This window comes from Thunnus albacares, chromosome 20, assembly GCF_914725855.1.
Source record: "Thunnus albacares chromosome 20, fThuAlb1.1, whole genome shotgun sequence".
Classification (NCBI taxonomy): Eukaryota; Metazoa; Chordata; class Actinopteri; order Scombriformes; family Scombridae; genus Thunnus; species Thunnus albacares.
Genome location: NC_058125.1, coordinates 8640600 through 8770609, shown reverse-complemented (window position 1 = coordinate 8770609; position 130010 = coordinate 8640600). Strand labels below are relative to the sequence as shown.

The 130010-nt window shown below is 40.9% G+C and overlaps 2 protein-coding genes and 1 long non-coding RNA gene across 8 annotated transcripts in view; 2 read left to right on the top strand and 1 right to left on the bottom strand.

Moving 5' to 3' along the window:
* Nucleotides 1–15635: 15635 nt before the first annotated feature.
* cpped1 (calcineurin-like phosphoesterase domain containing 1) lies at nt 15636–52427 on the bottom strand. 2 transcript variants are annotated; one of them, XM_044338089.1, is made up of 6 exons: nt 52187–52427; nt 48184–48402; nt 36794–36966; nt 35667–35798; nt 35330–35462; nt 15636–18738 (listed from the first exon to the last, which is right to left on the bottom strand). In XM_044338089.1, exons 1-6 carry the CDS (start codon nt 52248–52250, stop codon nt 18512–18514), a joined length of 948 nt encoding a protein of 315 aa, XP_044194024.1. In that variant the 5' UTR covers nt 52251–52427; the 3' UTR covers nt 15636–18511. The 2 variants fall into 2 exon arrangements, with proteins under 2 accessions (XP_044194024.1, XP_044194025.1); XM_044338090.1 differs by lacking the exon at nt 52187–52427 and adding an exon at nt 51082–51386.
* Nucleotides 52428–54221: 1794 nt separating this feature from the next.
* shisa9a (shisa family member 9a) lies at nt 54222–107738 on the top strand. The gene is made up of 4 exons (XM_044336789.1): nt 54222–55280; nt 56057–56163; nt 94311–94487; nt 103526–107738. The coding sequence occupies exons 1-4, from the start codon at nt 54766–54768 to the stop codon at nt 104416–104418; spliced, it is 1692 nt and encodes a 563-aa protein (XP_044192724.1). The 5' UTR covers nt 54222–54765; the 3' UTR covers nt 104419–107738.
* Nucleotides 107739–125662: 17924 nt separating this feature from the next.
* The window catches only part of LOC122970679, a 7165-nt gene continuing 2817 nt past the window's right edge, over nt 125663–130010 (top strand). The window contains exons 1-6 of one of the 5 annotated variants that reach the window (XR_006399291.1): nt 125663–125959; nt 126848–126894; nt 127108–127187; nt 127310–127867; nt 127999–128037; nt 128515–129744. This is a non-coding gene — a long non-coding RNA (uncharacterized LOC122970679). The other 4 variants (XR_006399289.1, XR_006399292.1, XR_006399288.1 and 1 more) reach the window with 4 other exon arrangements.

Below are 130010 nucleotides of genomic sequence, written 5' to 3'. Positions count from 1 at the left end.
TGAGCCCACCAACTCAGGGTCAAATTCTGAAAACTATGACTCACTGAAAGCCCTTTAGTGCTAAGAGCAGTCACAAATTTAGAGAACTGTACGAGCAGAACTGAGTTTCAGTGGAAATAAAAGTACTCCAGCAGCACAGAAGATGGCTGCTGCAGGCACTACATGTATAGCATTTCAGGCTGTCATGACCCTTGTTGCTCCGACACCTTAGCGGAATGTGACGAAAGATTATGGTGCTTGGAAATGGCAAAGCGGCGCCGCTGCATGTTCACAAATTGAGATGATTACAGAACACCCTCAGTGCACTGAAATATAGATGAGGGAGAGGAGTGTTTTGGCACTCAGAGATGGGTCAAGCAGCACCAGTCAAGCAGCTGCTGTAATACTCAACCGTAATGACACACACAGAAGTAATTTCTTTGTTTACGTGTTGGTGGGAGCTGATTACCAAAAGCAAAGAGACCTACGTCTTTCCAGGGCAGCAATTTGCATACATTATCAGTGACAAAACAAGGGAATAAACATTATAGCACAGAGGGAAAAAAAACACTCCCTCATGGTCAAACACAGCATGCAAAAGAAGCACAAGGAATGAATTCTATTGAAGCGAATGTATGGCTTTTATAAGAGCCATGAACATGACTTGCTGCCTGTCACATCCACTTAAGCAAATCACTGTGACAGCGGATGCCAATAAACAGGAGGGGAATGTGGCGTTTGTGAGGAAAGATGAGAAAGGGAAGATACATGAGGGAGAGGAGGAGAAAAACAATAACAGGAAGTGAAAGAGTGAGACACAGAGAGGCAGATAAACACATTTTTCCTGCCTGTAATGTTTGGTGAACTAACTCAATGGCTGGCTTTGTGAAATGGGCATATTAGATGAACAATTCAAGATGGGCTGGCAGACCGGGGATTTGCAGGATGGTGTCAGCAGGTGACAGGGGAGACACTTGACAGGTTGGAGTGGATGTCGGTGATGCATTGGAGGGAATGGCAGCTCAGTGTTTATGTGTGACAATGGAAGAAACACATGAGGTTCGTTTGGTGAGAATATGAGATAAAGGTGCAGAGCAAAGAAGGGATTGTGTGTGAGATTCAGAACCAGACAGAGAAATACCCACACTGCAGAGGGACTCACATGCAGAGTTTTCAGGGTCCATTAGCATATCTTGCTCAGCGCCTCTCATGAGCGATCATGGGAGAACTGCAACTGTTTTCATGGTGGTTTTTCTTCCCCAACACGGACAGCAGCACCAAGGCTTTCTCTTTCATGTAACAGACACACATTTCCTCTGTCTATAAACCAATAAGTCCTAAATCCGTACAGATCCGAGGCCCGTTATCAACCGGCAGACCTCAAATCCACAATGCTGCACTTCCTGGACCAGAGATAGGGAGGCGAGGAAGAACAAGAGAGAACCAAAGGAGAGAAGCAGAGATCAAGGCAGCTCAAAGGCTGATTTGATCTATACCAGCGATGTCCTGGAGAGGCGAACCTCCAAACTCTGTGGTGGGGAGAGAAGGAGGGGGTGAGGCGAGGAGGTAGAGCAGGTGTTGAATTTAAAACGCAATGTTTTCACATAAACAGCATCTTGACATTGAGAGAACATTGCCTTGAAGCAGGGTACTGAAGCATTCGTCCCACCCACCTACACCTCAGTTGGACGAATTTCCACTTTACTCACCCTGATAGAAATGGCAACTATAAGCTGAGGGCTGAAACATGCTTTGCATAGGGGTTTGTGGGTAATCCGTATCTGTAGATCAAACAAATTCTGACAGCACCTGTCAAATACCTGTATAACTGAGATTAAAGAAATACGCCAACAAATTATTCTGCTCATTTCTCTCTTCATACTTCGATTGGTAAAGAATCCAGGCTGGAGTTAGGGTCCTCTTAGCATAGATAGATTACATATATTTCCAAATGACTCTGCCAAGGGCCCAGTGTTGCGATGCACATATTTTACAGCTATAGCAACTGACTGTTGGATTTTGTGGGTGGACTTCTGTTTGTGAATGAGGTTCCCCGCTGAGAAGAGGGAGAGACAGAGGTGAACAGGTGGAAGTGATTGCCCACAAGAAAAGAGTTGCCCTACAGAGGACTGACATTATAAGGTTTACCCTGCTGTCTGTTTTAACTAGAGCCAAACTGTTAAAAATCTAAAAACAGGTGTTAGTGCAGTTGGTCTAGAATGGTAAGCTCATTCCCCTTTTTCCAATTCAACAGCCAATCCAAATCAGGTACACTTATGGCCAGCGCCAAGTGCTCTAGACAATTTGTCTCACATTGCTCACAGTGCTTGACTGTTGCAGAGCAATTTTTTTGTGTGTTGTGATTAGACAGTAGCAGAAGCTTGCTACCTCACTGTCTAGCTTGGCAACTAAAATTAAATCACATTTAACATTTCAGTTACTCACATCTGACAGAAAACCACCCCATGAAATTTGGCAGTGCAAGTTGTTTTGTGCCAGAGAAGATTTGTACAAAACAAGCAACAAATAGAACATTTTCCATTTTGGATTTTGAATAGAACACACCCTTTGACAAATACGCACCAGGCTTAGGTGAAAGTCTACATCCTCCTATTAACTACTAGTAAATCAAAATCATCATATAAATGACAAATCTCAATAGACCTTTTTCATGGTGGACATTTGGACTCATCAAATACACATGTAACTAATAACCACAATGACTGCATTCCTTTCAAGTTTTAGGATTAGGTGTTTCCTTCCACTTAGGTGCAGTTTCAGGCTTGGTGACTAACCAGCACACCTATAGAAGATGGAGCCATCTATAATGATATCAGTTACACCTGTGCTTTTCCTGCCTGTCAAAAGCATGCTTATTAGTGCATGGAGTCTGGTGATATCACACAATTCCCAGAATAGTCGAACAGAGGTCTAATCAGTCAGAGTAAGTGAAAAGACCTGTGTAGGTGTGCATGGCCCAATTAAATGTATCTATATATAAATGAATCAACAGTGTGTTGAATTCCACAGCTTTCCCTTTAATGACTTTATTATTACTTTACACAACACCTTCCCACATGGAGACTCCACTTACCTGCGTGTTAAGCCCTCCAACTTGGATGTGTCCACATAATTGACCACATAGCTTGTATGCGTTTGTGTGCTAGAAATGGCTACCTATAATTTTTATGGGGAGTTAACCCTAACCCTAACCCTAACCCTAACCCTAACCCTAACCCTAACCCTAACCCTAACCCTAACCCTAATCCTTTTATGGGGAGTTAGTGAGTGACATTGGGAACTATATGGACTAGCAAAAAGAGCTGAAAGCTTATTTTATACTTAATTTCATCTTTTATTCATGACCATGTCATCACCTTGGCAGTTCAGCAGGTAGTGTTTTATGTGATTATCAAGACTCAAGTGTAGTTCTTTGTTGTCAGAGTCCCAAAGGAGCTAGGAGACCAGATCATAGTTCACATAGAAACATCAAAAGGATCTTTTGCTCTCATTTTGACGCATCTCAACTCATGAGTATGAAAGAAAAGGGCAGTTGGGAGAGTGATGCAAGGTCCTGATGTAGCCAGTGTATTTACCAAGGGTCAGTGAAGGCTAGCATGTAGTGACTGATGGGGTCAGCCAACACTTATGTGCAGCATATACACAAGTTCACACACACACACACAACACACACACACACACACACATACACACACACACACACACACACACACACACACACATTAAGAAATACACACTTCTTCTAAAAGCCAGATAGCTGTCAAGCTTCTGATGCAGTAAGTCAAAGGCAAAGGAGGATTTCAAACATTAGCATTCCTCCATAATTCCTCCTAATCCAAACACTAACATAACAGTAGGAAGTTCAATCTAATTGAGGAGGGGATGAAAGCCAAGGATATCCTGTGTGGGAAAAGATATCTGGATTAATTAGTATTGTTATGGTGGTGTATGTGTGCGTTTGGTTGTACAGCTATTTGTACGTGTGTGCCAAAATGTGTCTATAACAGTATATGTGCTTGGACGTGTGTTTGTGTAGTTGACAGAGTGTGAGAGGGTAATTGTTACTGCATTATATCCTATACGTGGAGCCGCCACCTCATCAACGAATGTTGAGTGTCGTAAGAAGCATGTTTGATTGGATTTTCCTGTTTTAATCACTCTGCCTCTATTTTTGTGCGGCCTTGCTAATTACAAGGACGGATTAAATTTGAATGTCAACATGTTAAAGGCATGCAATCATGGCCATAAACACATAGAGGGGAATCTGGAGGCATCATTTTAAATGAACCAACTGCATGTGAGTGCTTCTGTGTACTTCTATCTTTGTGAGGACTTGGTGGATCTCTTTGTGGGATTATGTTGATGTGTCAACACGCATATGAACTTGTGCTTCTGCATTTTGTGTGGAAACTTTATAGTAAAAGTAAAAACACTTGAGACAGAAATAAAAACATATGCCACATAAAGACAGGGGATAATGGGTAATTTGATATTTCTAATTTAGGAAACTGATTCAGGAAATTGCTTCTGTGTGGAGTTTTCTAACTCATGAGAACATACAAACACACAAAAGGCCATGGCCCATACATATTTAAACCCTGGACCTCCTGCAACTGCCCACACAATAAAAATTACAGCACTGGTTGTCTGTTCCGTGTTTTAGACTTTCCTGACAAGCATTTTGGAGAGTAATTACTGTCCTCTGTAGGCGGCAAATGTGGAAGTAGCATGATAAGTAAAAAAAAAAAGCATGTGATCAGGTCAACTTCCTGTTTTGTAGCAACAGTCAACACTGTTGACACATTGTTTGTTTCAACAATGACAGCCATATTTTCCAAAACCTTAATCATAACCACATTACCTTAACCAAGCAGTTTTAACATCCTAAACATGACCAGAAGATCGAAAAAGTACACGCACTCTGCTATCTTGTTCCCGGTTCTTCTTTAACTCGTCGTGGACATGCCAATGTTTCAACCACCACGTTTCCTCAGGTTAAGATTTGGGTGTGAGCTCGCTTGTATACATAGATGAGATTTGATGAAATATTATACATCATTTGTGAATTCTTTTGTGCAGTTTATTGTCCCCAAAAATGTGAGGATGTGTGTATGCCTACTGCTGATTGCCTAAACTTAACCAGACCATAACTGTAGAGGTTGCATATCAGAAAATGTTAAAATGAACTTTTGGAAGAAGCTTTTGGCTTGTTGACCCCGTTGCATGGCCATGAAGCGGGCATAAGGGTAATTTAAACTGAACCAGAAAGTATGTAATATTGAGCCACAGCACTATGATTGAGTTGGTTAAGTTGGTTTATAAAAAATCAAGCATGTATTAAAGTTGTATTGAATATGGTGCACGGTGATTGATGGACTAGCTAATGTGAGGCATTTCAGACACTTTTAGTCTATATAGAACTAGGCTGAGAAAATAGTAATTGAAAATCTTTCACAAAATAACTACTAGAACTATCATATATTACTGGTTCAAGTGCAATAGTGCAGCCAACAACGTGGATTTGTACAGTAGTCTTGCAAATCAAAGGTAAGCGTAACATGAACATGCTCTCTATTCTGTAACGTATCATTTAACTGTGAGTATATGCATGCAATTATGAGCACATAAGAATGTACTGTATGTCCCCAGTGTCCTCCTCATGCTTCCCACATATTCCTGTAAAGTGATGTTCCACTCCATTAGAGGGGGATGAGTGCGATTGACTGAGGAACATATGCACAATAAGCCTGGGCTTTCCTCTATATCTTTTCATCCTTCTCTGAGAAAGTGAGGAATATTAATATTTAGAATGATTGTTGCCTAGCCCTGGAGGCGCTTTCAGAGAAGCGCAGCACGTCGGCAACCGTCAATTTAGTGTGTTGTTAGCCTGCATCTTGGGTGCTAATGTTCCCCCACAGTTTATTGCTCGGTGAAATGGCTCCATTAGTGTCGAAACCCACAGTAATGGCATGCAGATGGGCCGTCATGCGCTAAGAGTTGTGAGAGGAAATGCTGACTGACAGGAAGGAAGTCAAAATGTCTACCTGTTTTCATAATGTGTGTGTGTGTTTGTGTACGTATGAAGAAAATGTACCATCTTTGCCAGCATCTGTATGCGTGTGTGCATGTGTGTGTCTGACAGTGTGTTTTAAAGTTTGTGAGTGTGTATTATAGTTTATGTGAGTGTGTTAATATGTGTGTACGTACAGGAGGGAGAGAATAAGTTTGTGTGTGTTTATGTGTTTGTGCAGTCTTGTCCCTGGGGATGGCAGGCGGTTTAGAGACGTGTTTATTTCTATTCAGCTGTTACACTGTGCTGCTCCTTGGGGGTCTTATAGAAGCGATGAAGCAGTGAGGGGGGTGGGTTGTGATGACAGTGGGAAATGGCCGCTACTCCACGCTACAAATTGCTCTGCTGGCTAGAAGAAATTTTAAGTTGGTTAGCAGTGGCCCGCAGGAACTCTGAACTTTCAAACTCAGTGTGCATATTACAACTACCATGATGGGAAATACATCCAGCCCCTCTGCGACAGCATGTGGATGAAAAAAAAAGACATAAACACGGTTTCTGGTTAATGATGCAACCCTTCTTCTGGGACTAAGGGACAAATATCATCTTAGCTTAACATTTTGTAGCTTCATATAGAGAAAATAACTGAACAAACTGAAAAGAAAATATTGCAATATACAGTACCAGTCAAAAGTTTGGACACACCTTCCCATTCACTTGAGTGAGAAAGTGTGTCCAAACTTATGACTGGTACCGTATGTCCCATGGATGTTGTTTTTTTTAGAGCTGTTTTTTAATTTCACTGACACATCAAAATATGAAATAACTCCATCATGACAATTGGTTCACACACCAGTAAACAGAAAGAACATACTATGGGATTATAGATAATTATTGGGTCGCAGCAGTAGTTAAGCTGTTGTCAGATGGCCCAACATATTTCACAGCAATCCATCCAATAGTTGTCAAAACATCTCACTCAAAACCACAAATGTCAGCCTGCTGCTGGAGGAAAAATCAGGGGATCACCAAAGTCGTAAGGATACATAGTCTGGGAGCCATGAATGTCTGTGCTAATCTGCTTAGTGGAAGTTGACATATTTGAATGGATAACTTGGTTGGACCTGCTGGTGGTGCTAGAAGAAAAGTCAGGGGGATCACAGAAGGATTTACCCTCTTGGCATCATGAATATCTGTTGAAAACCAGCCAATGGTTGTTGAGACATTTCAGTCTGGACCAAAGTGGTGAAGTGACCAACAAACCGACATTGCCATCCTTACAGCTACGCCGCTAGCATGCCTAAAAACACAAGAAGAAAAAATACCACTTGCTACTGAAGTGTTTCCAGGTTAGGATTGCTTAATTAAAATCCTGTATTTTGCCATTATGTATTAATTTACTTGTAAGTAAGGTGTTAAAAAAGCCATGTGAAATGTCAGCAAACATCTTGCAAGTGAAATGTATTTTGAGCCAATAGGCAGCAGCTTGATTGTACCATTTTGTAATGCAAATAGTGGTTTGATCACATATTCTGATCCTAATGGAGATCACAATGGACTGCTACAGTTTTTAGCTGATGAGTTCAGTCGTCAGGCTTGTAAAATTGGAACAGTAGTACCTTAAGCTATAAATCAGGGAAAACCACCTTCTGAAAGTTTCCTTTGTTTATGTTAGTAAAAATACAGTTTGTGTGAAAGTACTGACATCTTTAACATGCCTCCCATAGCTTTTCAGTAGGTGGTCTTCCTGGCAACTGAGCTAAGTTGAACATATAACTGTGGCGCTGTGATCACAAGAATGGCAAGAGAGCAAGTCAAGTTTGCACGAATTACGAAAACTGTTGTATATTGGTGCAACATTAGCTTTATAGAGCCAAAATATTTCTGGTTTATGATGTCCTCCAAAGTTTGATTTAACGTGTTGATTTCTGGTGTTCAATAAAAAAAGATATTTGACTATAACTCTCATAATGCAGCAATGTAAGAACATTTTTCTCTCAGCCACTTCCTCATAAACATTTTGCTTGCACAAGCACGTAGTGAAATGTACAAATACACACACACAGTGCTGTGTAACTCAGTGGGCGCAGGTGCTCCTTGTTGTCCTGATGGACCACCCCTGTCTCTCTCTACCTCTCAGCCACTACATTCACATCCTGTGTGCTGGTAAATAACAGCAATCGGCCATTTTTAGTCAGCAGGTGGCTAGTTGTTGGAGAGGGTGTGTTCTATGTCCAAACACACTGTTGAAACAATCTTCCATCTTCACTTTTGAGAGAGTGGGAGTCCAGTTGGTGGTGGTGTGAAGCACAGTATTGTGGGTAAATGTCACTGAGAGCCTTCTGTGCCATATCTGACTAAGTGAACAAAAAAAATAGCACATCCACCACTTTTTCTGCTCTAACAAAAGACAGAAAGCAAGATGATTGAAGGCCAGGAGAGGGATGCTGCAGCAGAATATGAATGGGGAGTATCCATGTCATTTTTTGTACTCATATATGTAACCATTGTGAAACTATTACATTCATTTTCTAAATGTTTTTGAACCAAACAAACTTGCCTCTGGAAAGATACTGTACAGTATTTATCTATGTTTCGTGAGCACATAGTGACACTAAGGATAACTGCTGACTGTTTCAGACATACAGCTATCTTCCTATTTTTGCATCTATGCCATTAGCCTCACATACATCACAGCTAAACTGCTCTTAGTATCTGAACCCTGTCAGATTGAAATGAAAGGATTGTGAAGATTGGCTGTATTTAGTGGAATAACAAGTAACACTTGGCCTCCTCCTAAATCTCTCTTACTTTTTAAGTCAGATTTGACAAACACTCTTAACTGCACACTTGTCATAAATTACTCATTTTAACTTGATGCTTGCCACATGTACATGATGAGATGCATATTTATAAAATGCAATCCTTTGCATAAACAATGCCACCAAATGGCTTTATATAGTAATGCTACTGTTCCACTCCATTTGTGGGCAACTCTCAGAATGTCACCCAAAAATAAAAAGAAGAACTTAACACTGTGGAGCTTAAATGCAGTAGAAATGTGTAGCAGAAACAAGCTGTAAACACCATATTGAAATATTACCTCCTTTGAGTTGACATGGCGAATGTCTTATCAAACAGTTGCATATTTACACATCCAAAAGACACAACCCAACATTAGCATTAATTTGTGTTTCTGGCCACTTGTTGAATGTAAGCCCAATACTCAGATTTTAGCTCTATTTTGGTCTCCACCAATTCTTGACGGAAATATCTGGCTCTTAAGTAGCCAAATCTGTGACCTCGGCACTCCGTACGTATGTTACTCTGTGATTCGTGATGTTTCCTAGGTTGTTGTATTGTATTTATTGGGACAATGTACAGTTTTAAACATAAATGTTAACATTTGATGCACTGCACCAGAGTTAGCTTCAAGCTAATTTTAGTCTGCAGTCCCTTACAATTAAAACATGTAACAGCACAATAACAAACAGTACAAAGCAAAAAACACACAGGACACATTAAACAAAATACAAAGCTACACACAATAGGTCATGTTATGTCTTTACCTGTTATCCTGCAGAAGGTTGTATCTTCAAAGGCATCTTTGTACAGAGTGCTGAAGTCAATAATGAGCTGGTCTGCCATGTTACTCAGCTGGCAGCTAACTTTGTCTGCCATTTGATGCTGGGCAGTAGTGTAGTGTGTTTATCTGAGCTTTTTTTGATGAAAACAGCTGTCTGCTGGACCTGGAAACAAGGTTGATGAGAGCGATGAGACTGAAATAGACTGTAAAGTTATGGAAGATAAAACCAAAACTGCAGAGTCAGGTAATAAGTCTCTGTGGGTTCATCACTAAGAGTGATCTCTTTCACATACTAGCCCTGTGATCCACTGTTAATATACAAATGCTGCTTATAGTCACTTTAAAGTCCTTCAAACCAATGAGCAGAAAAAAATGTAACAAATTTAGCAGTATCAGTAGCATGTATTAGTCAATGCTGTATCATCACAGAGCATGACAGAAATAAAAAAAAGGAAAAGTTCAATGTAAAGTCAGATGGCAAAAAAAATGTCTTGCTTAAGCAAAACTGTCCATGACTTAGATGGGTGGTGGCTGAGTGGATGTGAAAGTCTGGGAAGAATGACACTTCCCATTACAGGAAATGTTACTCTGTAGGTTGCAACAGAGGATGAGGACCCTGAGAAAGCTATTGAAGAGTGAGAATTTTCTACTCAACTGTATTGAAGGTTATGACAAAATACTTGTCCCAACACAATCTAATTATTAAGTCAAACATGTGTGTTACCCTGTTGGAGAGAGGCAGACTGCTATGACTTGTATCATGTATAAACCAACAATTAAGCTCATCTTTGCTAGATCACAAATCAATTGAATAGCTGTTATTTCAGCTGCTCTCCTAAAGGTCCCCTTGGATGTCGTGAAGGCTTAAACCCAGATCCTCCCAGTTTGAAGGATGCTCTCTTAACTGCTTCAAGTGTGACATTTTAGCTAACATCTAAAGTTTTCTCTGGAATTCAAATGAGAAGCTTTTGGTTCAAGCAGGAAGACAATTATCATTTTAATTTTCTCATCACACCCGTTCTCCACCTCCCAATTACTACTGAGTGAACTCACTAAGTTATGTGCATGTACTTTTCTGTCAACCATGATTAACCAAGCCAAAGGGTATTTAAACTCTCTTACTATGTTGTGTCTCTTTCATTACTTCTTCACCACTCCACCTTGTCAAGTCCCTCGAGGCTCCCCTATGCTTTTGCTGCTATGATTGTTGGGTATGATAGTCCTGTGATTAAAATGTGCCAAAATGTGTGTGAATTCTATGACATCTTTGGTGGTAGGTGCATTTTTTAGCTGCATTTGACAGAGATCACTCGCCTGAATCACTCCTATTTTATATAAAAAGGTAATAGATGGTGGAAAACATACTTATTTATGTCAAAATATGAAGGGTTATTTACGGCCTTAATGCAACAGTTGGAATACATCTGTGACCAGTCAGACTGCACGACTGAGACCAAACCGTTGCATTAAATAAACTGAATCATGCACATTTTTGACCCCACTGAATGCTAGAATCATCAAAACATGCTCCAGCTTGGCGAGCCAGCGAGGAGTGCTGATCCCCGCCAGCTCTCCCAGTCTGTCTCACTGGCTGCAGGCCCAGAGGGCAGAGCACAGGGATGGATGGGCCTGTCGCCGGGTCTCTGCTGCCCAGATGGCTCGCTCTGTCAGTGGGCTCACTGCCAGGAGGGGTGGCACCCTGACGTCAGGCCATGATTGGATACGCCAACCTTCATTTACCTCCCCCCCAACACCTGTGGACTGCGTGGAGAAATGAAGGGGTGGTGGTACTGGAGCCCAGCCGAGTGTGTGTATGTGTGTTCATGTACTTGTATCCTTTTGAGAGGCAATCTCAGTTTTACATGTGCAGCAGGAGGATATTCATTGCATACTGAGGGTCATTTTGGCTATTTTCAACCTTTTTTAATTAGGAACTTTTTGTTTGTGTTAAAGTTACATTTAGAACTGGGTTTAGGCTAGTACAAGGGTTAAGTTTAACTAATATTAATTTAGAATAAGGACTTGGGTTTTTGTAAAAATCAGAGTAACTCTACAACAAAACATACAGCAGTTTTTACATACTGGACACTCACTTCCAGAACAAAACTCCTCCCATCAATAAGGCTGTTCACTTGTTCACTCTTCATGTTTGAAGATTTGTGAACTTTGACTTGGCAGAATAACTGGTTTAAAGAAACATACAAGTTTTTGTGTATTTATGTTCAAAACTTTATTTAAAAGGAATAGTTTGACATTTTAGAATATATTATTTGCTTTCTTGCTGACAGTTTGATGAGAAGATTGATGACACTCTCATATGGGAACAAATAAAAAACAAAAAGCTAGAACCAGCAGCTGGTTAGCTTAGCTTAGAACAAAAACTGGAAACAACTAGCCTGGCTTTGTCCAAAGATAACAAAATCCACCTACCTGCAGCACTTAAGTTTTTACTATAACTATTTCTTTGCAGGGCACAATAACTTCCTTGAGGCACTGTGATGACACAACTCTAGGAAGTGAGTGCTGGTGCTAAGCTATGCTAACTGGCTGCCAGCAGTAGTCATCTTAACCATACAAATATATGCAAGTGATATTGATATGGTGAACCATTTATAAAAGCATGCTATGGTTCTGATTTTTTATTGTGTTTATTTCCAGCCTTCTGGGCATCAACAGCTAGTTTTATTTTTTCAAAGATGCATCGTACATGCTGATCAATATCAAGTCTGCATCACCACTCTACAAAAATGTGACTTGAACAACAATGAAAGCAGATGAGTTGACTGAAGGGTTATCTTACTTGAGATTTAGCTAGTTGATTATCACCCTGTACTATATGTAAATGAATGGAAACCAGTTGTTTGCCAGAGGGTGTACAATTTTTAAATATGTTAGACACTTAAAGTGGTCAATAGTAATGTAATCTACAAAGGTCATTATAAATGGCCAAAAACATATAATAGCCAGGGCTATATAAAAATACTTTGCAGCACATGATTTGATCCTATGACTGGATACACTGAATTAATTGGTTCAATTCAGGATTATTGGTTAATACATATTTCCCTGTTTGTGACAAGAAGTCACTCACTGGGAACAGAGCAGCCGTGACCAGACATTCAATTCAAGCAAACTCCTCTACTTAAGCTGATAATCATATCACAGAATTATCAGGAATTATGCCCCAACCACACAAATCCATTTAGAAAGCAATTCTCTGTTTGGTTGTAATTTTTGATAAAGCTCTTAGTGGTGTCATTGTTTACCACACAAATCTCCCATTTACCACAAGTCCGTCTAGACTCTAGCACAAAGTCATTTGAGTGAACCAAATAAAAGTGGATTTAAGTCCTCAGGCATTATACTGCAGAAAATTTGTGTTGTGAAATTACTTTCTCTATTCCAACAATAGGAATGGCAGCCCTAACTCATGGACCATGTAATTTAACTGCCTCAGCTGTCAATGCTCTGAGTTTGAAATCTTGGATGAATTGTTAAATTGTACAGTTCTACACAGCGCTCTTTGCTTTTTGGATTGGGTGCGGCACCTCCAATATGTGCCGTAAGCTTCCTCAGATACCCGCTCGCTCACACTGCTAACAGAATGGAGCCAAAAATATGACGACCAAAGTGTTCTTGCCACCGTGTAATGATTACTTCTTAGACTCCATTAGGAACCAAAACACTCAGGCGAAAATAAAATAAGCTCCTTTCTGTGTCTCTGGTGATTTTGCCTGGCTCACTTCTGAAATGTTAACAACCCCCTCATGCTTCATAGGCTTCTCATGTGCGTTCAAAAGCAGGTGTCCTTTGACCCGTCCCCCACATCCACCTGAAGTGCGCACTTGTGTGAGGAAAAACATCAGTGTTGCGGATTTTACTCTCTTGGCAGCTGATGAAAGTGTTGTGGAGAGTCTCATGCGTCTTTTATGCGTTTTTAGTGTGTTTCAGCTTATGTATGTGTGTCTATACGTATATGTGTATCTGTATTTGTATGTGTTTGAGCACCAGCGGACTCTGGGACAGGGCTTTGGGATCAATAAACAGGAACTAGCTTTCATCTGTCACGGTAGAATAAATCTCCTGCCGGATGGGAGCAGAGAGCAAAGGGCACATTGCTGACCTCAAGTCTGTCCAGAGAGCTGCCATCTTGTGAGGACATTTTTATTTTTTGCAATATCAACCATTTGCTGGCAATTTAACAAAATGAGCCTTCATGTTCTTTCACAGAAATGACAGGGACAGCAATTTTTACAAATCATCGCAATTTTGCAGCAGTAGAGGGCTAAATTTCATTTTCAGAGCAGAATAGCACCAGGTGTATATGTGCGCCGGTGTCTGTGGTTTGTGAATGAATTACTGTCCTGTAAGCAGTCAATCCCGCATTCAGTCTCTGCTGTTGTGTCCAATAAAAGCCATTTGTTCAACTGAAGAGTCCTTGAGCAAGCAATCCCCACCTGCTCACTCCCTGCAGGCTGCTCTGGCTAAGAGTCAGCTAATCTCTAATTTAACACAGATAGAGTGGAAAAAATATGAATACAATATGTGGTGTGTGTGTTTGTGTGTGTGTGTGTGTGTGTGTGAGAATTGGATTTAGTTGAAGATGAATGTGTCGATATCTCTTATCAGCCTAAAGTTACAGCCATACTGATCTGGTGTATTTTGCGTCATTTGTTATTGCTGTTTGTTCTACAAGGCTGACAATGCATCTGTTTCTCCCAGATTTGTGTCAGTTTGAAGAAATTGAACTTCAAGATGATGGATACATGTCAGATTTATCATCCTGTATCACCATTTAGCCAACAGAATTGAGGAGGCGTTCCATGTTTTTGAAGAGGCTACACACCAAATGTCACATTCAAACTGAGACAAAAAGGAGACAGAAAGCTACACTCTTGTTGAAATTAGTCTGTTCAGTGAGAGATCAAACTACATTACAACAAGAATAATGCCAGGTTCAGACTACACAATATCAGCCCGATAATAGCCTGACTGGACAGGCGTAGGCCATTGGGACTGAAAATAGGTATTGGGTGCAAAAACTGATTGCTTTATCCCGTGTAGTGTATCATAGTGAGATGTTGCGATGAGATGATGAAATGAGATAAACTTTAATGTCCCGAAGGCAATTTGTCTTGGGCAAAAGTGCTACGCAGAGCTGCAGTCAAGCAATACATGACAATACAATACATGGACAAAAACATAAAAAAAATGATGCTGTATCTGGGACTTCTCACAATGTCCCGAAAAAAGTTATTACTTTTAACCTTCTTTTGGGTTTTGCAACAACTTCCACGTGTTCCATGATGTTGACCAATAGGTGCACTTCCACAGATAACTGTAAACATGCCTCTTGGCCAAGTCATGGCAAGAATTCATGACTCTATAATTGTCTAATTTGACATAGTGACAATTTATCAGACGAAAATATTGTGTAGTGTGAACCTGGCATTAGAGTCTACAGCCTTGCAAGTAGCTCTGTAGCAAGTTAAATGCTAACGTCAGCAGCTAACAATGACAGTGCTAGCATGCTGTTTAGCAAGTAATAATTACCATGTTCACCATCTTAGTTTAGCATGTTAGCATGCTAACATTTGCTAATAAGCACTAAACACAAAGTACGGCTGATGGATGTGTCATTAGTGTTGTATATACTTGATCATAAACCAAAGTACAGGACAATGTGAACTTTTGACCTCGTAATGGTGCTAGATGAAAACTTAATGGATCACCAAAGTTATTACATTGAATCCTGACAGAAACATGAATGTCTGTACCAAATTTAGGGCATTAAAGACCAAAAGGTCAACTTGCTGGTGGCGCTAGAGGCAAAGTCAGGGGACCACCAAAGTCATTAGGATTCATCCTCTTGGGACCATGAATGTCTGCACAACATTTCATTGCAATCCACCCAATAGTTGTTGAGATATTTTTGTCTGAACTAAAGGTGAACCGACCAATTGACCGCTAGCATGGCTAAAAACATGACACTGATTGAGATGACTTCTGTTATCCCTAAAGCATGACAGAGCAACGGGCTGGAGAGCAGTGATGTAGTTTAATGTTACTTTCTGTGAAGTGATTTCTGAGTGCATAAGGTCAAAACGTTTTTAAGAAAATAAGAGTTGTATCTCACTGCTATATAGAAAAAAATGCATGAAAAGTTGTTTGTGCAAGTCCAGCATTTTAAGTACTAAGAATAGCTAACACAGCATACTAAACACTATAACACTCTGCAGTCATTAGATAAAATCAACATTTATTATAAAAATACAACCAATCATATCACAGTCATGGTGTTCAGTACGGTCATTCATTAGAATTCAACACAGGAACAAGTCAAAGAATGTGATGTTCCCCCAATTCATACAGCAAATGTGCTCTAAAACAAATTCACACATACACAAAAAAAGATAAAGAACAATGTGATTGAGCTTGGCTACCATGAGGATATAAAAATAGATAAGGACATAAGGTTCCTTCTCAGACAGGAAATGAAGGAGATGGACTGAGTCATCTTTCACACATCACACTCATTATCCATTCCTCTCAGACGCCCCCTCCTCCCTCCATCACATGCTGACTTTTTGGAAAAGAGACAGAATCCGTCAGTGTGAAATGAGGTCAGCGAATGCGTCGCTGATGGAAATTCACCTACAGTACCCACCAGACCACGGACGGACACACACACATACACAGAGAGGGAGTGCGTACGCTTTCTCTCGAACACTCGCAGTCGCCCTCCGAGACACACACATACACACACACATACACACACACACACACACACACAGATGTGTTGCTAAAGGGTTGCCATGACAACTCTTACATTCCCAGTCGGTCAGGGTGAGTGTGAGAGTCTGTGTGTGTGTGTGGAGAGTGTAATCGAGTAGAGTCATTTAGGGCTCATGGATAAAGTAATTTTGTTGCAGAAATGTCCATTTGAAAGACAATTTCGGGACTGTGAGATTCCAAATAAGCCTGTGGCTAGCAGGCTGTAACACAGTGAGGTTCCTTCAGCTATTATATGACTAACCAGTCAGAAAATACTATGTCCCCCTATTAATCACTAACAGATCACATCTCTATCATTATGTGTTATGAGCCTCACACCAGTCCTTTAGTTTGGCGTTTAACAACACAATCACATTTCATTTATTTAATGTTACTCAGAACTTCTTTATGTGCAGGGTGCGCTGCGAGGATCCCTGACATGTGCAGATAAGTGTGATTTAAAAGTGCTGCAACATAGATTTTCATTGCAAATCAGGTCCAATGATGAAATATTTTCATCACAAAACATCACAGTGAGGGAAAACTGCAGGAAGTTTGATCTACGCTTTCATAAACAAGTTCACTAGAATGAACCAAATGGATATTACAACACTTACCCCACAGTAATTTAATGGTAATGGAGTAATGCAGAGTAATGAATTTCCTCTGATTTTTAAGTGAGTGAACCTCTGTTAGAGAGAAACACATTCAAATGTAGCTATCAGTCAAACACAAATAAGCTCTGCTGTACTGCCCAACAAAGGAAAAAGACGCTATAGTTATAATCCTTGAGATTTTCATGGTATCAAACCCCATGTTTAATATTATTTATTGTGATTTCTTTCTGAAATAGCCATTCAATGTATTTACATTCAATAATTATCTTTCTATATACTAGTTTTCATAGCGGCAGAGTCCGCCACTCCTGCACTGGCTTTAAATTGCCTTCACACGCACAGGAGATTCACATGAAATAATGCAGCATGTAATCCAGCGTTACTGTTTGTAATTTTATCTCAAAGATATCAGCGTCACTCCCACAGTCATATCAGAGCTCGTCTGGGATTTTTTTTCAGTGAGCTGAAATCTATATTCTTATAACTTTAAGTTTCAGTCAAAAACAAGATTGCCAGTTTTGTTATTATTAATATAGATTAAAAATGACCTCTCAAGTCAACTAATGCTGGTTTTATAATGGGGCCATAAACAGACAGGATCCCAAGCTCATCTGAGGTCAGCGGTCAGCTGACCCGGTCAAACAACATACCACATTAACCATAAAAACACACATACACACCCACACAGTGATGTGATTAGCTTGCATAGGATGGCCAACAAGGCATTAAATTGCAGCAACAGCAAACAGTAGAAATACCTACGACAACAAGAAATACTGACACCAAGAGCGAGAAAGTGGGGTATTACTAATTCAAAACAAGCCCTGTAGCTGCATTATTTTCTGGTAAAGGGCTTCTTTCTCTTCCTCTTCTGTGATAGATTTCATCTGGCACTGTTACTACAGTTATCTGCTGAAACAAGAGAAAGCTACATTATCACCAAACACAATGTACCCTGAAATCTAAACGAGGTTTTAAAGTTTTTGGGTGGAATCTTCAAAAAAAAAAAAAAAAAAAAAAAAGAAGATCAAATAATACATTTAAAGTTACACTGACAACATCTGACTACACAATAGCATTTTGTCTCGAACTTTAACACAGCACAGACAGACAGAGTGGGTGTCAGAGAGGATGTAATGCTACTTCAGATATGGGAGGACTGTGCGGGAAAGGTAGTGCCTCTCTACAAAAGAACCACTAGTTTTGTACACATTCACTGATCTCTGTGTGCCCCTTTCATGGCTGGACCAGAGAAAATAACATCCTTACTGACTTGAACAACGAGAGATGCTCCCAGGAAAACATTCAGTGGAGAGAGACACTTAACGAGTGTCAAATTAGATCTTTAAATTAGTTTTTTCACTGGTAGACCCGCAAGTTGATAAACAAATCCATCTCCAAAAAACCTTGTTGCCTCTGAGATGAGGGGCTCAAAACTGTAAAATCAAAACGAAACAATTCTCAAAAAAAAAAAAAAAAAAAAAAAAAAGCTCATCTCATCTCTAGTTTTCCCTCCATCCGTCGTCAGGCCTGCAGGAGTTTCCTGAGCTCCTCGTCCATGCCTCCCACCCTCAGCTGCTCCAGGCTGTGGTAGCGATGGACGACATCATCCGCAGTCACCACCACCACCCTGACGCCGTGAGTGTCCTCGCCCAGCTGGCAGCCGATGGCCGAGCTCACAACCATGTCTAGGCCACCGTGGCAACCTCCGGCGTTCCGGTGATAATGGCCGGAGAAGACGGCCTTCACCCCTGTGGCACATGTGAGAGAGGAGGAAACAGGCAAAAAAAAAAAAAAAAAAGGTATGAGGACGCTTAAGTTGGTGCAGCAATGAAGAAACTACATAAAGCTTTAGTAACAAAAGCTTGAATTTGTTTTTTTTTGTGGCCTGGTTTAGTTTGTCTCTGCTTACATCACAGATCTAAATTGGGATATCACTATAAATAAGCAACATGCTCTATAAAGTGCCATGTAATTTACACCACATCTGGCCTGTCTGTGCTTTATCTACCCTATTGTGTTTTAAAGCAAAACTAGCTGCTCAGTTTCTTGGTTTCTGACATGTGCTAAGCTCACTTAGCATTAGCATAATATGATTATTAGTCACATCATATATGTATATGCAAGAGCAGTGCTGCAGAAGAATTTCATATCTACCAGACTAAACACAAATTCTTACGGGTAGAAAAGGAAAGGTAGGGAGTTAAAAGAAAAGAGGAAGTAAGACAGTAGAAAGGAGAGAAAGAAAAGGATGAAAAGAGGAGAACTGAGAGACATGGTGGGGAGGGAAGGAAGGGAGAAAGACAGAGAGGCAAAAAAAAAAAAGAAAGAGAAGGGTGGGGAGGAAAATGAAAGTGCCAAGAAACTAAAAAAGGAAAGAGACGGAGAGGAAGGAAGGAAGGAGGGGAGGGAGAAAGAAAGATAGAGATGAAAAGAGAAGACCTGAGAAACTAGAAAGGAGAGAGATGGAGAGGAGAGAAGGAAGGGAGGAAAGTAGGACGGAAAGAAAGGAAGAGAGACGGAAAGGAAAAGAGAAGGGTAAGGAGGAAAAAGAGAGCACCGAGAGAGAAAGAAAGAAAGGAGGAAAGAGCGTGCCTTCCACTTGTAGAATATTTTGAAAACTAAGGGAGCTTTCATTAGGGAGCCACGATTTTCAATTTATTTTCAATTACAAACAACATCATTAATAGAGTTGTGAGGTTCTGGCTCAGCCCTGCGGCAGTGATGCTGTCTCTACTGTGGGATGACTGTACGTTTCAAATGGAACGCTGAACAAGCCTCACATTGAATGAGGGGTGCAAAATGAGCTTTTTTTGCTGTGAGAAGGTGGTATTTGAGTGTCTGAATTTAATACCCTATTTTTGGGAAAACCAATTTGACTCTCTGGCAAGCTTGTGTCATTTTGGGCAATTTTCACTTGAACAAGAGGTAAATATAATGTAGAATGTGTGCTGAAGGAAAATATTTGAACGAGAGTTATGTCAGGATAGACTGCTTAAAGATAAAATAGAAAGATAAAGGTATACCTATAGTATCTGTGTGCTTGCATGTTCAAATGTGCATGCATATGTATAGGTAAAGGGATTTTAAAATGAGTTTACTGCAGGCTTTTGGCAGAGAAAATGAGCTGCTCTATTTTCTAACAGCAAGTGTTTCCATGGAGGGAAGTCTGGCTGCTCGCTGCCTCGTCTCCAGAGAGACACCCAGCCCAAAAAGAAAAAAAAAAAGGATGAAAACTGGCAACAAAAGAGGATAAATTGCAGTCTGTGCATGAGAAAGACGTCGGTCTGTCCCAGAAATCTGCACAACAAAGACAAGTAAGATCCCTCCGAAAAACTCTTATGTATCCACTGCTGATACTACTTCGATGTCAGCGCCATGAAATTGCCCTGAATCAAGTCCCCCCACTCTGCATAATCAAACAGCACCAGAATACAAATGTGACCTAAATTTATATTAATATTTCCAGCTATGCGAGGCCAGCGGTTGCACATGTTGGACCATTAAATAATTAATCCGCCGTAGATGGAAATTGATGATTTAGGCCTGTATACCAGAGCTAAATTCATTTACAATCAGAACCTGGGGCAGCACTGTGTGAAGCCCACCCTCATGTGACTTGTGGGTGGGCCTGCAGCTATATCCTTATGGACCATAGATTTTATGAATCTGTTTGTGTTTGTGTGCCAGGAATAATAGCCTTTCAAATAACCTTGCCAATAGCTCTAGTTGAGTGTATGAACTGGCCAGGCTCAACACTGTCTGGTCACAAATATGTGTACATGTGTGTTTATGTACATGTGCGTCCTTGCTGATGTTTCTAGATGAGGGCTGAAAGGCCACAAATGCCCTTTACACCTCCAGGCCAAAGCATGTACTCATTATATTGTATGTGTGTGTGTGTGTGTGTGGTGCAATCCTTCCATGATAACAGACACCTAAGTGATTCTTATCTATCTTACGAGGAATTACGCAGCTCCATCTACAATATTTCAGACCCTGCGAATGAAAACAAAGCGAGGCAGCAACAGAAGTGTGAACCACGGAAAATGTTTGATGGGATCACCTGATGACTCAGCTAGAGACGCTGATTGTTGAAATGTTGGATTTGTTACAATAACCACATGAGGGCTATGACTTTTTTCTCACCTCAGGAAGATGAGGTAGTGGGAGGAAAAAGCTAAAACAGCAATAGTAAAGAAGTGATAGACAGAAATTAAGCCTGGAATAATAATGACGAATGAGCCAGTAGGGAAAAAAATCTTTTTGAAGCTGATATGGTGTTCTGAACCTCCTCTGAAGCTCCCAAAGATGCCATGATTAATCATGCCGCCAAATAAAGTGTGTGGGAGTGTGTAAGAGTGCATATGTATACATGTGTCAGTGCGTCTGAGTTCTGCCGCCACGTCTCTGATGATCCACATCCCACACACACACACACACGCTGCTTGACACCACCACGCAGCAGCAGTGAGCTTCCCCCATATGTATATGACATATTTGTGATGCATCCATGTAGCCGATTGTGCTGCATGTTCGTTGGCTGCAGTAGAACATCCATAGTAGGAGGCACTGTTACACACAGCATTAAAGGAGATAGTTTGACTTGTTTTTTATCTTGTAGTTTGACATTTTGGGAAATATGCTTATTAACTTTCTTCTTGAGAGTTAAATGAGAAGATCAATCCACTGTAATATCTGTCCATTAAATATGGATTTACAGCAAGCAGCCAGTTAGCTTGGCTTAGCATAAAGACTGGAAACAGGGGGGAAAAAGCTCCCCTTGCTCTATCTAAAGGTAACAAAATCCACCTACTAGCACATACAAAGTGTAAAAATGTGTGGGAATTTTTCTTGGTCATGTGCTGGTAGGCAGATTTTCTTTCTTTCTTTCTTTTTTTTACTGTGAACAGAACCAGGCTAGCTGTTTCCCCCTGTTTCAAGTCTTTATGCTATGCTAAGCTAACCAGCTGCTGACTGTAGCTTTATATGTAGTGTGCAGACATCAGTAGTATCAATCTTCTCATCTAACTGTCAGAAAAAGAGTGAATAATCGTATTGCCCCAAATATTGAGCTATTCCTTTAATAAAACATCAGCAAAAAGTTAATATATCACACCTTTACAGAAAAGTAAATCAATCAGAACAGAGTGGGTGCAAAGGGGGAAGAGGGGCAGAGGCTGAAATGAGGGGCTGCATAAAGGGCCATTATAAGATAAATAAGGAGTTATTTGAACTTTGAATCATGCAAAGCTACTCTAGTGGAGTACAAGAATAAAAATATTGAGCTGGAAATGAGCATAATAGGTCCCCTTTAATTTGGATGCACTCAAAGATCTGTACTTCACTACCATTTAAAATGTGTGTCTAAGCCAATCATAATTATCCTTTTTGCAACACAGGTTATCTAATAACTAGAACAACAGATTCTATTCTGTTCTATGAGAGATTCACCTCCTACTTTTCTCCACCGGGGCGCAGCTGTCCTGGGAGAGATGCGCTTGGCTAACCTGTCTAATGTCTATCAGGCAGAATGGGATCTCTGTACGCTTGTCACAACACACTACAGGCTTTCTTTCAAGGTCTTAAGTATAGCTGAGAATTGAAGTGGACTGAACCAATCGACAATTTGTATGTCATGGAAATAAATCGGCTCTTATGGAGAAAAAACGATTTCATAGAAACAATTTAGCAAAGGACCAGTGATAACGACATGACCTGAATTCATTTGAGCACATCCTTTTCAGAGCAGCATCATTACGCAGGCTTTAGATGTTCGACCTCTCCACCTGGTCCCTTGTCTGCTAAAAACACACTGTGACAGAAAGCAGAGGGTCGGTCTGAGAAAGAAAAGCATTTTCAATCTCAAAAATGATTGTCTGTATGAAAAAAAGATAAACAACTGAAAAAAAAAGAAAATAGAATAAAAAAAAGAAAAAAAGTTGAGAAAGCTGTCCCCTTTGCAATGCCGACAGAAGATGAAGCTGACCTCTGAAATTGTCTTCCAGAAAATGAAGGGGGAAGGTGATCTTCCAAAGAGGGGGGAGTATAAGCTGAGATTGCCTGCATGGAACTGAAAAATACACAAAATAAAGCTAAAAAAAAAAAAAACAATTTAAAAAACCCCACTATTGTTTCAAAGGCAATAAAGAAGAGCAGCAGTCTTTTCTGTAGCATATACTATTGATTGGCAGTGACCCGTTCTAGACCAATACAGTGATGAGAGTTAAATCCACACTGGCAACCTTCTTCCTGACTAAGGTTGACTGCAGGTCAGACACTACTCAGGTTTTGTGATTGTCTGGTAAGGGATTTAGGCCTGTATGTACTCCTAGAAAGTTGTCTGGAATTGCCATGGTCTGGCTCTGCTGTGATTTGAACACTGAGATGAAAAGGGACATAGAGGATTTAGAACTGCAGCTGTTAGTCGATCGACGAAAAATTAATCGGCAACTATTTTTTTGTCATTTTTTGACAAAACGCCAAACATTAGTTGGTTTCAACTTCTCAAATGTGGTAATTTCATGCGTTTCTTTGTAAAAGTAAACTGAATATCTTTGAGTTTTGCACTGTGGTTCAAACAAAAGAACATATATGAAGATGTCACCTTGGAAATTATAAAAGTACATTTTTCACTATTTTCTGACATTTTAAAGACAAAATGACTAATCGTTGTCTACAGCCATAACAGAATTGGTTACCCTGTAGATAGCCACAAAAACTGGTTGGTCTGTGTGATTTGCATATGACACAAGACATCTACAGCCATGCTAGCTGCTCTGTGAGGGTGTACTTTGGCACAGTGGTGTAAACTGCTCACAATGACAATGCTAAAATGCAGATGTTTAGCAAGTACAACGTTTACCATGTTTACCATCTTAGTTTAGTGCGTTAGCACGAAGCACAAAGTACAGCTGGGGCTGATGGCAATGTCATTAGTTTTACAGTGATTTGATCATTAACCAAAGTATTGTACTCTGTATATGTTGAGATATTTCACAGTATAGGTGGATACTTTGACTTTGAAGTCAGGGGATTATCTTTAGGGATTCATCTTTGTGGAAATATACATTTTTGTACAAAATTACATGGCAACCCATCCAACAGTTGTTGACATATTTCAGGCGGGAGTAAGACTGCTGGACTCACCGACCAAAAGACTGAAACTGCCATCTGTAGAGCCATGCCACTAGCATTGCTATTGAAGCTTAGAGTTTGAAACTCCTACTTCAAAATGGCAAAATGGAAACTCCGCTCAAGCATGATGCAGCTCGGAAATGCTGCTTTATTCATTCTTGGTAGCTGGCCAGCAAGTAGTTCCACTGAAGACATTAGGGTTTTATTCAGGCTGAACTGCCAAGCTCATTCTTCTTTAACCACTAGGCGAATAAAGAACAAGGAATCTGCAGATACTTTCTCTCATGAATCATTATAGCAGCTGATTTCATGATGTGCCCACCTTCAACCTGAAAGGGCAAGTCATGAGTTTGAATAGCTGCTGTAGGTCTCTGCTGGAATGAAAACCAGAAAGCTCGTGGACTTAAATGCACTACTGTCGGCTACTGCTGCCTCCAGGATAATGATAGCTGGCACCCTTCTGGGAAAATGGCCTTGATTTGACAATGACGAAACATGATACAAAACTTATATCATTTCGCTTTACTCCAATCAAAGTAGCACATATCACTTTCTGTACATTGTTATCCAAAGTGCCTCGCAGTACAATCAGCGTGGGTGGCCTTCCGGGACTTAAACCCTCAACTGTGGTAATGTTAGTGCCATGGCTGCAGTCATTGAGCCACATCAAGGATAAAATACCTCTCCTTAAACTGACAATATCATACTAAACCCATTCAGCCATACATATATGGAACATATAACCTCGCTAAGTGTAAGTTTCTTGCTTTACCCACTGAGCTATAAGCAGACGGGAGGACGGCAGTATCACATTCAGCAGAGGATTGTTTAGTCCAATTTCCCCCCCATTTTTGTCTCCACACCATGCTTTGCTGCATTCTTCCCTTTCCCAAACGCTTTACTTGCTGAGTGGGTACATGCACTCTCTGTGCTGATAATTCCACATCTTGTCTCGGTCTCTGCGGAAATCCCATTCACCTGTCAGCCTTGAAACAGTGCTGGTTCTTTTGTGCTTTTCTTTGTGATAAAGACTCCCATCTGGAGACTGGCCTTTGCTTTGACAGGCAGCGGGAAGGAGGGAAGAAGGGAGGGAGGGAGGGGGGGAGGGAGGGAGGGAGGGAGGGGGGTGTGTGTGTTAGAGTGCTCAGAAAATAACCAGAGAAATGAAAACATATTGAATGCAAACAGAGGAAAATTACCCAGAGTCAAATTGAATTCTAGTCAGGGTGGCAGAAAATGTACAGAAAGGAGAGGGGAACACCTTCCAATATGCGCCTGTATTTTGTTTATTGTGATTTTTATATGCTGCAGTCATCTGAGCCATGTTGTCCTTAATTGCTGGATGTGTTTGAATATTCTGAAACACGTTTTACTATTTATATGCTAATATTGGCTGCCGACATACACTGCCAAATAAAGGAATAAAGGAAGTAACGAAGCATCTGTCCACATCTAATCATGTTTGATGTCTGGGTACCTTCCTTCAATCTACCCTCCCCTTCTTTCCCTTCCCACTCTCCATCATCTCCCTTTCATCTCTTGGTCACCGATTTGCAGGCTACAAGATTGGATTTGCTAATTGGGAGCTAAATTCCTATCTTTCCAATAAACTACTCCCTCTCAGTGATTTCCTCTAGGAGAAGCCATTTTCCCTCAGACCTTTCCTCCTTTTCTTCATTCCCTCTCTTTGACTCAAACTCTTAATGCAGTTCTGAACATAGCTGTCATCCGCACATCTGTGAGAATGGGCTGCGTAGGAGTGAACATACAACGTGTGCGCCTGTATTGAAGGGCGGTTGTCATTAAAGTGCAGGTCTGGGAAATAATTCATCATGAAATGGTGACTGTTGATAATTTGCATGACAGAGGGATACAAAATGATGTAGTGTGGTGAGGCATCTCGCAACCCCGGCTCCCCATAAATCACTCTCACCCATCAGTTATCGAGCAGCATCTCCTTCCTGTGTCCTCCAGTTACACACACACACACACACACACACACACACACACACACACCTCCACAAAAAGGGGCTGGGAAATGAAAGAAGTCAGCATGTCATCTATTGCTCTTTTGGCCATTTGGTACTCAACATGGTACCTAATCATCCTGAATTCACCAAGCTATCACTATGTTTCCCTGAGCACAACGGGCCTTGAAACAAATTAGGGGGAAGAGGCTTATATATTCCTTATGACACTGTAAGGAAATGGGATAGTTTAAGTTATATCACAATTACACATATGGCTTGATTCTATTTAAACATTTATAATAATAACCAGACTTTTGGTACAGATACCAAAACGATACTTTTTTTCTGAAACCTTACTTTGAGAAATATAAACATTTCATTTTTTCATTTAACATTTAAAAGAACTTGAACTGACTAAAACTGTTTAAAATGGACAAAAGTTTGATGATCTATGTGATAGAAGAACAAGTTAAGATTAGGTATCTGACAGTAGGGCTGTTACTTTTTATTTGAAATTCAAACTTTTGAGTGTGGGAATAAAATTAAATATTTGAACTGTAATGACCTTCAACAAGCTGTCTTACTCTAGGACAAAAAATGTGAGGACTCACCTGCTAACTTGCCACCCAAGTGAGGCAGTGGAGGTACCACAAACAAAAAGAGCAGTGTCAACTGTACACCCTCGTCTGACTGCCTACCTTTCACCACGCTCAACCACAGGACTCTTGCCAGAAGCTCGTAAAAATGCCATCAGTGATAAGATAGCAAGATTTATGTACAAGAATATGAGGCCTATTGGTATTATTTCAGGAGAGGGGTTTCAGGATCTGATGATGGAACTGGAGCCACGATATAAAATTCCAAGTTGCATAGCATCACGTTATGTGGATTGCGTTCGAATGAAATTGATTTCTGGAAAAAGTGACAACCCTACTGACTAGACATTCATTCTATTTTTCAATAATTGACATTTTTGATACTTGGCACTATGGACTCACTTCAGTTAGTACCAAAAAAGCATTGAGCTTTGCTTCCCGGTCAAATTTAAACATTTTTTTTTAAATTTTGGCAACGCACAAGCAAGAGCAATCACTTTCACTTGCTGTGGAAGATTTCTGGTACACACATTTCTGGTACATTACTTTGTAACATAAACTGGGTAGCTCTATCATTTACCTGGCAATCCCCACAACAAATGATAAGATGACTGCCATAGCGATAACCTTCCAGAGTTGTAAAATCCTGTCTTATAGAATTATAAACCACTGTGCAGTGTGTCAATGTCTGATAAGCCTCCAAATTCACGGACCTATAACTCAAATCAGCCTTCCTGGATCACATTTTGTCATCTTTGCTGTACCTGAAACAACACTCCCCCACCAACGCAGCCTGTTTCCAGTCTGAATGCTCAGTACTGGTTACAGTAGAAAAAGAGATGGTGAAACAAAGAGAAAGACACAATAAGAGAAGGAGATACAGAAAGAAACGCAAAAGCATTATTCAGCCTCATCATTAAAACAATGTGGTTAAAGGCTTAGCCTTGGCCTCTTATCAAATCCCCCAGTGGGTGATAAATGTGCCTTCGCTTTTGAACAGGGTAGGACCCTTGCTGATAAAGACAACCAGCGGCAAGAGTGAGAGACAGAGAAGGAAAGACTAAGTCTAAGAGAGTGTATGCAGAGCAGCACATGGCTTATCTTCGCCTCTAATTAGCTACTGTATGTACAACTCTACAGCCGCTAGCAATGTTGGGAATTCCAATGAATTTCTCAGCTGCACTCTTGTTTTTGCTTTGTTTTTTTTGCTATATGCAAGTAAGGTCTGGATGTTAACAAAAGCAGCGTGGAAGTGTGTATCTGTCTGTCTATCTGTGTGTGCGTTCATTCGTCCTTGTTTGTCTGTGTGCTGAAGGTATCCTGAATGTAGGATATAAACCTCTGAGGAGGAGGAGGAGGAGGAGGAGGAGAAGGGGGTTGCGGGGGGTTTGCAAAGAAATCTAATTACAGTACTCCATCTATGAGGAGAGGAGAGGCTGAGAGCACTGCTGGGATTTCTGCTACTCTACTCGTCTCTCGGAAAGGAGTCACCGGTCCCCAGCCATGGGAATTCAATCTTCTCTTAAGAGATTCTGGATGTGCGTAAAAACCTGTTCAACATCACCGAAGCCACCTCTAAATTCAACATCGTCAACGAGCAAGCAAACTACAAATCTCGCACGTCTTTCTTTCTCTGCTTGCACTAACAAAATGCTGGCTGAGTTGCACTCATTGCACTGAAAAACTGGCATAGGTAGGGGCAATAAAGCCCGAGAGAGAATTATTTACTATGATTATGGGTATGACAGTGATGAGGCAGCACAGAAGTACCCATAGTAAGAGTAGACAACTTCCTCCAGGGTGTTTAGGGCTTTGTGTTATTGTTACCAACAAACTGACTGTACTGTACTGACAAACTCTTATACCAAGTAGTGAATATCAAAAGATTTTCTTTTAAAAAGTTAGTAAATCACCAGTAAATCACTTAATCGTTGGTAGATTTAAAATATGTCAGACAGTTGGTTCAAACTCAAAAGATATTAAACACAGAGAGTGAGGCAAGATTTAATATCAACCAAATCACTGTCAAATCAGAAACCAGAGTAATTGCTTATGCAATTAAAAAAAAGGGAATTGCATGATACTTTACTAGCCCAAGAGAAGGTCATCACACAGAGACACTGTATCATTAATATGAGAGGGAATGCAGTCAACAGTTCCCAGGGTGGAACTGCTCACTCTGATGAGCCAGAGGAAGACTAATTGGTGTCGCACCTTTCCCGTGTGCGGCTGTGCTGCTGAGATAACATATAGATACTTACAGTAGAATAGATCATGCATAGAAAAATGCATCACTGCATGGCAATTTATATGCAAAATGCATACGCAAGTGCATGCAAAACATACAAAATACACACACAATTACTCATCTACAGCATCTACTGACACACCTATCCAATGAGAAGAAGAAGTAGGGACGGGAATGGAAAAATACAACAGTGGGGAAAAAATCAATTAAATGTATTTCTTTGTCTGCAGGGGACTATATTCTCTATTTTCATCATATGTCACTGGAGTGGTGGGGGGTGGCAGAAAACCCAGCAGCAGCAATAACAACCTCACAAATGCTGAGCCAAATCCCCAGCTGCTGTAAGTCAACTGACTCCCCTACGAGACACCTCTGGAGTGGTCAGAGGACTCAGTTATACATAGCAGTGTCTTAAACTGTGTATGTGCTTATGAGGATTGATTTGATGCCAGTTTGTGTAACATGCAGCTATACCATTTCAAAGCTGCTTCCTATACTGTAGAATTCAAATTACTACACAAAGAAATGAGGAAAGCTGGCCAATTTTACCTTTTTGTTCATGCCAGACCGCTGTTTCGCTTTTTTCGAATAACTTTAAGGCAGCCAACTAGGAAGAATATCCTTGAGTTTTTTTGAACAATGTCCATGCATTATTGGTATAGAGAAGCAATTTTAGTGTATCGTACAGAGCTTTCAAGGGTTCCATTAAGGGATTACAAAGCTCAATACTTTTTACAATATAAGACTTGTAATCCTTGAATGGTTGGTATGGATATATTTGTCTTCCAGGCAAAAATATATGAGAGTTGGCTACACAAACATAGAGACTTGTCCTTGTCAACTGCTTACTTAAATGAAAATCTCAGCAAAAAAAAAATGACATTCATGCTTCTTCCAACGCTTAACTGTTCCTCGGTGTACTCGAAGCTTTCTGCGAGCAAGACCGGAGAAAGACGTGTGTGTGTGTGTGAGGTTAATGATGCTGCCCTTTACTGTAATGACAGTAATGATCACCAGAGTACAAGAGCACATCTGGAAGCGTCAGATCACAGGGTGCAGTGGTGAGGACAGACCAACAGGGGAGGGAGGTGACGCGTGAATAACGCGACGAAAGAGGGGGAAAATTACTATAGCCAATGTATGTCCAGAAGAGACATCATTTACCATGGATGAGAGGAAACACAGCCCCTCGTCGGAAGACAAACAACACACTTTCCCTGGCTCTCTTCATCCTTCAATATGCAGTAAATAACATATCCTTGTTTTCTACAATTCCTCTATTGTTTTCTTCTCTAAAAAGCCTACAGTTCCTCCGTTGGGATATTTTTACCAGGCGCTTGCTTGCCCTGCAGGGAAATGCTACTTCACCACAGTTCATACAGTTCCTTAATTTTGTAGCTAACATATAAAGAAAAAATGAGCAAGTAAAGCAAGTATGTGTTTCATGAAATGTGTTTCAAGTTTCTGGTACTGGTAAAAATGTATCTGCTTTTTTAGGTGATGTGGGTGCATTATGTAAAAAAAAGCTAGAACCCTTTTGTTTTTCTATGATGTAATTGATTATGTATTATGTAGGTGAGTGTGGACGTTTTAACGTATTCAAATATGAGTAAGTGGAGTTTTAGCCAATTCTTTGCCAATTTTACGTGTCAAAATAATTCACATAATTCTGAAGCTCTCAAATCCTTAAAACCCACAAATATAAAACAACAATACTATGGGTCCTACTTTAACTGTGTGAGCACAATGACAAGCGCATCGGTTTTGGGATTTGGGTTTCAGTGCAAAGTGCAAAAAAAGGCAGGGTGAAGGTGAATATAGATCGGCGGGTGTTGTGATTATCAAATACCGTCTAAGCCAGTCACATCACTGCTGTGAAACAGCTGTGGCAATCACAGTTAAGCATGATGACAGCTCAACAAACAGAAAGCTTTTCCTCAAGAAATGTCTGGATGGTTCAGAACCCCACAAAGATAAACACACATCACCACAAACCTGCAGCCTAAGACAGATGCAGTAGGATTTTCATACATACATATTACACACACACACACGTTATATATGTGTGTGTCTGCGTGTGTGTGTATTTGGTGAAGCTGTTATATGATTACATCAGACCGACACTATGTCAGCCATAACTCTAATGTATTTGACCTTGAAAATTGTTACATAGTTTAGTAATTAATGTTACATTACAGGTTTTGCACCAATGTATTTCAAGAAACAAACATGGGATGCCAATTTTGCTGAAAACTATGTCGGAACAGAGACTATGATGAGCTCTGCTAACCTGACGTCTTCTTCATAAAAAGGCAGAGTAGTGAGTTATAATCGACCAGTCTGATGTGTAGAGGTGTGTGTGGTTATTATGTAGTTGCCTGATGTCCTTTTCAGGTGGTTTAATGAAGGTAAACAGTGAATGACTAATGGTACTGCACTCTGGCGCAACTAATCTCTAATCACAGGCTGCACATTTATCAACATATCTGTCCTTCTGCCTTCAGATGCTGCGAGGATTTAATGAACTGAAGAAAAAGCATTTCAAACAGTATAAAGCAGCTGCGGACATTAGATACTATAAGAATCACCCACATTCATTTATAGACCAATACAGAGTGATTTACTGACTTTAAACACATTATTTAAACATTATTTTCTGTGCCGACTTTGGTTGAGAGTGTTTAACTGAAATAACTTGCACCAGAAACAGACGTGGTTCTGAGACATCACAACGTCTAGGACCAAATTTCAACCAAAAAACTTCCACCTGCTTGCGCCTCTCCTCCCACCTGTGCACTGTGTGCTCTGCGCTGGTCACCAAAACACCGCACAGATGGGCAAAGTGAGTTTCATGGTCACCGCTTTGCTGCATTTTCAAAACGAGAGCAACACAGATGGATGATGCCCCTGCTCTCATCGCACGATCTGACATCTGAGCTGAGGCTGCTGAGATGTCATTAGTGTTGGTCGTAAACCAAAGTATTGGACAAATTAACATTTTGACCTGATGACTGCTATGGAAATCAGATTTCATGGCAATGCATCCAATAATTGAGACATTTCACTCAAAACCACAAATGCAAACCTCATGGATGCACAAGGGGAAAAATCAGGGGATCACCAAAATCATTAGGATACATCATCTGGGAACCATGAATGTCTGTATGATATTTTGTGCCAATCCATAATTAGATGTTGAGATATTTCAATGATTAAGAGAAAACTTTGACCTGCTGGTGGCGCTAGATGAAAAGCCAGGGGATTATGAGTCATTAGGATTCATCTTCTGGGCTACATGGATTACTGTATCAAATTTGTAGCAATCTATTAAATAAGCCTTATTTCATCCAAAAGTTCCAGGTACTTTGGAACCAGAGGAACTAATCTCAAGAACTAAACTTGGAACTAAAAGTCCCTGTTGTGCAGTCTTGTTTCTGCATTTCCACTGCATCTGAGGAACCAGGTAGATCATGTAAATTAGACCCACAAGGAATTTAAAAACGGCGGTGCTTGAAACGTAGCATTCACATGAGGGAAAAACAACACAGATTTGTCCTGTTGTTCTTTGTATTTACTGCTGCATGAGTTGGATGTTAATGAATGAATGAAAAGGAGAAATGCAGAGGAGGAAAATGACATTGAAACTAAGAGCTACTGTCTCTACAGTGAATCATCAGCTGAGTGTTTGATGGTTATTTATTTCTGCTTTAGAATGTAACGACATGAAACAATCAGAAAATAACCTTTTATTTCTCTCATTCGCTGCTTTGTTCTCACTACCGCTGCTCCCTCTCCTTGCTCGACCACCGTTGCTCTCTCTCTCGCACTTGCTTGCTCGTGCTCTCAGCTCGCTCATGTTATTGCTCCCTCTTTCTCTCTTGTTCAATAACAAAGCCTAACTTTACTTTTCATGTAAACAAACAGAGAGAAATGTCCTCCCCTCGTTCTAAATTGTTCCTAAATCAATACTAGAATACTTCTTTGTTTTATGAATGAAGCGGAACACAAGTTGAAGCGGTTGGGCTGCGTGTGTTTGATCAATCAGCGGTCATCCCTGCAAAACTCACTCTCAATGTTCCTGTACTTTTGGAAAGTACTACCCCCCAGCAGGGACTGTTCTGGGGGTAAAACAATCTACGTGGAACTTAATTTAGACCCTGGTGCCTTCGGTGGAAACGCAGGTAGAGGAACTGAGTTCCTCGAAAGGTTCTTAGTCCCTGGGGAAAGTTCCTGTGGTCGAAACGTGGCTATAGTTGTTGAGATATTGAACTAAAAAACAAAATCTCAACCTAATGTGGGTGCTAGAGGCTGGCTATAGTGTAAAGATTGTTTTAATTTTTCATTATTTTCAATTTTTAATACAAAAATCTTATTTGCAGTTTGTAAGAGTATGTAAGGCACATTTGTGTCTTTCCACTCACTGTGTCATTTCCTGCCCTGGCAGTGACCCTCCTGATTACAGCGTATCTGATATGAATGTACAGTAGCTTCTCTATCATAAACTGACACAGGGTTGTGATGATCACAGTCAGTCTCTTTTACAAGCATGCCTCCAGGACAGACTCCAGTAGATTCAGAGTACAGACGTTACAGCTCCTAGTAGCAGATGAAGGAGAGAGCAGAAGGAGCATGAAAGCGCAGGAGGAGATCAGAGGAGAGCAGGAAGAACCAAGAGACAAAGGCTGTATTATTCAACAATAACTGGTTTCATTCCATTTACGCGAGTGCTGTTTTTTGTCAAGTCATCAGATTTTGGTTTTACATTTTATACATTTGGCTGACTTATCACAAGCTACTAACAATGGCAAAGCTTTTTGTGATTATTACATGGAACTTCTTTTTTGGAAAAAAGGTTTTTTTTCTAATTTCTTCTTGATTCTATATGGCCTGAATGAAATTGAAATGAACAAAAGCATTACAGTGACATTGTAATTCTCCGTCTTGTAAGGACATTTTCTCCAAGGATAAGGCTTTCCTTCTCCATCTCAGCAGTGGAAACACACATACTATTCTGTATTTCCAGATGACTGCAGCAGATAGAGCTTGACATTTGGCCTCAGCCCATTGTCATGTGTGGGGTAGCAGCTGCTGGGTGGACACAGAGGGTAGACCAACGTGATAAGAAAAATATATATGACTGTATGTAGATTAAACACAGACTGCCCACAATCACATCAATTCTCTGGCTCTGATCGGAAGCACCATATACTGTACTTACGCACATAAACCTACATGTATATGCATACAAACATGAGAAAGTCATGTAGTGTACCAGCTTTAAAGTGAGCTGCAGCATGTCTGTCATCAATAATTAATAACCGTGTACATGCATGTACAGTATGTATGTAGTTCATACAGTACAGGCCCTGTACGTAGTCTGAATTTATAATTGCCAACAGGACATGTGTGAACAAGAGTGTGGATGAGAAAGGACACTGGCACGTAGCATGTTCTGCATGGCACTGACTGCACATACAGTATTACCCTCTGTTCTTATATATATATATATATACACACACACACACACACACATATATATATATATATATATATATAAAGCGTGTACGGATTGCCCTTTAAATCTTTAACTAGTGTTCCCTTTGGGGTAGGAATCAATTATGAGAGAGAGGTGCCATCAGACCAAAACGGGCCAACATGGTTAAATACATGCTGGAATAATGACTGGATAATGAAATTAATACCATCCCCCGCCAGTCACCTTGATGAATGATTGAGAAGCGTAGCACGTGTCCGTATGAGAGGCCCTGTCAATCAGCTGTACAGAAATGGCCAGATAGTGTCACGTGTGCGTGTGTGTGTGTTGAGTCTTTGCCTTCTTAAAGACTTATTGTCCTTGTGAGAGTTTCCCTGTCCGTTACCCTTGTATCAGACTCTCATAAGCCTACAACAATGGATTTTGATTATGGAATTATTCTCCTTATAGGAAGTGAATGCATTAATTAATTCAATTATGCCTGTGTTGTGTGTGTGCGAGGAGCTTCTACTGTGGTTTTGGCTAACGGCATATTAATCCTCTGGGCTGGGATCTTAACTGTGCTTCTGTTAGATATGCTGGGAATGAACAGGTTTAACAGGAATATTAGCTAAGAAGCATTAAGACAAGAAATTTAAGACCACTTCAGAGTGGCCTAAATCCATCATCGTAGAAAATATTACTGATATTTTAGGGTGCTGCCTGAGACAGCTGCTAGACTTTTAAAACAATAAAACTCTTTTGTGGGTTGTATCTCAAAGTAAGAACCTTGTAGCCAAACAAACATAATTAGAGAGACAACAAATTTTTCATGTTGGAGTGCTCTTAAGCAAAATACCTGTTCAGTCAGTCTAACTAAAGGAAAAAGGTATAAGAAGTCCATAGCTTGTGTCCTACCTGCCCTCTTGAACCTGTCCAGCAGGTTTTGTCTGACTGCCTTCTGCAGGTTGAAGTAGTCATCCTCCTCATCAGGGCTCTTTAGGTACAGAGGGATGTGCTGGAACACCAGCACGTGTTTGGGTTTGGGTTCCTGAACAGAGACAGCTGTGAGGGATGGGTACATCACTGATCCCCCAAAGGCAAAATTACATCGGTTTGTTTTATGGCTGCAGACAGCAGCAATTATTTCAACAACAACACCAAAAATTTAAAACAAAGCAAAGGAAGACATTATCTAAGTGTGCATCTTCATAAAGCAGAGGAGATCAGAATCGTGCGGTTGATGCAATCCTACCGTTGAAGAGGAGGAGGAGGCTCTGCTCAGCTGCTGCTCCAGCCAGGTCTCCTGGGCCTCCTTCAGCTGAGGGCAGGCCGAGGCGTCATAGAACAATTGGGAGTTCAGAACCAGGCAGAGGACTCCACCCACCTGAGACAACAGGAGAATGACAAGACAGAGAGATGTGTTGGGAGTTAACATGAACAGCAACTAAAATAGTTTTAACAAAAGCTTATTTGATAGTGCATTTTCAACCATCTACAGGTTCTATTTCTGCAACTATTTTCCTTTCCCTGTGCTCATTCTTATCATCCTGCAACAAAAACCCAACTACCACAGAATCAATGAAGAATCATCTTACCATTACCATTCATTACCATTCATACAAGGGTTTGCATTGAAGTAGGCCAACATGTAAACGCTGGAGTAATGTCAAGTGTTGACTGCAATTTCAACACGAAAAAACATAATCTTAGTGGGTCATGAAAGTTTAAACTCAAAAAAGAAAAAGAATCTACAGATGCAAGATAGAGACAGAATCAAACATTGTAACTGACTGTTTTTATATCGCTCAGAATTGGACAAAAGTCTCTTTGATGAACTGATACAATTAAGATCTTTGATTAGACCTAATGGTGTGTTGTGGACATTTCCTAATGAACATTATATTAAAGACTCTGAAGTTTTCTGATATATCTAGTAACTATTTGTGAGACTAGTACAGCTAGACAAGTAGGGATTATAGCTTGACTACTGAGCAGGCAATAGCATTAAGATGATTCTGTCTATCAAGCCAGTTGGGCCAGCCACTGCAGTTTAGTCTAAGCAGATACAGTGTAGATATACAGTATACGGGGAGTGAAAGGCAGCTTAAAGGTAAGTTTGGTTAGGGATAGAGAATGGTGCTGCCTGTCGTTGGGCCCAGTAGATTTATGCACAGCACAGCATCATTTAACATTAGGCTTCCATAGGAATGCTCACCCAACGTTTGGCACATTTTACTGTGTATTGATAACTGTATCTAACATATGTCAACAACTGCGAGGAAACAGTCAATTTTTCAAATATCAAAAACATCAAAGATTTTCATATCTACTATATATCATATATACTACTGCTACTAAATCTGTTAGGTGTCTGCTTGCCCAGAAGCTGAAATAGTCGTCCCCCCAAGCACCGCAGTAGTGCTCCACTGTTCCGGGGGTGGGGGTGTTTCCCAGGTCATGGTTGCCACTGACAAACACCAGCGGGATGGATGGATCCGTCCCTTTCAGCGCCGCCTTCAGGTCTCGCTCTTGACCTTCTCTAAACGGGGTCCCTGGGGAGAAAAAAAAGGGAACTCATTACTTCAATGTGAAGGACAGACTGATGTCCTTGTGCTAGATAAGGTAGTGGATACAGACATCAAAATATAAAAACAAAACAGCATAGACTTGGAACAGAACAAGACTAGGTCAAAACCTAGTGTATGGCTGGATCGTGTATGAAATGCTAGAGGGCTTTTGGAACGATGGATACAGGAAGTGGCGACTTGGACGACTGGCCGATCAGTCAGTCAGGGACAGACTTTCGTGTTTATAGGGCTGGTCTGCTGCAGTCCAGCCAAAAATTGATGTTTGATTTCAACATTATCTTACCTGAATAAGATAAAATGAGCCAGATGGAGAAAGAGAGAAACTCATATGAATGTTGATGAAAACTGTCAGATTGAGAGCGTGAAGGGTACTACCAGTTAGAGTCGCCTAAGGGAAGGAGGATTATTTGGATGATAATGATGACAGCTCAGGGAATGATCAATGCACTGTGCGGCTCAACTTTATATCACCATGGTTACTGACATGATGAGTAGCGTTTTGGTGGAAGCCTCATGACAAATCCAACCTTTCTGCTGAGCTGAACGCAGGCCACAACTCTGTGGAGCAGTTGTCAGATTCGCTGGTCCAAGATACATGAGGCTATTTGTTTAACAAGATCTTTACAATGTGTTCATTTGTAAGCGCTGCATTGTCTGTTGTGTTGAAATCAGGCATAATACATTATTTAGCCTGGAGTTCATAAACAAGGAGAAGCATGCAAAAAAGAAGGAAATGTTTGAAACTAAATGAATTCAGTGCCAGCATGGGTAAAGGGCAGAGTATGGGTGAAACTCAAATCTATTTATAATTTACAATGTTTATCAAATAAACCTATCAGCCCTTGCTCTTACGTTACTCCTTCCTCTCCCTCTTCTCCTCTCTTATTTCTTTTCCTTTTTATTCATTTGAGTAATTATTTTACTGGCCTACTTTTGGAGCAAACGTTTCCTTGGATGTTTGGATAGGACTCGTTACATAAGAGCCTTTTCTGACAGAACATCTTGTGCATGACAGAGGGAGAAAATGTAGAATTTAAAAATGAATCCAGATAAAAGGTAAAACGTGGCTTTCACCTGTCTCTCTTCCATTATTCAGCTAGCCTGCCAGACTTCAAATTGTCAATACAACACATTAACATGAAGGTCTTTTTTGTTATGTAAAACAGATTCTGTGTGACTAATACTGCATTCCCATTAAGGTTGGGAGAGTAACTATTTATGAGTAATTGCATACTATAGTGTATACATTTCATCATAGTAACAGGGAGTAGTTCAACAAGAACAATAATATTGTTATAGTATGTTCATAGGTCATCACTAGCAGTCAACAGTCTCATGAAATCTTGCGCTTGATTGGCTAGTGTAACATAGGCGATGATGACACATGGGGGTAATTCTTGTTCAATTGTTCAACTGCCATTAGATCTATATCTTCAAGTGTCTTGCTGAATATGTACTACTGGGGCATGTCAATAGTGGAAAAAAAATGTGAAAGTGCATTTTGTGATGGCGCAGATATAGTTTGTGGGAAACTGTATTATTTGATTAATTGGGAAAATAACTAGCTGATCAATCAATAATGAAAATAATCATGAGTTGCAACCCTACATAAATTAGACATGTTGTACTGAATTTGGCATACCCCAACTAATTCCACAGCTATTATAAAGACAAATTTTTGTACGTAGGGATAACAATTTTTCAAGAAAATGTTGCTATCCATAAAACAAGTCACCTTACTAGCAATTCAGTGTTATCTATAACATTATCAATAAATCAGTAAGTGGCCTAAGCAATGGTTTCTAGCTGGTGATATGTAATGTGGTTTAAGAGAAACTTAGCATCTGGTTTGTTCTCTGGAGAGCTGACGGTTTGAATCAGCCTCTTGATGAAAACTATGACAGCTGAGGCCACAACAATGTGGACTCATTATTCAACAATCACAATATTTGACCGCTGCCACAATTACAAACAAAGGCAGCCACACTAATGAAGCTGGGATGGAGAATAGGGGGAGCAAAGACTGTCATTTGAAATGCTGAGGCAAATGTTGCAGCTGGTAGCTCTCAAATAACCCTGCTGTTACAGACAATTGGATTTTAACAGGTAAGGTTTTAACCATTTATTCACTCGTTTGTCTTATTTTTATTTCCATACGGTCAATTTCTCCAAGTATTCAACAGGCTTAAAAAATGTAGAGGAGGAAATGTATTATAAATTCTCCCTTAACCACCAGGGTGTCCTTTAGCAAGGCACCTGACCTTGTCAGCTGCTCCAGTGGAGCTGCTCTCCGGCTAAAAACAGAAAAACATGTTATATGCTTGACACCACCCGAGTGTGAATGTGTGCAGCTAAGTGAGTGTGAAGCAGGGTGGGGTTCGACAGGGACATCCAACAACATTGAACTTCCTCTGGATAAATAAATGTGAATTAACAGCACTGAAAGGCACACATGGTGTAGGCAGGGATGCTGTGCTGCCTTCTGCTTCCTCACACCTCTAGCTGCCTGCCCTCAACTACAGCAATCCACTATCATGCCATACCCACTAATCATCCCTGAGCTATACAAAGCAATCCTCAACAATTTGGTGCTCCATCAATCTGCATTTGAGACACCATGCTTCAGATTAATGGGGAGTGGGGGAAACTGTGATGCTTGTGGGCATGACCCCATTAAGGTAACAGGCAGTATCAGTAAAACATTTGTATGCTGTTTAGATGTCACTGCTGCAGTTGAAGAGAAAGCCTTGACTATTTGTAAGCCAAATGTTTTCTACCTCAACAACCGACTGGAGGAGTCGAAATGTCCTTAAACAAACTGTGAACTCTTTCCTGCTCATTCACTGTGAAGCAAGATTCATCTGGTTACATTTGCCATTTAACCGGCCCTCCTGCACCAACCCCTCCACCGCTGGGAATAGTGCCATACAGCATTGTGCAAATGGTCACTTGGCTACTTGGCAAGAGGAAGTAGAGAATTTGTGATGTGCACCTATTTCCCTAAAGTATGCCCAAGAATAAAAATAAGGAAATGTGACAAAAACATAGAGAGAAGAGTAATAAAATGTTTAAGACAAGTTAATTTCATGAATAAGTAATGAATAAGTGAATAAGTAGGATTCCTTGTGCATAGGAAATAATGAAGAATCAGAAAGCACTTTATGAAAAAGGGTTTTTGATGCATCCATTTTTTCGTCCCGCTTTCCTCTTTTGGAACAATATACATATGTACGGAGTAGAGTATACGAAAATAAAAACACAATGCTGCTCTCTCCGGAGCTTGGACTGTAAGGCCTTGTTCATTTAATGAGATGGCAACACTGTGATTCTCAAACCTTGACAGGAGACTTTGGCAGGTTCTCGTTGAGCCTGTCCAACACTGTAAGCACTTCTCTCAATTTCCTCTAAAGACTGGCTCTTGAGACTGCACATAGGCCTCCGTGCATGGGGTACTTGCTGTCGCATACATTTTCTACTGTTAAAAAACTGCATTTTCAATGTGTGGGGACCTGTAAATTTGTGAGCAACTCTGGCATGTGCTGACACCGACAGGTTGTACTGATGTGGCACTGGCCTATGGTTTATGACCAGGTGGTAGCTGAGATGAAGTCATATTAAATAGTCTACAACCTTTCACGCCCACAAACCTGATGACATTACAGTATGCTGGATCAATCTTATCTGAGAATTGTGTTTTTACCACAAATGCTGTAGGCTGCATAGTCCTTTGAACTGTCACCATAAACCTCTTGAAAGTCAGGTTGCTTCCCATTTTGTCATACACTTCACAAGACCAAGCAGAAGACATCTACAGCTTCAAGGAATTCCCATGTCTTTGTGCATATTGCTAGGAGGCAATATGAATGGTTTGTCCCAGTCTGATCTTCCTTTTTTCAATGACACCTTCACCTTCACACCAAGTTAAGCCAAGTTTATCTGAAAACTGGATTCTGGACTGAAGACTGGTTGAAGAGAGAGAGATGACAGGCGGATTAGTGCGATGTCAGCACATCTGCAGGCGCTATACTGGAATGTCAGGATGAAGAGGGATCTGAGCCTCAAGGCAAGGGTCTTGATTTACCAGTCGATCTACATTCCAACCCTCACCTATAGTCATGAGCGTTGGGGAATAAGCAGTTAGAATGAGATCAGGCATATAAGCAGCCGAAATGAGTTTCCCTCTACCCTGGAAGGAAACTGGAACCACCACTTCTTAAGCATCCAAAGGAGCCGGTTGAAGTGGTTCTTACATCTGATATGGATGCTTTTTGGATGCCTCCCTTTAGAGTTTTTTAGGGGATATACAACTGGGAGGAAACCCTAAGGCATGCTGGAGGGACAACATAACCCATCTGGTACAGAAACATCTTGGGATTTCCCCGGAGGAACAGGAGGACATGGCTATGGAAAAGTGAGTCTGGGCTTCCTTGCTCAGCCTGCTGCCACCCACAACCTGGAACTGGATAAGGTACCAAAGAAAGATGGATTGATTGATGAATGGATTCTCCTGACATTTACCGGGGTTGTCTTACAGGGTCTAAGAGAATCTTTTCACACTGACATTTGAACTGTTGTATCCCTGGGTCTCTATGAAACTGGTAACAGAGAGACATTTCTCAACTTCTTCTCAACTCCTGGCAGCCCCAAACTCCCTCAGAAACTTGGCAGTGCTCATGACCCACTGGATGATCCCATTAGATAAGCACACAAAGAACCTCCCTACTCAACCAAGTCCCCCCCACACACACAACAAAAAATTCCAAAATGCTTCCGTGTGTCCCAAAAACAAAATCTCCCAAAGCAGCCCCTCCTTTCACAGACCCACAGAGTCCCATTTTATCTGCCTTCAACGGCAATTAAACAGGTTTCCACACTTACAGTGAGGGGACGGGGAAGTCCCAAGGTAACCTCTACTTCACCTTTGTGAGTTTTACACACATGCGTGCACACATACTTGAACACTTCTCCCTGCTGTATCACGCGTAACATCCCTCACGGACCCCAGAGACACAACTTGAATCCTTTGTAGTGCTCATTAGGAGAGTGTTAAGTCCAGCATGTTTCTCTAATCTAATCATCTCTCTATCTCACTCGTTCCCCTCCACCTCCTCTCTCACTCTGCTGCCGCCGGCGCCCCCCCCCCCCCCACCCGCTCTTTATCCTCTTCATTTGTCAGCTTTGAAAATAAGTGAGAGAAAGACACTAGAGAGTGAAAGTGAGTGAGGGTGAGGCACTGATAGGGAGAGAAAAAGAGGCGAGATTGAAGGAAGTCCTTGAGATGAGAAAGGGTCTCTTGGGTGTTTGCTTGGATTGGAGAGGAGACAGTGAGCTGGGATCAAGGAACTATCAGTCAGTAAAGGTCTCAATGACACGATGTGGGAGCAAATGCTGGCCAGCATTTCTTTAGGAAGCATGGCTTGACATTGTTTTATTTGAGGGAATAGGGTTGTACCTCGTGGCCCACTTTGATGGGATGAGAATTAAATTCTTTGAGTCCATCAGGATTCCTCTCCATCATGTGTGCATGAGCACTCTGAAGGCAAATTAAGTGGAAACATCATTACTTAGCTTTCAGTTTCCCTGCCTTCATATCACAGTCTACAGCTCAAACCCAATACTGATGAACATGATGACCCTAATGTTTTTTAATGTGTTACAGAACAATTATGAGAACAAACAAAACTTTTGATTCCTAAAATAGATTTCATTCACATGGATGCTTCAAATAAATTCATCAGAGGCGAGAATAAATAAGTGTGTTTGTGTCAGACTTGCAAATGAAGGTTGTCAAAATAAGGTATGAGGCATGAGACCATAGCTGTTTGCTAAAGAGAACAGACAGATGAGAGAAAAACAAGAGGAAAGAGACAGAAAGAAAAAGAGAATGTGAGAGCGAGGCAGAGGAGAGATAGAGAGTAAAATTCGTGGGAACAGAAATACAGTTGCCAATTTCCTGTCGCTGACAGGCAGCAGTGTTGACAATGCCGGTTGACAGCCAGCTTCCCCTGGCCACCACCCATTCATTCTGTATTGTAAATAAACAGTTTAAGGGGAAATGTCAGCTGAGAGACGGAAGGAGCAGCTCCTGCTATAATATCTCTTCCCTCCTACCCCCCAATGCTGCAGCCCAGTTGCCAGGCAAGTGACGGACGTGGCGAGTAATGAGGATGGCACACACAACCTGCTCTGCTGGGGCTGACAATAACAAGGGCTGACGCCGCAGCATTTAAAGGTCCCCAAGGCCTTGCGGTTTAAACCCCATGCTTACACTATCTACTAGGGGTATGGATATTTGGGAATCTCACAATTCGATTCCGATTCTTGGTGTCCGATTAGATTCAGAATCGATTCTCGATTCAAAAGCGATTCTCAATGAAATGAATAGAAAAGAGGGCACTATTTTCAGTCTCTTGCTCCGGTATACTGCATGCCAAACTATTCACTGGTGTCCTTATTCCACTGAACTACGATATGAAACATAACTGACAATTACTATAAATGGTCCACAGCATTTTTATTTTAAAAAGTTAACTGCATAAATTAATTAATTAATTCACTTAAAAGCATCTTACAGTCTCCTGCCTGTATGAAAATAACTTAATGAGGGGGAGGAGTGCTCTGCTGTGTTGTTATTAACGTCATGTCTCCAGCAGTGGAGAGCAGTCTCTCTGCTGTGCCGTTAGCTCCAGGGAAAGCCATCACTGTCCAAGACGCTGAGCAGGCGCAGGGTTTTTGAGGTGAAACAGACAGTTATTTTCTTCACCTCAGAGTTGGTTGAAGTTGTTTAAGTTCTGCAGTGTGTGTTGGTCAGCCGGTCTCACTTGTTACTGCTGGAGTTCGCTGCTCCGCTCCACTAACATTAGTCTCTGAGTGACAGAGTAGAAAGTATTCACAATATACTTCACATTCATCTTGCAAAGGTAATTATTTAGTCATTAAATCAAAAACTGCTTGCAACTGCTGCCTTTTTTGAAGATGAACTACAAGATAACTCTAGCGTGTACGCTGTAGACTGTTCAGGTGCTGCACTGCCCTCGGAGTTGAGTTCCAACTCCACTGAATCAATTCAGTATCATAGGACATAAGAATCAAGATTCTTATGTGAATCAATTTTTTCGCCCACCCCTACTTACGCTATTTATTGTCCCACTGTGTATCTGAAATAGGTCTCGCTGTGACCTATAAATGCAACTGATCAGAGGGAGTCAGGGGAGAGATGCAGAAAATGGATGGCGGCCATGTTTGGTCTAAACGGTGCAGTCATGGAGATGATAAGGACACTTAGATGCCTATAGCAAGACGCTAAGATGATAGGGAGAGACAGCTGCAGTGGTGTTCACGCCTGTCCCCCTATTCAGCTAAAAACTGTGGTCATTATGACCCAAAAAAAGAGAGGAGGAAGGCAAGAGTTGCTCTGTGACTAAGCCAAGCCAAATATGTGTTGCATATGAATAGTTTGCCTTGGGTTATATTTTAAAAAGAGGGACCTAGGACATTCTACAGATGACATACTGCACCAGATATAACAAAATATTCCATTTCTGCTTCATATCTTACATAATCTTCAAATTAGGATCAAGTCCAGTGATACTCACATCACGATCCAATCAGACATGTAAAGAGAAATATTCAGAGACAACATGCTGAGATGGAGAGTCTCCCCCCCACCCCCCCTCTCTCTCTCTCTCTCGATGCCCATTCCTTGAGGCCAGGCAGACACCTCATGCTAGCTCCCTAATTGTCATGCAAAGGTAGTCTGCATTGGTTGGCGGCTTGCGGCTCTTTTTGCTTGAACATTAACTCGCAGTTGGTCCTGCTAGCCTGTTCCTCTTTCCCTGTTATCAAATCAGGCAGCTGGACATCGAGAAACCCGCACACCACGCTGTAGTCACTCATTTCATTACAGTTACTTCAATAAAAGCATCCGCCTGCCACTAATGCCTGCGAAGATGCACAGTCATGGTCTTCCACTGGGAGACACATGAGCACTGTCTAAGGCCATTAAAGGTCTTTTACTTTATAAGTGGAGTGGTTTGGTTTGTGTTTACAGGTTACCATTCAACTCACTACTGAGACACAGACTGACAGAGAGGAGCACAATTGAACACAGCGTGAGTCAAACGCAGCGTGACGGTTCCAAATAAGGTGGGAAAAAGCAGCAAAATGATGATTTTGTTTACTCGACCAGCCGTTTCTGAAGCTAACCAGCTATTTTCAAACCCAGTGTTATTCTGAAAATCTATTTGTCTGGCTAGAGAGCAAAAGAATCTGGTGGATTGGGAAACCAGCTGCCACTGAGGCAAGAGAAGTCGGCTTGCTGTCCTCGTTCCAAGATGTCTAACTCCCAGCGGAAGATAAAAAAGACGAGCAGAGAGTTTTGTTTGTAATTGAGGGAGAGGAAACAATTCACACTACTGTTAAGAGATTATTTACGAACCGAATGAAAAAAATAAAAAGGAGGACATATTCTCCATCTGCAGCCAACATTGCTGACGGAGATGGCTGAACAGTTCCAACAAAGCAAGATCTTGCCTTAATGCAAACAGCTTGAAGGCAACCAGGTGCTTTTTTTTAATAGATAAATATTGCATGCTGTACAGGGGGTCTCCAGTTTACAAACTAGACTTAACCAACAGGACAGAGACCTGACTTTGTTCTCTCCCAGCAGCAGCAGAAAACACACCAACCACTGTCTGATAGATTTTTACAGTTGGGCGGGAATTTAAAAGTCTGTCTGGTCTGATCAATAGCTGAAATCTTCATCAGCACAGAAACTAAACCTGCCTGAGAACAGCCGGGGGGCCTGTGCTTTTTCATAGATAAATATCAGCTACTGTCGTGGGGGAGTACGTTGTTTACACACTGTGGCTGGGAAACAGAGCAGGCTGATGTTCAAACCTACCTCGATGAGGAATATTCTATAACTGAGCTACCCCAAAGCTGATGTTCTTCAGAGTGCTTTAATTAATTAGGACAATCTCAGAGGGCAGCTGAAAAGACATTAATATATATATATATATATATATACATATAAGACATATTCCATTCTCTTTAAAGACTGATGAATGCCAGAAAGCTTTCTCTGCTTCTGCTAATAACATGTTTGAGAATCATGACGGTGCGGTAAAGTGAGTCACGACTTGTTCTGTATGTTCACTCACTCGTGACAGCCATAACTGTACATACTGCACATACCAAATACTTCAGTATAAGAAAGCTGCATGCTATATTCCATTTTTGGTCACGTGCTATTCATTATTATGCATACAAGCATTGATTTTTTTGCAAGTCATCACAAACCTCTCATACCTGCCGTACCGGAGTCACAAACAATTCTGCCTCAGGCTCAAAAAGGACAGTCACATCTCGCGATCAGACTCAGATTACACTGCGATGCCTATTTAGAATCCCATATGACAGAAATAGCATGACGTTTTAATGGTTTCAGTGAGAAGCACGTTTTACTATTATGACAAATACATTTGACATTGGCATAATAGTTCCTTTCAGAGCAGCTTTCTTGCCTAATCAGAAAGTCGTCTCATGCTAAGCAGGTCAAAAACTATAAGCCACAGTGGAAGTAGAGAAGAAAGATAATGCTAAAAATGATTGCTGGTGTTTTCTCCTACAATTTTCTCATGATAAGGCAAATTGCTAATAAAGAAAACAACTTTAAGCAAGTTGAAGAAAAGCTCACTAACCCAATGCTTTCTAATAATGCACATCTAGCAAAGCCGTCTCTACAAACATTCTGCTTGCCACAATCGCTGCTCTGAAAGAACTAGAGCTGCAACAATTAGTTATTAATTGATTAGTAGATTATCTTGATAATTGAATAATCGTTTTAAGTCATTTTTAAAAGAGAAACTGTCCAAGTTCTCTGATTCCAGCTTCTCAAATTTGAATATTTTCTGGTTTCTTCTATGACAGTAAACTGAATATACTGTATTTGGGTTGTGTAGTGTTGGGCAGGACAAAAAGACATTTGAGGACGCATCGCTCTACATCACAAAGTACATAACAGAATGTTATCAGTGGATAAAATCAAACGCTGAATTATAAATCAAATCTAGTTTACGGCAGGACTGCAATGAAGCTTATTTAAACTACTTTCTTCTTCACTTACCACTCTTTCACACAAGTGGCCAGTTGCTTTATTTTACTGAATAAGATATAAAAGACAAAATTTGATTTGGTGGTTGATTACTTGACTGAATAGCATATAATTTAGTAGTGTCTGGCCAGTGGCTGTTGACCACTTCCATCTTTAATCATAACCTTCCTTTGAGTGATCTCTTCGGCACTTAACGGTGCAAAATCTGTCATCATCCGAGTATTAGAGTGCAGAATACAAATGGGGCATAAAGCATGTTGATTGGTGAAACGGTGTGCAGCGTGTGAAATCACAGCTTGTGTTTCTAAACATGCTGGTGTTATCTGTGATTTGGGAGAGTCGTTTCAAGCACTTTGAAATAAGTGCAGCATTTGCATGAGCCTGCCTGAGGTGCCAGATGCCATGAGATAATGCTCATGGGACCGCTGCTGTATCATTTGGTCTGACTAAAAAGAGGCTGAGCAGAGTTAAAGCCATGACTTGAAAAGATGTGAAAAGATTCAACAGTTATTTTATTATTACTTTTTTTTTTTTTTGCAGAAATAACAAGTTAAATTGTTTCCTGAGTTTCCTGTATATATAAAGAGGGATGAAGCTGTGGCTGCTGCTTGTCTAGGGGATTATTTAGGAACATAAATTAGAAGAGCTTAAAACCAATGCTAACTGTGACCTGAGTTAATAACTACAGACTTATTTTAATAACAATAACAAGTGTTACCTTGACTTGACGAGGTCAAGACAGTCGCATTTTTAGTTTGGCGAATCCTATCAGCATCAGAGGCAGGAGGCTGAACTGCCACACTGCTTCAGATTTAGAGAATGTTGTATTTGTGTTTCATGAGGTTGCTGATGTTACCCCCTTTACACACAACTACCTTTTTATATAAACTGCATTTAGCTTCATTTTTATTAAATTTAGTAAAGTGAGCCCACGCTTTTGAACGTTTGCCTTGTCAGCTATGACTGGGGAGGACTGGAATATAAACACAAGAGTGATACTTGCATGTAGTTCTAGAAACAAACTAAATTTTCAATAGGTTTTTAAATCTACTGCGTTTTCTTTTTACCTGGCATGGCGTGGACCAGGTCGCCACACAGCACCATGAACTTAGGCCTGGGACTAAGCTGGTTAATGGCCTCCACCACCTGATTGGTGAGCTCAACCTCCTCGGCCCATTCGTCTCCTCCGCCGTCGCAGTCGCCGTCCCTCCAAGCCTTCATCAGTCCGAGCTGGGGGTCTGCAGCCTGGATGAAGAAAAATGGTCCCGTCCACTCGTGCTCCACATCTGGGGAAAAAGAAGACAGACATCCTGATTGTTACAAAGTCTAGGAAATAAAATATTTGAGGGTGCAATGATTATTTTCATTACTGATTAGTCTGCTGATTATTTTCTCAACTAATCATTGAATTCTTCTGTCTAAAAAAACATCAGAAACAAAGTGATAAATGCTGATCACTTTTCCCTTTTTCTCAAGTCTTTAAATTGTGTCGTCTGACCGACAGTCCAAACTAAAATATCTAAAACATTATTCTCACATTTGAGGAGCTGGAACCATCAAATACTTGGAAGTTTTGCTTGAAAAATGACAAAATCAACAAATTGTTGCTGTAGCAATAAACATAATTTAAAGCTGCATCAGGCAATAACTGCCAAATGTAATATTTAATATCACACAGTATTTCAGCATTTATCTGACATAAATTAAACATTTTTTTAAAAAGTATAACATATGGATAGTTTTTAGGTTCTCATGTGGATACAGATTTTGGTCAAATTTTGCATATCAGTTTACATGTAAGACCTGTGAACCACTTCTTGATACAATACATGTGGGTTGAATGGAGAAATCATCATTTCTTAGTGTTGAATTGTGAATTAAATGTATGGTTCTAAAGAATAAATGTGTCATCTTACACATGAACACAATTAGCATAAAATCTATTCTTTTTCTCCCCGCGCTCATTTAAAAAGGACACAACTGTCATTTGCAGGTGACCTTTTGATTTGTCTGCCTGGCATTAACTTCATATTCCGGCAGAACATTTTCCATTTTTGATACGTTGAGGTCAGAGGATGCTTACACGGAAGACTGCACACAGTAGTATGCGGAAACACAAAAGCTTTAGGGATTAGGTGTCATCACGGCATTAGTCATTCAGCGGTATAAGGCCCCACTGCGAAAGCTTCATGTAGAAGCCTCGCGCTCTTTCTTGGACTCGACACAACACTTGATTAGTTGAAAGAGCTGTGATCGGGATTTAGAAGTGGGAATTGAAGATCCGGGGGGAATGTAATGTACAGCCTTTTGTTAAAGCTGTAAATAATTAACAAACAGCTACACGTAGGAGCATGAATGGCAAAGAACAAGTGTTTTACATAATCCTGATATTACATAACAGAAGAGCCCTCCAATCTAATCACTTTCAAATATTCATTAACAAGGCAAACTGTGCATGTCTTTCCAATGTAGAGAACGGAAGCAGACACTCAACGCAGCACCGCTGATGGTAATGACAACGCGTGACATGAAGGACACAAGAGAAAGCGCGGTGAAGTGATATGGAAATGGACTCCCCTTCTTTGCGCGCAAATGGACAGATGCTGAGAGCAGGTGTAAACAACTGCTTTCTTTCCACTCATTTAGTTTCTGGAGGATGTGGAAGCAGCACTGTAGTTATGCACTGCTGTCATTGACTGTGGAGCGTCTGCATCTGCATTCTGCACAAATCCTCCTCACTCACGCTCAGCAGGAGCTACTCCGCCGCTCAGCATCCTCTGTGTTTAACATGCTCTCCGTGTATCTCCGTCTCCCAAATGAGTTTATGATAATTCTTGTCCTCCAGAGAAACTTGAGCAAAGATGGGAGAAGAAAGAGCGACAAAAGAGAGTAAAAGCTTAACAATGATCCCCTCAGTGTAATTGACATTTGTGAAACCACGAGGGGAAACACATTCTACTTTTATGATTACCATCATCATGTCATCAGCCAAATTACTTTCGAATGCCTTCAGTCCAAACTAGCCAGGCCTTGATCTTAACTTGTGACTGCAAAGTGGGGACTGTGGATGAATTCTGAGTTTCACAAGCTGCTGTGACCACTGAAGTTGAGTTTCCAGCTCTGGCGTAGACCTAACTTTATGTCAGCAGTCTGTCAGTACTGACGTCTTGAGAGGATGCAGACTAGATCTGTCTTTAAAACAGATGAAAAACTTTCATCGACACATCTTGAACTCTTGCAGCTCAGTAGAATACACGCTCTAAACTTTGTCTCAGTGTTTGCATATGGAAATCATTACCTAACAATACACAGATAACCTGCTCCTCTTTGCACAGGAATGTATTCAAATCACACGGGCGTGCAAGCGTGCACATGCATACACATTCACATCTTTGCCCTGCTCCGGAGTTATTAGCCATCTTCTTTGTCAGTGCCCCAAACAACAGACACAATCTTTTAAAGCTTTTATAAAGCTGCACGGGCACCCTCACCCAAATCCTGAAAGCTTTTTTGTTGCGCTGAGCATACTTTAGAGTACAATGTCTCTCTCTGGAGTCAGATATATGAACTATTTCACAGACAAAAGAGAGAAAGAAAAAAAAAACAAACAAAAAAACAAAACAACACAAGGACTTGGAGGGGTCGGCAAAGCTCCCATGACAGGAGATAAGAGGCAGCAGCCTTGTGTGGCTCTGCTGGGCAAGCACAACTTCAAACACAAATCGCAGAGATTTCTCAGATGGCAGATGGTGCGCTCAAAACAAAACTAATCATCATTTGAGATGAAAGCACATGGGGGTTGCTTTTGCAGCAACTAATAAAATACCGAGCATTTCAATTGTTTCCCTTGAGTTCCCTTTTATACGAGCAGGTTTCCTAGAGTAGGTGTTAAAGAACTAAACAGACATGAAAGGCGGAATTAGATGAATATATAGGTGAGCTGTGATTGTGTTTCGAATAGTTACATATCTTGATTGATTTATGGTGGGTCGCTCGACACTTTTGTCGCTCAACAGAAATTAAAGATTCGCGCGAAGTTTTCAATTTATGCTTCGGCGAAAGGTTTCAGTTGTCTCCATGGTAATTAGACACTATCCTCCGGCCGGCTTGTTAAGGTGCAGTCCATCATCCCGACCCGGACTAATTACCAGTTATCCAAAGTTACAGACCAAAATATCAATAATGAAGTTCAGTGAAATCAACGATCTCCATGGCGACGTTAGTCACACTAAGTTACCCAATCACGTTGCCCGACAAAATATGACAGTGTCAGCGGCATAACAACATTCTCCAGATGCGCGACATTTCTGTCGAGCGACACTTGTCAAAAGTATCAAGCGACCTACCATACATGATGCAATTAGAAATGAAATGTTGCAATTACATGAACAGTCAATTAGAGGTTTGAGCTCAAGACTTCAAGTTGTGAATCTAAACATGACTTTTTAGTGAGACGTTTTGTGTGAAATTATTAGCTCACTCTGAAATATTCTGCAGTATGTTACCGAAAACTATTAGCTACTCCTTGAAATATTTGTACAACGCGTTTGAAACAACCACTGTACTGATTCGTTCATAACGGAAACACAGTACAACGCCACTGAAACGCTTTATTTTGTAAACACAAGCTTAAGCTAGCCATTTGGCCAGGCTACAGCTGACAACTGTGACACGGTTATGAAAACAAAGCAACACCAACGCCGTCGAGCGACTGCGTTTGCTTCTGTTAGACTTTGAATTAAACCAGCAGCCAGCGACAACAACTTGTGTCACAGGCAGCCAAGTTTGAGCACGTTAGCTAACGTGTTAGCTTGTAAGTTGGCTAGCCGGTGTTGTGTCGAAGTTTGTTCCACCTTCAAACAATGTTCCCCTCCTGTTAGAATTGTATTTTCCGTAGCACCACCTCCGCGGTTGGGGTTAGGATCTATGGTGTATGGTTAGGCGTAGCAGAGATAACTGTTGGGGTTAAGGTAAGGTTGTGTGCAGGTTAAGGTAAGGGGAAACACATATCGACGGGGATCGGACTTCCAAAAAACACCTTTGCTAAAGAAGCTAACGACAGTCGGCTACCTTCAGTCAGTCCGCTGAATGTCCGATGTTTCGCCCTGAGAAATATATCCTCAGTCTCAGCCATAGGATCCACTGGTCAAACTGTTTTTCAAGCAAACTAACGTATCACTTGTGAGCCTGTCAGCAAGCCTCCTATCAGGGTTTGTTGTGTAACTGTTGTGTCGCCCCGGATGTCTCTGCCGTTCTGCTAGCTGGTGGCTCTGTGATCGACTACAACGCCTGTTTGTCAATCTGTGACTTTCGCTTTTCTTTTTTTTTTTCAATCTGTGACTTTCGCTGCAGCGACTCACAGCTTGGCTTTAACATGCAGGTTTTACCGAACATACACACGCAGAAGCGGATTTATGTATCCACCTTTACATGTTACTTCCAAAAGCAAACCAGCAATTTAACATATTAATTAAGTATAGACCAGCCTGACTACAATAAGATTTACAAATAAAGATAGGCTATAGAGTCAGTGCACTTGCAGAATTAACGATTTAAGCAAACTTAACTATTAGAAATATAAAGTTACTAAAAATAAACGTAGCAAATATGTTAAGAAAGTTTCAGAATCATAGAGTAAAGGAATCATATAAATATACACAACTACACCAAAGTATAAAGACCTTAAAATAGCAGCAAAGGTAAACATGAGGAAGTGTAATGAGTTTGCAGCAAGGAATTTTACTGTTGTGACTGGTGCACTGTGGCGATATAGGGGGGTGATGATCCTGACAGTCTTATTCAATTAATTGGCTTAATTTTCTCGAGTGATTGGCAAACTGGACTCCGGGGAAGCCCAGGGGTCATCGAAGGTGTTCCAATAAGCCTGAAAATAAGTAAAAAAAAAAGTCCCATCACGGTATTTTTTTCATTCTGAAATGTTACCACAGTTGAATGGATGTGGTGTAAGAATGGTATATAGCATATAGGCCTGCACAGTCCCCTGGAATACACCATTATAAACTAAACATCTGAAGTCCAAATCATTTTGCAGGCTGCGTCAACAATACAGAAAGCTGTGCTGTCGCCCACAGCTCCGCGTTCACACAAAAGTAAGGACCTTGGACGGAGGCTGGAGCCTTTCAGCACCATGGAGAGAGCTTGTTAAAAATTCATCATTCTCCATCTACACTCGTTGTAACTGGCTGCATAAACGGTTAATCCGGTTGCTTTAATATTTTTAATATTTGAATGAGGAAACAGTGTCGGTGTTTGTCTCTTTAAATTAATCAGGATCGTTCAAATAACACCCGAGGTTCCCTTCACACCTGTTTTTAATACAAAACGAATAAACACAGATCATTTGTGTTAAGGTTTACGTGTAGGATTTGCAGGTGGATAATTTTACATTTTTATGTTTTTTAGCTCAGCTCATCTCAAGGCAGTAAACCGTTTTTTTACTGACTGCAGTTATAAAAATAAAAAAAAAGCTTTAAATGAGATATCAATTCATGGGCTGTAAAACTTGGTTTATTCTTACAAAGTATTAGCTGCAGTGGAAGCAACCACTCCAAGTTAAATGATACTGAGCCAATAAAAGGTGTTCTTTCATACGCATCAGGCCTAGTTATGTTTATGACGAACCATAATATTTTCCCAATCGGATAGAGTTTGCCAACGAGACGCTTCACTTTTTCCAGCTCAAATAAATGTCTGTGTTAGCCACTCTGCCAATTGCTTCGATAATGAATAATACACATCACTTATTTTATTATCTGGTGGTGTAGTTGTACTTCTAGTTATGAATTTTTAACTAAAGGCTGGGTCTTCATGAGCATTCATAGGAATATTTGTTTTCCAGAAAGTCCCCAGGGATCTAATACGCATCACAGAGCCACATTTTTGGTGAAGGGCTCTTTTTCAAAAATACATCCCCTTGTTCTTAGAGGCTGTGCCAGCCACTGCCTATTATAACACATTAAGCTACTTGGGATTTCAGGATTTCTAAAACAATGGCAACCTCCGACTGGAAATGCATAAAGTGGGGGGAAAAAGGGGGGTGAAAGCTCCCACGTCTTTCCTCAACTGCAAAATAGAATAGTGATGTGCGTATTTCGGAGCTTTTATCATAATATTTCACATAAAGGCTCTCTCTCTCACTGTCCTCAGCCCTCGCAGTCTTTCTCCCTCCCCCTGTTTTCCTCCTCCTCTCCTTTTGCGCACCAGGCTCTCCCACCCTCGGCTCTTCTATTCGCTCACTGCGCTCTCATCCTCGGTGCGGCTTGTGTCTCTGCCTACTCCTGTGCGTAAGAGCGCACCGATGGATATGTGAAGTGATGTACTCCTGAAAAACGTGAAATCCGAGCCTGCAAATGCCTTTCTGAGAAGACGTCTAGATGCGCGGCAGAGTGCGCGTTGGAGAGCAGTTAGTTAGATTAAGTCAACTTCATTCCACGGAAATTGTTTTTTGATTCTGCGTGTTTTCTTTTGGATGATGATTTGTTAGTAAAGATGTTCATCGGCGCGGAGGACAGTGCGTTGCTGTTTGGATGTATGTTTCTGGACTTTTCACCATATCATGACCGTGCGCCCTTTCCCCTCTCTCCAAGTCTTTTTGTTTCCGCGTGAAGTTGAACGGAGGGGAAAGCACAATGAGAGGGAAATACTTTCTCCTCGGCTTCTTGTTGCTCAAAGTTATGGCTCTTGTGTGCAAGGCTGACGGGGAGCCAGGACTGCTCGGAGGATTCGTAATGATCGCCACCTCCAACGGCTCCAGGGAGGAGGAGAGCGTGTCCGAGGAGACCCCGCACACGGAGGACAAATGTCGGGGCTACTACGACGTGATGGGCCAGTGGGACCCGCCGTTCATCTGCAAGACTGGTAATTATCTTTACTGCTGCGGCACCTGTGGCTTCCGCTTCTGCTGCTCTTACAAGCACTCGCGGTTGGATCAGAGCACCTGTAAAAATTATGACACTCCGGTGTGGATGAAGACCGGACAGACTCCCTACAAGAAAATGAACAAGATGCACGACAGCACCAAAGACAAGACGAACTTAATTGTTTACATCATATGTGGAGTAGTGGCCATTATGGCTCTTGTGGGAATTTTCACCAAATTGGGTCTGGAAAAGGCGCACCGGCCGCAGAGAGAGAACATGTCCAGGTAATTCTTACTCTCTCTCTCTCTCTCTCTCTTTCTCTTTCTCCGTCCCTCCCTTCCTCCCTCCTTCTCTCTCCCTCTCTGCCTGCTTCTCTCTGTGCGCTTGTTTACAAAAAGACTTGCAGTAGTAGCCTACGCACGCAGTGATCCGGAGCGCGCAACGTGCTGTTCTTTTGTTCACCTGCGCCTGTGTGTATCAGAAGTATATAACGAGAATTAAACGGCCACTTAGAATAACATAACATTATTAAACTACAACTTGCTTTAAACGTCACACCCAGACTGGTGCCTGTTCAACGAGACCAACTTATATCTGTGTGGAGACTCTTTACAAACAGGAGTAGATATAGGCCTACTGCATGCTCTCTCCACTCCAGTCTCCATTGTGGTATGGCATAACGTACGTGAGCTACGATCTCTTCCACTAGAGTAAAGGCGGCATTGCGCTCCATTGTGTAGCTATCTGTCTGACTTGAGATAAGTGAAAATGCTTTTTTACACCTTCAGACTGTGTTTACAATAGAATACAAATGCAATGATCGCAGCAAACACAGCACATATCTTTTCCATTCATCCGGGAATCACATTTTTTCCCCACTTAGCTGCGCCTCACAGTTTTCATGAAAAGATGTGCAGCAGTGCAGCCCAACTGAATAATTGAATTAAGCATGTTATGCACAGTTCCTCATGTCTGCACCCCTCATCCATCAACGCCTCTCTGTCTCTCCCTCTTCCTTCTTCTCCCTCCCTCTCTCTTTCTCTCTCTGTCTGTTTCACAGGGCCGTCGCCAGTGTGCTGCAGGGCGGGTGTCCAGGTGAGCAGTATCGGGGGGAGGAGGCCCTTGGGATGCATTCGCAGCACTATGTTTCCAGGGCCACAAACCTCCGTGAGTTTTCTGTTGTTTGGACAGCTCATTACTGACTGTGGTGAACTGTGCGTATAACTTGGAGCAGTACATGGAGGTGTGGGTGGGGTGCGTGTCAGCAAAAAAAGCTGCTTATCTAAAGTGACTTGAGTGTGTCCAGGTTGCTGTCAGAGCCCCCCTCTCGAGACGTGACGTAGGGATGTGAGAGTTTGGGATCATCTCAGCTGTTTTTAAATCAAACTGGCTGCTGCTGCGGAGTCACAAAAACATGAGAAAACCTCAAAGATACAGTAGGAGCACAGAGAGAACACGCACATCACCGCAGGCTTGTTCCTATTTTGTTTCAAATGACAGCATTGGGTTTTTTTTTTGTTTTATCTTGCACCGGCCAGATATCCATCCATTTCATAACAGGCTCGAAAGAGAACATCTGCCTGCCTTTTCTGCAGCTTTTCAAAACCAAGGGTTTTTTGGTTCGTGCCCACATGATATAATGAGAGAGAGAGAGAGAAAGAGGAGAGTGGGAGTCGGTGAGGAAGTCGTGGTGGTGATGGTAGTGTGTTTGTGTGTGTGTGTGTGTGTGTGTGTGTGTGTGTGTGTGTGTGTGTGTAGGGGGGATTGGGGAGGGCTGGGAGTTTGAAGGGTTGGTGTTTGTGGTGGTGGTGGTGGTGGTGGTGGTGGAGGAGGTTAGAATACAGAGCGTATGAATGCCATCTATTTCTGCTGCGTCCCGTGGGCTGCTATAAAGCACCGAGCTTCTTTGTGTTTTAACGCCGAAGATCAAACAGATGAATGCACACACACACACACACACACACACACACACACACACACACACACACACTCAAAAATGTGTACAGACCAGAGCTTACAGTGCATCCACACATCATACACACATGGAAACAAGTCAGCACGCAGCATTCAGCATTCAGTCCAAGTTGCGTCACCAGTCCGTCTATTTCTTGTGCCGCTCATCCCCACAAAAAGCAGAGAAATACCACTATAAATGATGACTGTACTCACACTCCTCTTGTTCCAGAATATATCCCTCGTTTATTGTGTTACTAACAAGCCTGACATGAATGTCACCCTGTACAATTCCATTTGACTGCAGCTGAAATCCCCCCACAACAAAAACTGCATCTTGCCTTTTTGACTATATTTCACCCTTTTGGTGAACAGAAAAAAAAAAACAATAAATCAATTTAATCTGGTATTGAGTGTCAGAGAGTCCTAGTTTTATGAAAAGAGAGAGAATTTGCCAGTAGGATGAGATTATGTCACAACTGTTCATTGCAAATAAAGCAGCATCAGGAATTTTGTCCACTTTGGCAGCTTACTTTTATTAGATTTATTCTTGGTAAACACATGATCAGAGTTGTTAGAGTTCTTATATTGTAGTATTTCCTGATATTGCTGTTGTACCAGTGTTCTGAATTCCCACATTTTTCCATGCAGTGAGATGGCAATTAATTCTGAGATTATGGAGCGCTGGTGAGTGCTTCCAAAGCCAGGAAGTGTACATGTAAGGAAGAAGAGAGAGGGGGGGGGGGGGGGGGGGGGGGGGGGGGGGGGGTGAATCACTACTTCTATTGGTGAGAATGAGATAAACATTTAATGGTAAATCCTACAATAGCTTCCCCTGGCTAACGACAAGGTGACATAACCCTACTCAGCGTGAAGCACTACGCCCACAGACACCATCCACATCATGACAAGAGTGCATCTCATGGAAAGGGGGGAAAGAAAGGTTGCATTCATTAAAAACGGTTTGGTTATCAGAGGCGCTGTGTGTCTGCACACAAGTCTTTCTTCACTGTGGGAGAGATGAGATAGCGCTGTGGCCTATCACCTGAGTGACCAGGTGGACACTGCTGTGAAATAGTGATTATTATTTGCAACATGGAACCCGCTCCCCTGAACCCCTCTAATCCTCGGGCTTGTGGGTAATCATGTGGAATGTTATTAACCTCTGCGATCAGGCAGGATCCTCCCAGACAGACACCTGATTGGTTCAGTGGTCCCTGCGCTGGCGAGGGAGGCGATTTATCACAGGGAAGAGGGGTGGATGGAGTGGAGAGGAGAGGAATTAGATATGGATTTGCAGGATATGGACATGTTATTCTTGTTTTAAGTGATAAACGGAAGATAAATAGACTGAAAAAGGCAAGATGATTTTTCATTAAGAGCGAGGGAAGGAGGGAGGAAAATTGAAGAGTGGTAATTGCAATGTAAGATAAGTGCTCAGGTTAAAAAGGGCCACTGTACACGTGCACAAACTGGCGCACACAAAGGAAGTTTGTTCAGATTTAGTGCAGGATTGTGCTGGAAAATCTATTTTTAGTGCAAACCACATATTGATTATAGCTTATGGCCACATTGCCCTATTACTGGCATCAATGAATCTGGCCTGGCAGGTCTCTGCTGTTTGTATAAGAAGGAGAAAATTCCTCTGGGCCTCATGTGACCGTCAGTCAAAGAATGCAATTTGTCTGAAGAAATCACAGATGACCACTGCTGCTTTATCATTTATATGGTCCCCCCCCCCCCCACACAAGCTGTTTATTCAATGCATTTGTCAACAGAGGTATAAAACAGCAGGCAGGCTGGTATTCCCAATACGTGCTGTACTGCGACTTGGTAATTCATACCTGTTATCACATGGACCACACAAGTGAGAGATGCACAGTTTCAGTTAGTAATACAAAAGCCCAAAATCCGCGTTTGATATGTTGTGGGGGCCCCTGTGCATATCCAGCAGCGCCCCCCCCCCCAAAAAAAAAAAAAATCCACAGCCAACTGCATATTAAAAATGGACACTTTTTTTTGGCTTTGTGAACCAGAACTAGCCGGCCCACCAAATCCCCAGTTGGGCCGGCTCAGCTGGCAGACTTTCATGTCATCTCAAAACCCAGAGACTTTGTTTGAATCCTTAAAAGGCTGAAAATCTCTCTTCACTCTCAGCATCAAAGAGCTGAAGAGACAAAGAAGGGAGGGGAACGGGAAAGTGAGAAACAGAGAAGAAGAGGAGGAAAAAAAAAAGTACAATGTGAGGAGTCAAAAGATTAGTGGCAACACTCGGACTGACGGCAGCAACCGTTTTTGTCGCTCTGAAGGACAGGGCTTTGTGTTTGTCATGTGTTACATATTAAAGCGTTAAAGTTAACTCTCTTGTTTGGATTGGCATGAAAAAAGTGTGAAGACATCTTGAGCCATTGCCACATAATTCAGGGTGACTTTCAACATAGTTTTTGTCGCCAGAAACTAGAAGCGTTGAGAGTTTCTTACATCACAATGACAAAGCGGCAGCTGATCTCATTGTCACTACACTTACTGTATAGTCAACTGAAATTTAATTGGAAAATAACAATTATCCTCATGAATTACTACATTGAACACGTCCTCCAGACCAATATTGTACTTCTCAGCTCTGTTATTGTCATTTGAGGTATCACACTAAAGAGCTTCAGGTGGGCAGCGCTAGTAGTTTTTATTAAGACAAAAAAAAACACAGCAGCTTCACACACACACACTCGCGCACACGCACAGCACTCTGTATTCACAACTCAATTCACCATTTGCAGACTTAATTACCTCCCCAGCAGTTATAATCTTTTCCTAAACATTCTGAGATGGGAAGGATGAAATTTTAATAGGTAATTGCTTCTGAGATTGCACAGGCACGAGAAAAGGCCCTGTCTGCAAAATACTCCAGCTCCGTCTTGTGCGGATGTCTATGTGTGGATACGAATGTGTGTGTGTGTGTGTGTGTGTGCGCAGTGAGTAAGGGTGTGTTTATGCACAGTGCAAGCCTGTCAAAAGGAGCCCCGCATATCCTTCGTTAAAAGTAGGCAACTGTGTGACCTTGTCTTCCCAGCGGTCATCTGAGCCTTCAGCGTGTCACATCTGATTGCAGAGTGTCAGAGCGGAAAGAGAAGCCTCCGCTAGTGAACTGACATGCCGCAGCACAGGCCGTAGAAACAAGCAAGGAGAGGCTGTGAAAGAGAAAATGACAGAGCTAGAGGTAGTTATCTGTGAGGCGTCACTCCAGCTCCAGCTACGTTTGAAGCTCAGCTTCTGTCCTCGTGTTCAAACAGGCAAGAAAAGCAGGTGAAGTCGAGGTTCCATCCCAGAGTTTGCCTTTCAGGCTCATAGTCCGTTAGAGCGGTAGTAAAGCTTCCACTATATCTACAGCTAGTTTTCTTTGATCTGAACCATTGAGGAAAACGTTTGTTGTGTTCCTTTTTTTTCAATTTGCTTCACTTATGTTCACAAGACCTTTTAATGAGAAAACAAGTTGTCAAACTCACCAAAGGACACTTAAAGGGATAGTTTGACATTTTGAAAAATATGCTTACTCACTTTCTTACAGGAAGTTAGATGAAGATTGACACTGCTGTTATGAAGCTACAGCAGCAGAGGGTTAGCATAGAGACTGGAAGCAGGAGGAAACAGCTAGCCTGGCTCTGTCCAAAGGTAAAAAAAAAAATCAGACTAAAAGCACCTCTAAAGGTCACTAAATAACAAGTTATATGTCATTTGTTTGAGCTGTACAAAAAACGAGTTGTGGTTTTTATGGGGAGTATATGTGCTGGACTATTTCTTGGCAGGACACATAAGCCGCCATAAAACCACAATTTGTGGTGCTTACATCTCGCTTTTTATATGGATCAGAAAAATTAGATATAATGTGTTAATTTTAGAGGTGCTGGCAGGTGCTGTTTCCCCTCTTTGTCTCTGTGCTAAGCTAAACTAATCATCTCCTGGCTCTGGCTTCATATTCAGTGTGCAGACTCGTGGAAAGAATGTCGAAGTATATGTTAAAGCATAGATATAATGTCTGTGTCGTCATCTTTAGGTGTCTAAGGGCGACATTTTGAAGCCTGGATCTACTTTTACCACTTTGTCACTATCTTGACGGTTGTTTGTATCCAGAAAATTCTAATTTATAGAACAAGGTAGAGACTTCAGATGAAGTAAGCAGGCAGTGGACCACCACAACTGAAAGTAACCGTCAAACCTGTTTATCAAGACAAGCATGTCCCAAATAAATACTTTCCTTTGACTTCATATCTTCCTAATAGACTGCAACTTTCCAAATTACCATCAAATACATTAGAAGACATTAAATTTGTTGTTGAGACCTTAATGTCTTCCCAAATGGCCATTAGAGAAACTGCATTTTAGGGCACATTTGGATTCAGCATCCATCTGTGGTGGTTGCCATTTGCATTTATTAATGATATTGCAGTTGGCTCATGAGGAATACATTCTCTTATCTCACCAGGTTAGAGGTTTTGGCAGCAGGTGAGTGACGAAACTAATGAGGTTTCAATCCACATAATTTTAGCTGCACATAAAAGCACTCTGGCACAATTAACCTTCTCTTCTAGCTGTCAGACATCAACATCTGTCTCCTCATAATGCGATGCATTTGGTTGGATTTAATAGCAGTGAACCTGCAGTGAAATATTTTTGTCTTGCACCTGAATATTTTCGCCTGGATGCGCACACACTTGGTCCCTCTTCTAAAGTTTTGTTTTTCTGTGCTGCGCTCCTCTCTGAAGACTCCCTAAAGGTTTTTTTCGTCATATGAACTACAAGATGTGTAGTAAAGTAACACTTTTGAATTCACCCAGGAAGCCTATGAGAAAATCATCCTAAAAGAATCTCTCTTTGAAGACCTGTCTACATCTCCTACTGCCAAAGAAGACTCCAAAAATCTTCTGAAAGTCCTGTAGCCTACAACAGAGAGACACGTATGTTCATACATTTAGTCTCTTTGAGTGATGATCTGCAACATAAGAGAATTCCCCAAGAATTGAGAATCCAAAAAGCACCAACACTTGGACTGGATAATCCCAAGTTTTGTGAAAAATGGTGTGAAATTACAAACAAATTGATCTTATGGTTTTGATCATCCAAGAAAGAACTGATCAACTGACAGCTGTCCACAGTCAAATACAGGAGACCCGTGAGAAGCTGAGTAAGGACTATACAAACAAGTTAGACGAAAGGATTTATTCTCTGAATATGAGCAATACAATGAAAAACTAGAACTGAAGAACTTGAAATAAAAGCCCTGAGAAAGAAAAAGTTTAAAAGAGATACAGCTGGAGCAGGTGTACATGTGGAGGAGTGGCTGTCCCAAATGAGGTGGGAGCCAAAAAGCCCTCACCCACAGAGACCACAGTGGCCTTTCCACATCACAGACATAAACCACAGCACCCAAGTCCTCTTTTTTAGAGGATCGTTATACCCTGGGCAGAAGATGATCGCCAACCAGGGCCAAGCCCCCTGAGAAAAAAGAGGAAATGCAGAAGGGGTAAGAAGTGTCACTAGGGGACAAGATAATATGCAACCTGGAGCTGCAGCCCTAATATGTTGTAAACCTCTCCAGCAAGCCTCTCTCCTCCACCTACTTCTTGGCCCTTAGCAAAGGTTTGGTTAGTCCTTTGTTCCCATGACTTACTGTAATGCATTTAATGTATATGTGGACTTTCAGAAGTTCTCCAGAACTTCACCAACCATGAGTCTTCCGCAGCTTCTTCTACTAATGGATGTGGTGAGATCCCTCCATCTCCTTGCAATCTGCAGACTCCTAACACCCCCTTAGATCATCACAGACTCACTACCAATTTTCGAGGTAAATCCACCTTTTTACCTGCCAGAAACAGAAATGCCTCATTTGAAACTTATCGCTGTTTGGTCAAGAGAGACATTTTGAAAGTCTTTAAAAAAATGTGAATATAAAGCGCATAATATCCTACCTAAAGATCAAAGAGAGGCTCTACATGAGTTAAAACATGACAAAAACATTGTGATTAAACCAGTAGATAAGGGCGGTGCTATAGTAGTGATGGACTTTTGTGATTATGATAAAGAAGTCAATCAACAATCCTATCTGTTATGAGAAACTCAAATCTGATCCTACCATACATTCAAAAGGCAAATTCATGGCATCATGTCCTGTTTTCTCGAAGACGGAGACATCACTTAAAAGGAATTAGATTTTATGAAAGTTGATCATCCAATTACACCAGTGATTTACACACTTCCTAAAATGCACAAAGACCATCAAAACCTTGAGGAAGACCTATGGAAACATGGATTTATACACTAATTTAAAACATACTTATGAATATTATATTCCAGTTCTGCCAAGTCCTTTCCACTAGATGCCTCTAACTTCTACACATTGGACCTTTACGAGATCTTTCCAGGACACCCCACATTTTGTTTATAAACGCCCACCTAACATATGCAACTTTTTTGATATAGCAGACCAAGAAAGATCCACACATGTTCCTGATGGCAGTTACAGGTGTGCACAGTGCACACAATGTAACTTCACCTGGAAGTGCCATTTTTTTAGTCACCCCCATTCTGGTAAACAGCTCAAAGTAAAATGTTTCATTACATACAATACCAAAAATGTTATTTATATTATGAAATGACCATGTGGTCTTGCCTGTATTGGAAGGACTCATTGCTGCCTAAAAACTTGCATTGCTGAACACAGAAGCAGCATAAGACTAAACAATCAAAAAAATCCAGTCGGTCTATTTCAATAGCCTGAAACACAATCTGTCCACTTTGACATACATTGGTATTGAACATGTTTCTGCACCTTGATGGGGGGGTGACATTGATACCATTGTTCTTAGTAGAGAGGCTTCTTTATACATTTGGCACTCTGAGACCGAAAGGTCTTAATATGTATTTTGATTTGATGCCAATAGGTAATGCATATATGCCATGACTGCAGATTTGGTACTTTTTTGGATAAATACTTATACTTTTCCCCTTGAGATTTATACTGTATTCTGCCTTTTGACCCTTTATCCATTATTAGAGAATTTTAACTATTTTTGTACGCTTGCTGCATGGTTTTACAATGCTGTTGTATTATAACCTTACATTTTTCTACATATTTTCTCTCTATGAGATTGTGTTTTTACTTGTTGGGGTGTGATACAGATATTCCCCCCTCCTATCAAAGGATAGGAGGCCTATCATTGATGTCATATTAACATTGTGTTTGAATTTTTTTCTGTTTTTTCTGGTGTTTCTTTTTTCTGGAGCACTGTGATCACCATCTTGTGGTGTTTGTCCCTGCTGCTTGCTGACCAGCAGGTGATAGTGATTTGAGGTGATTACTTCCTCTACAAGAAATGCCTTTTTTCTCTTTCACACCTGCCTTAGGAAGCTCATGTAGATCAAAACATTGCCTTGAAAAAAGAAAAGGAGAATTAAACTATTTACTTGGAGCCTAACAGTGTGCAGACCTTTCTCCTTTGTGTCCTGTAGTGAAATATTTTTTGTCTTGCACCTGGATATTTTCACCTGAATGTGTGCACACTTGGTCCCTCTTCTATGGTTTTAATAGCACGACACATTTTCAGACATCTTAGTGCATTTATTTGGTGCCACACAAGTGTTGTTTTCAGGCAACACCAAGCAACAAGGCAAAGAGACACTAAGTCACAAGCTGAGATTATCAGAAAGTACAGCAGTGTCTCCTCCTCTTCCTCTCCTGGGTCTCATTCCTGCACCCTCTCTCTGCCTAATTATCTTAATGTGAGGCCCCTCAGCAGCCCAGGGACGCCATTAGACTCCTGTTTATTAGGGCTCTGGGGCCGCGCAGTCGGCAAGCATCGACCGACGGCAGACATCCACTCAGTTTAGGCACAGAGGGAGGCCGGCCAGGAAGGTGTCAACATGGCCTGGGGAGGGAGGGAGACTGGAGCTGAGGGCTGAAAGGAGAAGAAAGGCAAGAGGATTTTAGAGTATAAGAAAAAAACAAGAAATAAAAAAACTCAAGAAGAGAGTGGATGTTCCCCTTAATTTCCCCTCACAGACTCTAAAGAAGCATCTGCATCACACTCCTGTTACATTAGCTTCTTTGTGAAAGGTAAATTGGAGCAAGTGCTCACTCTGCAAGCATTTAAAGAAACCAAACAGTATTTTGACGGGCAGAGAGAGTGGTCTAATGTATGCCGCCCATCCTTTTCTGTCCTTAGTGTTTCTTCCAGCGTGTAATTTTCCATCTTGTCATTGTGGGGTTGTAATAAAAGAAGCAATAGGGATGGTGAATATCTTAACTTCTAATCAGCCGTATGTCCCCCCCTCCCCTCCATCCCGCCCTCCTCACGAATATTAATCAGTTCATTTACTCCCAGGAAGTCACATCTTGCATTTGACAGGTAATTACATCTGTGTCTGCATGTGTGTGTGTGTGTATGTGTGTTTGCATGTGTGCACGTGTCCAAGTCTGCGTTCACTTACAATACTTCTGGCGTGCGTGCGTATGTCAGGCACATAACCTGTGGTGCACTTCAGTCAAATCATGAGCGCAGTGAACAATATTACCTCCATCTATCTTCATCTATTCTCACTCTGGTTTACATTTGACTATCTATAATGATACAGCACTCTCAGGCAGTCATAGGATAAGCAGGCAGACTTCCCATCTGTATGTTTGAACAGGTGGTTATCACCACTGGTTTCTAATTAACTGCTACGCTGACTCCTCTTAAACGACTATTCAAATTAATGAGTCAAGCCTTTTGCGCAAATATTAGGATTATTTTCTGTCTTGTGAATTTGCAGAAAAAAAAATGTCAGTATTAACAAAGTTTCAAGTCAAGGGTTTTATTTATAATTCTGGGTGTGTTGGAGTTTCAAGAGGCACTTGGATGAATACATGCGTCCTTGTATTTCTTACTGCAGTAGAGGAGCCATTGAAGAAATAGCGATGTTTCCTTTTAACAATAACATGCTCACTACTGTCTGTCAGACATACAGTGAAGCAAGCTGAATCTCCTAGTGGCAGTATAAGTCTATTTAGGCCCCCTAACATGTAGCTGCGTGTGAAATCCTCTGTAATCTGCAGCTATTGTTACAGTTTCCATTTTATACTGTTTCTAATGGGAAAATAAAGCTCTAATCTTCTGTACTGCCTACAATAATAGTATACTGTATATATTCCTGCCACTTCCCAACAGTGTTCCAGCTGTGTTCTAATAGTATTCACAGTGGACGTTCTCCTCTAATGGAGTACATTATATCACACTTGCAGTATTATAGGAGCTTAGCTGTGTGTTGGCCAGTCACTTCGCTGTGTGTGTGTGTGTGTGTGTGTGTGCATTCTGAAAGTCTTGGCTTTCAAAGAGAACAGTCTGTTTTGGATGAACCGGCCAAACAGATCACTTCCCATGTCCCTAAGGTTCTGAAGGCTCTTTTTTCCTTTCCTCTCTTCCCCATGCACACACACACAGGCACCCACACGTGTACAACCTCCACATACACGCATGTATTCCGTTCTAGACCTGTGTTTCACACGGCCCGGGGGCAGGCAGCAGATTTGCTTGGCTAGCTGACTGATGCCACCAGCGATGCTAAGTCACAGGCAGAGAAAGCTCATGCTGAGAGCGAATTTGTGAGCCCCCCCCCTGCGCGCAGCCCTATCCCCCATCCCCATGTTCTACACCCACCACCAGACTCAGGGTGGCAGTCTTTGGAGAGCGAGCTCCACCGCACTCTCTCCCTCTCTCGCCTGCGGGCCTCAGTATGGCCTGGCTCACTCACCACCCTGGCCCGAGGAGGTAGGGACACATTGGCAGCTTTCCCGCCACTCACCCTCCCACCCTCATACATACATATGGACACACACAAACACTGAGGCACACAAGCTCGTGGACAGGCTTACAGCCCCCGCTCCCACCACCCCCCCACCCTGCTGGGCGCTGGCCCATGGATAGGGGACATGTGGCGGGGCGAAATGCGTCACAATGCTGGGCTCTCGCTCTGACAGATCTTGTGCCTGTCTGCCTGCCTGCAAATTACCAGCGTGGAACGCCTCACAAAAACCGAGAAGGAGTTTTGTTTTCCACCCTTCTGATTGCAGCAATCGCCGTGCTTTCAGCTCCCCTCAGCTTCTGACCACTGTTGCTTTTTCTCTTGGCATTTCCTGTTTCTTACGGCAGCAGTTGATTACAGAATCTTCTTACAGAATTCTTCTCTCTACCTCTGGTGATGTTTTTTTTCCCCCAGAGAGAGGCACAAGTGTGTCTCTTTCAATAGACATTTACAGTACTGAACTGTATGTATGCAATAGGAAAAGGCATTGATAAAAGTTCAGATTGCTACATTGCATATGTTTTGTGCTGTGAGTGTGTGCTGTGCGGATCTTCTTCTTTGGAGGATTTAGACCAGGGATCAAATTGTTTTTTTGTCGCAGGAGCTTTTCTTTCAGGAAAGGTCAGATATTGTCTTTATTTATTTTGTCCACATATGACCTTATACTGTTAGTGAAAGCATCACACAGCCAGAACCACCTCAGTATCAAACAACAGAGTATCAAGACACTGAGTGAATACAGAAAGACTTTCAACCATCCTTTTCTTTAAATCTATAAGAATGGACCACCGAAAAAATATGTTTTGAGTATGGCTCCGAAAGGTTCACAACAGCTGCACTGGGTTGCAGTGCTGACCATTTCACAGCATTAGCAAGTATCAAAGCATCCAAAGAAACTTTTAAACCAGCCCTCCTACATAATCTACCTGTCTGCTGTGTATCTGTATGCTCAGTATGTCCCCTTGCCTAAAGCTATCACTCCCATGACAATGATTCTGTTTCATTCCTAGTGCAGTTATCCCAACAACAAGCTTGGGCCTAGAAGAGGAAAGTATCCTGGAAGAAGTGAATGTGTGACCCAAAATCACGAGACAAGACAATGATGGCAAAACATGCCGTTGCTTAGCATAATGTTAGACCTGAACAGATAAATACAGCTGAGGCTGATGAGAGTGTCATTCGTTTTGATGATGGTGATGCTAGATGAAAAATTTAAGTTGAAAAATGAAACCAAAGTTATTGCAAATCATCCTGAGGGGACATAAACGTTCATACCAAAGTTTATGACAATCCATCTAATTGTTGTTGAGATACTTTATCTATTTCCGTGGCTAAAAATTGTTTCAACAATCTGGGAGGAGAAGGTGAATGTGAAAAATGATTTCCCTTAATCCATAATTTCTGTTGAGGTGCACTCGAGCAAGATAATGAATTCATAATATTTGCAGCACTGTGAATAATAGACTACAGGTGTGTTTGGAAGCTCCAGTGTCTGTACATCACTGTGAAAATGCTAGCTTTTGGTTGTCAATCAGTCTTTTCAAGATTAACAAATAGCTACGATTTAGGTACACTGACAATTCCACAGCCACAAAGTGGTTTTGATTTTTTTTTTTCTTGCCCAAGCAATGGGCTCTGATGAACCTGTTGACTTAATATGGAAATTTGGATTGTTTTCCTGCCCTTTCATTGGCCAACCTGTTTAGTCTCATGCATATATGCTAATGCACCATTTCAGTATCTTCTCATCAGATCACAGGTAGCAGCATGGCACTGTGTCTGCACACAAAGGAACTTAATGAGCTTCTTAATCCCAACAGGCTTTACCTTATTGGAAAATCAGAGAGTATATTAATTTAGGTCGCTGCCTAGTAATGTGTAATATACAGTACTGTGCCTGTGATGACAAATTCAACTTTTATCTAGCTCTACTATTATGTGCAGAACCCCTGCATGCAGATTTAATCCCTCCCTTGAGTGTCTTCCCTGCAGCCTATAATCATACAACTCTGTACGGCTTTGCACATATGATAACCATCTCCAATCATACAAAAAAAGTACTTTCACTACAGAGAGATGGCAATTGCATCAAGTGCTGCAGTGAGTTGAGAAATAGGAATTCTAGGGAAGCATAAGAGACAGGCATCCAGAGGGAGCGGTACCTTTAGATGTCACTGTCAACCTCACCAGGAGGCTACGATTGAATCAGTCCCCCTCAGGAATCTTGGATGGAGACAGAGGGGATCTGAAAGTGCCCCCACCCCCCTCACCCCCACCCCACACACCATTCTGCTATACGGGGCCTGATGGAGAGTACTTGTACATGCCAAGTGTGAATGATAGAGACGGAGAGAGAGAGAAATAAAGTCGGGCAACAAAAATGAGACGGAGAGTGCAAGTGGAGGACAAGAGATGAGAAAATAAAGATTGGGGGGAAAAAAAGAAGAATAGAGCCGACAGAGGAGGGAGGTTGAGGAAAGATGGAGTGAGGAAATCTATGCTGAGACCATCGATCTTTCAGACCTCTCCCGATATGAAAGTGGGGAGACACAGAGCAGATAGGATTCAGAGAAAGCTCCCTGTTGCGTTTCGCCTTCTAGCGCAATGCCAGCATTCCACTGTTGTGGTAATGTGGCTCCAGCGCTTTGACATTCATTTAGTCTTGAATTAGTCAAAGGCTCCTCTGTGTACAAAGTCCCCCTTTCTCTGTTGCATCGGCGAGTCTGTTTCATGTCAAGTGTGAACAAACAGTATTGATGTAAATGTGGCAGCTGCATCGGTCTTGGCTAGTTTACTGGTAGAAGATGAGAGCCATTGATTTCTTCTTTTTGCTGCTAGACAGATATCACAATGAGAGCAGTGGGAAGGTTGTAGCAGAGGAAATGTTGTTTGCAGTGTGTATAATGTATGTTCATACACTGGTGAATACAATGTGAATGCAGCATTAATGTGTGTATTAGAGCTGCAACCAATGGTTGATCAGTTGATTAGTTGTCAACTATTAAATTAATCGCAAACTATTTTGATAACTGATTAATGTTTGGAGTGAAATGTGAATATTTTCTCATTTCTTTAGTATTGTCTGACAGTAAACTGAATATCTTTGGGTTGTGGACTGTCGGTCGGGACAAAAAAAGACATTTGAGGACGTCTTCTTGGGCTTTGGGGAAGAGTGATCGACATGTTTCACCATTTTCAGACGTTTTATAGACCAAACAACTAATTGATTAATTGATAAAATAATAAACAGATCAATTGATAATGAAAATAATCATTAGTTGCAGTCCTAGCATGTATGTACAGGTATTTGGTAAAAACATGTTCTTACCTGTGCAATTATGGTTTCTGCTGGCTTGTTTTTTAAAGAATAATTTCGGTTTATTACAACTCGTGTCTTATTTTCATACTTTTGGCCATGATTTCTATCAGTAATAACAACATTGTACTCATTGAGATCTCAGAATGTGGTAATGTTGCACACTTGTTTGGAAAAGAAAACAAAAGTGAATCTCAGTTAACAGATTAACTTGCTAGCATGCACACAGCTTTCCTATGCAGTGAGGGATTATTTATTACCGACATTACAGGTGTGATCATTTTTTGTTTTACCTCCAAATAAAGGAAGTTTAGATAATTTGGTGATGATTTGGTTCACAGCAGACATTTTAACTTGCAGGAAAAGCAAAGGTGTCACCAATAACATTGATAATTGCTCTGTTATATTCAAGTGTCCCAGTAAGCCATGACAGTATGACACTGAGTCAGCATGCATCCTGAAACTGAGGCAGCTAAATGCTATTCAGCCTTTATTAGTTTTAATAATTACACCTGTGCTTTTCCTACTGTGACATGTCAGAATGTCTATTGTTGGCTTCAGCAATTACTCAGGTAAATACATTTTTTCTTTAACAAAAATAAGGCTCAAGTTGTATTAATAAAGTCTTTCCAAATTGCAAGTCAGCATGCAAGTCTCACCAGTCTCTGACTAATAATATGATATTATACATAGCTGAGACCGAGTCTTTTCACTGCACAGGCCTGATAATTAAATATTCAAGGTGTGTGGCTATGCAGGGCTTGTCTGCTGCCTTATTCATTTTTTATTGTTTTGCGATGTTATCAGGTCTTGATTCAACTCTCTCGTCAAGTTCCAAGGCTGTAAGTCTCATGTTGACATCTGAGTCACCTGAGTGTGATTTAAGTCCACGTTTCACTTCTACTACTCTGGTTTCTGCCCACCCCATTCTGTATGTGTGTGTGTGCATGCATGTATGTGAGAGTGTGTTTGTGCATGTGTGTGTGTGTGTGTGTGGTAGGTCTACATTTTGCATGCATGGGCTTCAGTGCAAACATTTCACTTAGAGCTTAGTGTCTCTGCCTGTCTGCTGCTCATTTTATTTCAGCATCATATTGAATTTCATCATGCTGTACCTGAGTCATTTGCTTCAGTCGCATGTTTGTATTGATTTTAATTTTCACCCTCGATACATCCCCACCGTCAGCCACTTCTTTTCCGACCCATCCTATACTTCTTTCTCTCTTTCTCATCCTCTCCCTCATCCTTTCTGATTGTGTACATTGACCCACCGGGCTCCACGTCACCCTACGATCAACAGTTAAAAGCCATAAATGATGCATAATTCATTCCACGCAGCGCTGCCCGCGCAACAGATTAGATTTATGTATGACTGCCTCCTCTGACCCACAATATCTATCTCCTGGTGCCTTGCTAAATTATAATGCATGTCACACCATTCCAGGTTCTTTTGTTAATGTGAAAACAAGCCATTTTTCTCTCTGTGATTTGTTGGTGAAAAGTTCAGTTAAGATCAAATCTCTGTGCAGCCCTGTCTGATTTAGGAATTCAAAGTGCTTGAATGATTAGCATTCTGACACATTATAAAAACCACAACAAAACAACAATTATAACAACAAACTTACCCAAACAATGATTGTCCAATCATTCTTTAGCAACTATAACCAGATGTGGGGCTGCAATAAGAGCAATCCAAATGATAACACACAAGACCAGCATATCCAGTTAACTAGCTTACAACCTACAGTAGTAACTGAGTGTTATGTTGCAGCATATCATTAGCTGACTAGGTTTGTGGGGTTACAGGTTAAATTTGCAAGGCTCTGCTCTGTCCTGCACTTAATTGGATTTGGGGAGGTTTAAAGATCCCCTCCAGACATGTTTTAACACACATAAAACACATAAAAATACTCTGCTTTGAATAATAATTTGTGTCTGACATGGTTTTACAACGAAAAGAGGTCGATGACCTCATTAAAAATTCCTCTTTTTAATGAAGTTTCCTTTTCCCTCATTGAAAAATCCAGAACCTATGAACACACAGATATTTTTCATTTCAAAAGTTAAACTGCTGGACACAAGATGTCTCCAACTTCACTGTAAAGTCCATTCTCGGTGTATGGTGACTTCAGGCTTCAAGTTTCCACATCACACTTGTGTAAGTTGCACACTGGACCATGAATGGCTTTGGACTAGTTGTGATGTCACAGATAATGCTCTTAAGTACACACCTTAAACTCCGATTAAAGGTGAACACTGAGAAACTTTGCTTCTTCAGCAGATGAATGTGAACACTCTGCACATACGTACATCATTCTGCACAGTGAAGTGAAGGCACCAGTATACTAAGGATAGTTGAAGAGCTGTGGAAACCCCCTTCCGCCACACCTTTCCAATGCTGGACTGGGGGGGGGGGGCTGTATTGGACAATTTCTGTAACTTTCCCAAACTGATAATCCAACATTCATTTGATTTCCTATGAGGTCATACAACACATTGTACAAACTATTACTAATCAAGCATAAACCGACCCTTACACTCCAGCAACGTTATCTAAGATAGCGTTACATTTGCCAAACACCCAGTGTGTTTAGTCTTCCTAAAATCATTTCACTTGTCACATTAAAAGTGAAAACATGTTATATGACAATTCAAGTATATAAACTAAGCATCCAAACAGGGTTATGTTGAATGAAATAACAGCCTCATCTTACATTTTTCCTTATGTTACTAGGACTAACTAGCAAGAACAAGAGCGATGCTTCATCTTTATTGTCTTCCACACAGATGCTGACAAAATGCAGAGGACGACCTAGCAGAGGCTGCCAATCTTCTAGTGATAATCTGTTAGTTTGTGTTGTGTTTTGCGTTAATGGTTTATTGATGTTAAAATGCAACACCGTTAATAGCCTGTCTATTTACCATGGTTTGCAGCTTTCAAACACAAGCCAGTGTTTGGAAAGAGGATTGTCATTATTACCTTCATAGTACACTACACATCTGCAAACTGCCAGGCATTTATCAATATCTATTCTGAGAAGAAAATCAAACACAGGCTGAGGGATCCTTCACTGGCTTCTACCCCACAGCTGCAGCCAGAAACCCTGGAGTGAAGGTTTTAATATCAATCAGTTGAACTTCTGATTAAATATGCAACACACGTCTTAAAATTTTATGGAATACTATTGGTTTGAATATCAAAATACAGTCATGAAACTGCAGCATAAGCTTGCTTTGCCAACCACCACTCTGGCCAGAAGCATCATTACCATCCCAGCTTTAGCCGAGTCCTAAATTATTTACTGTTTTCTGATTGCGTTTGCCAACTGACATCTCAGGTTTCTCCATCGCCACGTCCACACTCCTACACTGTCTGCCCATCTGTGTTCAATGGAATTCCACGAGTGCCTTAAACACAAGCATGGCCATCGCTGCAACATTTGTTTATAGCAGTGCTTATTTATTTTCCGGGATGATTTGCTAACAGCAGGCATAGGGCACACAGGTTGATGAAGGTAATAAGCAGGGGAGAGAGAAAGGAGGAAGGAAACAAGAGAGGAGAGGGAGAGACAGAGAGTGATGCTAGCTAAACCGTGTTTTTATGGAGGATAATTTTCTTCCCCAGAAGGCAGTGATTGGCATTAATTACCTAACAGGTGCTAACAGCGATGAATCTCATAATTAACCAGTTTAGATTTAGTTCATTTGGAAAGACATGAGTATGAGGCAGTGGGTGCAGAAGTGTGTGTTCGGTGTGTGTGTGTGTGTGTATGCACGCAAAAAGAGAAAACAGAATTGAGAGACAAAATGAAAGAAAACATCAGAGTCAGAATATATACAGTATGCATGTATAGTACAGTGAGTGTGCATGTTTCTGTGTCTTTGTTATCATCCTATTCTAATCATTTTTCAACACAATGAGCTTTCCTGTGTTCTGTCTCACAGTTTGGACACAGTTATCATCTATTAGCTCTCATACCTTGATGAGATGTAGTGTTTGCCAGAATTTCCCCTAATACTAAACAAATACAGTAGATCAACTTGTTATCCCTCAGAGAATTACCTACTTTGGGGTTTTCAATGGGGAGTTTTAGTGGCTCATGTTATTCTAAATGCAGTTTCAGGAGCTTTTGTACCCTAATAATACAGCTGTCATCATCAGCTTGCAAAAATCCCTTTTGGTTCAAGCCTAATGCGAAGACAAGTGCACTGAATCTGAACTACACTGAGTTGGCAATGTATTAGGTGCATCTATCTAGTGTGTTTCACCTGTTTTGGCCTTCAGAGCAGCATGTATTCATCTTGGCATCGTGCATTGCGGAGGAATATTGTACCATGTAGACATGCATGGTGCGTATACAAACACTGCACTGCTAAAGAGGTGCTGGAAACTGGGTAGCTGTGCAGGCTTACCACAAACAGCCCTTTGCATCTCATCCCAAAGGTGCTGGATAGGGTTGATATCTGGGGATTGTGCAGGCCAATGAAGCTACAGTAGGAAAACGCTCTACCAGTTTCCTGGGCTCATTTGGTGATAATGTCTTGTTCCATGGTACATCATTATGCTGGAAGAGTCTGTCACGCTGTAGCCATGAAGAAATAAACTTGGTCAGCAACAATATCCAGATAAGCCGCATTGTTCAGACATACTTCGTTGGGTTTTAGGAGCCCTTAAGTGTGCCAGGAAACTATTCCCGATGTCGTCGCACTGCCAATATTTGCCTGTTTTTGTCCACAGGATTCCTCATTGATCTGTAATATTTTTGCTCTCAGCACCCTTGGCAGATCTGTTATGATGATCTACCATTGAAAACTCCATGATAATAACCATTTGGGAGGTGGTAGAAGCAACAGGCATATTCAAAACCACTAAGGTCATTTATTTTGCCCATTCCAATAATCAGTTACACTAACATGTGGTTATGTGACTTATGACTTGCTAGAGAGTACAGTTTGTGGTTCCATATAAACTGGTAATTCACTGTATATGTGGCCAAGCATTTGTCCCCTCTGTGCTTCTTGCTCAGGGCTCTGGGTTAGTTTTGGGGAGCTACTGGCAGTGCAGCCAGGCCCAGCGGGGATGGGTGGTGTTGTTGAAGGGGGGTCCTCCATATGGGGATTTCCTTATGACCCACTTCTTACCCCCATGCTGTTGCACAGAAGACATCTCTCGCCTGCCTGCCTCCCTGCTCTGCAGCATTCGTCAAGCAGAAGGAGGTGTCTTTGTCCGCTCACACTGGTTCCCTCACAGTCCTTGTTGCCAAGACACGGAGCGGTGCAGCAGAGCTGACAGTTACACTGCCACTCTGCAGGACCGTAGCCTTTGCACAGACCCTCACTTGAATGCTATCACATGCAGCCGATGTATGCGGATGAAACAAAGGAAGGTATTCACACGGAGAGCAGCTCATAACTGTTGCACAAATGGACACACATTCACTAGTGCAAACATGTGAGAATATGCACACATTAATTGGAGCAAAAACATGTGCACTCATACAGTACACATGCATCAATATGTGGTACTGTCTTTCGTGCCATTTATTGTGCAATCCTTTCAGTCACCGTCTTACTCACAAAGGCACATTCACTCATCAAACACAATGACGCACACTCACACACTGTACACTTTGCACCCTGCCAGTGCTTGTGTTCTCCTGCCTACAAATGGAGCGAGGCAGCCGGTCTTTCTTCAGTAACCTACTTTTTCTCTCCCCTCTCCTTTTTCTCGCTTTGCATCCTCGACTCTCTGAGGGAGTACGGATGTCTTGCTCGAGTCGATTCCTGCAGCACGGGCCATCAATAAGCGCCGTTTTTAGTTTATATCGCAAATAATAGAACGTCACAGAGGCATCTTTGTAGATGAATAGACAGGTCCTGCGGTGGAGTGTGGGATTCACTCCCGGGCTAATCTGTCCCTCTTAGTGCAGAGATCCCTAAGGGCCACTCCGAGGTTCCTGAAATAATATTCCTCTCCCTCAAATTTTACATCTTTCATGAGCTGGAGGGAAGCAGGGGAAAGGTATCAGATGCCCTTCTGGATATGTGTGTTTGTGTGTGTGTACCGGCGCAGTGAAAGTGTGCTGACCTGCTCCCTCCCTCTTTGAGTTGCAGCTACAGACAAGAAGGCAGAGAGACGGGCAGATAAATAGTCAGGATGCTTTTGACAACAGATGGACTGAGGGAGCAGAGGACTGAGAGAGAGGGGGAGGCACAGAGAGAAAAGAGAAGACAGATAAACAGGTACACAAATAAACAGGCGCATGGATAAGAGTGTGTTGCCTACCGTGTGCTGATATCAGTCGGGCATATGGCAGCAGTGCAGAGGCAGAGGCAGAGGGAGAAGAGAGATCACTCTAAACACCAAGCCTCTCAATCTGGCCCTGCGTTAGCCTCTCTCAAAACCTATGCCACATCTTCAATAAAGCGCCCAGTCACATTCAATTTAAGCAAATGATACTTCCACAGCTGATGCTCTCCTCGGTCAGGAGCACATACCAGAACAGAGGCAACACAGGCTGATACTGAAGCCTGATGAAGGAAAACACCCCCGTCAGATTACCCCCAGGGAGCGAACAGAAGGCAAAATCAGTGTTTTTAGCTAAAGCAGGAGAGGAGCATGAGATAGATTATGTACCTCACAGAGTAAGCGGGAGGCAAGGCTATTCTTCCAGGCTCACTTTGACTCATTTCATCATTGATGTTGTGGCTTTTAGGAAGGGGGAGGTAGGGTAGGAGAACATGAGAAAGAAACAAAGAGAGGAAGGGATTGTGGTTAAGATGTTGTGGCTTCTAAATGTCATGAAGCTACGAGTCTCTGAGAAAAACAAATTACGTGTGTAGACGATGATAAAGCATCATGTTATTGAGCTGTTGTGCTCAGAGCCAATTCTTGAAACTATGTAACAAGGGGTTATTTGTACTATAGCTATCTATAGTCATACACACAAACCTAGAAAAACTTCCTTTGTTCACCAAACAAAAAATGTTAATTGCAGAGGGGGATTGATTAGATTGTTCTGATGCCGAGTGAAACGCACGCAGCTTAAACTGTTACTGCTCGCATTTAACTCCAAGGTTCGCCTGAATTCAGCAATTATTGTCGTGCATTTCTCATCCCGCTGCTGCTGGCTGGCTGGCTGGCTGCGGAGGGATGAGCGAGGGGAAATCTACCGACTGCCCTGTCTTGTCTTTGCGGGCCAAGAAAAGCCCGTCACAGCTGTGCTCCAACACTTAAACCTGCCAGGGATTCAGCCCAAGGGACAGGTGCAGCAGACTAAAGCTTTTAAACATAAAGCTTCTCTTCAGCGGAGCCAGAGGAGCAGACTGTGGGTCAAAGACTGCAGGGTAGAAGGTTACACGTAATTAAACACTATCAGCTATCAGAATCCTGCCTTTGGTCTGTCTGCTTTGTTATAATAGAGGCTGGATTAAGTGTGAAGGTGAGACTAATATATCAGTTTAGCCTCTATTAAAAATTAGCCGCTGCTGATGTGGTGGATGTTTTTCCAAGAACATATCTAATAAATATTAATTGAATAAAAGTATAAACAATTCAATTAGGTATAATTTATGTAAAGGTAATTCCATTGAAAGTACAGCAGATCATCTTAATGTCAGTGAAACAAAACCAACAACTGTAAGAGATCCCATTAAAAACCTTTATTCTTGTCCCAAAACGTTAAAGACCCATTAATGAGCCAAAATTGCATCGGCTGACATGTTCCTTCATAACAATGAACGTGGGCACTGTAGTTTATTTTGAGTCAATCTCAAAGACATCGTCCTGCTGCTGCAAATACTCACGAGCGTGCCAAATTCCACGACTGAAAATAGTCCCCAACAAACACACTTATACTACTGTTTGAGTAAGGTTTGCTAAATACTACAGCGCCTAGCTCTTTCAGGAAATGATTTATTCTTCTTTTTTTTTTTAAATGACAGTGTTGGTGACCCATTTTTAAATAGAATAGAATAGAATATATCTTTATAGTCCACCAGACTGGAAAATTGTCTTGGGCTCACCAAAACACAAAGACACACTACACATGATTCTTACAAGAAAGACATAGCGAAGCAGTCAGTATAACAAACATAGAGACAAGGTCACATTGCACATTAAAAACAGTTCATGTCGGTGGCTTAAATCTCATCAGTCACTTTGCAGAGTTAAGAATACAGATGACACTTGGGATGAAGGACTTCTTAAATACATTTTTAGTTGCCAGAGGCATTCTATAGCTCAAAGGCTCAAACTGGCTGAATGGAGGATGTGAGCTGTCTGCTAGGATACTCCTTGCTTTCTTCCTCGTCCTTTGCATAAAAAGTTGAATCAAGGACTTTTGGGGTTTGCCAACTATTCTGCTGGCCGTTAGATAATCCCTGGAAAGATGTACTTCTTTAGTAAGAACAAATAGGCCTGGAGCTAAGTGCGGCAGATAGGCTGGGGAAGTCTAGAGAGATAATAACAGATTTTTTTGGCCACATGGGGGCAGCGGAAACAAGCTGCAAAAAACTGACATATTATCTTTTAAGTTGATATAGCAAGCGTTTTAGCAAACTGTTTCCTATTTACACATCTAGTAGATACGGAGAAACATTAAAATTTAATTGGCATCATTTCTTTAACATTAGATAGGTAAGTGTTAGATTGTGTTCACCAGCTAGTCACAAACTTGGCCTGTCTTGCCATTTGGTACTGCTCGAGTAGCATGCAGTGGATTTTTATAGCTGAACTGCTGCTTGCCAAGGCTGAAAACAAAGCTATGAAAGTGGTGAATCCGAAAGTTGCAGGCCTGAAAACCAAAACAAGCTCTATAAAACTGCAGAGTTGGGTGATAATTGATTTTTTATTTAACTGGACCAATGCACAATACATTTATTGCACCTGATAAAGCTAAAAGCTAATTGTCATCTGTAGTCCCGTTGTGGAGGCCACCAATGATGTGTAGGTTGACGCAGTAAAAAAGAAATCTCCGTGCAAGTGACCCTTTCACATACAAGTAGTCATGTGATACATTCTTAATATAAAAAAATGATTATAGCTGCTTCAAAGAGATGCTAGCCCTTAAATAATTAGATTAGAGTTTTAGGGGTTTTCCTTCCCTCATACAGGATATATTCTGCTCAGTAGTATATACTAGCCTTTTGGTAATTATAAAGTTAGTTCTAGCTTAATACTGCTTTCCTTCCGTTTAAATCACACATGTTTTTCTTTGCTTTTGTCATCATAATACCATAAATACATGACTAGCTCCCACAAGCAACCGTAGGAAAGCAGTGTCCTACCTGTCTCTCTCCAATGGTAACTGGGTCAGCACCGTTGACATGTTGTCAGAGGTGTCAGCCCCCCCATGGAGACACACATCATTATCATCACCATCTCCCACTGCCTTCCTCCCTATCTGTCTGTCTTTGTCTGTCTCCCTTTGTCTATAGCAGCATGTTGCCCTCAGTTGATGGAGCGGCAGTCCCACTGCTGACTCATAATACTGGATCAGAGGGGAAACAGTATGGCCCAGCAAGTCAAGGTAGCGTTGCAGTGGTAGCATCCTGCCAATTAGTGAATTCAGAAACACTCAGACAAGCGCTTGAAAAAGGAGAGTCAGAGGGAGAAGAGGGAAAAAGAAAGAGGAGGACAAATATGAAGGGAACTAAGTTTTAAAAATTGCCTCTTTTTCTGGCAAAAATTCATCAACAATCAGGCCATGACTTAAAAGTAGAACATTTCTCTGTGAGAGAGACAGAAGATCATTGAGACAAACAATAGGCCCAGATGTTATTGTGGATGGTGTTTCCTTGAGTGGTGCTCCATCATCATGATGAATAAGGGCTCCTCTTTGTCAATCATGTGCTTTAGTGGAGCAGGTATTTATTTCTCTGTTTTTGCTGTCTGCCTGTCGCTCTCTGTGGCCTGGTGACTGATGAGCCCTGTCACAGAGAGGAACACCCAGTCTGTAGCCACAAGAAATGCCCAAGGCACTTGTGAGATACAATCATGTGACATGAACCTGAATTTTGATATTTTGGAATATCAAGGAAAAGACATTTTTAAAAATCTTTTGGGGCTCAGGGAGTGTGCAGGGGGAAATCATGCACTCTTTCTCTTCTGTGTATGAAATGTATAGAATTGAATGAAGACAGATTAAATGTTTTCAGGGTTTAAGTTGACTTCTCCTCACTAAATCATTTGGGATGATGTACTGAACTTTTTCTCTAATGATTCTGACACCTAAACTCAGGATATCCGCTGATAGACAGATCCTGTGTTTTTTCCAAATTTGAATTTGTACACCTTACTGTATGGAATTCATTAGGATTATGTTTATGTAAGGTCACTAAAAAAGGAAATTGGCTGCCCGCTGTACCTGAATAAATGTATCTGATAGTGGAAACACAGAATTTTATAATGACATAGACAAAGAAAACATATTTAATGATGATCTGTCATGTCTGTCAAGTCAGGGCCAATATCTGATCCTTTTAATAAGGTCAGTATTGGAGCTGATACCAGTCCGGTGAATCGGTTCGGTGCATTTGTTTGTACTCTCCCATTTCTTGCTCTTATGCTGACAGTAAATTATACAATACGAGGGATCTGACACGCCACAATGGTATCAGGGCTAATACTGACCTTATTAAGTGGATCAGATATTGGCCAGGTGCAACTTATCCACATTAAATGCAGTTTCTTTGTCAGTGCCAGAGCGTTTCTGTTATCTGTTTTATTCATTAAAGAGGACATTTCATGCTTTTTGTGATTTTCTGTTATTTTTATACTGTTATGATGTCGGATGTCTATGTTAAACATGGTCAAAGTTCCAAACTTTGAGGTTAGGGGATGTAAGAATTCTCCCTTCAAGTCAAAAGACCAGACTTTAGCCTACTCTGAACGCTTCATTTGTAAAGTTACCTCTACTTCCTCCTTGTGATGATGTCAGATTGTTCGTACATGCCCACAAAACAGCCATCCGTTCCATAGTCTTTGTTGCTAAGGTTGTTCCATGGATTGTTCGTGTTGTCCACTCTTATATTTCAGATCAGAGTTGGGTTCGAATATGGATGGATGTATTTGAGAAGTTTGTTTACATAGTCTCTGGAAGCTGGCCAATCAGAACAGAGTGGGCTAATTGGGAGGGGTGCCTTAAAGAGACAGGAGCTAAAATGGCCTTTTTCACACAGAGGCCGAACTGAGGGTCTGCTCAAAGGGCCAGTATAAGATGGGAGTTTTTTGAACTGTAAATCATGCAAAGATATTCTAGTAAAGCCCCAGATTATATAGATATGGAAATGTGCATAATATGCCACCTTAGTTTTTAGCACCACAGCCTCATTTTACCTTACATAAAAATGACCTCAATGAGTTCCACATAGTATGGTATGCAGATTTGAAATTTGGGAAAAAGAGAGAACTAACATTGGATTGGGAACCGGTGTCATCAAATACCCTGAGTTATCAGAATTGGTGAGAAAAAAAGTTAGATTGGTTCATCCTTAGATTTTACTGCACATATTCTGAGCATTTTTTCCTTCAGTGATCATTCTTGCATCATAGTTATAACAGCATTGCTCAGACGTTTGCACTGCTTACAAATAGTTGTGATAAACTCATTCTACTGTTGTACTCTACACATTGAGAGACAAGGCCAACGCTGACTCAATGTCTTGTTGGCATGAAATTGCAGTTATTAGTCAGTAACTTTTTTGAACATTTTGTTTTCTACCTGGTGTTCTCCCACACATCTGTCAGCACTCAGCAACAGAGGACTTATGGTTTTAAGCATTTGATAAACAGGTCTTGTTATCCGGAGGTGTTATTTAGCATTTCATTTGCTCGAACAACCTTCACGTGTCAGTTGTTTCCATCCACTCGTGCAGTGTAGATGCCACAAGGTAGATTCTTTTCCATTTAAAGAGTGTGAAGTCAGTTGAAATGACACATTAAAATGCAGTTACAAATGGTTACCCTTCTGCTATGGTTTAGGAGTTGGATACGGATAAAAATCTAACAAAACTGTCCTAGTTTATTGTGTGATAGAAGCAGTGGGGAGGGAAAATAATGGAATATGTTCAAAGGAAGTGTCTCATGCGACAGCGATGGTAATTATCACAATCGTTTTGACACTATATTTTTAAAAAATCCTCAAACAGATTACCTTTAAAACACAGCTCCCAGCTGAGATATTTCTAGCTTAAACAGCCATCAGGTTTTTATAGATATCTGGGAGATATCTTACTATTGATTCAGTGACTAGGTTTAACAATGTCCTGTGAGACTCGAGTCAATGCATTGTCCTGTGGCAAGACAATGCAGAAGGGAGACAGTTGTTGAATTCTGCTGCAAATGCTCCACTGTGAATAGCAGAGGGAAAAAAATATGGAACAATAGAAATCGATAGCACTTCAAAATGAGGAAGGTATGACAGAAGGCTCTAATCACAAAAGGGTGCAGCGGAAGTCATTGTGCTTTGAAAGGCTCAGGGAGGAACAATTAAGGGTAGATAAGCTATTCTCTCTGCTATCATCTCCCACTGCCATTTCCCATGACAGACTTTTCAATAATACGGTTTCTCTGCATCGCGCTCTTATCTGTTTAATGGTCAGCCCTCATGAGAATTACTCAGAGATATGTGATCGGTTTTGGAATAGAGTTGGCTGCACACACTTCTCTGTAGCACATTGCTCTGTATCTCTCAAGCTTGTTGCGAGATTCTCTCCACCGTGCCCCCCCTGTGAGCTCTCTCTCACTATCTCTTCCTAAATGGGAGAGTACTGATGCGCTAATGAGCTAAGACAAAGCTAGCAGCATATGGTGATGATAATGAGATGAACAATGTTTGGAAAACAAGGCCATATATAAGGCTGAGGATCTGACACATTGCTTTGGAACAGACAGACAGTGTTGTGCACTGAATTGCATACGGCAGCCCTAAGGCTAAGCTACATGAGATATATTATTCATGGCCATGCAAGCCCAAGTCCTTAAGGCACTGTTTCTGGGCAAAAATAAATGAATGGAGGTGCCAGTGACATGCCTTTAATATAATAAGATCCCTTTATCATATCGCACACGCCATGCTTAGCTTTTGCCCCCGAGTGCTCATGCAAGTTCTCATTTTGTGGCTCTAAAACTTTTGTTTCACTAAAAAGCAAAGTCTTGCAATCTAAATTAGTGGCTCACAACTTTCTCTCCAGACTCCCACAGCTATGTCAGATGAACTCAAGTACTCTTTCATCAACACAACCAGCCATGTTGCAAATATGTTCATTTGAAGATAATTTAAACTGGATGTTATGTAACACTAGTATCTATATGAAAGTGAATATTGTTAACATTTTTCATACAATTGGACTGTCAGTGTTATGGTTGATTTGGACAAGGTTACATTTGTAGCCTACTACGTACTATACTGGCAGAAGCTAGACGTTTCAATTGTTTATTTATCCATTATTTCTAGCTAACTATTTAAACTTTTTTTTTCTGTTTAACACTAACTTTTAGCTATTTAAACTGTTCACCTACTACATTTCAACCATTAATCTATTACTAACTAACTATTTCAACCATTACTTTCTTCTGTTTAATGGTAACTTTTAGCTATTTCAACTGTTTACCCACTGCATTTAGCCACCTAATTCAATCATGTATCCAGCGCTTTTAGCTATCTATTTCAATCATTCATTTCTAGTTTAACAGTTACATTTAGCTACCTATTTCAACTATTTATCCATAGCTTTTAGATAACTATGTAGCTGTTTAATATTCAACTATTTGTCCATTACTTTTAACTGTTTATCCATTACTTTTAGCTATTTGGACTGTTTATTCATTGATTGTAGCTGCTTTATACATTGCTTTTAGCTAACTGCTTAGACTTGTCTTGCTAACTAGTAGTTGAGCTACCATACAATCTTTCCACGTATCAACTGCAGAAGTACCCCATGGGGTACTCTACAAGAATCACTGATCTGAAGTAGGCTACTCAGTGACTTTTGAAGCACCTCTAAAATCTGTATGCTGCTTGCTTGACTCTCATAAAGCTGGCACTCTTTCAAGGTGTTAACATTGGTGTCAAATAGTTTCTGTGAGCTTTTTGGCCCTTATACTTCAAACTTGCCTCCCACTGCTGACAGCGCCAGCAGGTAGCAAGACTGTGGAGCCTCAGACATCTGTTATTCTCTTGCTCTCTGTCTCTCTCTTATCCTAGAATACTTTCTTGTTTATATATTGCAAGGATCTGATTAATTTTCACCAGTCACACAGATCTGACCCGCTCTCTCCAGGGCCCAAACATGCCTTCCCTCCTCGCTCAAGCTTCTACATAAACTTGCTTACCTTACAGCCCGACATACAGAGGGGATTTTACACCCAACTCCCAGTGAAATTCCCGTGAGCTCAGCGGTTGCAAAGCGAGGCCTTTCCTCGTTTTGTGATTCTCACTGTCCTCCGTGCTGCAGAGGAGAGATACGGACCAAAAGGATGAGGTCAAGGAAGATACAGCGCTTCTTATGTACTGTAAACAGACAGGAGGGCAAGTAAAGACGGAGCTCTCGACTCCCGCCTCACACAGGCTCACACATAACCTGCTTACCATTTTCACTGTGACTAAATATGCATATGCTGTGAAACAGAGAGGACCCCACACACTCCTACACGTGCACATGGATGTGTGCACTCTGTGACATAAGGGTAAATGATTTGGATCAGCTCTTACACCAATATAAGAAACAGACAGGAATTTACACTTTAAAAAAATGCCTATTTGTATTCAGCTGTTCTGAACTAATATCACAAAGATGTTTACTGTCGGTCCTGCTTTCAGAAAACAATACAGGCAGCAGCTTTGGACAGCTGCACACGTCTCATCTTTCATTTCAAGTCTCTATTTACACAGGTTTTCATTGTCGGTGCAGACTTATGTGTCAACATATTCAATGTCAAAATGCTTTGCTCTGTTATACCCAAAGATGACTCATAAAATTGCCTTTTTTTTTTTTCTTTTTTTTTTTTACCAAACTAGAGCAAGCCTTTCAATAAAACATGTGTGCTTTTTTGACAATGCCTGACAAAGCTGTTAGGATGTGACCTAGAACAAGCTTAGTAGAGGCAAGCAAGACACGTGAAGAACAAGTGGAGAGAGATGAACAGACATACCGACAGAGCAGCAGGCAGCATAACATAGGTTGCATAACAATGACTTTTTCAGTACAGTACAGCCGGCCTGCCTGTTGATATGTGGGCGCGGGTGACTGCGGGACAATGCGAACTCGCCGTGTGCTGCAGAGCAAATACTACACGAGAGAATACTGTTGCCATGACAAGAGAGAGGAAGAGAGAGATGGAGAGGGTTGAGTAATGACAGAGAGGCAGTTTTGCAGCCGAAGAAAAGAATAGCGTTTATCCATTGCAGAGTGAGGAGAAAGAGGGAATAATAGATGAGTCAGCTGCTTACAATTTTTAGCACCGAATCAAACAAGCAGTGAAATTACACTGTACAGCCAGTAGCAGTGGAGCCAGGCCAAGCATGAGATAGAAACACTCCTACATACATGTGCTCTGGCTCTCTCTTGATGTCTCTGGCTCTCTCTGTTTTTTCTTCTACTTCATTTTCTCCTTTACACACACACACCAATATACTGTACACACCAAGTGACACAGATGGATGTGTCGTCTACCCTATTTCCACCCCTTCAGTGTGTAGCAGAACAGAATATATTCTTGTCTGGGACACCAGAAAAGCGCAGATACCGTTCCTTCCCCGGGAGGATTGCCTCACGGCTCCATGCTGGATGTCTGGCTTCTCACGAGGGAGCCAGCGCGGCTTTGAAATCACTCTGTTTTGGTGCTGTATGACTCTGCCTCTGCAGTGTTATGTAGTGCATACTCATGTTGTACGTTGCTGACTGCACTGTCTATTACCTGGCGGTCATAAGCTCATCATCCACACGCTGTCTCATCAATGCAGTCACACTTTCTGTAATCCTGACATTCCTGTGCCTTTGCCCTGCAGTGTGAATTCATGTAAATGTCTTTTTCTTTAATGTTAAAAATACGGTTCAAACTGTGGCATACATTTCAAACCAAAAGCATGATCAAATCAATTTCTTTCCCCAACAATTCATTAAGTAGTCCTCATACATAAATGCTCATTTTCATCCTCTTTGGGTGATTGATGTAACATATAGCCACGATTCAGCTTTAAGCCTATTTACAGCCACTTTTACAACAGACTTTTACAAACAGCCAGAGCTGTGAGTGGTTCTTAAGAAAAAAAATGGTGCACAGGAAGTGACAAATCTTTCACATTGTAACGCAGTAATCTTGCACAGCCAGACGTCCATCTTGTCAAGCGCTCTGAGGTCTGAGGAAAATCATAATAACGGACCTTTAGAAATCTTCTGGCAGCCATTTAATTGGCTGTGAGATGGTAAGCATCTGCCTATGGAAACGGTGTACTTGGTTGGATTGGAATATAAGTCAGAACTCTGGATTTTCTTCACTAAGAAAGTGCAATAAAACGGTTCCAACATGCACGTTTTCTCTAAATGGACATGACTCCCACACAGTCAGCAGCAAACAACAATGACTTTTTTAAGATTGTATGCTAAACATTAATGAATTTGGATTTTTGCATGGCAGTGTTTTTTAAATCAAATGTTTGGTTTCCCACATACTGTAGCTCAAATGAGGGTTCAAACTAAACATAACATTGGCTAGCTAGAAACTTTATTGGTTATATGATATCTCACTATACTCCTTCCCTTTTGTACTAGAACTGTATTTTGAGCTTGAATATCCTTCACCTTGTTGAGATAGTGAATTAGCTTAACACGACCTAGCAATGAATTCTGTTGTGTCTTTGTATGTGTAGCCCATTTAAATTGTTTGCTAACACATTTCATTTGCCATATCAACCTTGTAAAGTTATATGTCAGTCTTGTGTTTACAGCTTTTTTTCACTGCACCAAAGTGGTAAAAAATGACACTTAACACTTCAGCTTTCACCTTTAAGTATATTGACACAAAGCAGGCTTTTATTGGAGCTAATGACAGCAATGATGGAGAATATGAAAAAGAAAGCTGCGGGATATTACTCAACACTTGGACAATATCAAGATTTAAATGGCAAAAGATCATAGGCTAAGCAGGCAATATCCAACAGGATTAAGATATCAGGTATTAAAATGTTTGAAATGAAATGAACACATCCTGTAACTGAATGATTACGCTGTTCTCTATGATGTTAACATCTGACTGTGCGCATTATTCATGCCAATTGTAAGGCTATCAGGACTTTGTGACCCGATTAACTATAGCAGATTAACACATTGCTACAAGGTACACACTAAAAAATATTTACCACGTATTTATGCTTTCACATTATGATTGGCCAATGCAGTTAATGGTTGGATGGCGTGCATCAATGGTTGGAAAAGTAAAGCCAGGACCAACAATTTTGCTGCCCTTTCCTGCAATTTTTGGCAGAGCCATCTGCAGCGGGACCCCCTGCTGCACCGATGCATCCTCATTGACATGAATGAGGAGGCCTGCAGTTTTTGCTATTGTTACTGTGAAAGCCCTCTTACAGGATTACATCCCCTTACAGGATTACATCCAGTCAACAATAAATATTTCAATGGCATCCAGAATTCTTCAGAGACCATTGACCAATGTTTTTCCACATCCTATCAGTAGACTCAGTCACAGTCACTGGACATCGGCATTAGTAAAATAGGCAAAGGACAACATTTCAACAGAGAATGTCCCAAGAGCAGATAATCTAAACGTCATTAGAAACTTGAAAGTCTTTTTGAAGCTTTCATTTATTTAGTCTTTTCACAAACGAGATCAATACAGAATTCAATAATGTATTAACTGTAGTAGGTTTAACCAGTTGTTTTCTGTACAGTCATGCTCTTAACAGGACAAAACCAATTGATTGTGTTGACTTTGTGACCTTTCACCCATCACTTAATACAGCTGACATCTAACCAATACAGCTTGACCGTCAAAGCAAATTAAGATTAAGCCTATTAGACACTGGTGGAGACATCTGATTCTAAATGATCTATGAGCTCAAAGTTTGCCATTTTGACAGCTACACATTTATTGCTCTACTGTGGCTACTTGTGAAAAAGCTGCATCTAAAAGTTCTTTTGTTAAAGCTTTGTCTAAATATTCAGGAAAAGTAAGAGAGTAATGACTCGCCATTCTATGACTGAAATGTCTTTAAGTCAAGAAAAGTTTGACTTTTTAGAAGACATGCTTATTTGCTTTCTTACTAAGAGTTAGATAAGAAGATCAGTATCACTCTAATATCCGTACATATGACGCTATTGCTAGCAGCCAGTTAGCTTAGTTTAGCACAAAGACTGGAGGCCTGGCTCTATCCAACGGTAACAAAATCTGCCTGCCAGCGACGCTAAAAATCACTAATTAACAAAGATGTTGTATTGCTTTTGTTTTAATCAGTATAAAAAACCAACATGTAAAAATGACGCATTTTATTCACACTATTATCATATTTTTCAGGAGGTTACTTTAGTTGGCCAAGAAATAATCCAGCACATAACACCCCATTAAATGTGTTGTTTTTACATTTTGGTGCTTGCATATATTAGTAGGTGGATTTAGTTCCCTTTTAACAGAGCCAGACTAGCTGTTTCCCCTTGTTTCCAGTCTTTGTGGTAAGCTAAGCTAACTGGCTGCTGATGGTAGTTCCTTATTTATTGTACAAACATGACAGCAGTATTGATCTTCTCATCCAATTCTTGGCAAGAAAGCGAACAAGTGTATTTCCTAAAATGTCAAACCATTTCTTTAAGGTATAGAGAAGCATTATTCTAGGTTCTACATTTTGTCTTCATTGTCCATTTTGTTTGACTTTGTAATAACCACTACTTGTCAAGTAGTACTGATTCCCAACTGCATTGAATTTATCATCCTTTCTTTGTATATTGCTGCTGTCTTTATCCTAGGGATATATCTAGCAGCAGTGGAGAGAGTTAAAAGACTGTGGTGACCTTATGAGAATGGTGAGGCACTGTGACCACACCGGCAGACTCCCACTGCATCCCTTTCATCATCCTGATGGACATCTGGATGACAGCTGTCAGTCATCCTGGTAAATGGGTTTATAGTGTCATGATGTCATCAGGGTGCTGTGTTTGGTTTGAACTGAACTGTTCGTGTGGGATGTTTTTCATTTAGATCAAAACTAAGGGATGAAAGATTATGACTGAGGGATCCTAGAGCAAAAGAAAGTAGGATAGAAGTAGGTTGAAAATAGTCGAGTAGTTGGATCTAATCTTTGTTCAAGATTTCATGAGGTAGAGTGGGCAATGATACATATTTGGGCTCAAATCAAATAGGCTTAATCATCTTTGTTACTCTTGTCAAGCTATAGTGTATCAAGAGAGCTAAGTGTGACTATGAGCCTAAAATAATCACAGTACTCAGTAAGCCAACAGGAGCAGTGGAGAAAGAAATGTGGATTGTTTTCACTTTGAAACAGAAGTGTATTATATTAAATATTGGAGGAATCTATAGAAGAGTCTAATGTGATTCACTAAGACTGACATTAATTCTTGTCATGGTTCTCATGTCTGAGCACTAGAGATGAGTTGGCTACAAATATTTCTTGAGGGCCGTTAGCAGTGCAAATTTTACAGTCTAGGTCACTTAAACTTTTGTGGTATAAAGTGAGAAAATGTTCTTCCTGAAGTGGATACAGCAGCGTTAAATAAATCCACTTGTACACTTATTGTAACCACAAGTTCTAACCCTAACAGCACTGCTGCAATTCCTTGTATGAATCACTGTTCTCACTTTGCCTTCAGGAGGCGTTGAATTGCTTTTGAATTTGTCTTTTTCAAACTTGGTTTACTATTGAAAATGGATGACGCACATCCAACATTTCTAACAGGTACTGGATAAAACGGGGGATATTAAGAGAAAATCTGAACTGATGCACTCGCATGATGGCTTCAAAACAATAACGAAGAAGGAGCAGCAACAGATGATTAAAATTATTACAGGAGCATAATGAACAGTGCACTTTTGCCTTTGAACGTGGTTTACTGTTTTTCCCACTTTTCCCACTTCCCACATTTAAGGCAATAGTTTTACATTTTGGGAGAGAGTTAGATTGTGGTATCTATCTTCTTGTCTGTCTCTCTGCCAGAAAAACTAATAAGTGTATTCCCAAAATGTCAAACAATTGCCTTCAAAAAAAAAAAAAACACCACAGTTGAAACCAGATGTTTATTTGTGGCTCAGTGAGGCTGTAATTTAATTTGATAGCATGTCACACGCTCAATAGCCAATTTGACATGAGTCTGGTTCAATACGTCATGTTTAGAGTCTCTCTGGTCTCTGACAATTGAAACTTTATCACACCATATTTTTAATGATTAGCAACATCAGGGATTTCTGTATACAGTCACAATTTAGTATACATACTGGTCCATTTATTTTGTAATTGAATTTTGAAAGGTTTTGCAATTCTGTGCTTCCTCTCCTGTCTATGTTTATGGATTCACTACTAACCAGTTTATGACTGAAGGGTTATGCATGAAGGTGCACCTGCGCTTTGATAGGATTTTGAATTTTACAATTGTGCTCTGCAGGCAGACAAAATCCATTATGAAATGAGAAAATTGGTGACCTCGCATTATCCATTTTGGCCTCCTCTGAAAAGTAAAGCAGTGGCCTGCATGGCTCCCATCACGACCAGAGTGAATGTTGTTTTTTGAGAAGTTTTATTAAACGAATGAGAAAAGTGGTTTTTATCATCATCATGACTCAATGCCCTCAGCTCCAACGTTTCCTTGTTCCGTCCTGCGTGGCTTTTTCTCTTCCTGTGTTTCTCCCATCTGCAATTTATGCCCGACCCCTCTCTCACAGCCTGAGTTTCAGTTTACATAAATTCATGTAACCTTCAGTGGAATGGATGGAGTGCCTGTTTTGCCACACCATTTCAGTGCATCACAAAGCAGTGTTTAGTGAATTATACAGACACTGCAAAAAGAGGCCTTTAAATCAGATAAAATAGTCACAAACTGTTACAAAAGAGAGTAAAAGCTTGCATTTTCCAGTCATATAATTTCCAATTTTGAACTTACATCAGACACATATGTCTTTTCCTTTTCAACGAGCACAATGGGACGTTTCATCACATTGGGGAATCTTGTCTCATTTTCTTTCTTCTATACAGCCTCACACTGTCTCTCACCATAAAGCTCTTTTTATTTGTCTCTAGTCTCTTTCTGCCTTGTCAGTCAGTGTGTATGTGCGTGTCCGTCTGTATCAGTGTGTGTGTGGTTTGAGCCAGTGCCAGGGCTAAGTGATTAATTAGTAACAGCACAACTTGCTTTTCTTTGACAGTTGAGCGGTGCAGGTTTAAGACCTTTGAGTGCGGCTCACGGCTCAACAATGCACCGCCGAGATGAAACAGGGAGAAAATGGTGGGGGAAATCAATATTGTCGGATTGTGGCGACACAACTTCCTCGTCTCTGTTTGCTGTGGAGCAACAAAGGCCATCTGTATGAGGACCTATAAGAAGGCTGAAAGGAAAGGGAAGGAGGGACAGGAAGAAAATGTATTTATAGGACTGTGTTGAGATCTTTTACTCCTCTTCTCTTGTGTTTTCTGCATAAATGATTTTGTCTTACTCTCTCACACACCTCCTTTATTTTTCTCCTTCTCTCTTTCTGCTGTTTTACTCCCCCTCCCTCCCTTGTTCCTTCCTTTTGCTCTGTCTCTTAACTTTTTCTTACTTCTCAAATTATCAAGTGGCAGTATTGCGGCTTTTAACAGAATGTATTCACTTAGCAAGGATACCTTCGCCTTCAGTAACAGGAATTTGCAATTATCTGTCAGGCTCAGCGCAGCGAGAGAACAATGCTGAAGAGAGTGTCCTCTGAATTCCCACACACATTTCATTCTCGTACAACTCTGTAGAGCTGCCAGTGCCGCCCTTCTTTCCATCTGTACGTTCGTTGATGTTTTATTTTGCCATCTGGTTTCTGTGTCTTACAGAGGACGTGCAGCTATAGGCGTCGTTATATAACTTAAGTGTGGAGGAAGGCTGATCCATTGACTAATCAATTATGAGCATGGTTGAAAAGGCTCCTTTTTAAAATGTGCTGGGGTGCGGAGGACTGATTGCCCACTAATCACAATCAGAACATAAAGCCTAGGGATTTCTTGGATTTCTTGTAAATCATCAACATATTATGAGGTCTTACTGATGATTTACTGTAGTTCACAGGCAATGATTTAAAGCCACTATTTCTAGCTGTACTGTATGTGTTGCAGTGATGTTGGAGAGTAAAGTCCTGCGTTCAACAGACCTTTTAAAATTTAATTATCATTTGTGTAATTAGGCGAATACATTACGGTTAGCGAATTCTACTACCAGGCTACAGTAATTAATATAAGACATCTGTTACTTCCTAAGACCATAAGCAGGTGGCAAATAAGAGTTTACTCCTTTTAAATCCTCCTCCACCATACTGGGTGACTGATAGATTGTAATGGTAACAAGATTTACTATAAGTTTGAAAAATCTGAAATGTGAATGTCATTTATCACAAGTAATGTAACAGGATTTAAATAAACTATATGTCTCACTGCCTCATGGCAAAAGTTACGAAAGGGTAGAGGGCAGAAATATCTAGTCTTAGTAAGGCCAGCTTACCCGGGTTCAATACTGAGAACTGATATCTTATATTTCTCAAGAATTCCTGCCAAAATCTGATCCCTTTTCCTGAGAGGTTTGTAGCATTTGTGTGCTTGTGTGTCTTTGTGCACTGGTGTGTCCACATATACTGACGAATATTGGATGTACTGAAGCAAAAATGCCTTCTCCAAACCTTAGGTCAGCACTAAAATGATGGTCAGACACTCCCATTGAATCACTCGGACAAAATACTGTTAAGAGGATGTGCTGAAAAACAGAAGATCAAATGATTCTGTGTGTTAGTTTGCATTTAGATTTTTTCCACCTCAAAGATAATTGACTTTTAAGAAGAGTTGTTTCTCTACTGAAACAAATGAAATATTATAATGAAGATACCATCAGAGTTTTACAAAAAAAGTAGTTTTATGATTAATTATCTGCAGTCCTGTTTTTAAGATGAAGTTTTATGGCAAGAAATTGAAGAGAAAGTAAAGATTTTAAAATGTTCATTAACAAGTTAGCAGGACTTAGGATGTGTTTATATGTCAGATAGAGATGTTAAACTGTGTTGCAGTTTTACCTCAATTAGGCTGATATGACAAAAGCACCATAAAAAAAAAAATCAGTAATATACTGAAATTTGTACTCCAGGACAGCGATATTTCAGCCATAAAACTGACATGAATGTACTTGTGTGCTGGCATGCACGATAAAAATAAATGATTAAGTCTTGTGTAATAGAAAGCAGGTGCAGCTAATCAGTGTACTAGTACATACACTCTGGATACTGTCCAAATGTGTATTAGCCTACATGACATACAATAGGTTGCAGCTGTAGGATGATGTCCATCAGTTGATGGCATTGACATGAGTGGCTGTTTATAAGTCCTGGGAATTGATGAGTGTGAACATATTTCCTGTGGCTATGAAGCCTTTTAAAAAAGGCATCACGTAATTAGACAATTCCCAATTTGGAACACAGTCTTTTGCTAGAGAATGTGAATGACAGACATGAGGCATTTTAATTTATTTATCAGGTGTGAAATTTAACTTTAAAGAAGTACTTTGAAAAGGTTATTGTTCTCTTACCGAAGGTTAGATGAGAAGATTGATAATGCACTCATACAGTATGTGACCATTCAATATGAAGCTACAGTCTGCAGTCAGTTAGCTTAGCATTAACACAAAGACTGTAGACAGGGGGAAACAGCTAGCCTGGCTTTGTCCGAAGATAATAAAATCCATATACCGACACCTCTAAAGCTCACTAATTAACATGTTTATCTCTTTTGTTTAATCAGTGCAAAACCCAATGCGTAAAAATGAGATTAAAAGTGCTTTATGCTAAGCTAATTTAACATCTCTTAGCTTTCTTCATATTTAACGGACAATGAGAGTGGTATTTATCTTCTCATCTCGTCAAGAACGCAAATTATCTCCCAAAATGTCCAACTATTGCTTTAAACCGTCATCTGCCACATCCTAAACCTGATTGTAACCACGTCCTGTCATGTGTCCTTGCCCACAGAGGGTGGTCAGATCAACAACAACGTGGGACCGGGCTCGAACATGGGCCAGCAGCACCCTTACCCTGCCCTCAGCCAGCTGGCTCATGTGTATGAACAGCAGCAACAACAGCAGCAACAGCAGCAGCAGCAGCAGCAAAACAAGGATCTCAACAAATACGCCTCCCTGAAGGCTGTGGGTGAGTGTCAAGTTCTATTATTATCTTTAAATTTTTAGACGAAGAAGAACAGAGATTTTTTTTTTTTTACAGTTTGGGATAGGCAGTGTACTTGATGTTGTGCCATTGATTATAAAAAATGGGTGTTGATTTCTCCAGCTGTTGCTGTTGGCTCTGACCATAACAGTGTTTGGAGCAGATGCATCATCATCACAATAAGTCTTGGGGCTTCCCCAATTCTTGATAGTGAAGTCACCATCTGATGCATCCTGAGTTGGCAGTGGATCTTTAGAAAATGAAAACTGGGGTCTTGTTTTATTAATTCCTTGCTTTTTCCCCACTATATTCTCCTACATGTTTTGAGATCCGAACGCATATGGTCTTATGATTTATCCAGAGGTCTGTGGGAACAATGTGACTAAGCTACGGCAGTCTTGCGAGCAGATCTGACAGGTGTTATTGATTGAGCTACCAAACTGGACACGGCGTAAAACAGAAACAGCCTGCTTATCAAGCTGTTTGACAGCTTCATGCAGGCTACCAAATTCAATGAGCTCAGTTATCAGTGCAGCTGATTTGAATTTGCCTCACCATGCCCATATGTTATTGGCAGAGGCATCACTATTTCATAACCTGCATTCGTTTGAGATCGACTCGTGAATTTTTCAGTGTGTGTCTGTCAGCTTGTTTATGCTAGACAGGTATCCTGTCCTCACTTGATCCAGTATTCAGCCCACTCCCACCAGATAATATCTACAAACACATCTAGATATGTGTAGAAACGGCTCCAAGATGCTATTTGTCGGCATTTGTGCCCTTTTATTAGGAAAATGACCATACAAGAGCTCGTCTTTGGAAGGCCTCTCCTGCATGCTGAGAAGCAGAAGATAAAATATCTGATTCTGATGACAAATGTAGGTGTGATCTTCCTCTGTATTGTAGATGTAAATGCTATCCTTACTCCACACTGCATGTGGAGGGCACTGACTCATCCCTCAGACATGTTACAGTAATACTGTAGATTATCTGGCTTGTTAATGCTGAGTACAGCTTTGTGCACCGGAAGCACAAGGATGTTGTGTAATTATGGTAGCAGTTTATATAACCGCCAGCAAAACTGAGAAAACAGAGAATAATGAGTGACAAGTGGACACATCATTTTTAAGCCTAAAGGAAAACTGCCCTAAAAGAACAGCAGTGAAAATAGTGATTAACACTGTCATCCTGAGTTCTGAACCCTGGTATCTTAATTTATTGTATTGGCGGTGTATTTTTAGAAGTCTCATATAACTGGCCAAATATAGACATGAGGCAATGTCAGGATATTTTCAGCACAGGTACAACTGCGTTTGATTGCAGGAAATTGTTCGGTTATCTAAAACATCAGCGGAAAATGTCAAAGAACAAAGGGATTCTTTCTCAACTCAACATTTTTGCACCAATATTCAACAAGGAGAGAGACGCCAGTTTCTCCGCTGACAGAAGCTTCAATAAATCAGAGTGCAGTGCAGCCACAAGACGTGCTGCAATTTGAGGAAGGAACGCAACCTCACTGTTTCTCATCAAGAAAACCTTACTCCCTGATGATAGGCTACAGCTTTTCTTTCATCTCCTACACACAGAACCAACAGATCAATGCAGCACGTGCTCCGGGGATTGAGGGTGGCATTTTTGACAAAATGTAAGAAATCTCAAAGGAAAACAGATGAGGCAGGTTTATGCAGAATAGCTACAACTAAAAGGTAAACCTCTAGCATGATTTGTTAAATTTATTGACCACGTCATCAGTTATACTGAAGGCAAGATCCGTAATCCAATTTTCCAAGCCGGAAGAAGTAAACCTTCATTCCAATTTAAGAGGTTCTTGGGTGGTGCCTGGTTCTTACTGCGTTCCTCAGCTGGATGTACCTCCACCGGTGTAGATGACTTGGGGAGATTAATGAATCAATATCTGTGATTGATTTAAATGCTTTATTGTTATATAGATCAGCAACTTAGTCACTCTTCCCCCCTGCAAAACTTGTGCCAACACTTGTAGCTGTGGATCCACTGGGACCTTGCAGCAGATTCTTTAGAACAAGTATGTAACATCTTCTAGGTATAATACACAAAATATTATGTTTTAAGTGAGTGGATAAGACAATAGATATAATAGATCAATAGATAGACTGATAGACAATGTATACATAGTGTTTGTCCAATGACACAAGAGAATATTCTGTATACGTAAATTTAAATTGTTTCATAATGTGATTGTAATAGTTATTAACAGGCTTTACAATTCACAAAATATTTATCACAGAAGACATTTCGGTTGAATTGTTGAAGTTTCTCAGAACAGTCTAACTGCATTTCTATTCAAGGACTAAATGCTCACTGTGATTGATTATTATTCTGAAGAAGTCTCTCTAAGTAGATTTTTATAATGTAGTTGCAGGTTCTGAAAGCAGTGACTGCCTGGAGGGCATAAAATCAATCAAAAAAAAGCTATGATATGCTCTGGAAATGTCTGGAAGTAATGTTAAATGTACACAATTTCAAGTTTATTGGAAGTGTGCAAAATGAAGCAAATTTGTCCATTTGGGTTTACACAAGGCTCTTTTTTTAAAGACTGAATTGAGTCCAGACAGAAATGTAGAAATTACATTCCAACTTTTTAGCACATATCTGTCAATGTTCTTCCATTCGTCCACTTCAGCTTTACTCAATCCTCCTTCCCCCCCCCCATCTGCTTCTTTGTATTCAAAATGGACCTCATCTTCCCTCAACCACTTTGCTTCAACGTTTGCTCTTCTAACCTTTAATGCTCGTTTTTCTCTCCCCGATCATCCTCCTCCGGTCCCTCCCTCTCCGCTTTCCTCCTCTCTTCTTCCCTGTCCCCTTCATTTCCTCTCACCTTTACTTCTGCACCTTCCCTCCCACCACTCCTCATTTCTCATCCATCTTTCTTCTTTCATATTGCCACCTTTATCATCATGCCTCCTACCCTCTCTTCTGCATTTTCCCTTACCTGTTTTTTTCCTTTTCCTTTTGTCTCCCCCTCCTACATGCACTGTCTCCCCTTCCCCGCCCTCCCACCCTCAATCCATCATGTTCCGTATCGCTCCTTAAAGAACCATTGGTCTGCTAATCTCAATCCTCCCTTATAGCGGCTCATATCTGATTCCATTTCTGTAATTGAAGGGAGGCACCCCCCCTTGGGCTTACACTTGACTGACAGATTTTCATTCCACAAGTGGTATTCAAAGAGGCTCCTATGAAATGATTGGAAAACCTGTCCAGAGATATACAGCTCAGGAGCCCAGGATTCCAGGAGGCAAACTGCCATTACTGAGAGCCAATGATGGGAACGTCACACATGAGCTGTGAAAAATGTGTGTGTGGGGAAAGCGAGGGTGAGAGAGAGAGAGTGGGGGGAATAAATGACAGCAAACTAAAAACAAAAAGCTAGCAAAGGCTCTTTTTGAAGTCACCTTTGTGTGAGCAGCACTAATCTTGAGCAACATAAATGGACTTTTCTTTTCTTCTCCCATTTCTACACACTCTGCTGTTTTCACTGCCTGTTGAACCCTTGAGAAATGGAACCAAGTCTAAGATCAACACCACCTTCCCCAACACCCTCCAACCAGGCTTTTTTCCCTTTTCTTTAATTGCCTCTGCCACTTTCCCAATGGTCTACCGTCCAGCTGATAAGCCACACTTCTGTTAATCAATAGCCATCTCCACTGTCCCCATGTGCATCTATATAAGGTCACTTTATCGAATTCTAACAGCATCCGAGGCAAAAACCAACTAATAAAGGTCCCTGGATGCAGAGCTGTAACTCGGCCCAGAGGGGGACGCAGTCTTCAACAAGTACAAATGACCAATTATGGCCCACGTCTCATGCACATCTGCTCTGCTAAATGTAACAACTACCATAAACACTAAAGAGACGGCTGTGTTCTTACATGCTATGCAACATGCTGTTAAGAAGTTTTTCACAGATGGTCTGCAAAGTAAATCCGCAGTTAATGGGGAAGCAATTGCTCAGTTTTTTAATCTTTTTTTTTTAATCGTTCTTGCTCTTGTTCTGCATTTTTTCACATTCATATAGTATCTCACACTGGTTCTGAAAGCACTTTCTGCTTTAGGGAATAAAACTGCCAACCAACAAGTCACAAGCCTGCTTTTCTAAACTTTAGGCTCTCGCAAAAACCCAACCTGCTGTGTTTATTGGAGTTTTGTATGCAAGACTCAATTTCAGCTTAGCGAAACATCTGTATCAGTATGGAATTATTTAAAAGTTTTTTGAGAACATGCAGATTATAACCATATACCCTCACACCTCAGCTGGGATTTAATCTTCTATAATCCTCTTTACATGCAAATGAGTTTCACAAATGAGACACAAAGGGAGTTTTTTTCAGGCTTCTTTGTTTATTGGTTTGGTACATCACAGGGAAGTGATATCTTAAAGGGGAACTCCTGTGGTTTAACATTGCGCTTCCACAATGTTACAGGACTCACAAGAGATAGATCTGTAAAAGAAAGGTCACAATCAATGCAGCAGAGGCCCGAGATATCCTGACTTTTAAGACATTTTCAAACCTATAGTTTGTTTGCTCTGATCTGAATCAGTGAACTTGTGTTTTCCTGTTGATACGGCTTCTTTTCACACAGGAAAAATTAAAGTGAACTAAGATGCATCACTAAAAGCCACTTGAAAATGCTCTCTGCTCTCTGATTAGTTGTGTCTGGGGCAAGAGCAAATTCTAAAATGTAAAAATAAATTTTTGCAGGTTTTAAAGACATTTAAAACTACAACTTACCCACCGTCACCTTGGCAGTAGATATGGCTGGCTAATAAAAAAGCAGACTGACATAGTGGTCAAACCGTAATAAAGTCTTTATGTTATTGGTGCTGAGGGACTTCAGAGGAGCAGTGCTTGATTTTTTTTTTTCTTCCTGATGCATAATGTGTGCGAGTCTCTGTGGGATGCTGGCCTTTCGCAGGCAGAGGCATGCAGAGCCCACACTGTGCAACAGCGGTGTTTTCCGTTTCCACTCACGTACGCTGCTGGATGTGTGCACCGTTGAGCTGACTGCCGCTGGATTGATTCACCTGTCGCCTGAGCAAGTTTGATCCCCAGGGGTGGTGAGACGCTGCTGCTCCCCCCCCTACCCCCCCCACCCCAACCCCCACAAGCCCCCCTGCTATCCCCCCACAGGGCCGCTCACTCGTTTCTCTCCCATTCACACAGCAATAAACTAGATTTATAGTTACAGCGGCAAAGCAAACTCGCTGAGTGTGTTAACTTTATCTTCAAGGACGTGGAGGCAACAAGGGCTAAAGAGTAATGACTCGACTGTGAACGTGAATCCGACAGAAAAAAAAAGGTCACATTTTGCACTGATAAGAGAGACGGTAGCTTGGTGACAGTGACTGACAGAGAGAGTAAAAAATGTGAGGCATTAAATCTGACTGCTCCAAGGCTAAAGAAACACACACACAGACAGACACACACACACACACACACACACACACACACAGATATTCAGAAGATATGGGGAAACACTTACACTAACACATAGACTACAGTGAAACTTCTGTGTTGACTTTGTCCATGTGTAAAAAGATAGATACATGTAGGTGTCTTTATACATACAGTATGTATATGATTATATATTGTACATGTATGTTATACCTCATACTCTTACCAGTTAAAGGGATAGTTTGCATTTTTTGAAGTGGGGTTGTATGAGGTAGTGATGTGTTGGTTGCAAAAGTGTAGTCTTTATGAGCCAGCTCCTTTAAGTGAACGATGGGAGCCGGCTTCCATCTTAGAGACAATGTCTTTTTTTTAATACAAGATATAATATTAGGATGATGTTTTCGCCACACTGCTCGGCCACGCTCACTCCATGCACTGACTGAACGTTGTGTCGATGTGTGTGTGTGTGTGTGACCGGTCACGTGTAATAACAAACAGAGATTATACCATCAGGTCAAAGGCAGGCGAGGGGGCTGATGGTCTACAGTTCTGAGGGACTGTAGCTGTCCTGTGTTGTTTTCTCTTTGATTTACTTTCATTTAGCATTTTTTAAAACTGGCCTTACACTGTTTTGGATATATAAATAAAACATTCAATATACATGTGTAATAGTGTTTGATGTTTTTAAGGTTTTTATAACAAGCATAATGTCAAACTATGGTATTCTGGAAATTACATTGAATAATTTAAGTGATATATGTGCACACATACCAATCATAGATCAAAATATTACTAAATTTGGCTGAATTATAAAAGCCAGAAGTGTTATTAAATCAAAAGCCATTTGAGAGCCGAAAGAGCTGGCTCTTATTGCTAAGCTGAGCCAAATGATCTGGCTTACTGAAAAAAGCTGGAATTCCCATCACTAGTATGGGGTACTTATCCATAGTCAGTGTATTACCTGCAGTAGATGGCGGTCCGCAACCCCCCACCAATACCCAATAATGGAGAAGCAGGCAGAAGTACCGGCACAGAAGATAAGCACTGTACTGCTGTGGAGGGGGCCAGCAGCAAAACATATTTTAGCCACCTAAAAAATCCACTAAAAAACAAGCACTGTATTATGCCGCAGATCAGCTGTTTGGGTCAGAAAGTGCTGCTGCGGTGTAATACAGTGCGTGGCAATACGGAAGTTCTATGGTTAAGAAAATGTAGTGCCAAAGGAAAGGGCTGTCTGGCAGCAGAAAAGCAGTGAAAATATTCTAAATAGAGCATACATTTAAACTGATATTGAGTTTTTTTAGATAAAATACGTTTACTGCTGGCCCCCGTCAGCGTGCTTCTCCAATTGAGAGGGAGGATGCGGACCGCCATCTACTGTAGGTAATACACTGACAATGACAAGTACCTCATACAACCCCCCTTCAAAAAATGCAAGCTATCCCTTTAAACAGATTTCAGTTGTCACATTAAACTATTTTCTCCATCTTTCTTGTCTGATTGAAAAATGTCAAGTGCTGCATATGTAACTTGATGTAACTCGCCTCAGCCAGACACCACTCAGACTGTCTAGTTAAGCAATGCCTCAACTCTGTGTTGCGTTTTGTTGGGTGGAGGAATGATGGACGGCAGGCCTGCGTCTATTTCTGTGCTGCCATTTATTGTGTGGATGCATGAACTGTTCAGTCACAGACACAGCACAGCACATTCAGGCATTTCATTATGAACTGGCAAAGTTACGCAGTAAAAAATTCCATTATAAAGAAAATACAGTCACATTGACATATGAACCCCCCCACTGGTTTTCAACTGAGGGCAAATATCTGTGTAATGATGGAGAGAGGAGAGTGTCTGAATTAATGTCATAAAAATATTGATGGTGCAACATGTGTCGCTCCTATTATTATTCTTGCTTTTTGTCTTTTTCCATTTTGGGGGATAATCAATGTTCTCAGTTTTGGAACTGTTATATGCTTTGGGGGTTGTACACAAGAAAGTATAACATGGCCAAGGATTTAATGTGTTAGCTGTGGGATACAACTTGAGCCCTGTATTTTTAGCCTATATTTGTTTACATTTTGGAAAATTGACATCATTAAAAGTTCCTGTTTGCAGTGGATGTACAGACAGCTATCACTGGATTACTTTGAAACTAAAGAAAACTTAAAAATGTCTTCCGATTCTGGAGTTATAGGGAGCATCTTTTTTCCATGTTTTTTAAGCAGATTTATGGATGATTATTCACAATGCATGAAGGAGTATGAGTATAATTTTTTATGCAAATTACAGCTCTCACCTCACATCTCTTTGCGCCCCCACCCTTGCGCACCCAACACCCTTGTGCCCTACTGGGGAGGCTCACAGTTTGAAAACCTCTGACTCAGAACAAGCACAGTATAAAAAATCAAATATTTATTTTAGCGGTTAGTTAGCACTAAACAGTTAGGTAGCTTGTTTAGGGAGTGCACTACTTTATGTTATATGATCAATTTAGCTTTTTAAAATGGGGCGGCTGTGGCTCAGGGAAGTAGAGCAGGTCGTCCACTAATTGGAAGATCAGCAGTTCGATCCCCGGCTCCTCCAGTCCGCATGTCAAAGTGTCCTTGGGCAAGATACTGAGCCCCAAATTGTTCCCGAAGGCTGTGTCATCGATGTGTGAGTGTGTGTGAATGAGTATTAGACACCTTGCATGGCAGCCTCTGCCATCAGTGTATGAATGTGTGTGTGAATTGGTGAATGTTGACATGTAGTGTAAAGTGCTTGAAGTGGTTGGATCCATCCATACCATCCATACCTTCATTTCAGAAAACATTGTAGCTCTGGAATAGGACTAGCCTTAATTTCCTACATGGAAAGAAAGGCAACAAAATTTTCTCAAAATCTTCTCTTCATTATACTGTATGTCAAAAGGAAATTAAGTCCTGTTACTCAATGTTTGGAGTTACAAACAGTAACATCTACCAGGGACATGTTGCCATGTTGGAAAACATGACACCACATCTTTCTCCAAAATATTCTTTTTTCATGATAGTGAACACCTTCCCACTACACAGAAATTAGATGTTTTCTTGGCTTTATAAAGGAGGTGGAAGAGACATTCTCGGCTCTCTTTTTGATTTCACTCCTCCAGTGGCATGACAGGCCTCGATATGCAGGCGTTTACAGTAGCCCTGACACCCTAGATGGTCAGTCAGATAAAGGTAGGCTGAATAACAAAGTTAAAGTATACAGGTTTGTTTTACGACCTTTTCAGATTGTGGGAGTAAAAAGGGATGGGATGTTTTCTATCCAAACTTCTGCCTGTGTGTGTGCATTCACATGTGCATGACTTAGTTTGCAGCTGATTTCATGAGTCATTCTCTTTAACAGTTTTATTTTATTTTTGTTCCACTGTAGCAAAACAGACGAGCAGAGGATATTGTTTTTTTCACAGTCTATAAAGAGCAAACAGCAAAATTGGAGGAAACTAATTTATTCAGATTTCAACATTGAACCCAAGATTTCAGCTGTCCTCTTCTGCAGATCTTTCATGTTCATTTAACATTTTCATTAGCTTCCTGTTTCTTTCTCTCCTTCTTCTGTCAGCTGCCAAGTACAACGGTGAAATCTACAACAAGCGTCGACTGATGGTGGAGCTGCCAACGAAGGGTGGCCTCCCTCTCCAACCCATGGGGAACTCCAGACCCTCCATGGGCAACATGTCGTCGATGAATCCCGCGATGACCACCAACCCTATGGCTTCTAACCCCATGACCTCCAACCCTATGAACCAAACCATCACCCAGATGACCTCCATGACGCAAATGACATCTATGACACCCATGACTTCTATGACACCCATGACCTCCCTTACCCCGATGACCTCCATGACTCCTATGACCTCCTTGGGTCCACTGACTCCAGAGCCAGTGGCCACTTACGTCACAGAGATGCCCAGCATCTCCTCCATCTCAACCCTCCCGACAGAACGGCACGGAGGTGGTGGAGGAGGGGGACTGAAGCTGAATGGCCAGAAACCCAAAGGCAGCCATGCCCACGCTGCCCACGCTGCCCACAGCTCTCACAGTGCTCACACTCACACTCACACTCACAGTCATGCTCACAGCCACAGTAGCAAGCCGCCAGGACTGGGGGCTACCTCCCTGGCACACATGGCGGGGACCATGCCAGGTGGCATGTCCCTGGGCATCTCCAGGGCCGCCGAGAGTGTCATTGGCTCCAGCTCGGCTACAATGGGCCGCCCATTGGCCTACAGTTCCAACACCATTGCGACTGGGCATGCGATGGGGTTGGGCCTGAAGGGTTGGGATGGGACTGAGACGGTGGGCCGGAGGAAGACCTACGGGCACAAGAGGCCTCAGTGTACCGTGCTGGAGCCGAACCAGCTCCACAGCACCAGAGGCCAGAGCCACAGCCAACACTTCCTCCCCACACAGCCCTACTTTGTGACCAACAGCAAGACAGAGGTGACTGTGTGAGAGAGGATATGAGGGAGACAAAGAGGGGGAAAGGATGCATGTTGAGTGGTGGCATAAGTAATCTCTAAGTGGAGACACCAACTCCAGGGTTGGTCAAAGGTGCAGATCTATGTGTGTGTTTGTGTGAAGAAGTTGAGGCTTGTTGGTACTGGTGAATGATTGTCACAACTTTGTGGTGGGACAGTGACACTGTGTCTGAGTGGTCCTCGTTTCACAAACGGAGAGTTCACCAATCAAATCACCGAACAGACCTTTGTTGTCAAGAGGATAGCGGCCAAGTTGGTGGTGTCTGTAACCATAACAACAAAGAGCCTACAGAGCAGGGATGTCTGTACACTTGTGGTAATATCAGAGTGTTGTCTCACAGCTAATATCTACTCTGTAATGATAACAATGTCTGAGCATTACAGCGCAACTACACACAGCTGTTAAAAATGGGAAACTGCTGATAATAAAATGGATGGGCTTTTACGAACCAAACCTGAGAAGCAACAGAAGAGATCAAGTGTAAAGCACCAAAGCATCGTGATAAAGGAGGAATACAGCAAGTTTACCCACAAACCTCGCAACAAGAGTTCTGCTCATCTGCCCAACAAAGCATTGAATGGTTTGGAAGAAATAACATTTCCTTATGATTCTCCCCAAATCTCCTGAGGGCTTTGAAACAGACACACGATGAGGGCGCTGGGCTTTAGACTGCAGACATGCAGGGTTTTGTACTGTGGCCATTCAGAAACGCCTTGTAGGCTCTGCAGCTGAAGGTCGCCCTTTTCCACAAGGCTCCAGCACAGAGAATGGAAGCTGTCGCACTGGCATTGTGCTGTTCTGATCTCGTCTGCGTGGTGACAGCTGGCCCAGAGGAGGGATAAGGAGGCAGGGAGGCAGCATCTGGATGATGCTGCAGCTAGCAGAGGCTTCTTGGAGCATCATTCTTGTACACAAATGCACACATTCAGAAACATGCACATGCATTTTTACATTTTCACAAACATACAAAAACATATACTGTAGAAATACCACACACCAGGGCTTGGCCGATATGAGTTTATGAAGAATGATACCAATAACTTTAGAATTAAGTTGCTAATATTTTGTGTGATTTGTGCATATCTGTTATCTCTAAATTTGACTGTCTGGATTCCCAAAACTTAAAAATGATATTCCTGTCAGTGAATTTAGACCATGACAGTGCTCTAAACCAATTAAAACCAGAAAAATGTAACTTTTAGAAATGGCAGCTAAGTAAGGATGACCCACCTTATCTATTCAGTGACAGGGCACAGTCTGGGATAATTTACTGCCTTTTAATTCCAAAACTATTAAGAAAAAGATTGCAAATAAAAAGAAAATAAAACTGTTTTTATGTACTGTAGCAGTGGCCGGGGATGGCCTTCATAATACTGGAACGGGACAAAAAACTTATTTAATTAAAGATATGTTATATGTATTTTAGGCTAACGTGGATAGCACTCATAGAGTGGGTTAACTAAGTAATTGAACATATTTCATTAGGTAAAGCAAATATAGGCTTTGGCTGCTCAACATTTTATTTCTGCGCAGATATGCATAGGGTGTTCTACTTCTCTAGTTTTAGAAAAAAGTGAGAAAATACTGTGAAAAGTGGAGTGAGCTGGAATAAAAATACCACTATTCTTTCAGTGGTGATGGAAGACACTGCTACGAGAAACTAGGCTTGATTAGATCGCTCACTGTACTCGAGCTCTAGCTGAAAAAAACATCACAACCAGCGGGAAAAAAACAACTATCTGGGTTGCATGACTCAAACATAAAAATAAATCCTTAAGTCTGACAAATAGGCCAAATCTTCTAAGGGCTTCTCCAAACCCGATTGCTTGTTTTGTAATGATGTGAGACTTATTAGCAACTGCTGCCACTGTTATCATTTTGACCTTGTAATCTAAAGTGCTGCTTCCACCTCCAAGACCCTCTTTACATTTGTGATTAAGATGCATTTTCAGTGATCAGATTGTAATCAGACAGTAAAATGTCAATGCACCCAAAACACACAGTAAATAGATTATGATCTGATTGCTTAAAGCGTCTCTGGAGGTGGTCAGAGAAGCATTTGGCATAAGTGTAAATGCAGTTATGCGTTGGACATTTCAGTGCAGATCCAACCAGGGCACAAGCAAAACAGGCAATAGACGGTTCAGACAGTACCACACAAACAAAGACAGATTGTCGGAACATTTGTGGACAGAGAACAAGCAAAAAAAAAAAAAAGAAGTGTGGATTGATGATTTTTAAGCATGCGAATATGAGAAAGAGGTGCACATGACAATCTGGTGAGAGGAAAATACATTGGATTTCAGTGTGTATACCAGAGACACATTTTATTGCCAGCTCCAGCAAAGCTACACACAGTTTGGGTACCCTGTGTATCCAGACTGCATGTAGTTCTGAGGTGCATTAGGGGGAGGCGGGGGAGGCGGGCGTAATACTACAGCTTCTAAATCAAAAGACACATGAAACAACTAAGCCAGTTGAGCGTAAGATAAGAGGGTCTATAGGAGGGGATATTTCTGCCTCCTGCTGTGAAACCCCTGCTGTCTTGAGGGTCACATGACTGGAAAAACCTGGAGACCAAATTGAAGGCGTGGAACAGGATTTCAGAAGTCATGAGAGCATTAAAATGTGTCACCTACACCCACAATATATGCACACTCACACACACATATACACACAGACCACATTACAGGGTGGACTCTGCTTTCCTTCTGCTCCCGCAGTGCAGAGCGGCAGGCATCATCGCAGCAGAGAGACAAAAAGTCAGTGCTGTTACCGCGCCTGTTGTACATGAAAGACTGTGAAACTCCAGACCTTGGCCCTTTGTAGCGATAACTGATATCATGCTTTTTATATATATAAATATACATAGCCTTTCTCTCTTAATCCCTTTCTTTTCATCCTTTCTAATTTCACTTCTTTTCACCCCTTTCTTCTTCTTTGCTCCTCCCATGTCTGAATGGAAGACCTTCGGAGTAGAAATATCTCTGAGAAACAAAAATGGGGCTGTGATGAATCTTTCCTGTGATAGTGGAGTACAGTCATGATGAGACAGTGAATAATAATAATTCACCCCCACCTTGAGAGACATGATTGGTTTCCCCGTGTGCATTGTTCTAGCAGGAAATATAAGTGATTGATTCTGTGTGCCAAAAAATGTAATTCAGTTTGCAATTTTCTACCATTGTGTGTCCTCTTGAACACTGCGCACATTTCCACTCTTTTTAACTTTGTGTATGTCTATGTGTGTGTGTGTGTGTGTGTGTGTTTGTGTGTGTGTGTGTGTGTGTGAGAAAGAGAGAGAGAGAGAGAGAGAGAGAGAGAGAGAGAGAGAGAGAGAGAGAGACAGAGAGAGAGAGAGAGAGAGAATCATACTTTGGCATATGAATATTGTCTTTGAAAAAGTAAAACTCAAACAAACAAAACAACCAATCAAAGTGAATCATATATAAATGACATCACAATCTCATAAACCTATTTGTCTGATGAGAATCCTTTGCAAATGTAGTTGTTTTCTTTCCTCCTCCATGTATCTCTTTACTCATTTTCTTTGACAGCTGGTGGTTTTGTCTGTAACAGAGTTGAAAAGCAGGTCAGTGTTTGCTTAGGATGTGCATTATCGGACCCAATTGACTTAATCCAGCAAGGCGGAAGTGTGGAAATATGAACCCTCCTTGCCATCCCATACCGCTCCATCCTTAAAGCCCATTCAGCTTCGCAAAACCAGCCACTGGAACAATTGGTAAGCAGGCAGAGCAGTGGAAACAGTTGGTAAACAAACACCCCTCATCCCTCACCGTAACGGCCAAAATAAACCCGATGGAAAGCGGGAATTGGTTGCGCTGGCTGGGTCATGGTTGATAGGGTCAGGGCCACAGATGAATGGGTTCAGGATGCAGTCATGTCTGACATTTTTCATCAGACGAGTCAGTCAGACAAAAAATGCCACAGCAGAGACAAAAGGACACAGGTAGTATGCGGGCTCAAAACAGTCGATTCAGTAAAAGAGCCAGCTCCTGAACAGTGTTCCTGTACATCATTTATTGAAGAGAATCTGTAAGATGCTTGTTTTTCTGAATTTTATAGTGTTTGTACTTACTTCAGTGCATTCTGTGGCGAACAATTTCAAAACCTGCCAGTTCCAAAGAAAAAGAAGTAAATGTGCATTATTTCTCATTATTTTCTCTCATCTTGGAGGAGTTTTGGGATTTAAAAGACAATTTTATAGCACAGAGATGGTTGCTTTCCTTTTCGCATGCTTATGTTGCTTCAGAGTGATGAACCAGCTTTACCTCTTTGGATTTTTTGTAGCTTCTGTCTGTTTTCTATGGTCAATGCTTATGCTAACTACCAACTGTTTCCAAACAACTTTTCTGGTAAAGAGAAACCCCCTTATTTTCGGTAGGAGAACAGCATAAGCTGTCACAGCAGGGTATAGGATGAATCATCTATTATATGGTATCATCTATAAAATATATGTATAGCATTGCAAAACCGATTTTGCTACAAGAAAACAATTAAGGCTCGGTTGCACCAGCATTTAAAACTACAAATTATTCTCTGATGGATTTGTTCAGTAGCTCGGAGAGAGCTTTTTCATCTCTTTAATAACTGCATCGACTGAAATGATGCACAAAACAAAATGTCAGGGCAGGATAAACAGCCCAGTGCACAAATGGAAACAAGCTTGACAAGCTATTCTGACTGACTAGTGCTAGCATGTTTCCAGATGACTAGTTCACAGTAGTTCATCAACTAGCACTGCGAGTCGTCACTACATCATCAAGCTTTTAGAACCAATTATTTTGCAAAGATACATTGATAAATTATGCTGTGCTACTTTCTGGTGTGACCAGGCCTTTAGTTGATCAAACTACTAGTCAATTAAAAGTTCACTCAACTAACTGGCCACTCTGCAGTAACCATTGACTGTATATAAATATGGACGTCATAACAGTGCCCCAAAAATGAAGCCAAAACATCTTGATTGCCCCCTGGTGGCTGGCTGCATTAAAGGTCATAAATCCCACCCCCTCCATGGTAGCGGATGGGATATGAGCCAAAATAAAAAATCAAAGTACACATCAAAGACATTTTTTCCCAAAGATGGTTTCTGTCATTTTAAGACATTCTCATCACACTGATATTTGTCCAAGTGCTCATTTTTCTAATAAGTTGGTTTTTAATTAGTTATTTGACGATATAAAAAGGAGGTGTGAGGTCATGATTGACAGCTGTAAAGGCCGCTCTCAAACCTCCGTCAGGCGGGACGGCTGAGGAGGCGTGTCTCACAGGCCGTCAACCCACCGCCCAACTCTACTGCGCAGACTCTGGCTCCAAATGACATCACGCAAGCAAGATGGCAGCTCCCATAAAGGAGATATTTTGGCTTCACTTTTGCATAGCGGTAGGAAGTGGAGATCCGTCGTCCATATTTATATACAGTCAATGGTAGTAACAGACATCTTGGAGTATAGTGTGAGTAATAGCCTTCACCCCCTAGTTTCTTATGGCACATTCAGATCATATAGGATGGATGACAGAGTGATAAAAATACTGTGAATTGACAATATAATACTGTATCTATTAAATTTGAGTTTAATCACCTTCAACGATGTGCTTTAGCTGACATGAGGTGTACTTATTTGCTTGATTTTCATGAAGCATCAAGTCAGATACATTAGAGCTTTCACAAAAGTCAGAGTTTCTTTGTCATAATTACTACTTGGATGTTGATTAAGATAACTCCAATATGACATGAACATGGCAGTACCAGTACTGTGTTAGGGACAACCACAGTGTGAACTCATTGCTCCAAACCATCCAGGACCTGATTGCCTTGTAGGTGCATTGCCTGCCACAGTCCAAATGTTTCTCTTTACTTTTTTTTCCTTCTTCCTGGCTGAATGGAAGTCAAATGAAGAGTGGAGGCCTAATTATAGGAATCAGACCTAAGTTAGAGGGTGCAGCGGATCACCGGTGCATTGATCAGTAACAAAGGCAGGAGCAGGAATCAGGCCAGTCAAGCATGCAGCCTTAAGTTATGTGGTATTAACACTTTTGCTGAATATGCTTTGGCCTTGTGAACTGGACTTAATTATGTATTGTATTCTTACAGATGCAAGATTTTGACTAAATGTGCACCCATCTTTTTAACATAAATCACAAAGTGGGACCACAATAGAGCCCTATCTCTCCAGTCACTCAATTAAAATAGATTCTGCTGTCCAGGTTGGACACGTTACATTCAAAAGTAAGTGACATAACATAAGCTGCAGTGAGTCCTATGTTGAGGATCTTTTTCCTCTTTTGTTGTGTTGCTTCACAGACCAGCTAGCTTGGTAACAATTGTGCTGTGTGCAGATTACTGACATCAAATTACAATTTTTTCTTAATATATTGTATTTTCCAATATTTCCCCCTTTCTCTCACAATTCGGCATGGCCCTCTCTGCTACTCTGTAGCCTTTCTCACTGTTAACACCCACTGTGGAGGGCATGGACACCTCCGCTACATAGCTGCTTCTTTTCATCAATCTGTGAGGAGCTTCCCCAAGAAGGCACAATGCATGTAGAGGTTCATACTGCCTCCCAGATCCCACCACCCTTTATGCCCTTGATGTCGCAACCGACCAAGAAAAATCACTATTTCAGTGACAATGATCCCTCACCGGCTTCCCATCCACAAAACGCTGTCATTCGTGCTTGATGAAGCCTCTAGCTAAACGTTCTTTTAGCCCTGCATCACTTGAGCCATCACAACATATGATCTCTGTTGCTTCTTAATGCCATGTAGCCACCAATGTGCTGAGTTGTACTGCATGATTGGCTGGAAATCAATTTATTGATCCATCCACATTAGGCTATAACAGTTTTTGACACCAGAAGGACAGCCAGCAAGTATCCCGTTAACAATTTCTGAAGCAAATTCATCTATTATTGCCACAAAGGACTTATTTTTGATATGCTTTTACTGCAGTCTTTTGAGCCTTGCTCTTGAAGGTGAAACGTCTGAATATGTGTCAGATTGATGTTGAGATGGTGAGTTATTTGGCGGGCCTGTACACTGTATTGTGGCAGCGTCTCGCAATGTGTCAAATTAATAAAGGCACGAAGAAAAGCAAAACAGCAAAGAGTGGCAGATGAGCAAGAGAGATTTAAAGAAAAGCTTGAAGGCAAACACCTTGCATACCCACCTACCTTTCGCCTCACTAAATACGCATTGACAAGTAGAAGCAATGACAAAACTGAGCATTACAATAGCTTACACTTCTACTAGCCCACACAAGCTTCACCTAGAGACAGAAAGAGGCAGGTGACAGAAAAGGAGAGAGAGGCAGATGAGATGTGGATGGGATATGAAAATGGGTATTGTGGTCCAACTTCTCTCTTGTTTTGGCTGAAAGAGAGGTCTATTAATACAAAAAAGCATCCCCATTAGACAAGTTGAGCTGAAATCAAGCTCTCTTGTTGAGCAGAGCAGCCAGGCGCCAGGAGAAAACCGCACAGTGGAATATCTACAAGGAATATTCAATAACAGACAGAGCAGGAGCTGTACTGAGACCGGTGGCCAGGGGGGCTTTATGAGTTCTCACTGTGGTCTTTAATCACCGAAACCCAGAGAAATATGAGGAAGAGCTCTGGTGCTGCGACAGGGACTCAGTCCACAGTGGCACACAAAGACAGAAAAGGGATCTAATGTCAACACTTAACAGGGAGGAAGCTTTGAATTATTGATATTGCAAAACGCTGGCGGTGCACAGAACGTGAGCGCTAACGACTCCGTTTGGAAAGTTATGAATCAGAGACTGTTAGCTCACACACTCATACACACACAAAAACTCCTCTGTCCAATGATTTCATGATGCTACAGTATTGTTATGTAGACGTGTAGACTCTCAGACTTGTATTGATCACTAATGCAGCAGCTCTATAGATTCCCAAATCAGTCATGCAGTCCAGACTGATTGTCCATTACTAATATATGCTAGAATATGTATTTGTCAGCTCCTGTTTTGTTGAGTATTTTTTACAATCTGTATGCCATATGTGTTCAAGGGGAAGATGTGACACATAGCTTGTTCTTGATGTCAGTCTTGTAGTATTGCACTGAATCAGGACAATGCGGTTGTCTGTAAATATTAATTTCTTGGTGGAGAGGAGGTGAAGAAAGTTTTTTTCTTCCTGTTAATCACCACAGATAAAATGCAGTATACTCTTCATTAGAGAAAAGAGCAGCAGTACCATGATGGGACAGTGAAATATGTACAGTACATTGGGAACGATTAAAGGGCTCAAACACACAAGTTACATTTTTACCAGATTTTCCACCTCTCTTTCTTTTCTATCCTTTAACGTTGCTGTTTGCTGGCTTTGATAGCACTGTAAAGATTACAGCCTATGAAGAGCAGCGTCTGTATGATTGAAAAAATCAGTATACCACTATATTATCAAAAAGGGGATCTCGTCAGCTATGTTTACGACTTTGTATAGCATCAGTCTTTATGCGCAATGTTTTCACCAATCCGGAGCTGTCTACTTATGCACACAGAGACAGAGGAGATGCAGTGTTTGTTGTCCAGTAACGCTCAACATCTGTTTTCAAAAGGGTTTGCTCCTATGGTGTGCTTTATATGTATATTTTTTTTTTTTTATCATAAACCTATATTAAATATACTTGCTGTTAGAATTAACGGAAGGATATCAATCACAGTCGATGTGAATAATACTCTGGTTATTGACCTCTGCTTCGGTCCAGAGCCAAGGGATTTCCCATTACCGTTGAAGAATCAATAAGCTATTTGCGATATGACTACTATCCATTAGCAAGCATATCCTTTTATAGAATAACTCATTGATTAACTCATTTTGGTGTTAATCATGCATTACATACAAAGTTATATGAGATCCAATTTTCTATTTTTTGATGTCCAGACCAGTTTGTGGTATTTATGCATATGTGTATATGAATACATATGGCCCCAACACTGCATTTATGCGTGACTAGTAAAGCATATTTTCTATGGTAGAGCCCATCTCCCACTATTGTTTGCACAGTAGCTTATAATATGCACCGTGATGCCCCATCGTCCTTTTACTGTTTACTGACTTTATAATTTGTGAAATTAAGTTATGGAAAAGCTGTATTTTGGTACTATTCAAATATGTTAGAAAAAGAGATATAGCAGATGTTTTGTCCCAGAAATATATTACCATAGTGTTGCTATGAAGTCTGTTTTCCTTATTTTGGGGAGGGATGACAGATATTTTTGTTCTTCTTTTGTTGTTGATTTGCCATCTGACAGTATATCACCATTGTTCTATATACGACTTTCTTACGTGGCAATAAAAGATGACTTCTGTAAAAACGGTCTTCTCATTGCCTTCCTTTGGTGTATCTTTTTATTCTCCCTTGATTCTTCGTCCTTTTGTCCTCAGGAAGAGATGCTATTCTTTATTCCTCCTCCCTCCTCTCCTCATATCCCCCCCCCCCCCCCCCCCCCGAACACACACACACACACACTTTCCTCCTCTCGGTGTCCCTTGGCTCTCTACTTTCCAGCAAACATTTGATGTTAAATATACGTTGTTAGAACGGCTTGAATTAACTTTGGAAACATATTTAAATATAGCAGCAAAGTAAAAGTTGAAGCAACATTCATGCATAAGCTGCTTCCTGTTTTGTTGTATGAAGTCGAGACCTTAATGTCTCACAGATGTAAATTCAAAACAAATTCCTAACCTGTTTTTCTCTGTCTGTCAACAAATGCTGTTAGCAGCTCTTCCTCTGTTTTACTCATGATATGCATTTGACAGGTGGCATTGTGCACAAGGTTACCGAGGGAGCACAAAAACAAAATTAAGATTTGAAACTACTTTGGAAACTTTGAAATATTTTTTTCCCCGAATTTTAGAGAATTTTGGCCTATTGCCTGTCATTGATAATAACAAAAATCAACAACTATTTGCTATAAAAAAAATATTTCTCTTCTCTTCTTTCCTCTTCTTTCCCCTGCTGCTTCTCGCAATGCATGCAAAGCTGAAGCCAGCAAGTTAATGTGTCCTTGGGCTTCAAACAGAAGATCCCTGCCAGACAAAATCAGACCTACTGTTTTGGTTTTGGTTGTAAAAATTCTTCTGTTTTTTCCCTCTTTACCTCCAAATGAACTGTGCATGCAAGGTAAAAGGCAAAAAAAAAAAAAAGACAAAAAAAGAGAGAAACTATCTTTTAACTTCACACCTTCTCGCCCATGCAAAAACAAAGTACACACCACAACAGACACATGCATTTGCACAATGTGAGTTTACGCTAATTACTCAGGCTGCCAGTGCTATTGGCAGCAAGGAAACAGTCTAGGGAATTTAACTCAAAACAAAGCAAACCTGCTTTTCCTCCCGCTCCCCTGCCAATCCTTCTCTACCTTCCTGAATCCTGCTCAACAGAGTGGAGCTGCACAACAAGAGTTCTCTGTGTGTTTAGAGCCATCTGGCACTGATCTGTACTTCAGCCATCAGGGGCATCATCACAATCATCATCATCATCATCATTTTTTGGTATTCATGGGTCTTTTTCATCCACATTGACAACAACACTGTCATTACGAACACATTATCATCAAAATATTATGATCTACACTGTTATCATCATCCTTCATCACTCATCTTCCCGATCTTTATACAATAATATTACAGTAATCATGTTTATTTGTGAGGCACTTTTCAAAACCAGTGTTACAAAGTGCTTTACAAAAAAGAAACAATGAAAATAAAGATATAAGAATAAAGTCAACAAAGCAAATACCAATAAAACACATACAAGATAAAAAAAAATGTGCAGCATATAAAACAATTAAGTGTCAAACATGAAATATATACAAATCATTCAAGGTTAATCAATAAAAAGGAATCAGATATTTTTTAGAGCTTGCTGATATGTCAAAATACATCCAAGTTCTTCTCCACAGGTTTGATATTGATAGCAATGACATCAAGATATGACTTGATCTGGTTCTAGACCAATTATAAAAACACTTATTTTTTCCAGGTTTTAATGAAAGGAAATTTGTGGACATACAATATTTCTCATCTGCTGGAAATTTTACCAGACAAGACATATCAGAAAGATTATTGGGCTTCACAAGGAGATGTATCTGAGTGTCTTCCACATGCATAGTGAAATGCAACACCACATCTGCATATATGACTGAAGGGAAGCATATACAAGAAAAATAAGATCGGTCCTAGAATTGAACCCTGGGGCACTCCACATGTCATCAGGACTAAAGACGAGACACTGTGACCAATTAAAACTAAAAAACCTGATGAAGAAAAACACTGCAAGGCTTCATCAGATGTACCAACCCACTAGTGGAGTCTGTTTAACAGGATATCATGATCCACTGTATCAAAATTTTTCAAAGACATAAATCATCTGACAAAGCTTCCAGAAGCTGTAATGACAGTTTTTCCCAAGATTTTGGCAATAACAGCAATAACGATGTTGTCTATACCATCATAAATATAGTCTTCTGATGTTCTCCTCAGTGTTCATCTTTTTATATTTTTTATTAAGTCTGCTGAGGCAATACATTTTACTGCACGGCACATCAATTATATAGTGAAAAGAGCACTCAGCTTTTCAGAAATTGCACATGTTATTCTCATGGCCCAGGGCAGCCAAATCAGCGTCTGTGAAAATGAGCCATTCCCTTCCAAAGCTTCAGACCAGGAGGAGTCAGACTCTAATCTGTGAAGAGAAAGCGATGTACAGCCTGGAGGGATACCACTGACAGTGACGCTGAGACTCACTTTGTCGTCTCTTACACTGTTTGTTTGAACTTTGAGATCCAAGGGAGCTACACTTCATAACATAGTAATGTTGTCTGTTTGAAATTAGAAATGTGCCCTGATAGTCAGAATATATCATGCTATATTCTATTCAGCTTACTTTTTACATTGCTCCTAAGCTTTTTTTTCCATTTTGCTAGTTTTTTTTTCTTTTATCCTGCATTGCAGATTAGGTGGCCTCTAAGAAAATGTGAATGGAAGAAAGAAAAGAGAAATTTCATGAACAAAAAGGTTTAAAAAATGCAGAGCTAGACACGTGAGGTTGTGCAAGTTAAAGAAAAAAAATTGAATTTGTGGAGAAAATAATAGACGCACAAAGAAACAAGTAAAATTCTTAGAAAAAGAGACATCTCAGACAAAGTAATTATTAAGGAGTCATACTGAATTGCAGGAGGCCTTTAAGCAACTGTGTGAATGGGGAAAAAAAGTAGAGGCAGAATAAAAGGAAGAAGTGTTGTGAAAGAAAATGTTACCAAATAGAGCGAGACACTTGAGTTGAGGTTCTGCAAGTTAAAGAGGAAAACTTAAAAGCACTTAAAAAATAGACATAGACAAACAAAGAGAGAGGAATCTCTGATAAAGTAAAACATTTATGGCGCCATTCTGCATCAGAGAAAAGGAGGCCTGTAAGGAAATTATAAAGGAGAAAAAGTGATATTATGAAAGAAAGGGAAATATTATGAAAGAAGACAAAGAGAGGGTTCAAAGAATCGAACAGTTATTGCTGCATAAAATTAATATCAAATACAGTCTTAAATATGCAAATAGGCAAAGAAAGAAAGAAAGAGAGATTCTTAGACAAAGAAAGAAAGAAAGACAGACTCGAGTAATTAACAAAAACAAAATAGACTGAATAAAAAAAGAAGAAGATTAATGTATAAATACACATACAAGCTATATCTAATGCACACTCCATGGCACACTTTTAAACTATTCACATTTTATGGCCTCTGTTATGAATCATTGTTCCATCGTTCTTACCTTTTTGCCTCAGCTCTTATTTCCCTTTTTTGGCATTTCTCCATCAGACACACATGAAGGAATATTCTGATGCATCTACAGCCTGAGCCTCTTCAGCTCCAACCTTTTAACCTTTTACTGCAAGTGGCTTATATTGTTGCTGATATAAAGATGTCACTGTCATACAAATCAATGTAAAGCTGAACTTGAGCAGCGTAGCTAAAATCAGAGCCAGGCCTGTCATGGTGCACTCACTGCACGTCACAGTGGGTTGTTTTTTTTTTTTTTTTCTTTCATGACCCTGCCACAGCTAATTATCTCATGCAGAAGGCAGTGTATTATGGGACTACCCTCTACACAAAGTTCAATGAGTCATCTTGTCAAAAGGATTGACTGGCCAATCTCCCTGGAGACTTTTTCTCCCCTTCACTCCCTGTTTCCCTCTTTCTCCCTTTCTCTCTGTCAAGATAATACAGTATTTAAAAGAGAGACAGAGTGGGCTCTGGGTTCACAGGGATGAAATGCATGATGCTAAGCTCGGCTCTTCTCAGTGCTCTTTTGAAGGGTATATAATGTGCAGTAGTGGAATAAATAAGTTCTCCTTTTTATAGACTTCTTCGTCAGGCTCTCATTTAAGCTAGCAAGATGTTTGATTGGACATGGGTGCGTATCGTATGTGTGAGTGTTTTTCTTGTGGAGTACGTCTCTATCCTTGTGAGAGCCAGTGTGGATGTTAAGTCCTTGGAGTGAGGACATTTTGTTCATTGTCACTTTCCTCTCATAAAGTGACATATATGACAGGTAAAACATGCAACAATAGAAAGACCAAAACAACAAACAACACAACAGAACTGCTGCATGACATTAAGCCAGTATACGTTAAGATAAGACATATATAAGTATGTTTACAAAAAGATGCACAGGGAATTTGGATAATTGTGATGTCATATATGTATGTGTCATGTGTTTTGAGGGTAAATAAGTAACTACAGTCCATGTTCACGTCTTCAAGTAGTTTTAAGGCCCATTCAGAGATGGCCTCATACTCCTGTTTGCAGTTAAGTTGCTGTTGGCTCTGTGTTGCGTTGGGTGCTTGGACCCCAGCATACCTGCTTACAGGTCTAGTTCATAACACACAGCTGCTGTTATTTAGCAGTATTTTAATCATAGTTCTAATTTAATCTTAACCACAAGGCTAATGCCTAATTAGAAATCAATAAAAGATTAATGAGGCTTAGGCGTACTGTTAGTTTCATTTTGGGATAACAGAAGACAATAGTGTGAATAAACATAAGGTGAACACTCTAGTTAAAGCTGCAATAATCAATATTTTTATATCACTAATTTAAAAGAAAGTGTAATGTGAGAAGGTTTACTTGCAGTGACAAACCCACACATAGTTATCACCCGACTCCACAAACCAGCTCCCTCAACTTCATGGAGCCTTTCCAGCAGCAGCGAGTACCTGTATTCTGCAAAAAAAAAAAAAAAAAAAAAAAACATGAAACAAAGACAAATGACAAAAGACATTTTCTTAAACCCACTGTACACTAGCTGTTCAGCACCAGACAGACAAATGTAGCCTCTCGCTGGTGAGAACATAGTGGAGCATATAGAATATATCATAAGATATATAAGATATTTTCTTTGGAATTCGTGAGACCAAAAAAGAGCTGAAGGGAGAGTGAAGAGTGGACTTACATTCACCAGGTGGCAAGAAATGAATCCAAATGAACACTGATGTTGTTTTGTGTTTGCTGGATGTGTGAAAGGGCAGCTGTTTCATATTTGCCATATCAGCTTAATAAGGTGATAATATGCTGTGTTTAGAGCCACTTTCACCTTTACAAGACAAAAATGTCAATCAATGCAGTTTTGAGTAATTTCTGTGAATTACTGCAGGTTGCACCCATTACTGTGGTAAAATGCCAGCGGAACCGACGTATGAATAGGATTAATAGCACCCAAAACTACAGCAGGTTATTTGACCATGAAATACATGTTTTTAAAGACACAAGGTGAAACAGTCCATGCCACATACCGTGGACTAACCATGCAGAATTGATTTTCAGAGGAAATGTTGCTGCTGAGCACAGCATCACCCAGACTACCTACACCGCAGACGAAGTGCAACCACATTATACTTTGATGTAGCATTTAGATCCACAGGTGACCACATGCAATAGATGTTCTTGTCATGATATTGCTGTTTTCCTCAGCGTTAGTGTCAACATTTGCTTCATCAAAATGCATCACCTACAACACCGGTATCAGACATCTACCGCCTCTGTCAACAAATTAGCCTTCGAGCTAGCATATTCTGCATATTTCCAGTAGCTGAAGTACTGTATCTGTGGGTACAGAATGCTCTGTACAACAAAATGGACGGTAATAACAACGGCACTTTAATCATTCCTGCTGTACACATTGATTTTCCGGAGGAGACAAGAGCGAGCTGCCGCCGGGGGTCAAGCAGCTTCCCGTGGGTAAGAGTGAGCGAGACAGACGGACGTCCTGCCAATACGAGAGAGAGAGAGAGAAGAAAGAGAGAGTGATAGTGCGTGATGCACCTGGTCATCAGATGGTTCATCAGCAGGTCTCTCTTTGTCGTCACTGACAGGAAATGGATCGCTGAGGGCCAGACTGTTACCTAATTACTACAGGACCACACACACACACACACACACACACACACACACACACACAGTACAAAGACACAGATAAACCCATGCACATGTCTGTACACACTTGTGCGCACACACACACACACACGGAGCAAGTATACATGTATGTTTGCTGTACGCACCTGGATATACAAACACACACACATACACAGGCAGTGCACCAGCTGTCAAATAGGCCACTCTCTTGCTTTCCTCTCTCCTTTTCCCAGAGTGCATTTCAGCATGGAGCTGTCAGATGGCTCTTTATTTCCGACTGTCCCAGTGTGCCCTGCCTGGCCTCCATGCACACAAACTCTGACAGCACCGTTTACACACATACACACACACACTGTAAGTTGGTGTATACATAAAGGTGCACCTGAGGCACTGTTCACACACACAGACACACTCACTAGATATGGTTTGTTTTCCTTTTTAAATATTACTTTTCAGACACACACAAATGCAGAAATAAACATACCCGAATACCAAAATATACTTTTTCTGAACACTTTTTCAGTTTACATCTTACTCAAACACACACTCAAGTATACATACACACACTTAAACATTTGTCCTCACTTTTAGCATTGTGTCACTCTAGCTCTCTTTCTCTCTCTCACACACACACACACAAACAAGCACACAAACCCAGCATGTCAAAACAGCATCCTCAGGCGTCACTAACCCATCTGCATTTACATTCATTCATTTGACAGACATAAATGTAAATGTAACCTATCTCACCGGTCACCTGTTTGGACACAGTGTCTGTTCCACTATTCATTTCCATCAGCTCTATAATAAGACAGTCAGCTACCTGCTGCTGAGCAAAAGGACTAATCACAGCGGAAAGGTCAGCTGATGGAGAGGGAGAGGGAGAGGGAGAGGAGAGGAGAGGAGAGGAGAGGAAAGGAGAGGAGGAGAATAGAGGTTAATTTTGATGTTCTGGTGACTTCGTAGGCTGAGGTAAACTCTACCTTCCCAGGGGGCCTTTTATTTCCAAAGTTACTGAAGCAAAAATAATCTGAAAATGCCATCTGTGATGTTCATAGCACCTGCAAGAAAAGTAGAAAAGCAGTCAAAAAAAAGATGCACAAAAAAAGTTGAGGCAACATCTGCACTTACATTGTTTTGGACATTTGGACATACAGTTATTTTTTGTGATATACGTTCTAAAGTTTCCAAAGCAGTTTCAATATTAGTTTTTACAGTGTGTTGTATTATATTATGAAATGATTTTGTGCTCCTGTGGGTCACCTTGTGCACATTGTGTCAAATGTCCACTGTGAAGAAAACAGAGGAAGAGTTGCTAACATTTTATGGACAGTTGCCGCAGCTTTTGGAATTTGTTTTGAATTGACATCTATGACACAATTAAGTCTCAATCTCATAAAACAAAGCAGCTGATGTATAAATGTTTCCTTAACTTTTACTTTGCTGCTATATATATATATATATATATATATGTGTGTTTCCAAAGTTAGTGCAAGCTGTTTTATCAATATCTATTTAACATCAAATGTTTGCTGGAAAGTAGAGAGCCAAGGGACACAGATAGGAGGACTTCACTGTGCTATATAGTAAATTTCAAGTCTAAGATTAACTGCAAGAGAAGAGTTCAAGAAGCTATAATAACATCAAGCTTTTTCAATACAACTAAACAGTACAAAACAGAAAACATAAAAACATTGATTTTGTTTTCTTTAGTTTAGTATTTTAATGAGATCTTGTATCTAATTGACCTAACAAAGAACAGAGGAAAACTGTAGAAAACAGAATAGAAACAGCAAACAATTGATATCCTTGGTTCAGCAGTTAGAGTGATGACTTTTCTTGTCTCTGCTTTAAACAGAGCGACTTATAACCAAATCAGCATCATAAACAAATTCAATTTATCTTTGAGGTTGGAGCCTCAGACTCTGCAGCTTCCAGCTGAGTGTTTCCACTGTTGCCAAGCAGTCCTTGAACTGTGACAGGAACAATTTTTAACTTACAGTCGGGATTGCATGGTGACGCAATTACGTTATATGAATCTAAAAATTTCTGACACAACTCTCCTAAAGTGGGAATGCAAATGGTTGTAAAATTATTTCTGGTTAGTTATGTAAGCAGTAAGTTTTGGTTTTACTTTTTCTTGCTTGCAGTGTTCCTCCCATGCATCCTGAGATGCACTATGTTTTAAAAACATGATGTGTCTAATCATAATGCATCATTAGTATCTTTGAGTTTTAGTAAATATGTTTAATGCATTTCCTTCATAAAACATTTGTGAAGCCAACATTTGGAAGAATCCTGCCTCCTTGCTTTTGTTGACACATTGCTACATTTCTTGGCACATTATCGCCACCGACTACTAATCACGATTTCAAGTAGTGGAATAGCATGAAACCATCAGTGGGACATCCTGTCAACATAAACACAAGACAGGGGCATGTTTCCAGAGCGTGAAAGGCAGCACCCTGCATTCCTTATTCGGAAGGTCCTGGATCCAAATGAAAAGATGGCGCCGACCATAAGCAGTAACTTTGGGCTTTAAACCAGCTCCAATGCAAACCAATGAGTGACATCACACCCCACTACATCCATCTTTATTTACAGTCCATGGAATCACAAAAATCAGAAATTATAGATATGAGGGTACTTCCATAAAGTTGGGTGACTCAGAAGCGACAGATTAACAAGAAAAAACAATGCAGAAAAGGACAAGATATCCTGATTTTTGCTCTCAAAAATGCTGTATCCTGCAACTCAGTAGTGTCTTTCATTAGTCCCTCCCTGCTTCCTACTGTAAATGGTCACTTCTTTCAAACCCCCACAGAAGACATTATACAACTGTTTTCATGGGTCTAGAAGTACTACTGGTGACAACAAGAAGACCAATCTGTTGAGACGATACCCTGAGAAATCTTTTCACTGAGTCTTGATGTGAAGCAGTAACAAAATCATGCTATTTGAAAAAAAAAAAAAAATCTCATTGACACCAAAACAACTTTAACACTGACACTCTCACACAATGTAATCAGTTGCTGCAGTGTTGATGCCAGGTTTTGGCCTGGTAAACGTATAAATTCCAAACCCCTGCCAGTACCAGCCTGCCAAAACACAATCCCATTAGTGTGACATCTCTAAAGTCCATTTTACTCATTGGCACAATACATCCAAAATGCCAGGTCTCCTGTTGCTGTTGTAATAGGCCTTCTCAGTTGCCAACTGGCTGCCGCGCCTTGCGAGTGGCGCACTGTTTCAGCACCAGCTGTGCAGCATTAGCGTTTGCAGCAATATCTGTGTTTCGCCGGCAGGAGTGTAGGAAACAATTTGGGAAAGGTGACTCGGAGCCACTTTTTTCACTTTTTTCTCCGCAACACCATCATCAATTTCTCATCAATTCAAACACAAGTTCTTTTACCAAGCAGTTATCAACTTCATGGTTTTGACCAAACTATTAGTGCTTATTGCTGTCCCAACTGGAGATCCACAAAATATGTCAAGAAAGTATCATTTTGTTTCAGTTTTCACAGGAAAACACTTAAGTTTGTATCAAATAACATAAAAGATTAACCCTTTGAACCATTTGCTTGGTTTTACTCCCTTTATTTACAGGATTTTAGTAGAGTCACTACATGTCTTTGACAGACATGATATATATTGTTCTCTCCAGAAAAAAATGTTTCATGCTACTTATAATTTTTCAACAACAATTTTTCAGCATAGGGAAACATCTGTATATATCATCTTTTTTATTCCATACAGTTTTCCTTGTCCAAATGGGATGCCTACATTACCTACAAAGCAGCTAATGTAGCCTGGAGCTGCTAGCCTCAAGCAGAGCTGAGGAGAGGACTACAGAGGTTTGGACACCTCACTTCTTCCTAACTTCACACTTCACGCAGCTCCCTTCTGAGCCACAAAAAACTTTTTTTCACATATGCAGTAGTATTCCCCAAGCTCTGTTGTTTTTCTTACTTCTCTCTGGGGGATAATATTTTACATTTGGGAATTACAGTTGCGATAATGCTTTCGGAGGATAATGCTTTGCCATGGAGTCTTACTTATCTGTAGGCTACAATTTAAACCTGATTTTAATTTTTTTTCACCCAATATTCATTTAAATTTTGTCTGATTGAAAAGTCATGTTGAATTAGCTATTAGAGGTTCCTGTTTGCACTGTATGTTACAGGAAAAAATCACTGGGATACTTTTAAAACAAAAGACAACTTCCAAACATGATGATTATGAGGCAAGGTATGAAATAAGAAGGAACACCTTCATTCATGATTTCTAAGTGCATTTATGGACGATTATCTGTTGACTGTGTGATGACTCTGAGAAGCAGGAGTGCGATTTTTGACGCAATTTGCATCAGTCAGGTGAAAAGGTTTATTTATTTGCCTTTGAAACCAAAACCAGAGAGACAAAGACAACAAAATCAGAAAAATAAAATAAGACAAAAGCCATTCTAGTCCAGACAGTCATGACCACTACAGCCCAGACCGCCACTGCTTCAAACAAACAAACAAACAAACACTGAATTGCCAGCAGTTTCACAGCAACAGACCCTCCATCTTGGAGTATCTGCATCCCCTCCGGAGCTCACTGATAGAGGCATCAGCACTTGAATGATTTCCAGCCGATGGATGGCCTCGATCTGACAGTGGTCAGTACAAACCGACTAGAGCAGACCGGAGGGCGGTGCGCTTTCAACAACGGCCTGGAGGAAAGCCAAGCGTTGCCACGGTGACAGAGCTGCAAAGAAAATCTCTTTGTATTGTTACCAAGGCAACAACTGTGGATAGGTGGGGAGGGAGGGATGGACGGATGGATGGAGGGAAGGGAGAGTTGGCGAAGGGAAGAAAAAGACAGACAGACGGGGAGAGACTGGGCAGAAGAGGAAGGGTAAAAATAACAAAATGGGGTGAGAGAAAGGAAAGGGGATGATAAGTTGTTGTTTGAGTCGCAGAGATATGAGCCCAGGCTTTATTATTCCCTCCATCTCTGCCTTGTTTACGCTGGATGATTCTCGACTGCGTGGGAGAATTTACAGTTTGCTGTAACCTCATCCCAAACAAAGTTACTCAGCAGATTCTTTTGAGTCAGATACAGCAGCGCTTCTTTGAGAAGGCAGCTCAAACGGGACACAATAAGTCAATGGTTCTTAAATGACTGTTTGTCTCCAGGCTGGGTAGTGTAGTAAACTCTGCTACAGCAATCCCATTCTGTCTTTTCTATATCTGCTGCTCTCTCTCACTATTTCACCCTCTACCTTTCCTCTATATTCTTCCTCTCTTCCCTTCTCTCTGTCGTCTAGTTTCTCCCTCCCCCCCTTTGTCTGTGTCTTTTTTATATTTCCTCCGGGGCCAAGAGCAGAGTCCAACATTTCTTAGAGTTTTGAATTGTGACTTCAAAAACGTTTATTGGAGTCATTTTGATAACTTTTGAACTGCTTTGCTGCAGGGCTTCACTAATTCCCACTGTGTTTGAATTGATTGCATAAATCTAGCAGTGAAGAATAACACTGTAGAAGTGTTTCTTCTCAGCATTTCTGGATTTAGCATATGTGAAAGAGCGTGTGAATGTGTGTGAGACGAAAAACACTCTTCTAAGTGGCTTCATCGCAGCTCTATCTACACTATAATAAATATAATGAATAATGTAATAATTTTACTTTCTTGCGAGGCCAGAGAACTGTAAGTTGACAGAGGGACTTGACAGAGAGAGGATGAATGACTTTATTTCAGTATGCTCTTGGTTACATTTGGGTTATGTATGCAGATTTATGCAACCCTCCCTTTTCAGGCTGCTCGTTACTCAAAGCAACTGGAAATTTCTCATCAGCCCCCCCAATTCTACACTTCACACACAGCTCCTCACATTCTAATGTGCATGAGCCAGCGAGATTAGAGAGAAATTGAATCAAATCAAATCCCCCGAAATTGCACGGAGCTCGGTGGAAAGAGTACAGATCCAAAAGGAAAAGGTATCTGTTATCTAACGCCAGCATTGCATCTCATCTCTCCCGATTGCCTGGAGACAATCAGCCACTTGGTGAGAGAGAACAGAGCACTTTAGCTCAGCACAAACCAGGGGCGTTGGCTTGATAGTTAACCATGAGGGGCTGAGCCCAGATTCTTCTCCATCAAAAAAACTTTTAAAAACATACCTCTAAAAATGTGAAAATGGAAGGAAGGAAGGGTTTGTTGCCACTCGAATGTCTCAAACTAAAATGAGCATCACATCAGATACCTACTACCAACATTACATTACCAGGCTTACATGATGGAAATCCTCAAACTCATAATACAATGGCAATTTCACCAATGACAGTTGAAAACAGCTAATTACGACAAAGTAAACTTTCATAATTTCGTTACAAAATCATTGCTAATGGACCTACTTGATATAAACCACAATATATGATTACACAATATACTGTATATTACACCTGACACTGACTTACAGTGATGTGTGTATGATGCGTCTAAATCATTTAGATTCAGTGTTTATTTGGTAGTTTAATCTGACATCTCTTGTGAGTGAGCCAACTTTTTAAACTGACTAACGTAATCAGCTCAGCTAACGATAGTAGCCTTAAGTTTTGTTTAATGGAAGCTGTGGTAACTTAGCTGTCAGTGTACAACATGGATCAGAAAAAAACACTTTATTGGTCATACAACTTGCCTCGGGTGTTATCACTGTTTGTAGGATTACTAGACTGATAAAATCTTAAACTTTTCGGCTATCTAGCACGAGGCTAAGCTAGTTTGGTGTCGCTAGCCAAGGGGAGGCACAACTAAGCTATCATTGCTAACGGTTTAGCTGGCTACAGTGCAATGCAAAGCACGTTAGCTGTATATAACTTATGCTCTGCTCATATCACGTTTGCGTAACTTGAAACTCATTCAGACATTTACACACCTTGTTTTCCTGCCTCAGCATGAGAGGATGTTTGTGCTACTGCTTCAGCTTCAACCACTTTACAGGTAAAAAATCTTTGTATATACATTTTGTCCTCACACTGACTGATTGTGCGAGCTAACGTTTAGCATAGTTACCCCATCAATTGAAGAACTGACAGAGACTTGTCAGACAATAAGACATGAGCATTTCCACGTATTTTCCTGTTAACACTGATTGGTCTTGCCTCTGTTCCGTTCACTGAAGATACAAAATTACAACACTGCTGTCTTTTTTAGTGACAAACTGCTCAAAGTGGAGAATTATTCGGGGCTAAAGAAAAAATCTTCAGGGCTACAACCCAGAGTGCCCAGACCAGGTAACACCCATGGCACCAACTTTGTGTAACCCCCCACTGTGGCGCAAATTTGGTCAAAGTCTCCCATCACCTTGTCCACATGAAGTGTTTTCTGAAGTGTTTCTTTCTCTCGACACAATTAGGCCACTGGAGTGACGGGAGAAACGAGCACAGCGGGAAAGCAGAGGAAAGAGAAAGCTGCCAGCACTGCCTCAGTCTTAATTGATATTCCAGCCGAGGAGTCAGAATATTCAAATGTCAGTAAGCTCCGTTATCTCACTCGGGAGTCGGCAGAGATTAGGGGATAGGTGAACGAGGGGCGCCGGGAGGTATCACACTGCTTAAACTCCTCGCATGCAAACACACACACACACACAAATACAGGAATTTGCACATGTGCAATCATGCATACTGTATGGCAAATATACACATGCAAACTCCCACAGAGACACCTCTCTCACAAACACACTTTTCTCTCTGTTACATACAAAAACCTCACACTCTCACTTCGTCAGTCACTGACACACACTTCACGTCCGTATTCTCATTGCATGTTTTTTTGCTTGCAGGGAGGCTTCTGAGTGAAGGCTATTAGCTCAGTGGAGTCTCTCCTGCTGTCTGTTCGGGCTCAACTACAAAGAATGATCACTGTTTCAAATCAATATTGCTGTGGCCCGATCCTGGCTGTTACACAGAGAATAGTCTGTATTAACCCTCAGCTAATACCCAATCCTATCAGCTTCTTCCTGTTCCTTCTCATATGTACCGCTCTATTTGACATTCTCTCTCTCTCTCTCTCTCTCTCTCTCTCTCTCTCTCTCCATATCTGCAGTATCAGCATCACACAGACACGTGCAAGTTTGCCATTATTGTAAGGCTTTCTCCTCATTTTACCAAAATAAGCTTTCTTTTGCCAAAACAACCTTGCTATAGAGACCAAAAGTTGAAAGTGGCTCTTAACACACACACACACACACACGCATCAAATCAAATCACAACACATACATAAACAAGCATATGCACACACTACAGATATGTATATACATGTAAAGAGAAAAGGGATTTACAGAGGGCTCATGAAAACATGCAGATTTTTCATTCTGCAAGTAATTAATAAATGCACGCCAGGAGCTGCAATTATGTAGGTATAGTAGTATAGGTGGTTTCTATTTCCCCACCTGCATATTTTAACTCATGAAAACAGGCACATTTAGGCACATTCAGCTCCAGGAGAGAATTGTATAAACAAGATAAAGTTTTAGGGTGTGTGTGTGTGTTTGTGTGTGTGTGTCTGAAGTCTTCTTAGTCTTTCTTAGCTTTTAAACTATTTCTCATTTTTCCTCTTCAGGTTCAACATTATTCACCAAAAAGGATCAGCCCATCAGAGATTAATGTTTTAGATGTGGCCTCATCAATCAGAAACAGCTTCAATTGCACAAAAGCACTGAGAACATGTAACCGGACACAATGCAAGTTTCTCTGTATTATTTCTCAATATGACAGATAGTGTTTTTATGCGAGACTCTGATAATGCCTTTTATCTCTCTACTATACTGTAAATTAATCTCTGCCAGTATTCTCGGCCTGTAAAAGGGTTCACCTTGAATACCCCGGTGTTCACAACTAGTGTCCACAAAGCATGCTTGTTTGTTTGTCAAGAAAGCAAGCCATTGGAGATTAAATACACAAAGCACCAAACAGCTACACACTGCATGTACTCTGGGTTATATTAGGGGAAAATGATAAACGGTAGCGATAAAGCTGAAAGACACCTGAAAAATTTTGAATGAGTCAAACCTTCTCTTTACTTGCAGCCAGCCAAAGTGTCCCTGATGGTATGTCGAACAAGATTATGAAATGAATATCCAATATCCAAAGGAATATCCAAAATAGATATTGATGTCTGTTGTTAGAAAACAGTTTAAAAAAACTGTTGACAGTAAGGTCTGTAAATTATCCTGACAGTGACACTGAGTTTTTCATTTTTCAAAGCTTTGAGCACCTTATGTGATTTTTCCCATTTTACTGAGGTTAGGGCCAGAAGGCAGATGAGAAAAGACCAGAGCACACTGATTGATTTGCAGTCTTTAATAGTGCAAATAGACCAATGTCTCTACACCACTGTGTCTTGATTGGAGTCAAAGGACGACAGAGACATAAGGAAACACATATAATAACCTAGAACAGGTGTACATATGCCATTGTGTAGTATTCAATCCTATTGAATGATAAATACAGGGGCAGGGATTACCAGAGCCAATATCTGGGTGGGGCAGAAGTCTCGATGCTTTGACAAATAAAATCTCAAGTATCTGCATGGATGGAAGCCACTAGGGAAGGCTGTGAAAGGTTTTGTCTTGTTATGTTTTGCAGTTTGGGTAAAATGACCCTTCAAAATGGAAAGGTTAAAATATTACTTTTGATTCATATTAGAAGTAAAATGGAAGTGTTGACATTAAAATGCATCAGCTCATTATTCATCATAATTGTACTTATATATCATTTTGCATCAAAATGCTATCCTGCCTAATACTAGATATTCCTGCTGTTTGGATTCAAAATAGATAAACACCAAATTGAGTTAAAAAAAAAAATCAATTCTTGAGTTAAAATGGCAACAGAAAAATTCCACCTTTAACTGTGTCTCTGCATTCTGTCTTCAAGCATTTGGCCTGATTTTATAGGGGATGCAAAATGGCGCCAAACAAGACAAAGCAACAAGGTATGATCTTCAGGGAGTTGTGCTCCTTGTTCCAAAGGTGTGAAGCACCTGGTAGTTACCAAGTGGCAGCTCAAAATTACCTCCTGCCTTGACGGCACCGGCAAGTTGTGCAAGAATCTGAG

What these genes read in the sequence shown, in the direction of transcription:
- cpped1 (XM_044338089.1), bottom strand. Translation starts at nt 52,250, where the DNA reads ATGGCTGAGACTGAGGATATATTTCTCAGGGCGAAACATCGGACATTC. An exon ending in ATTCAGCGGACTGACTGAAG is followed by an intron (nt 48,403 to 52,186) that starts GTAGCCGACTGT and finishes CTTTTTCCCCAG; the next exon opens with ATGTGGAGCACGAGTGGACG. An exon ending in ACGACTATTTCAGCTTCTGG is followed by an intron (nt 35,799 to 36,793) that starts GCAAGCAGACAC and finishes CTGTTGTCTCAG; the next exon opens with GTGGGTGGAGTCCTCTGCCT.
- shisa9a (XM_044336789.1), top strand. Translation starts at nt 54,766, where the DNA reads ATGAGAGGGAAATACTTTCTCCTCGGCTTCTTGTTGCTCAAAGTTATG. An exon ending in CAGAGAGAGAACATGTCCAG is followed by an intron (nt 55,281 to 56,056) that starts GTAATTCTTACT and finishes TCTGTTTCACAG; the next exon opens with GGCCGTCGCCAGTGTGCTGC. An exon ending in CGCCTCCCTGAAGGCTGTGG is followed by an intron (nt 94,488 to 103,525) that starts GTGAGTGTCAAG and finishes TTCTTCTGTCAG; the next exon opens with CTGCCAAGTACAACGGTGAA.